Source organism: Coregonus clupeaformis, chromosome 36, assembly GCF_020615455.1.
Source record: "Coregonus clupeaformis isolate EN_2021a chromosome 36, ASM2061545v1, whole genome shotgun sequence".
Classification (NCBI taxonomy): Eukaryota; Metazoa; Chordata; class Actinopteri; order Salmoniformes; family Salmonidae; genus Coregonus; species Coregonus clupeaformis.
The window spans coordinates 24,105,058-24,240,181 of record NC_059227.1 but is presented as its reverse complement, the minus strand read 5'-3'; the positions used below and the strand labels follow the sequence as shown (position 1 = coordinate 24,240,181).

The 135,124-nt window shown below is 44.5% G+C and overlaps 3 protein-coding genes and 1 long non-coding RNA gene across 12 annotated transcripts; 1 reads left to right on the top strand and 3 right to left on the bottom strand.

Annotated features, from left to right (window-relative positions):
• Positions 1-32,199: 32,199 nt before the first annotated feature.
• LOC121552204 (transcriptional repressor protein YY1) lies at positions 32,200-36,770 on the bottom strand. Of its 3 annotated transcripts, none has more exons than XM_041864939.2 (6): positions 36,046-36,770; positions 34,756-34,918; positions 34,369-34,413; positions 34,025-34,085; positions 33,721-33,879; positions 32,200-33,326 (listed from the first exon to the last, which is right to left on the bottom strand). In XM_041864939.2, exons 1-6 carry the CDS (start codon positions 36,575-36,577, stop codon positions 33,144-33,146), a joined length of 1,143 nt encoding a protein of 380 aa, XP_041720873.1. In that variant the 5' UTR covers positions 36,578-36,770; the 3' UTR covers positions 32,200-33,143. The 3 variants fall into 3 exon arrangements, with proteins under 3 accessions (XP_041720873.1, XP_041720874.1, XP_041720875.1); XM_041864940.2 differs by having other exon boundaries at positions 34,756-34,906; positions 36,046-36,753; XM_041864941.2 differs by lacking the exon at positions 34,369-34,413 and having other exon boundaries at positions 36,046-36,749.
• A 1,045-nt stretch (positions 36,771-37,815) lies between these two features.
• LOC121552426 (ena/VASP-like protein) lies at positions 37,816-114,267 on the bottom strand. 7 transcript variants are annotated; one of them, XM_045211333.1, is made up of 13 exons: positions 113,849-114,267; positions 56,699-56,873; positions 56,242-56,419; positions 44,323-44,389; positions 41,303-41,367; positions 40,798-41,078; positions 40,309-40,415; positions 40,080-40,119; positions 39,913-39,967; positions 39,673-39,733; positions 39,369-39,429; positions 39,217-39,274; positions 37,816-38,938 (listed from the first exon to the last, which is right to left on the bottom strand). In XM_045211333.1, the coding sequence occupies exons 1-13, from the start codon at positions 113,851-113,853 to the stop codon at positions 38,901-38,903; spliced, it is 1,191 nt and encodes a 396-aa protein (XP_045067268.1). In that variant the 5' UTR covers positions 113,854-114,267; the 3' UTR covers positions 37,816-38,900. The 7 variants fall into 7 exon arrangements, with proteins under 7 accessions (XP_045067268.1, XP_045067266.1, XP_045067262.1 ...); XM_045211331.1 differs by lacking the exon at positions 113,849-114,267 and adding an exon at positions 97,522-97,667; XM_045211327.1 differs by lacking the exon at positions 113,849-114,267 and adding an exon at positions 92,490-93,143.
• LOC121552427 lies at positions 58,403-79,117 on the top strand. Its single transcript, XR_005997193.2, has 3 exons — positions 58,403-58,555; positions 58,653-58,796; positions 79,036-79,117. It is a non-coding gene; the product is annotated as an uncharacterized LOC121552427 (long non-coding RNA).
• A 1,420-nt stretch (positions 114,268-115,687) lies between the features above and the next one.
• LOC121552617 (echinoderm microtubule-associated protein-like 1) lies at positions 115,688-126,296 on the bottom strand. The gene is made up of 7 exons (XM_045211326.1): positions 126,035-126,296; positions 119,797-119,982; positions 117,992-118,136; positions 117,688-117,807; positions 117,311-117,339; positions 117,040-117,066; positions 115,688-116,613 (listed from the first exon to the last, which is right to left on the bottom strand). Exons 1-7 carry the CDS (start codon positions 126,183-126,185, stop codon positions 116,321-116,323), a joined length of 951 nt encoding a protein of 316 aa, XP_045067261.1. The 5' UTR covers positions 126,186-126,296; the 3' UTR covers positions 115,688-116,320.
• Between the last annotated feature and the right edge of the window lie 8,828 nt (positions 126,297-135,124).

Here is a 135,124-nt window from a genome sequence, read left to right as displayed (position 1 = left end):
AGCTGCATGTGGTTTAAGAGAGAGAACCCTCTGCAGAGGTGAAAGACTCCAGCCTCGGTCGGTCGGTAGGCATCATGGCACCATGGGCCTCGCAGTCACAGAAATGAATCTGCAATCACAATAATGTTTCAGATCATGGAGAGTGGGGTCCATTTCACTTCAATCGTCTGATCAGTATTTGTATTTGCTGTTAGACAGCATGTGCTCTGAATCCGCAGTTTTGATGTCGGATTGATTTTTTCATGTGGTCTGACTGACTACATCACCAAATTAAAGCTGCACCTTGAGAAAAAGATACACCCCATTACCTTCGCTCTGAAACTCTCTGGTAAAATATAGTAGAGTATTAAACAGTAGGCTTGTTAAGATGTGCTGCACATATGTCAGACATGAATTAATTAATGTCATCCAAACAGCCCGGGCTGGAGCGACCTGGCCTTCTATTTATTATTTCTCTCTCATTATGCATGATTAAAATGTGTAGTGGAGGAGCCGGGCCCGGACATAATAGCTGTGTTTCTGGGGAGAGAGAGAATGAGAGAGAGAGAGAAGGAGAAGAGGGAAAAGAGAAAGAGAGAGGAGGAAAGGGAAAGAGAAACGGGTGAAGAGAGAGGAAGAGGTGAAGAAGAGGGATGGTTTGAGAAAGAGAGAGAAAGAGGGAGAGGGGGAGGTAAAGAAAGAGAGGGAGAGGCCAGAAAGAGAAAAACAGAGAAAGTGAGAAGGAGAGAAAAGAGCATCTGTGTATGTCAGCCATGCAGCCTACAGCTTCTCAGCATTCACCACACCTCTGCAGGAGTGAGGTGGGGGGTGAGAAGGGGTGAGGAGGGGGGTGGAAATCACAGGAGGCTACTGAGGGGAACGGCTCATAATAATGGAAGAAACGGAGCAAATGGAATGGCATCAAACACCTGGAAACCTTGTGTTTAATGTATTTGATACCATTCCACCAATTCCAATCCAGTCATTACCACAAGCCTGTTCTCCCCAATTAAGTTCCCATCAACGTCCTGTGGTGGAAATGGACCAATGCCGAGCGAAGTGTGCCCCGCGGCCAAATACAGTACCACACATTTCCCATCACACGCTGCGGGGTTCTGCCCGAATTCTAACCCCCCTTCTGCCCTGCTGCTTCCCCCTCCAACTCCTGCCATCCTTCCACCTCCTCCCTCCGGTCCTCCTCCCTTGTTAACCTCCACCTGCCCCTGCTCCCTCCTCCTGCCCCCTCTCCTCCCCTCCATCCTGCCCTGCTCCACTACAGGGCTCTTCTTCCTCACTGAACACCGCCCTGCCATCAAATCCTGACCTGCAATGGCCCTTAGACCCAACCGCTGTCCCGTTGAAAGATTCACCTGCCAATCATGTCACTGGGCCTGCCAGTCTGTCAGAGTCTGTCAAACAGCCAATCACCTCTCAGTAGGGGTCTGAACAGCCAATCATAGATCACTGGGCTTTAGAAAACTGTCAGAGCCAGAGGCAGGCTGGCCAATTACTTCTCAGTGGGGGAACTGATCCGCCAATCATTTCTCACACGTTCATCATACCTGTTACATTAACTACCTGCTGTTACAGGTGATGGCATTGGCGTGCTCTTTATCCCCGCTGTATATGCGTTTCTCAGAATTGGTTCACAACCGTTAATGTTCAGAAATAAATCTACCGGAACAATTATCTTTTGCTAATTGTAATTGGGGACAGGGAGAGTGGCTATCACACCAGGCCACTAATGGCACCAATATGTGTCCAATTGCATCGTTTAAAGCGATCTTTGAGTCTGTTTCAGTGTTAAGGGGCTTTTACAATTACAGTGAGAGAGAAGCTGATAGAGATGTCCAACTGTTGATGACAGTGGTGCTAAAACAGTTGGTAACATCGTCATTACATTGATGGGTAAACACTTGGCACCCCTTCATAGAGTAGGTTAAATCACCATTATCTCAGTGCAACAGGCACTAAAGCCTGCCAGACATATGTGAAACATTGAAGAAGAGGAAGAGTGGTTTATTGTAGAGATTGTCTTTTAGCTTCTTAAAGCTGGAATCCTTAATGGTGAAACAGCACGTCCGTTTGAGAAATTACAACAACAACGAAGTTACTACAAACGAGGAACACAGTTTTTCCATTGCACGTGCGATAAAAGAGCACAATATGCAGGCTACTTTTTATACGTAAAAAATTCAATTGTTTATTTTTTCAGGGGAACACATTGAGACCAGGGTCTCAATTACAATGGTGCCCTGAGGACAACAATACAACAAATTCAAAATCATCAATAAAAATAAAATCAACTACAAATTACAGAATCAACACTACAGCTTCAACCACCACAAATTCAATCCAAACAGTTGCAATTCTCATTAAATTCATTTAACATTAAAGTCCTAAACTGCCCTAGAGGCACCAGCGAGTCAAGATGTAGGGAGTTTTATAGTTTTTACATTTACATTGACATAATTTAGCAGACGCTCTTATCCAGAGCGACTTACAAATTGGTGCATTCAACTTATGATAGCAAGTGGGACAACCACTTTTCTCTTCTTTTTTGATGGGGGGTGGGGAAGGGGGGGGTAGAAGGATTACTTTATACTATTCCAGGTATTCCTTAAAGAGGTAGGGTTTCAAGTGTCTCCGGAAGGTGGTCAGTGACTCCGCTGTCCTGGCGTCGTGGGGGAGCTTGTTCCACCATTGGGGTGCCAGAGCAGCAAATAGCTTTGACTGGGCTGAGCGGGAACTGTGCTTCTGTAGAGGTAGGGGACCCAGCAGGCCAGAGGTGGAAGAATGTAGTGCCCTCGTTTGGGTGTAGCGTCTGATCAGAGCCTGAAGGTAAGGAGGTGCCGTTCCCCTCACAGCTCCGTAGGCAAGCACCATGGTCTTGTAGTAGATGCGAGCCTTAAATGGAAGCCAGTGGAGTGTGCGGAGGAGCGGGGTGACGTGAGAGAACTTGGGAAGGTCGAACACCAGACGGGCTGCGGCATTCTGGATAAGTTGTAGGGGTTTAATGGCACAGGCAGGGAGCCCAGCCAACAGCGAGTTGCAGTAATCCAGACGGGAGATGACAAGTGCCTGGATTAGGACCTGTGCCGCTTTCTGAGTAAGGTAGGGTCGTACTCTACGAATGTTGTAGAGCATGAACCTGCAGGATCGGGTCACCGCTTTGATGTTAGCAGAGAACGACAGGGTGTTGTCCAGGGTCACGCCAAGGCTCTTTGCATTCTGGGAGGAGGACACAATGGAGTTGTCAACCGTGATGGCGAGATCATGGAGTGGGCAGTCCTTCCCGAGGTTCAGCTTGAGGTGGTGATCCGACATCCACACTGATATGTCTGCCAGACATGCAGAGATGCGATTCGCCACCTGGTTATCAGAAGGGGGAAAGGAGAAAATGAATTGTGTGTCGTCTGCGTAGCAATGATAGGAGAGACCATGTGAGGATATGACAGAGCCAAGTGACTTGGTGTATAGAGAGAATAGGAGAGGCCTAGCACTGAGCCCTGGGGGACACCAGTGGTGAGAGCACGTGGTGCGGAGACAGATTATCGCCACGCCACCTGGTAGGAGCGACCTGTCAGGTAGGACGCAATCCAAGAGTGAGCAGCGCCGGAGATGCCCAACTCGGAGAGGGTGGAGAGGAGGACCTGATGGTTCACAGTATCAAAGGCAGCGAATAGGTCTGAAGGATAAGAGCAGAGGAGAGATAGTTAGCTTTAGCAGTGCGGAGAGCCTCCGTTACACAGAGAAGAGCAGTCTCAGTTGAATGATCAGTCTTGAAACCTGACTGGTTTGGATCAAGAAGGACATTCTGAGAGAAATAGCAGGAGAGTTGGCTAGAGACGGCACACTCAAGAGTTTTGGAGAGAAAAGAAAGAAGGGATACTGGTCTGTCGGAGGGATCGAGTGTAGATTTTTGAGGAGGGGTGCAACTCTCGCTCTCTTGAAGACAGAAGGGACATGGCCAGCGGTCAAGGATGAGTTGATGTCCGAGGTGAGGTAAGGGAGAAGATCTCCGGAAATGGTCTGGAGAAGAGAGGAGGGGATAGGCTCAAGCGGGCAGGTTGTTGGGCGGCCGGCCGTCACAAGTCGCAAGATTTCATCTGGAGAGAGAGGGGAGAAAGAAGTCAAAGCATAGGGTAGGGCAGTGTGAGCAGGACCAGTGGTGTCATTTGACTTAATAAATGAGGATCGGATGTCGTCAACCTTCTTTTCAAAATGGTTGACGAAGTCATCCACAGAGAGGGAGGGGGGAGGGGGAGGAGGAGGAGGATTCAGCAGGGAGGAGAAGGTGGCAAATAGCTTCCTAGGGTTAGAGGCAGAGGCTTGAAATGTAGAGTGGTAGAAAGTGGCTTTAGCAGCGGAAACAGAGGAAGAGAATGTAGAGAGGAGGGAGTGAAAAGATGACAGGTCCGCAGGGAGTCTAGTTTTCCTCAATTTCCGCTCGGCTGTCCGGAGCCCTCTTCTGTGAGCTCGCAATGAGTCGTCAAGCCACGGAGCAGGAGGGGAGGACCGAGCCGGCCGGGAGGATAGGGGACATAGAGAGTCAAAAGATGCAGAAAGGGAGGAGAGGAGGGTTGAGGAGGCAGAATCAGGAAATCGGAGGGAGAAGGATTTAGCAGAGGGAAGAGATGATAGGATGGAAGAGGAGAGAGTAGCGGGAGAGAGAGAGCGAAGGTTGAGACGGCACATTACCATCTGAGTAGGGGCATAGTGAGTAGTGTTGGAGGAGAGCGAGAGAGAAAAGGATACAAAGTAGTGGTCGGAGACTTGGAGGGGAGTTGCAGTGAGATTAGTAGAAAAACAGCATCTAGTAAAGATGAGGTCAAGCGTATTGCCTGCCTTGTGAGTAGGGGGGGACGGTGAGAGGGTGAGGTCAAAAGAGGAAATGAGTGGAAAGAAGGAGGCAGAGAGAAATGAGTCAAAGGCAGACGTAGGGAGGTTAAAGTCACCTAGAACTGTGAGGGGTGAGCCATCCTCAGGAAAGGAACTTATCAAGGCGTCAAGCTCATTGATGAACTCTCCAAAGGAACCTGGAGGGCGATAAATGACAAGGATGTTAAGCTTGAATGGGCTAGTGACTGTGACAGCATGGAATTCAAATGAGGAGATAGACAGATGGGTCAGGGGAAAAAGAGAGAATGTACACTTTGGAGAGATGAGGATTCCTGTGCCTCCGCCGCGCCGACCAGATGCTCTCGGGGTATGCGAGAACACATGGTTAGACGAGGAAAGAGCAGTAGGAGTAGCAGTGTTTTCTGTGGTAATCCATGTTTCCGTCAGCGCTAAGAAGTCGAGAGACTGGAGGGTAGCATAGGCTGAGATGAACTCTACCTTGTTGGCCACAGAACGGCAGTTCCAGAGGCTGCCAGAGACCTGGAACTCCACGTGGGTCGTGCGCGCAGGGACCACCAGATTAGAGTGGCAACAGCCACGCGGTGTGAAGCGTTAGTATGGCCTGTGCAGAGAGGAGAGAACAGGGATAGACAGACACATAGTTGACAGGCTACAGAGAAAGGCTACAATAATGCAAAGGAGATCGGAATGAAATGAACTAAACATCTGGGAAAGCGAGAGAGCGGGGTTCTCCCTCACTTACGTTTCACTGAAACACTCAAATATACAGTGAGGGAAAAAAGTATTTGATCCCCTGCTGATTTTGTACGTTGGCCCACTGACAAAGAAATGATCAGTCTATAATTTTAATGGTAGGTTTATTTGAACAGTGAGAGACAGAATAACAACAAAAAAATCCAGAAAAACGCATGTCAAAAATGTTATAAATTGATTTGCATTTTAATGAGGGAAATAAGTATTTGACCCCCTCTCAATCAGAAAGATTTCTGGCGCCCAGGTGTCTTTTATACAGGTAACGAGCTGAGATTAGGAGCACACTCTTAAAGGGAGTGCTCCTAATCTCAGCTTGTTACCTGTATAAAAGACACCTGTCCAGAGAAGCAATCAATCAATCAGATTCCAAAATCCACCATGGCCAAGACCAAAGAGCTCTCCAAGGATGTCAGGGACAATATTGTAGACCTACACAAGGCTGGAATGGGCTATAAGACCATCACCAAGCAGCTTGGTGAGAAGGTGACAACAGTTGGTGCGATTATTCACAAATGGAAGAAACACAAAATAACTGTCAATCTCCCTCGGCCTGGGGCTCCATGCAAGATCTCACCTCGTGGAGTTGCAATGATCATGAGAACGGTGAGGAATCAGCCCAGAACTACACGGGGAGGATCTTGACAATGATCTCAAGGCAGCTGGGACCATAGTCACCAAGAAAACAATTGGTAACACACTACGCCGTGAAGTACTGAAATCCTGCAGCACCCGCAAGGTCCCCCTGCTCAAGAAAGCACATATACATGCCCGTCTGAAGTTTGCCAATGAACATCTGAATGATTCAGAGGAGAACTGGATGAAAGTGTTGTGGTCAGATGAGACCAAAATCGAGCTCTTTGGCATCAACTCAACTTGCTGTGTTTGGAGTAGGAGGAATGCTGCCTATGACCCCAAGAATACCATCCCCACCGTCAAACATGGAGGTGGAAACATTATGCTTTGGGGGTGTTTTTCTGCTAAGGGGACAGGACAACTTCACCGCATCAAAGGGATGATGGACGGGGCCATGTACCGTCAAATCTTGGGTGAGAACCTCCTTCCCTCAGCCAGGGCATTGAAAATGGGTTGTGGATGGGTATTCCAGCATGACAATGACCCAAAACAGACAGCCAAGGCAACAAAGGAGTGGCTTAAGAAGAAGCACATTAAAGTCCTGGAGTGGCCCAGCCAGTCTCCAGACCTTAATCCCATAGAAAATCTGTGGAGGGAGCTGAAGGTTCGAGTTGCCAAATGTCAGCCTCGAAACCTTAATGACTTGGAGAAGATCTGCAAAGAGGAGTGGGACAAAATCCCTCTTGAGATGTGTGCAAACCTGGTGGCCAACTACAAGAAACGTCTGACCTCTGTGATTGCCAACAAGGGTTTTGCCACCAAGTACTAAGTCATGTTTTGCAGAGGGGTCAAGTACTTATTTCCCTCATTAAAATGCAAATCAATTTATAACATTTTTGACATGCGTTTTTCTGGATTTTGTTGTTGTTATTCTGTCTCTCACTGTTCAAATAAACCTACCATTAAAATTATAGACTGATCATTTATTTGTCAGTGGGCAAACGTACAAAATCAGCAGGGGATCAAATACTTTTTTCCCTCACTGTAACTCTCCCAACTTCCACTTTAGAAATTATAATTGTTGTAAACTACAGCGGTTCAATGTTTCTAGGAATAGACTCTAACTTAGTTTATTCAGCTAGCTAAATTGGTACATCGAATTATATGACGCCAAAGCCAACTAGCATGCCAGCCTCCAATAACACGGTTTAGCACCAATACTCAGTTACAACAAACCACCAGTGTGTTAACACGCCAAGCAGATCATTTGTGTCTGTGTCTAACATTGTGTAAAGTTTTGGGGTAGTTTTGACAGTTTGAGTGAGTACGTCGTCAACTTATTCAGCCAGTTAGTTAGCTAGAATAGTTAGCATACTAGCTAGCCATTGCTCTCTGCCAACAAACTAACCCCTCCCCCCAAGGCACGAACACACAAAGAGCCAAGCTAACGTTAGCTAGTCACCCATGTCCCGAATTCCCTTGAACGACTCTGGTTACCAGTATGTAAAAACAAAACAAAAATAAATGTAGGTTATAGCTTACAGTAGCTACTGTTAGCCAGTTAAGTGCAAAGCTAGCCACTGAATCGATTCAGCCAGTTCGTGTCTCCCGCCAGAGAGAGACACAACCTCACCCGTCGCTGTCCCGTGTTAGTCTATTCTAAAAATGGGGGTCACTAAAACTGAAGGCGGATTTACCTAGATCGGTACATATTAGTGGAACTTTGAGAGTTAACCATCCCTGTGAATGGGTTTGGTGTCTCATATTTTTACATTTTAACAGTGAAGTTAGGTAGCTCAGATGAGGTTGACAGGGCTTTCAGTAACCTGAGGGCTCTGTTCACCTAAGCCCCAGTACTGGCCCATCCCGATCCATCATTACCGTTCGTAGTGGAGGTGGATGCGTCCGAGGTAGGGATAGGCGCTGTCCTATCTCAATGCTCGGGCACGCCACCCAAGCTCTACGACATTGGTGATCGGGAGCTGTTGGCTGTTGTCAGAGCCCTGACCGTGTGGAGGCACTGGCTCAAGGGGGCAAAACACCCTTTCCTCATCTGGACTGTAACCTGGAGTACATCCGGGCAGCGAGGAGGCTGAACCATCGCCAGGCCAGGTGGGCCCTGTCCTTCACCCGGTTTTATTTTACACTGTCCTACATACCAGGTACAAAGCACGTGAAGGCAGCCGCACTGTCACGGCTGTACGACACAGAGGAGAGGCCCATAGACAACACCTCCATACTCCCGGCCTCCTGCATTGTGGCGCCGGTAGTGTGGGTGGTGGACGCGGACATAGAGCGGGCGTTACGCACAGAGCCATCGTCACCTCAGTGTCCAGCTAGGCTGCGGTACGTTCCGTCTCTTGTAAGAGACCGTCTGATCTATTGGGCACACACGTCCCCCTCCTCTGGTCACCCAGGTATCGGCCATAAAGTGCGCTGCCTGACTGGGAAGTACTGGTGGCCTACCTTGGCTAAGGATGTGAGGGTGTATGTCTCCTCCTGCTCGGTGTGCGCCCAGAGTAAGGCACCTAGGCACCTACAAGCGGGTAAGTTACATCCCTTACCAGTTCCACAACAGCCATGGTCCCACTTGTGTATTGACTTCCTCACTGATCTTCCCCTTTCTCAGGGTAACACCACCATCCTGGTCGTTGTGGACCGCTTTTCTAAAGCCTGCCGCCTCCTTCCTCTGCCCGGTCTCCCCACGGCCCGGCAGACTGCGGAGGCCCTGTTTACTCATGTCTTCTGTCACTACGGGGTACCAGAGTACATAGTGTCTGAACGGAGTCCCCAGTTTACATCCAGGGTCTGGAAGGTGTTCATGGAACGTCTGGGGGTCTCGGTCAGCCTGACCTCTGGATTTCACCCCGAGTCTAATGGGCAGGTGGAACGGGTGGAACGGGTGAATCAGGATGTGGGTAGGTTCCTGCGGTCCTACTACCAGGACCGGCCGGGGGAGTGGTGTTCTTGCCATGGAACGAATATGCCCAGAACTCTCTCCGCCACTCTTCCACTAACCTATCGCCATTTCAATGTGTTTTAGGTTATCAGCCGGTTCTGGCACCATGGCATCAGTGCCAGACCGAAGCTCCTGCTGTGGATGACTGGTTTCAACGCGCGGAGGAGACATGGAACGCTGCTCACGTCCACCTCCAGCGCGCCGTGCGTCACCAGAAGGCCAATGCTGACCGCCACCGCAGTGAGGCCCTGGTCTTTGTACTGGGTGATCGGGTCTGGCTCTCGACCCGGAATCTGCGACTCCGCCTGCCCTGCCGGAAGCTGAGCCCACGGTTTGTGGGGCTGTTCAAAGTCCTGAGGAGAATAAACGAGGTTACCTACAGGTTACTACTCCCTTCAGATTACCGTATTAAGCCATCGTTCCATGTGTCTCTCCTCAGGTCGGTGGTGGCTGGTCCGCTCCAGGAGTCTGAAGTGCGGGAGGTCCTTCCGGGAAGTCGCTCAAGGGGGCCCCGGCGTACTCCGTCCGTTCCACCTGGATTTGAGGCGTCGGGTGGGGGGCCTTCAGTACCTCGTGGAGTGGGAGGGGTACGGTCCGGAGGAGCGGTGCTGGGTCCCGGTGAGGGATATCCTCGATCCCTCCCTGTTGTGGGATTTCCACCGTCGCCATCCGGCTCGCCCTGCTCCGCGTCCTCCTGGCCATCCCCGAGGCCGGTGTCGGCGCGCTGCTGGAGCTGCGCGTCAATGTACTGCCTCTCCTTGTTCGGGCAGGCTTCAGCGTTCGTCGTCACCGGCCTTCTAGCCACTGCCGCTCCTCATCTCATCATTCCATTTGTTTTGTCTTGTTTATTACACACACCTGGTTCATATCCCCTCATCAGTACCTGTATAAGTGTTCCCTCTGCCCCCTTGTCTTTGTGTGTGATTGTTTATTGTGGAGGTTAGATTAGCTCGGTGGAGCTCTTTGTATTTTGTATCTCCGGGATATTTCACCCGTATGCCTTGTTGTTTTCCAGTTGCGCCGTAATTCCACACTAGAGTGTTTGACGCATTGCTGCGTACCGCTGTGTTACGGAATAAACCATTTATTCTGTGATTTACCCTCCTGCGCCTGACTCTTTCAAAATTGCGCACCACATCAGAAGCTTGTGTAGTAAAGCTTTGTAAACAAAAAAGGAGTAACGAAGTGATCTACAGGACTTTAATGAGGACCAGCCAATCTTTTGATACAGGATGCAGTGATGCATATTAAAACTGTCACCTGTGATAAAGCGAACGAAGGGTGCTATGGTGTCACCATAGTCAAGAACTGGCAGGAAAGTTGACTGTACAATCTGCTTCCTGCTGTTTAGGGAGAGGCATGATCTATTTATATAAAAAAAGGCTAGCCTACTTTAAATCTCAGCTTCTTAAGCTCATCCATATGTTTTTTAAACGTAAAATGATTGTCAATCCAAAAACCCAGATATTTATTGACAGGAACCTGCTCGATGAAAGAATCATCCAATGCATAAATGTGTAAGCCATCTGAAGTATTTCTATGATAATTAGAAAACAGCATTCATTCAGTTTTTCCTGCATTAAGTACCAATTCTAAATCAACAAGGACTTTCTGCAAGACCACAAAATCAGATTGCAGCTACAACATAGCCTGGTCAACATAGCCTACTGCAATTTTACCATGCTGCGCACCGCTCCTCCGCTTGATAACAAAAACAATAACAACAGTGGTGGAGCGCTGTTTCCGCCTACTGCGGATTCCATCTTTAAACAACCCATGAGATACAAACATACACATGCCCGCATGATACATTCTCATATTTTCCTTGAAAGTATTAAGCCTGAGGCCAGACAGACAACATGATCGAACCACCGGAGATCTATCTGACAGAAGGACATGGAGTGTGTGTGTGTGATATGCACACAGTGCAATCCTGTATATGCACAAACAATTCCAGAAAGTATGCATTATTAAGCACAGTAAATGGGTCCAGAATGAACGTTTCTCATTAAAAGTCAATGTGATAACTGTTTCTGGGAAGCTCCAGTAGTCTGCCTGCACTGGGAGGGGGAGGGAGGGAGAGATGGATAATTGAAATGGTCAAATCAAAACTAAAGACTTTCTCCCAGTGGGCATACGACGTGATAAAGACGTCTTTTACTGGTTGAAATCTGGTCGGGACATCTTATAACCAGATCACAACCAGATGAAGACGTCTTTTTCATGACATCATGAAAAATATGTCTTATTTTGGTTGATATTTGGGTTTTGGTTGAAATCTGATTGAACTACAGACCAGTTATCTAAATACTACTCAATTAATAGACACCAATCTATACTGAACAAAAACATAAACTCAACATGCAACAATTTCAAAGATTCTACTGAGTTACTGTTCATATAAGGAACTCAGTCCATTGAAATAAATTCATTAGGCCCTAATCTATGGATTTCACATGACTGGGCATACAGATATGCATCTGTAGGTCACAGATAAAAAATTTAGGGGCGTGGATCAGAAAACCAGTCAGTATCTGGTGACCACCATTTGCCTCATGCAGCGCGACACATCTCTTTCGCATAGAGTTGATCCGGCTGTTGATTGTGACCTGTGGAATGTTGTCCCATTCCTCATCAATAGCTGTGCGAAGTTGCTGGATATTGGCATGTCTGGTGAGTATGCAGGCCATGGAAGAACTGGGACATTTTCCAGGAATTGTGTACAGATCCTTGCGACATGGGGCTAGCCATTATCATGCTGAAACATGAGGGGATGGCGGCGGATGAATGGTACGACAATGGGCCTCTCGATCTAGTCACAGTATCTCTGCGCAAGACAATTGCCATCAATAAAATGCAGTTGTGTTCGTTGTCCGTAGCTGATGCCTGCCAATACCATAACCCCACCGCCACCACGGGGCACTTTGTTCGCAATGTTGACATCAGCAAACCTCTCGCTCACACTACACCATACACATGGTCTGCGATTGTGAGGCTGGTTGGACTGCCAAATTCTCTAAAACGACATTGGAGGCAGCTTATGGTAGAGAAATGAACATTAAATTATCTGGCAACAGCTCTGGTGGACATTCTTGCAGTCAGCATGCCAATTGCACGCTCCCTTAAAACTTGAGACATTGTGGCATTGTGTTGTGTGACAAAACTGCACATTTTAGAGTGGCCTTTTATTGTGCCCAGCATGAGGCGAACCTGTGTAATGATCATGCTGTTTAATCAGCTTCTTGATATGCCACACCTGGCAGGTGGATGGATTATCTTGGCAAAGAAGAAATGCTCACTAACAGGGATGTAAACATATTTGTGCACAACATTTGAGAGAAATAAGCTTTTTTTGTGCTTATGGAACATTTCTGGGATCTTTTATTCCAGCTCATGAAACATTTTACATTTTAGTCATTTAGCAGACGCTCTTATCCAGAGCGACTTACAGGAGCAATTAGGGTTAAGTGCCTTGCTCAAGGGCACATCGACAGATTTTTCACTTAGTCGGCTCGGGGATTAGAACCAGCAACCTTTCGGTTACTGGCACAACGCTCTTAACCACTAAGCTACCTGCCGCCCTACATGGGACCAACACTTCACATTGTGTTTATATTTTTGTTCAGTGTATATAAACACGTGCATAGTGTTTGTGGGCCACGCACCCATTGCATATAAGACACTAGAACCATTACAATTATTAACATTTGACTAATGTTCTTTTTCAGCAGGGTTTGCATGATTCAGCTTAGCACACTTGGCAAACAACAGCTGGCAGAGCGCACCAAAGCGGGTTAGGGTCTCGTGGCATACTGTACCCAGTCAACATGCTGGGCTCGGGCCTATTCCGTTTGAGACTTGGGGGACTCTGAGCTCCGGCTAATGGTACTCGGGCCGAGCCCACTTAACTTTTTTTCAGGAGTAGGGCATTACACATCTGGCTAAAAGAATACTGGAGCTCTGCTGGAGTCACTTTTAGAGATAACTTTGACACCTTCTGTAAACAGAAGATACTCAGCAGGAATGACGGAGTCCATCCAAATCATCTTGGCTCCTGGACTCTGTCCACGCATTTCAAGGCTGCTTTGAAACAATGACTTATCAATGACCCAAGACCAGCTCAGTTAATCCCTACCATTGTGACAATGAGTCGTCATAATGCTGCATCAAATGTACATTATCCAAGGGGTGTTGGCAGACACAATGTAAGTAACTTAATTTATGTCCCCCTAATTGCCCTGAATACCTCTGTTGATCCTACAGCTATTGTATGCAGTAATCATGAGCCTATGAACTAGAGTTACACTATTTGCACTGAGGTGGTGTGCCCTGTTAGGAAGACCACTGTGTGCAGCTCACCCTGCACTATCAGCTCCAATATAAATAACATGAGCAAGTCTACTTCTGATAAGCTTCCCAGTAGGGGCTCCCGAATGGTGCTGCGGTCTAAGGCACTGCATCTCAGTGCTAGAGGCGTCACTACAGACCCTGGTTCAATTCCAGGCTGTATCACAATCCGGCCGTGATTGGGAGTCCCATAGGGCGGCGCATAATTAGCCCAGTGTTGTCCCGGGTTTGGCCAGGGTAGGCCATCATTGTAAATAAGAATTTGTTCTTAACTGACTTGCCTAGTTAAATAAAGGGTCAAAATAAAAATTAAACCTTAAAAACAATCAAGCAACCCAGAAAAGTGCTAAAAATAGCCCATATTAACATATGCAGCCTGAGAAACAAGGTCCACAAAGTCAATAACTTGCTTGTAACAGATTACATTCATATTCTGACTATCTCTGAAACTCACCTAGATAACACCTTTGATGATACAGTGGTAGCAATACATGGTTATAACATCTACCGAAAAGACAGAAATGCCAACGGGGGCGGTGTTGCGGTCTATATTCGGAACCACATTTCTGTAAAGCTTAGAGACGATCTCATGTTAAATACTGTTGAAATAATATGGCTACAGGTTCATCTGCCTCACCTAAAGCCCATTCTTGTGGGAAGCTGCTATAGACCACCAAGTGCTAACAGTCAGTATCTGGATAATATGTATGTGATATCAACAGAGAAGTATATTTTCTGGGTGATTTGAATATTGACTGGCTCTCATCAAGCTGCCCACTCAAAAAAACTGTAACCAGTGCCTGCAACCTGGTTCAGGATGTCAGTCAACCTACGAGGGTATTTACAAACAGCACAGGAATTAAATCATCAACATCTATTGATCACATCTTTACTAATGCTGCAGAAATTTGCTTTAAACAGTATCCAAATCCATAAGATGTAGTGATCACAATATAGTAGCCATATCTAGGAAAACCAAAGTTCCAAAGGCTGGGCCTAATATAATGTATAAGAGGTCATATAATATGTTTTGTAGTGATTCATATGTTGATGATGTAAAGAATATTTGCTGGTCTGTGGTGTGTAATGAGGAGCAACCAGACGCCGCACTTGAAACATTTATGAAATTGCTTATTCCAGTTACTAATAAGCATGCATCCATTAAGAAAATGACTGTAAAAACTGTTAAATCACCTTGGGGTGATTGAGGGATGAGGCAAAAGGTATGGCAAATAAGTCTGGCAGACCAACTGATTGGCAAATGTACTGCAAATTAAGAAATCATGTGACTAAACTAAATACAAATCAAAATAAAATATACTATGAAACAAAAATGAATGATATAAAGAATGATAGTAAAAAGCTTTGGAGCACCTTAAATGAACTTTTGGGAAAAAAGGCAAACTCGGCTCCATCATTCATTGAATCAGATGGCTCATTCATCACAAAACCCACTGATATTGCCAATTACTTTAATGACTTTTTCATTGGCAATATAAGCAAACTTATGTATGACATGCCAGCAACAAACGCTGACACTACACATCCAATTATATCTGACCAAATTATGAAGACAAGAATTGTACTTTTTTAATTCCGTAAAGTCAGTGTGGAAGAGGTGAAAAAATTATTGTTGTCTATCAACAATGACAAGCCACCGGGGTCTGACAATCCGGAAGAAAAATTACTGAGGATAATAGAGGACGATATTGCCACTCCTATTTACCATATCTTCAATTTCAGCCTACTAGAAAGTGTGTGTCCTCAGGCCTGGAAGGAAGCTAAAGTCATTCCGCTACCCAAGAATAGTAAAGCTCCCTTTACTGGCTCAAATAGGTCGACCAATCAGCCTGTTACCAACCCTTAGTAAACTTCTGGAAAAAATTGTGTTTGACCAGATACAATGCTATTTCACAGTAAACAAATTGACAACAGACTTTCAGCACGCGTATAGTGAAGGATACTCAACAAGCACAGCACTTACACAAATGACTGATGATTGGCTGAGAGAAATTGATGATAAAATGATTGTGGGGGCTGTCTTGTTAGACTTCTGTGCAGCTTTTGACATTATCAATCATAGTCTCCTGCTGGAAAAACGTATGTGTTATGGCTTTACACCCCCTGCTATAATGTGGATAAAGAGTTACTTGTACGTATTGGATCAATAAAAAATACAATTTTTACATTGCCATGTAGTTTACCAATAAAATGGTCTGATGGTGATGTGGATATCTCACTTCAATAAATTATAATAGAAAGTTAGCAAAAATAGATAAGATCTTGCTACCATGGAAAGGTGGGTGCCTGTCAATTTGTGGAAAAATCACCCTGATTAACTCTTTAGTATTATCCCAGTTTACCTATTTGCTTATGGTCTTGCCTACGCCTAGCGAACAGTTTTTTAAATTATATGAGAAAAAAATATTCAATTTTATTTGGAACGGCAAGCCAGACAAAATTAAACGGGCCTATTTATATAATGAATATGAATTCGGAGGACAGAAATTATTAAATATTAAGAGTTACTTGTCTAACATAACACAGAGGGTGTTCTTTAATGGAGTTAAGCCAGTGTGTCTATGTATGCAGATGACTCAACACTATACATGTCAGCTACTACAGCAACTGAAATGACTGCAACACTTAATAAAGAGCTGCAGTTAGTTTCGGAATGGGTAGCAAGGAATAATAACCCTGGATTGTAAACTGTCAGGGTCAAAACATATTAATACAACAGTAGCTAAGATGGGGAGAAGTCTGTCCATAATAAAGCACTGCTCTGCCTTCTTAACAACACTATCAACAAGGCAGGTCCTACAGGCCCTAGTTTTGTCGCACCTAGACTACTGTTCAGTAGTGTGGTCAGGTGGAAGAGAAATTGACTTCATCACTATTTGTTTGTGTAAGAGGTGTTGACAAGCTGAATGTACCGAGCTGTCTGTTTAAAAAACTAGCACACAGAACAGACTATGGGAGGCGCACCGTACTACATAGAGCCATGACTACATGGAACTCTATTCCACATCAGGTAACTGATGCAAGCACATTTTGGAACAACGGGGACTGTGAAGAGACACACACAAAGGTACAGACATATGCATACACACACATTGTGATATTGTTGTATGGTGGTATTAAACATTTAGTATTGTGGATATGTAGTGGTGTAATAATGTTATATGATGTACTGTTTTATCTTTTGTTTTATATGTAATGTAAGTGCTTTAATATGTTTGGACCCCAGGAAGAGTAGCTGCTACCTCCGCAGCAGTTAAAAAATACAAATACAAATACAAATAATGACAATATTTTGTTGATGATTGTGTTGCACATTTTCTTCTGTTCCACTGAATGCAATTTTTAAGTTCTATTATGACTAACTACATTTGTTTTCCGAATTTAACAAATAAAACATAGGCCTATGTCTTTTATTCCAATTTCAGTAGCAAATAAGGAGGTAGGCATATCAGTTCCAACAGCAATAGATCTCTGCACGCAGGCAGCCTGCTTGCTCGAGCATGAACATGCCATTCGGCCCATTGGGACAGAGCGACCAGTAGGCTACACAACAATGCCACTGGGAAACAACGACAGTTTCTCGAAATGCACACAAAAAAAAATAGAAAAGGTTTGACTGCTATGTGGTAGTCCCTGTTCTCCTGCATTCTTGTTGTATTTTTGTAAGTAAAGTGGGCTTGTTTACTGTCTGTTTGTCTGTCTGTCCTGGGGAAGGCTCACTTTAATGTTATTTAGTTGTAACTGTAATGACATTGATTTAATGAGGTGAAGGCATGACTTCATTCAAGGCATGACTTCAAGTGACTTTGTTCACCGGTGTAAGGTAGAGAACGACTGTATTTAAACAGATATGCACTATAAAGTTTGGTCAATGATACCTCAATGTGACTAGAACATTGATGGAATTGATGGAATGTGATGAGATTAATGGAATTATCATGGAAGTAATGCATCACACATGAATGTGTATATTATATACCCGAACTCCCATTCCAAATGTAAAGAAGTGTGGGAGAAGATAAGACACCTGTGGTGGAGAGAAAGTGACTGGGTCAAACACAGTCTTTTTACACCAGAGACACCAGATGATACTGACATGATCCCTCAACATCTCTCCTCCCCTTAGGCTTCCCACTCTGGAAGAACAGATGCTCCTCTCTTCTCTTTCCCTGTCTGTGTCTCCTCTCCATGTCTGTCTCAAACACTTTCTCCCACACTCTGTCTCTCCTCTCTCTCTCTCTCTCACTCTCTTCTTCTCTTTCTCACTTTCTCTCATTATGCTCTCTCCCCTTCACTATTTCTGTCTCTCTATCATTCTACTTCCCCCACTCTGTGTTCATTATGCTCTCTTCTTCCATCAATCTGTATCTATCACTCTTATCCTGTCTATGCCTCTCTCTCCCTCTCTCCCAGTTCCTCATCTGCTCTGGGGGGATGGGTAGAGAGGCTGGCTGCAGTTTACACCAGACAAGCCAGGCACCATTAGGAACCATTTTCTGCCCATTTGCCTGATAGCTGGTATCGCTTATGGAGGTTATTTTCTCTCTGTCTCCCTCCTAAGCGCCCCTAGTGATGGATTCCTCATTGATTAGCCAGTGATAGAGAGGTATAGAGATGTGAATAGGAGCTACCTAACGGGCTAGCAGACTGCCGGTCAGTCAGAGTCAGCTGTATAACTATCAGCTCCTGACGAAGGGAGAGGGGAGACTAATCCCCTCATTCATTCTCAGTGACTTGCTAAGACAAAGCTTATGCTAATCTTGTTATCACTGCAGATTTCCGGTAATGAAGGATATTAGAGGATAGAGACTGCTGGGGGAGTCAGGGACCACTTCTCTTTGTTCAAACACAACTCAATCAGAAAGGCACCTGCAGTCAGCGATGCAGAGTAAGATGAAGTTGATCCTAAATGCTGATCTGAGGCCAGTGTTGCATTTTTGCTTCACTAATGGTTAAGGTTTGAGGGAAGGTAAGCTGATCCTAGTTCTGTGCCTATGGGCAATGTCGAAATAGGTCTATCCTCTGCAAACTGCTGATCATATGTAGTATATGAAGACGGGTCATTTAACAACAAATCTCTACATGGATGTCATCCAACTCTTGGTTTATCCCGCGATTACAAATACAGTAAAACAATTTATTTCCCCTATAGCTCCACGATGCTCAATTAGGGGGTTCTTATATTTGTCTTGTTTCACTGTGAGATGGAAATGGGTTTCTTGCATATCTCAACTCCCCCTGAGACACATCAGCCATTATTGACAGCAACCCTGGAGCATTTAGGGTTAAGTGCCTTGCTCATTTCGACTGATGTTTTCACCTTGTCGGCTCAGGGATTCGAACTAGCAACCTTTGATACCTGATGCTTCCTCTACAACCGTGGTTAGTAAATTGAGATATCAAACCATTCTCAAACAATGTCACATTGGGCAGAATGTCACACTAACTAGTCTAAATAAACAGAAATTGGGAGACAAATGAACTGATCAGTCGAATAGTAATACAATAATTTGTTTGATCAGTTGTCACTGGTTTAGGTTGATGGCACAATGCCCCAGGTGGGAATTCATGTGTTTAGGGAGAAAATGTCAGCTAGCTCATCAGAAACAAGGCTTTTAGGGTATTTTGATCTAAAGGTGACGATGTTTGCTGTGTAAAACCATTCCTATTGCTATTCAGTGCTTTTGAGACTGCTGATTTGAAATGTAGATGCAATAGCTATGCTCTTTTGACGAGGAGCGCACGTGGCACGTTTGGTGACTGGGTGGAATGAGGACGAGACTTGATAAGGATTATAAAATAGAAGTAATCAAATAAAAGGTTGACACGTTTGTGATGTGCATTGCATTTACATAAAAAGACATAGAGGGAGGAGATGAGAAAAACATTTAGATCCTTATGAAGAACATTTTGGCTAAATTGTCACAGACACCTAGGCCAAAATATGACATTTCAATGTTTTAAAGCTACACAATGGTAGGCTTAATCGTATTTTTGGTCAGCGAACCTATCTGCCCTGTTCCTGATGCAAAATAGCGTATTCTGGGGCTCTGCTTGCCCCACAACTACTGCTACAGTCCTGGAATTCAGAGAGGATTTTTCAGTGCTCACTCAGCCTCTCACGTCTCTGTTACCTTGGCAACATATTTCTGCATGAAAATAGCATCTGAGAGAAGCGAGCTGTGCCCACCGCAAAGAACCACAACCACAACATTTATATGTGTCAGTGTCAAGAGTAGCAATGATCCTCACAGAAAGACACCTCAACCGCTGTTATCACTGCAGCAATTGGACAGGCACAAGTGAACCACTTCATGCATGTCATTTGTGATAGGCTATTTAGATGGCCCCTGGTGAAAGGACGGGTAAGTGACATGTGCAAATGTCAAAGAAACAACAATCTAGAAGAGTTGTCTGAAGCAGAGACCGACAGAATGTTATCCAGGCTAACCTTCCCCCAATACATAAAAACAAGAAGGCTCTTCGACATGTGAGCGAAGAGCCTAATGAAATAAGCATCTGAGAGAGCAGGTGTTGGAGGCTTGACAGACTTTAGCTGCATAACAAGTAGCACTCTTTACCATCCCCTGCCTTTGTCAATCAAACAGCCAATCGTCTGAATAAATGCTCCATAAATAAGCAAAAAGCTTGGGCACCCCCATGTCGTCATGCCTGAGCAAGATCTACAATTATAGGACTACTAGAACAAACAAACAAAACCACACGCACACACAGGTAGGAGTAACACAGTTGCTTTAAACACCAATCAGAAAGTCGCATCCCACGCACCATCTTCAGATTCAATGGATAGACAGGTTGTGAATATCAACTAGGTGTCAGAGGCGCGCCTGTGAGTCATCTGCGGTGTTTAAGAAGCTGACAACGCATCAAGAATGCACTTGAGTTGAAATGATGGATTTGTGTTTGATAAGTAGCCTACTTTCCCTTTTATATGTCAGGGATCATTCAAATCATTTTATTCTCGCTTCAGTTCAGTTAAATAATCCACTGGAGACACAAGGTGAATTTGGGAGAGAGATGGGGAGAGAGATACAAGAAAAGAAACCAATAGACTTTCTGTTGTTGTTGAATGCAAATGCTGTTCTGACTGTAAGCCATGATCCATATTTATTAAAATACGGTATTTTCTTTTTTAAGCATTGACCAGATGCCAGCCTTTGTAGAGCAGACAGAGCTTATAGACTTGTGCTGCACAGAGATAGCCCAGCCAGGCACCCGTTTCTCAAATCCGGACCTCTAGATCAGAACAGAAGAAGGCCTACTGCCCCCACCTCTAAATACACCTCCGCTGTCTTCAACCAGGATCTCAGCGATCACTGCCTTATTGCCTGCGTCCGTAACGGGTCCTCCCGAGGCCACCCCTCATCACTGTCAAACGCTCCCAAAAACACTTCAGCGAGCAGGCCTTCCTAATTGACCTGGCCCAGGTATCCTGGATGGATATAGATCTCATTCCGTCAGTAGAGGATGCCTGGTTGTTCTTTAAAAGTAATTTCCTCTCAATCTTAAATAAACATGCCCCATTCAAAAAATACAGAACTAAGAACAGATATAGCCCCTGGTTCTCCTCAGACTTGACTGCCCTTGACCAGCACAAAAACATCCTGTGGCGTACTGCATTAGCATCAAATAGCCCCCGCGATATGCAACTTTTCAGGGAAGTTAGGAACCAATATACACAAGCAGTTAGGAAAGCAAAGGCTAACTTTTTCAAACAGAAATTTGCATCCTGTAGCACTAACTCCAAAAAGTTTTGGGACACTGTAAAGTCCATGGAAAATAAGAGCACTTCCTCCCAGCTGCCCACTGCACTGAGGCTAGGAAACACTATCACCACCGATAAATCTACAATAATCGAGAATTTCAACAAGCATTTTGCTACGGCTGGCCATGCTTTCCACCTGGCTACCACTACCCCGGCCACCAGCTCTGCACCCTCCGCTGCAACTTGCCCATGCCCCCCCGCTTCTCCTTCACACAAATCCAGACAGCTGATGTTCTGAAAGAGCTGCAAAATCTGGACCCCTACAAATCATCTGGGCTAGACAATCTGGACCCTTTCTTTCTAAAACTAGCCGCCGAAATTGTCGCAACCCCTATTACTAGCCTGTTCAACCTCTCTTTCGTAACGTCTGAGATCCCCAGAGATTGAAAGCTGCCGCGGTCATCCCCCCTCTTCAAAGGGGGTGACACTCTAGATCCAAACTGTTACAGACCCATATCCATCCTACCCTGCCTTTCAAAAGTTTTTGAAAGCCAAGTCAACAAACAGATCACCGACCATTTCGAATCCCACCGTACCTTCTCCGCTATGCAATCTGGTTTCCGAGCTGGTCATGGGTGCACTTCAGCCACGCTCAAGGTCCTAAACGATATTATAACCGCGATCGATAATAGACAGTACTGTGCAGCCGTTTTCATTGACCTGGCCAAGGCTTTCGACTCTGTCAACCACCGCATTCTTATTGGCAGACTAAATAGCCTTGGTTTCTCAAATGACTGCCTCGCCTGGTTCAGCAACTACTTCTCAGATAGAGTTCAATGTGTCAAATCGGAGGGCCTGTTGTCTGGACCTATGGCAGTCTCTATGGGGGTGCCACAGGGTTCAATTCTTGGGCCGACTCTTTTCTCTGTGTATATCAATGACGTCGCTCTTGCTGCTGGTGACTCTCAGATCCACCTCTACGCAGACGACACCATTTTGTATACATCTGGCCCTTCATTGGACACTGTGTTAACAAACCTCCAAACGAGCTTCAATGCCATACAACACTCCTTCAGTAGCCTCCAACTGCTCTTAAACACTAGTAAAACTAAATGCATGCTCTTCAACCGAACGCTGCTTGCACCCGCCCACCCGACTAGAATCACTACTCTCGACGGGTCTGACCTAGAGTATGTGGACAACTACAAATATCTAGGTGTCTGTTTAGACTGTAAACTCTCTTTCCAGACTCACATTAAGAATCTCCAATCCAAAGTTAAATCTAGAATCGGTTTCCTATTTCGCAACAAAGCCTCCTTCACTCATGCTGCCAAACATGCCCTCGTAAAACTGACTATCCTACCGATCCTTGACTTTGGCGATGTCATTTACAAAATAGCCTCCAACACTCTACTCAGCAAATTGGATGTAGTCTATCACAGTGCCATCCGTTTAGTCTCCAAAGCCCCATATAATACCCACCACTGTGACCTGTACACTCTTGTTGGCTGGTCCTCACTACATATTCGTCGCCAAACCCACTGGCTCCAGGCCATCTATAAATCACTGCTAGGCAAATCCCCGCCTTATCTTAGCTCATTGGTCACCATAGCAACACCCACCCGTAGTCTGCGCTCCAGCAGGTATATCTCACTGGTCATCCCCAAAGCCAACACCTCATTTGGCCGCAATTCCTTCCAGTTCTCTGCTGCCAATGACTGGAACGAAATGCAAAAATCTCTGAAGCTGGAGACACTTATCTCCCTCACTAACTTTAAGCATCAGTTGTCAGAGCACCTTACCGATCACTGCACCTGTACACAGCCCATCTGAAATTAGCCCGCCCAACTACCTCATCCCTATATTGTTATTTATTTTGCTCATTTGTACCCCAGTATCTCTATTTGCACATAATCTCTTGCACATCTATCATTCCAGTGTTAATACTAATTGTAATTATTTTGCACTATAGCCTATTTATTGCCTTACCTTCATAACTTGCTACATTTGCACACACTGTATATATATGTATTTCTGTTGTATTTTTGACTTTGTTTTGTTTTACCCCATATGTAACTCTGTGTTGTTGTTTTTATCGCACTGCTTTGCTTTATCTTGGCCAGGTCGCAGTTGTAAATGAGAACTTGTTCTCAACTGGTTTACCTGGTTAAATAAAGGTGAAATAAAATAAAAATAAAAATTCTTCCCCTCTTATCACATACTGATTTAGTGCTAGGACACCAGGTGAATAAATTATATTGGGTTTCACGCCTTAAGTATTGAATTCAAAATCAAATGTACCATAAACATGAAAAATATAGTCGAAAATCTACAAATAATATTTTTGAGGAAAGGTTAAATAATGGATGTTGAGATCAAAAATAAATCGAGAGCAAAATTAGTAGAATTGTAAACTAAAATAATGATATCAAAAGCACAAAAAAATAAATAGCAAGCAAATTATTTTAAAGCTAGAGCAAATTTTTGGAAAACTAATGCAGAAATTGTTTTCAGTTAAACTTTTCCAACAACCCTATTGAATCTATTTCACCTATGCTCTTGCCTACCAGCTGCTTGCAGTTACATGTACCTTTAGTTGGGTTACTCAGATATTTTCCTTCACCGTCTCTTTCTTAGCTTTCACCGCCATTTCTTTCGATTGCGAGTTTTGGCACAGTTTTTCCATGAATGTGGGATTTAAAGGGAGGCGTAGATGATGCGTCTCTATTGGTCCACTAGGGAGTAAAGAAAATCAGCAGCAAAGCCTACACTGGCTCCGATTTGGCGATTACTGTCGCGCAGGTTTGCCAGGACTAGCAAAAGATTTCTAGCCCAATGACCTCTGAAAACCTGCCCACAAGGCCTGAAAACTAGGCCAAAAATATTTTTCGCAGCAAGAGAGGGGTTGTCACATTTATCCAATAAATAATAATAATATGCCATTTAGCAGACGCTTTTATCCAAAGCGACTTACAGTCATGCGTGCATACATTTTTTTTTTTGTGTATGGGTGGTCCCGGGGATCGAACCAACTACCTTGGCGTTACAAGCGCCGTGCTCTACCAGCTGAGCTACAGAGGACCACAATAAACCCTTGTTCCATAACGTTATTGAGCAAATTAAGAAGGAATATCGATGTCATTTGTAATGATATAGGCTAAGAAGCAAAATGTGTTTTTCCATCAAAATAATAATTATTGGGAGTTTAACAATATGTCGCAAGAGAAAAGATAAATCGCCCATATTAAACTCTCCAGATCATTTTCCAACAATGGATGTCGATTTAACTTGCTTTGACTGCTATGATTAAGCAATAAGGCCCGGGGAGGTGTGGTAAATCGCCAATATACCACGGCTAAGGGCTGTTCTTAGGACATGGCTAAGGGCTGTTCTTAAGACATAGCCCTTAGCCGTGGTATATTGGCCATATATCACAAAGAACAGCCAATTAGAAGAGTAAAAAGTATGTTTTTTTCATTCCTGTGGTACACATCTGATATACCATGGCTTTCAACCAATCAGCATTCAGGGCTCAATTGTAATTATAAACTGGGTGGTTCGAGCCCTGAATGCTGATTGGCTGAAAGCCATGGTATATCAGACCATATACCAGGGGTAAGACAAAACATTTATTTTTACTGCTCTAATTACTTTGGTAACCAGTTTATAATAGCAGTAAAGCACCTCGGGGGTTTGTGGTATATTGCCAATATACCACGGCTAAGGGCTGTGTCCAGGCACTCCATATACCACACCCCCTCTGGCCTTATTACTGAAATAAATCCTGTTTGCGCTTGTGCATAACTATAGATAAATCCGACAGGTGAGTTTGAGTGATGAAAGTTGGACAGAGGATCTCGAAATCTCTGTGCAAGAAACACTTGGACAAACTTTAAAAAATGAATGTTAGGTAATTGTCTGGCAATTGTGCCATTATTATTTGTCAGATGTTAAGACTACAAACCGTTATAAATGGCCTATTTGCGAGATTGACTTGTTATTTCAATAGGCATAGGCTACTAACTAAAATGTGGGTTTATAATTGCAATTCAACTTTGCCATGGTTTGCTGAGCTAGATGCAGTTAGCCTATAGCCCCTGATAGACCCACATGCCAACATCTCATTTCAGGGAAAAGTCCACAATGAAACTGAAATTAAATGTGGAGAATGATACATTTGCGATAGAACTCTGACCATTATCACAATTGATATCATTCTAATTTAATTAACTAAACATGGCCATTAATAATTGCATAATAACACAAGGCTAAAACAACAAACTGAGTTATAGGCTATTTATTAAATCAGTTTGCCAGCTCCAGGTCAGATACACAAGTGGCACAAATTGATTTGCAATGACTCCAGTGATTTCATTTCAATATATTTATTGTATCAAATGGTAGGCTACAGCACCCTGCAATGGCATAGAAATTAATAGCCTACTTGATGGCCAACAGATGCAAATGTAGCCTATCATTCTCCACACGTAACGTCATTTTCATTGTGGACCTTTTCCCATAACACAAGCACGCAATGGAGTTTCATAACTTCCATAACTTCCATTTCAAATGTCCACTCGCGCAGCGCTCCAGACCCTATAACTGAGCATGAGTAAAATCCTTTCCCTTTCTAGTTTATTCGCCTAAGCATGACCTTCATCCTCCTTTTTTCCAAACATTGCTTTTTTGTGTCAGCAATTAGACATTGTACCCTATGCTTCAAACTGTATGTGTAGAAGGCTGTGCAGAAATGGTAGCAGAAGGGGAATGTTGAACTTTTGTTGCATACATATCCAGATAATGCTGTTTACCATTTTGTGCCACAACACTATCGGTGTGATCGAGGCATATATAGCCTACCTACAACGCATGCTGCTCTGTCTCCGTGACTCAGCAGACTCTGCTGCAGCACTCTCTCACGCCTTAATCACACTGACAGTGTTTTTGCGCAAAATGGTACGCAGCATCATCTGGATATGAATGCAACAGAAGTTAAACATTCACCTTCTGCTACCATTTCTGTCAAGCCGTCTGCACATACAGTTTGACGCATACGTTCGATAAATCCAAGGTATGCACCACACAGAACGCACTGCCTCTGCAACGCAATGCTGTAAGGCAAACGCAGCGTTCCATTGGAAATTAATGTACTTCTGCTGTACCAAAATGCAATGACCCTGTCGATGTGATCAAGGCGTCAACCAGTGCTCTCAATGCATACACACCCCTCCGACCCTCCCCCTCCCCACCATACATTCACTCACTCATCACTCACTCACTCACTCACTCAGTAACAGCCTGCTGATTGCCTGATAGTAAGCAGCAGCAGGTCACAGTGAAATATACACCATCAGTCAAAAGTTTGAACACACCTACTCATTCCAGGGTTGTTCTTTATTTTTACCATTTTCTACATTGTAGAATAATAGTGAAGAAATCAAAACTATGAAATAACACATATGGAATCATGTAGTAACCAGAAAAGTGTTAAAAAAATCAAAACATATTTTATATTTGAGATTCTTCAGATAGCCACCCTTTGCCTTGATGACAGCTTTGCACACTCTTGGCATTCTCTCAACCAGCTTCATGAGGTAGTCACCTGGAATGCATTTAAATTAACAGGTGTGCCTTCTTAAAAGTTAATTTGTGGAATTTCTTTCTTTCTTAATGCGTTTGAGCCAATCAGTTGTGTTGTGACAAGGTAGGGGTGGTATACAGAAGATAGCCCTATTTGGTAAAAGACCAAGTCCATATTATGGCAAGAACAATTTAAATAAGCAAAGATAAATGACAGTCCATCATGACTTTAAGACATGAAGGTCAGTCAATACGGAAAATGTCAAGAACTTTGAACGTTTCTTCTAGTGCGGTCGCAAAAACCATCAAGCGCTATGATGAAACTGGCTCTCATGAGGACCGCCACGTGAATGGAAGACCAGAGTTACCTCTGCTGCAGAGGATAAGTTCATTTGAGTCACCAGCCTCAGAAATTGCAGCCCAAATAAATGCTTCACAAAGTTCAAGTCACAGACACATCTCAACATCAACTGTTCAGAGGAGACTGTGTGAATTAGGCCTTCATGGTTGAATTGCTGCAAAGAAACCACTACTAAAGGACACCAGTAAGAAGAAGAGACTTGCTTGGACCAAGAAACACGAGCAATGGACATTAGACCGGTGGAAATGTGTCCTTTGGTCTGGAGTCCAAATTGGAGATTTTTGGTTCCAACGGCCGTGGCTTTGTGAGACGCAGTGTGGGTGAACGGATGATCTCTGCATGTGTATTTCCCACCATAAAGCATGGATGAGGAGGTGTTATGGTGTTGGGGTGCTTTGCTGGTGACACTGTCAGTGATTTATTTAGAATTCAAGGCACACTTAACCAGCATGGCTACCACAGCATTCTGCAGTGATATACCATCCCATCTGGTTTGGGCTTAGTGGGACTATCATTTGTTTTTCAACAGGACAATGACCCAACACACCTCCAGGCTGTGTAAGGGCTATTTTACCAAGAAGGAGAGTGATGGGGTGCGGCATCAGATGACCTGGCCTCCACAATCCCCCGACCTCAACCCAATTGAGATGGTTTTGGATGAGTCGGACCGCAGAGTGAAGCAAAAGCAGCCAACAAGTGCTCAGCATACATGGGAACTCCTTCAAGACCGTTGGAAAAGCATTCCAGGTGAAGCCAGTTGAGAGAATGCCAAGAGTGTGCAAAGCTGTCATCAAGGCTAAGGGTGGCTATTTGAAGAATCTCAAATATAACATATATTTTGATTTGTTTAACACTTTTTTGGTTACTACATGATTCCATGTGTTATTTCATAGTTTTGATGTCTTCACTATTATTCTACAATGTAGAAAATAGTAAAAATAAAGAAAACCCCTTGAATGAGTAGGTGTTCTAAAACTTTTGACTGGTACTGTATATATATATATTTTTTAAAGAGAATTGCCATGGCGGCCGCGGTGCAATTTAGAAATAGCCCAAAAACCCGACACCCACGACCAATACATTTTCACCAGCGACATCTGGGAAATCTGCGAACATACAGTAGCAACACTGCTGTCGCAGCAGGGGTTTCAGCACCACTGATGTAATCCTTTAAGATATATACGGGACTGCAGCTGAGACGCTTACCTGGTGGAAATGTAATCTTCGTGTCCCAAAAACAGATCTCGCTCCCAACATGTTTTCTCCAGAGGCACAGAGTAGGCTAGATAATTTGGCCATTTAGTATTCAACCAAAAAACATTATGATGCTCTCTTAGATTCATTATGGGTTAGTTTGTAAATTCACTCGGGCTATCTACTCCGATTTCAGAGCACTCTCGTCTGTGTGCCAGAGCGCAGAATAACTGATGAATTAAAGAACGCTCAACACCCGTTGAATATGGCCAGTGTCAGTAAACGTTGGCAAAAAAGCATAATTCAATTGTTGCAATTGTTGGATCAACCCTACTCCTCAGCCAGAGCGCACTCTGAACGCACATTTATGAATGCCCATAGCGCACTCTGGCACTCCAGAGTGAATTTACCAATGTACACTTAATTCTATTTCCCCCTACTGTACCATATTAATCGATTATGCAAACTAGCTAGAGTTTCCGCTAGATAGCTTCTTGACTTCATTACATCTTAGTACAATAACCAGTGGTGTATAATCGAGGCCATATGCAACCAAAATCAACTTTATCTCTCATTATTTCAATCGCACAAGATAGAATGAATGAACCTCTGCGATTCTTGAGCTTGGACGCTGCCATAGGACGTGATGCAACACGAGCGCAACACAGTCAGTATAGCAGCTTTCATTGATTTCAAAGGAAGAATTTACTCTGGCAATGCCAGACGCCCGATGGTTATAGTGTAGCAGGGCCGTAAAACTGCTAGACTGCACCCTGCAGAGAAGAGTAAAAACGTTCTCTAAACGTGTCAATGATCTCTTTTGATGCATTTTCTGGACTTCGCCACGGGGTATCAGTAAAACTGTTTACGGTCAGACTTGGTGCAGCATGTAGACGGTGATCATTGATGAGTAACTGGCCAAGAGTTCCTGGAAGCAGGATCAGCAGGATGCTGAGGTATGTGGAAAAATCTGCAGCTCATGCAGAACAGCACAGAACTCCTGCCTTTGTATTAACCACCATGGCTCAGTTCTAAATCGGCCCCTAGCGCCTTCCTACCCAGCTCACCCTTTCCCTGGGCACTTCATGTATACTGAACAAAAATATAAACGCAACATTATTTTTTTTTAAAGATTTTACTGAGTTACAGTTCATATAAGGAAATCAGTCAATTGAAATACATTTACTAGGCCCTAATTAATGGATTTCTCATGACTGGGAATACAGATACCGTATGCATCTGTTGGTCACAGATACCTATGGGCGTGGATCAGTCAGTATCTGGTGTGGCCACCATTTGCCTCATGCAACGCGACACATCTTCTTTGCATAGAGTTGATCAGGCTGTTAATTGTGGCCTGTGGAATGTTGTCCCACTCCTCTTCAATGGCTGTGTGAAGTTGGTGGATATTGGCGGAAACTGGAACACGCTGTTGTACACGTCGATCCAGAACATCCCAAAAATGATCAATGGGTGACATGTCTGGTGAGTATGCAGGCCATGGAAGAACTGGGACATTTTCAGCTTCCAGGAATTGTGTACAGATCCTTGGGAAATGGGGCCGTGGATCATCATGAGGTGGTGGCGGCGGATGAATGACACGACAATGGGCCTCAGGATCTCATCCCGGTATCTCTGTGCATTCAAATTGCCATCGATAAAATGCAGTTGTGTTCATTGTCCGTAGCTTATGCTTGCCCATACCATAACCCCACCACCACGGGGCACTGTGTTCACAACTTGGCATCAGCAAACCGCTTGCCCACACAACACTATACATGTGGTCTGCGGTTGTGAGGCTGGTTGGACCTACTGCCAAATTCTCTAAAACAACGTTGGAGGCAGCTTATGGTAGAAAAATGAACATTCAATTCTCTGGCAACAGCTCTGGTGGACATTCCTTCAGTCAGCATGCAAATTGTACGCTCCCTCAAAACTTGAGACATCTGTGGCATTATATTGTATGACAAAACTGCACATTTTAGTGGCCTTTTATTGTCCCCAGCACAAGGTGCGCCTGTGTAGTGATCATGCTGTATAATCAGCTTCTTGATATGCCACACCTGTCAGGTGGATGGATTATCTTGGCAAAGGAGAAATGCTCACTAACAGGGATAAAATACAAATTGGTGCACAACATTTGAGAGAAATAAGCTTTTTGTGCTTATGGAACATTTCTGGGATCTTTTATTTCAGCTCATGAAACATGGGACCAACACTTTACATGTTGCTTTTATATTTTTGTTCAGTGTCTGAAAGAATTGCTCAGATAGCTTATAGGAGAGTAATCTTTCTTCCCAGTATAAACAAGCAATAAATTATTGCCTAATCCCAAATTGAACCTTAAAGGAATAATCCATTCAAAAACTATCTTTTGGTATTTTTTTGTTATTAGTCCACTGTTCATACAGTCCCAAAATGTTTTAAATGTCAGCAATCGAGTTTTCAAGATATAGGACTTTCAAAAAGCAAATTGTAACTTGCCACATCATATTGATGATACGTTTTGCATAATATATAATTTAATTTATATAGCGCTTGTCATTAGAAGAATCTCAAAGACACTTGAAAACAAAAACAATAATTAAATAATTGATAGTTTATGGGCGGCATGGTGAGATTTTTCACACCGACTCGGACTGACTGTCTCAACTCCACTATCTGAGCACAGTCCTCCGCCTCAAAGTCCACGGCTCGTCAGCAGGCCCAGATGAAGCAGGCTTGAACAGGGGGGTTGGTGGTCACCTCCAGCATGTGGGAAAGGCCGGAGGACAGATCCGAAGCTATTGATCAAGGCACCCCATCCTCAGCCGCTCTCTGTAGTCTGTGGTAAACCACTCCCTAAAATGTTGTGTAGCACAAAATATCCAGTTTTCTACTTTGATTCAATGGCTTCACATAGATTTGGGGGGGTTGAAATGACATGGAAACAGTGTTGATCCCACCAGTTTTTGCCCAGTGGGTAGTAACTAGCCTTTCAGTTGTTTTACATTTACATTTTACATTTTAGTCATTTAGCAGACGCTCTTATCCAGAGCGACTTACAGTTAGTGAATACATTTATTTTTATACTGGCCCCCCGTGGGAATCGAACCCACAACCCTGGCGTTGCAAACGCCATGCTCTATCAACTGAGCTACATCCCTGCCGGCCATTCCCTCCCCTACCCTGGACGACGCTGGGCCAATTGTGCGCCGCCCATGAGTCTCCCGGTCGCGGCCGGCTGCGACAGAGCCTGTTTTAGCAAACCAACTGGCTTGCAGGTCTTGTAACTCCATGGATCGATATAACCAACACTTAATTAGATTATCTACTTTTTATTTTGTACAAAAATAATCAATAAAAAAAAGAACCCATCACTGACTCACAATTTGCTTTTTGAAAACTTGATTGCTGACATGCAAAACATTTTGGGCCTATATCAGCAGTGGACTAATGAAAAAATACCTAAAGATAGTTGGAAGTGGAATGGGATTATTCCTTCAAGTCCTATGCACTTGTGGAGATCTGAGAGGATTTTACAGGTGTTAGTAATATGGCAATAGCTCCACCTTGCCTTTTGATAGGCTAGGTGGAAGTTTCACCATATTGCTTATACCAATCAAATCAGATCTCCAAAAGTGCATAGGGGTCGATTTAGGATTGGGCCTATGTCTCCAGTATTAGGAAAGCAATAGGTTTTTCACCACACTTATGAGAAACACTCCGGGCTCACATCAGGGGGTGTATTCACTAGGAACCAAACAGGGTGGGACCTACCCAAATGTGTTTTCATTGCAAAACGCAACATTTTGGACTAATGAGTACACCCCAGGCCTAGAAAATGAATGAGAAAAGTAAAAAGGATTTGGGATGACCTTTTTATTGTGGGCCATTGAAATACATGGGTGTGAATATCAACAAAGAAAGTTCATGGTTGACGGACGCCTGTACATTACATTCTAACAAAGAAACTGATGGTCACGCTGGCGATTTAATTTTATGTGTTTCAGTATTCCAACAGCGACAGGCTCGCAGTGAATCAACAGTAGGGACAAGTTTCTCCGCAAGGGGACAATCCATAAAAAAGATAAAGCAACTCATGACTAAAAGTTAAATTGTTTAACACTTTAAATCACACCTCTATCAAGGTCTACATCATTTCAATACAGCCATACAATTACAAGTATACAAGATTATTTAATGGTTTGAAGGAATACAACCAAAAGTAGGGATGAATATTCAAACCAACAAAACTTTTTACAGAAAATACTATTTGAAGCGATGTGATGGTACAGTATTGTCTGAGGGACTATCATACGGTAAGCGGATCTCAATACTCAGAAAAAAATCATAATAATCACAAATAGTCTTTTCTGAACATATCCCAAAATAAGTGTACAATATGCACACTTGGAGAAATAGAAAATTAAAAGCTATGCAGAAGACATGAAGACCAGTCAGCGGAAATTCATTTAAGTGGAAAAACAGACAGATTGCTCCCTCTCTCTCTTGCAGCTCCATGGTAGAAAGAATAGTCTCTGATGTTTGTCCATGAGTTCCATATTTCTAGCAACAACCTGATGCCACTATGAAGGGAGGAATGGGAGGGGGGTTTATTTTTCAAGAGTTCCACTGTTCTTTAGCCAGCCAATCCAATAGGAGAAGAAGAGGGGGGAGAATTTCAGTACCTTTATTCTTCTCAAATTTTTTTCTCTCCAATCGTTTCTTTCCTCAAAGGAGGGTTGACGTGTGGTGTCATTAAGATACTGCTGTGGGGGTGGGACTTGGGGCAGGTCGGAGGGCTCTCATTGGTTGTTTTTGGCTTTGGCGTGTGTGAGGATGTGAGACTTGAGGTTGGTTGACTGGGCGAACTTCTTATTGCAGCCGTCAAAGGGGCATACGTAGGGCCGGTCTCCGGTGTGGATACGAACGTGTGTGCGCAGGTTAAAGTCCAGCGAAAACCTCTTTCCACAGCCCTCAAAGGTACACTGCACACAGAAAGGAGACCATGGATATACTTTATTAGGATATACTAATTAATAGTGAAAGTGTGTGCAGTTAAATTCAGTGCTCAACATGCATTAGTCTTTTTGGGTCAATGTCCAAGCAAAATTTATGCATACCCTCAATGCAAGTTAAGGGACTTATTTTCATACTTTTGTGTGGTAAATTTGTGAATAAACCTTGTGGTGGTTTATATGCATAGTGGTTTACCTGTTGTAAACATTCAGGAAAAACGGCACACTAGACTACTGGAGAACCCAGTTTTAATACACCCTGGTGTACAGTGTACACTACAACACTTGTACACTACAGTGTCAAATACAGTGTACTTGGCAGGGTTTCTCCTTTATGTGAGTGTGTGTGTGTCTAGGTACGTACCTGGAAGGGTTTCTCCCCTGTGTGAACGAGTTGGTGGCGTTTGAGTTTAGAGCTCTCTACGAAGGCCTTGCCACACTCAGCACAGACGTGCACGCGAGGCCCGTGGGTGTGGAGATGCTTCCTCATCGCCGAGTTGTCCCTGAACATTTTAGTGCAGCCCTGGGCGAGAGAGAAAGTTCCGTTATTGAGCCATGTAGGACAACTTATGGTTCCATGGGGGCCAAGACGACTGTCAAGTCAGGCATAGATAGACTGAGAAAGAGAGACTGGGTAGGAAAGATACTGTTGGAAACAGACTACTTACTTTATGAGGGCAGGCTATCGTCCTGGGGGCGTCATCTTCTTTTATCTTCCTCGGCTTCATCCTGAGAAAACATCAGATAAGGAGGTAACTTTCATCCGATTGCATTCACAGGAAACAGAACTCAAATAATATGTTGTCCATATACAAAATCCAATTAACCATGTTCAATTGCTAACCAAATAATATAAACCAGCACCCATGGAAGAGTTCCAGTATAGCTGAAACAGCCAGTTCCCTCCTTTCACTGTGTCCAGGTGCTCTATGTCAGTGTGTGTTGACAGTGTGTGTTGACAGTGTTCATGTGCGGTATAAAGGCTCTCGTAGAAGTGGACTCTAGAACTTACCGCACTGGGCTCTGACCATAGGGACCCGCAGAGTTACTGAAGGGGCTAAGAACACAACATCCAAACGGGAGTCAGAAAGAGCCGGGCCAGCTCATCACTCCCTTTAGGAAGGAGATTAGGCTATATACCTCCGATATCTACTACAGGAAAGCAACCACATCAAGTGCTACCTTCAAGACTTGAGTAGCCAGGCAACATGAAGAGAATCACAAATCCTAGCATCTTGCTAAACACCACTTTACAAGGTGTGCCACAAGAGCACATAGGTGGCAATTATTTGTGTGTCAGAGCTTAGGCTATGCAATAGTTTTGTGTGTGTTCATTGTACATATCCTTGAAGGACAGGTGAGTTTAGGCAGGCAGACAGGCAGACCGACAGTCACTGACCTGGCGAACTCTGCCAGCTGTTTGGGGTCTGACAGGTCGATGCCAGGTATCCCTCCAGGGGGCAGCTTCTTCCCCGTCATGTATTCAGAGTAGTCCGGAGGGGAATTTTCCCCAATGATCTGTTCTTCAACAACCGACTCATGGTCGATGTCTTTTTTGCCATCTAGGATACAATGCAGGGACTTAACCGAAAATAGCCATACAAGACCGGGGTACACCATTGCAATTTGAAAACAGTTATGTAAACAACAATACAGCAGCAATATTTCTACAATGTACATAGTATGACTGTGTTTTACCAACAGTAAATACAATGTATACAATCATTGGTGGTGATTGACATAACGATGAGCATGCATCAATTTGATCCCCCTGCACCGTTTACCAGCTCTGCTAGTAGTCAAATATTGTTCATGGTAGCCACATGAAGATGGCTTTACTAACACGCGAACGGAAGACTATAATTCCAATTTAACAATCATGTTGAATCCAAATGCGAATAAACGTTGTTCATGCAATACTGGACAAGGCAAACTGTGTAGGGTCTTCGTTTTTAGGAACGTTATACTTGTGTTGCAAACTCAACCTGATTGAGAACTCGCTAGCTGTAACTTGTAGATCATTTGTTAGCAGAGAAAAACAAAAATCAATTTTAAGCTAGCTAACGTTAGCTGGCTATGCAGAAGAAAAGTGCATGCATCAATGGGCGTAGATTATAAATATAACTTTTTTTGGACAACAAATAAATATATTTGGCCAGCCTTTTAAAATCTAACATCAAACTCAACTGGTGCTAAATTACAGTGTTACTGACTTAGATAATCACGGCTGCAGCTAGCTAGCTGTCCGCATAGCTAACGTTAGCCACCTAGTTAACTAGTTACCCTAGTAGAAAATAGCTAGCTAGCTACGCCATCGCGGCCTACTCTCTGGAGCCAACAGCGCGCTCGCTCCCCCAACCGCCGCCATCTTCGCCCCGCCGCTCTATCGCCATTTTTTAGGGCCGCCATACTGGTTCTCGGGGAACATGGCGGCGCCCAGCAACATCTAAAAACATGGCCTCCCTTCAAAACAAAAACATTTCAATCTAACTGACAGGCAATTCTGCACCGAAAACATCTAAAAGTGATCCCGAAGGTGGCCTGGTGAACTAGCCGAGTAAATAGACTGGTGCAGAAGGACAACGCCCTGCAACAAGGCCCCTTGCACAGGCTAACGACCAAACACGAACAATGCGGGGAGCGAGATACACTTTTCGAATTGACAGATTAGATAGAACCGACCACTTACCCGAAGCCCACATTGTAACAGAGAATTCCCCCTCCAGAGTCTTTATTTGCACCTGCTTCTGTTCCCATTTTCTACCGCTTGCTTCTGCAGCACCCAAATAGCTTTTTTTGCCCGCTTTCTTGCCACTGCCGCCTCCCCCTCTCTTCATCCGACCCACCGAGCTTTTCCCTGCCACAGTCACCAAAGTCTGTTCGATGTACTCGTCTTCCACGCCGGGTGCTGGTACTGGGATGAGGATTTGATCCTCGTAACTCCCGTCCGCATGCATATCCGAATCATCCCCGCCAACAACCTCCTCTCTTGTCTGCACTAGGATCACTTCTTGATGGTGGTGGTGGATCGAATTCGGGTCGTCTGATCCCAGCGGCTGAAGTGCTATCATCGGCTGGTCATCATCGTCGTCTTCCCCGACCACCGTAGTCTCTATAGTCTCCACTGGTATCGTTTCCACCTCTATCTCGTGCAGCTCCACTATTTCGGCCGGCATCTCCGAGCCGTCCGCCTCAATATACAGCGTATCGCCGGATGCCATGTTGAATTCCGCCAGCTTGCTTCTCACGCACCCTGTGCTGTGTTCGTTTGCCCCACAAACACACCCCCCTGTTCCCGTTCTCTCTCTCTCTCCCTCTACGATAACACAAATAGCTAGCTAACTCAATTCCGTCCCACACCACCAATTCCCGTCGCCACTATGCTCTAAAAAAATCATGAACATCGCGAGACTTCTGGAACAGGGTGTGGGGGTGTCTGGTGAGGGAGATGTTTAGAGCAAAAATAAGTCACATATGAATGAATGCCTTGGTGAATCTTTTTTAGCTTGCTAAAACATTGATACGGGCCACAAGGACGTTGACCAACTCACTGTTATGCAGAATGCACCATAAGACTTCAATAGTTTTCTGAATGCAGAAAATGACTATTGCATAGGGAGGGGTTTCCGAACTCAGTCCTGGGGCACCCTCTAGGTGCACGTTTTGGTTTTTGCCCTAGCACTACACAGCTGATTCAAATAATCAAAGCTTGATGATAAATTGGTTATTTGAATCAGCTGTGTTATGCTAGGGCAAAAAAACTAAATATTCACCCGGGGGGGGGGGGCAGGACCGAGTTTGGAAAACCCTGGTAGAGGAGCAGCCTCCTCAAATACCTACTGGCATTTGGCCCATCTAATCCTATGGATGTATTTCATACAGTTTCATATACTTCTTGAATGTTCAATTTTACCCTACACATCTAAAGGGAAATATTACACTTGACTTGCGTTTGTTGGGGTTTCTATAAATACACGTTTTCTGTAAAGTAGGCTACTTTATATACAGTAGATGGTCTTTTACCTCTTTCCTTATTTGACCTCCAGATGGCGCTATATACATGGGGACAAAATCCCTCATAATCCACATTCCAGACAGTATATTGTATTGCCTCTTGTTATGCAGTCATGTATCTGCATGACCTTTCCTGCCTACTGACTGCAATAGTCTATTCATATCAGGATCTCCTTTATGTAGGGGATCATTCAACCCTATACATTACACTGCTCTAAATTGATCCCCAATGAATGTGCACCAGGATAGTATTATGTGTTGTTACAAAGTACAACTAAAAGGAACCGAAAGACCAAATTATGTACATAGTGGCCCATAGTATATGAATACACAGTCTGGCTAGGTGAATACTTGAGAATAAACACTGAATCAAAGCAGTTAAACAAGTACAACTAAAAAAACTGACAAAACTCTCACAATCAGAGACCACTTCATTTATCCAAGACATTGTTCACAGTTTTATTTGAATTTTTAATTTAGTGTGTGTCTTTTTTTAAAATTTTAAACCAGGAAGCACTTGGTCATGAAAGTAAATAATAAAATGAACAATACTTCACCATATTCCTGCAGCCAATAAACATTTTTAACAACATCATCACAAATACTCTGGTGTATTGATGTTTTTTTGTTCATAAGATTGCAATATCCAAAGAGCAATAGTTCATATACCACCCTCCCTTTCAGGTTAAAGACCTGTTTTTAAAAATCTTTCAGTCAGTGATTCCACACACACACACACACACAACTGTGTTGGCGAAAAGGATACAAAACTCTTCAAAAAATCTTGAGGTCAGGTCATGAGAAAGAAATCCGTATGTGCTTATTATTGTATTTTAAAACAAAACCAAAAGGAAAAAAAATTACAATATAAAATATAAAAGGCTGACATAAAATGATGTGCAATTATTATTATCATCATCATTATCATTATCATCTATATCATTATCATTATCATTATCATCTATATCATTATCATTATCATTATCATCTATATCATTATCATTATTATTTTGTCATTTTTACTATTGTTGTCACTAAAACTACTACTATTTATATTCACACCATTACATCTACAATAATAAGAATAATAGTCATAATAATGACAATGGTAGTAATAATAACCCCAAACCAAAAATAAAAACCAAAACAATAAACTCCTAAAAAAAAACAAGAGGTTACTTCATTGAATTTAATAAATGTTGCCTTTAAGACTGGAAAAATAACAGCAAACATGGGTTACCGATGGACAGAAAGAAGGACAGAAAGAAAGAAAGAAAGAAAGCGAGAGAAAACCTAAACCAAAGAAACAGAGAAAATCAGTGCTAGTGTCCTCCATCCATCCTATTCTTCCAAACCAAACGTAACATTCCTGTAGTGTTACAGCAACATTGTCACGTTGCGACAACATCACAGCAACGTAAAATCAATAAAAGGTCGTAGTTCGGGCCTTGATCCTCTCCTTTCATTCTTCAGACGCGACAGTAGTTGCCGTGGGGATGATGGTTCCAAAATCTGGGGTCACATGAAAGATTATGTCGTGCTGATTCTGCTCAGTTCTTGTCTAATGGCTGGAAGAGAGAAGTGACACACAATAGGAGAGTTACAGGTCATGTCATAGGCATAAAAGGAGCTGTCCTGTCAAAGCCCAACAATAGTATATTAGCATTATTAGTTTCAGTTGATCTGTTTCTGATGCCATCTGGTGGATAATATGTCTCACTTCTCCCTCTCTAACAATAACAAGCACATTTGATCAGTTACAAACATATGTGTAGTAAACTACAGTCAATTTCCCATCCAGACATTCTCTGATGAGGTGAGTGAGGCACTCAGAGAGATAACGTACCATCAATGATCTCATCCTTCACCTTGTGCAATTCACGAACAACTTCCTCCAAGATTTCCTGTTTCAAGTACAAAAAGTTAATCAGAACAGGTATGATACGTTTTCAGATTTACAAAGCGTATGTGCCACTGCCTGACTATAGGGCACCTTACCTGCTTCATTCTGTCAAAGTCTAAGGCGTCTGTGTCGCTGCTACTCCCCACAGGTCGTACCCTACAGAAAAGTAAAACACTCACACTTATACATTTCATAACATCTCTGGTATTTCAATATATTTATTTGACAAATGCACAGAGAGCGAACATGCAAGAGAAAAATAGGTGCACATATAAGGCATTAAGTGTACAGAGGGAAACGTGTACAGTCCTTTAAACAGTTAACCAGCCAATCCCTTGATTACATAACCTAATTATGAGACTTATGTTGGAAGACTGACTGAGCCCCTCAGCTTCTCACCTTGATACTAGTGATGACCTCTCGGCAGAGTTGGCTCTGTCCCATGGCTTCTTCACTCCATCTGAGAGGGAAGGAGAAGAGAAGACAGGGGTCAGGGGTCAGGTGAGGAAAAACATTACCTCAACATGTCAATTGTATTGTATCTATATAGTTTATATTGTGTTGTTCTTGTGTAGTACAGTATATATTGTGTTGTTTTTGTACTGTATATATTGTATATAGTGTGTATGACTGTAGTACCTGTGGCGTTCTGTCCACCCCTGGTGCTGGGTGAAGGGGATCCGTTGGGGTCATCCTGAAAAACAACAGGAGGAAGATGTTGAGGTCAACTAAGGAGAAGTGAGCCATTCATTTAATGATGAAAAGAGTCATAAGTCACTGTTGTATCATCAGTTAGCATCACTCACGTTTTGGCTGTCTTCAGGCTTCTCTGACGCTGCTTTCCTTCTGGGGGCAAGAAGAAGCCTCAAATCAGGCCCTCATTCAGTTTGATATCAAAGTAGTGCATTCAATATGGCTGCCGGCCCACTCCACACATGACAGGACATGATGTTGAATAGAAAAGTCTGTTGTGGTGGTTTTACAATGCTCTGAATAGGAATGTCTGTTCAAGTGTTCCTAACTCTATGCTCTGACCTCCGCGCCAGCAGAGCATTCATCTCCTCCATCAGTCCTCCGCTGCCGCCACTCGTCCTGTTGGCATCGTTTTTGGCCCCCGATCCTGAAGAGTTAGAATCCTCAGGCTCGAGAGAGAAGGAAGACACACACGGTATGTTAGGTGAGGATAGGACGGAGTGTGCATTACGTCACCTAGTTGTAAGAGGTGGAGCACAAGATAGCGGTCTAAAGTGGCTTCCTTTCCTAGTTCAGCTCCACTGATATGAAAGAGCTGGGCTTGGTGAACAGTGTGGAGGAGGTCACTTTAGACTTTTGAGATACACACGCAGTATGTTTGCCTGTGCGTTACTACTATAAAGCTCATTACATCTTTATAAACCCTCATAGGATGCTCTTACATCCCCATGTCTATGAAGGTATTGATAGATTGTCTGTCTATAGATCATAGAGGGTAAGTCCATGTATTATTTTATGTCATGTAACATAGGTGATTAGTGTGATTCTTACTCTATTGACGCGGCGCAGTTTGGCTCCAGCGATCATGGCGGCGAGTCCCGTCGGGGCGGGAGCCTCCTCACCCTGTCCACCTCCACCCATGGGCAGCGGAGGAGGCAGGGGGGGTGGGGGAGCCCCTGCCGAGGGGGGAGGGGGGCCGGGAGGGGGAGGAGGCATAGGGGCACCAAGGGAGGGGGGGCCTCCACCTAAAGAGGAGCCCATGGACATGGGGGGCGGCATGGGGGCTGGGGGGGCTACCGAAAGCACACCGGGATGGCCTGGGAAAGGAGAGCCTGGTGAAATTGAGAGAGGGAGAGAGAAAGAGGGAGAGAGAAAGAAAAGAGAGAGAAAATAAGACATTCTTTATAGTGTCACATAGTGCCTGAATTTGAAAGTGAATATGCATTCTCATCAGGCACTTGAGACACTTGATAATGCCAAACTGTAAAGGCGACTTAAAAAAAAAATTAACATTTTAATTTGACTGTTCAGTAGGTTGAGTTCAGCGTTTCCTCACCTGGGTTCGAGGATCGTCGTTCCCTCTCCATGTGGGCCTGCATCTGCTGTTGCTCCATCATCTGCCTGAGGAGACAGCAGACACACCGTCAGTCAGTCAGTCCACCTCCATTTTATGCCTGTCATAGCACAGTCAGTGAGATAGACAGACAGGCAGAAAGCCTTAGAGCCCTATTGCCCCATAGAGCAGGGACATTTGACACACAGTCAGTGAGTCATACAGCCAACAGTCCTTCAATTGTATTTATAAACTGGGTGGTTCGAGCCTTGAATGCTGATTGGCTGAAAGCCATGGTATATCAGACCGTATACCAGGGGTATGACAAACATTTATTTTTACTGTTCTAATTACGTTGGTAACCAGTTTATAATAGCAATAAGGCACCTTGGGGGTTTGTGATATATGGCCAATATACCACGGCTAAGGGCTGTATCCAGGCACTCCACGTTGCGTCGTGCTTAAGAACAGCCCTTAGCCGTGGTATACTGGCCATATACCAAACCTCCTCGGGCCTTATTGCTTAAATATACCACAGTCAGTTAGCCTACAGTCCTACAGCTCTACAGTTCTCCAGCTGTCCAAGGTCTGGTAAAATGATGGCATGTGGTATACACTGAGTGTACAAAACATTAGGAATACCTTCCTAATATTGAGTTGCACACCCTTTTGCCTTCAGAACAGCCTCAATTCATCGGGGCATGGACTACAAGGTGTCGAAAGCGTTCCACAGGTACGCTGGCCCATGTTGACTCCAAAACTTCCCACAGTTGTGTCAAGTTGGCTGGATGTCCTTTGGGTGGTGGACCATTCTTGATACATGCGTGAAAAACCCAGCAGCGTTGCAGTTCTTGACACACTCTAACTGCTGCGCCTGGCACCTACTACCACACCACGTTCAAAGGCACTTAAATATTTTGTCTTGCCCATTCACCCTCTGAATGGCACACATACACAATCCATGTCTCAATTGTCTCAAGGCTTAAAAATCCTTCTTTAACCTGTCTCCTCCCCTTCATCTACACTGATTGAAGTGGATTTAACAAGTGACATTAATAGGGGATCATAGCTTTCACCTGAATTCACCTGGTCAGTCTATGTCATGGAAAGAGCAGGTGTTCCTAATGTTTTGTACACACAGTGTAAGTAGCCTGTATGTCTGCTTATGTGCAGTACATGGACAAGTAGTGCTATTAACTTCCATGACAAGAGAGATACTCTCCCTGCTGTTCACTATGCTGCAGGCTTTATGAGCTTCTCCCCCCTTTCTCCTTCTCACCCCCACCTCTCTCTTCCCCCTCTCTCTCCTTTACCCCCTCTCTTCCTCTTCCTCTTTCTCTATCTCCCCCTCCCTCTCTTCCCCTCTCCCCTCTCCCCCTCTGATGTGAGAAGCATATGTTAGAGCTCTGGGCAGAGAGAAACAGAAATACATATTAGAGACACATATTTCCCTCTAATTACACAGACCCACAAAGAATACAAAATAAAATAACATTTGGAATAACTCCCATATCTATTAGGTGAAATACCACAGTGTGCCATCACAGCAGCATGATTTGTGACCTGTTGCCACAAGAAAAGGGCAACCAGTGAAGAAAAAACACCATTGTAAATACAACCCATATTTATGTTCCCTTTTGTACTTCAACTACTTGCACATTGTTACAACACTGTATATACCCATAATATAACATTTGAAATGTCTGTATTCTTTTGAAACTTTTGTGAGTGTAATGTTGGCTGTTCATTTCTGATTCTTTATTTCACTTGCTTTGGCAATGTAAACATATGTTTCCCATGCCAATAAAGCCCTCTGAACTGAATTGAGATTGAATTGACAATAGAGAGAGAAAAAGAGATAGTGAGAGAGAGAGCACACAGAGAGGAAGTGGAATTTTCCAGCTGTGTGTAGTGTTGGAGAGGAGATGTGCTGACCCAGCAGCCACAGGACTGGGAGATACATACTGTTACACTGACTGTTACCACTGGAGGGGGCTCCACACACACGAACACCCTTGCACACACACACACAAACACACAAGCACCTGATATTTTGATTTCCACACGGCACAGTGCTGCAATCCTGCCTTTTACCACTAGTGAGCGCCTCAGAGTTGTCCTCTCCACTGAGAGGTGATCAGATATCCATAATACAATCATATTTGTTCTGTTTCTGCTTTGGCATTTGGAATTGAGATGAAACGATAAGCAGAGCAGAAATAGCTCAGGCAACAAAGGCTCGTGTAATTCCCTGGGGGCGTAGAGATAAAGATAGATAGCAGAAACAGCTTGTGTTACTGTACCTCTCTGAATAGGTGCTATTGTGCAATCTAAAAGTCCTGGAGCATAATCTCAAGCACAAATCTGCTATTAACATCTATTCTCCACAATCTGCCTACCATGATTTAGCAGAAATAAGTACTTCCTGTGTTTAGCTGTCATTACAACTCTATCATTCTCTTTCCCTCTTTTACTCGCGCTCTCTCTGTCAGACTCTCTCTGAAACTCTCTCGCTCTCTCCCTCCTGTCTGTTAATCCTGTGAGGAGACAGAGGGAGAGCGAGAACAGAGGGAGGAGAGGAATAAAAGGTTGATGAGGACAGATGTCTGGCTGGGGGTCATGTGGGCAGGGCTGCTGCCTGGCACTGCTGCCTGGCACTGCTGCCTGTTAGCAGACTGAGTCCTGCGTGACAGACCGTTCTATATTGTACAGTCTTTGCTGACAGACTCACAGACAACACAGTGTGAATACTGATCTAATCCTCTCGTTGGGAAATATTTCAGGGAAGTTCAGTGAATGTTGTGTCTGATGTATTTCCTGTCTTAGCCATGCTGACATCCAATAATAAACTATACAACCTCATTACTGGAACTGCAGTGATCCTCTCTGTGGAAAACATTGTGTCAATGTTGCGTGGATGTTGTGTGAATGTTGTGTCAATGTGGATGTCGTGTGGGTGCTTTGTGAATGTTGTGTCTCGTGTGCTTGTTGTGTGGTTGTTGCGGGGTACCTCGATGCCTTACCTTGCTCTCTGCACCTCCATCTCGTCTGTAGTGGGTCCATTCTGGACTTGGCGCTGGACCGATGGGCCTGGGAGGAGTGGAGGGAAGGAAGGGAGAGAACGGGAGAAAAGACAGAGATATTTGTTACCAATTGTTAGTGCTTTATTGTTTATCTTGGTGCTAGACAAGACAGAGAGAGAGAGGGAAAGAGAGAGGGAAAGAGAAAGAAAGAAAGACAGAGAAAGAGAGGGAGAGTTGGGTGGAAGAGAGAGAGAGGGGGGAAGAGGGCCCCAGACCCCATGTGTGTGTCTCTTATCCACCTGAAAGGTGAGAGGCGTAGACCACTCCCACCTGCATCACAGCTGTCACTCACGCTCTCTTACATCACACACACATACTCCTGTTACATAGTAGTCTCGTAAACCTGACCCTAGGCAACAGAAGGGACTAGGGTCTGGTAGATATGATAGACTTTCTTCTTAACTTTGATAATAAAAAAAGAATAATGTTCAGACAGACAATGCTCTCAACAAATCACAAGTCAGACATGCAAGAACGTCGCGTTTCGAAACCAGTTTGGTAGTTGTGAAGGTAGTTGATGCAAACTACCCAGCAGACTTGGAACATTCCCAGAACATTAGCTAAGATTCCCATGAAGTTCTAGTTAGGGTTTTATAATAAAAAATAAAAAAATATCCTTGGAATGTTCTCCTAACATTCACAAAAATGTGGTGCACAACATCTGTAACAACCACCACAGAACATTCCCCAAAAGTTCTCATTAGGTTTCCGGGTAATGTAATAGCACAATATACCAGCAATGTTTTCCCAGCAAACCAAAATTGGTTCTGTGAAAGTTCCCAGAACATTCCTTAGGTTGTGGCAAATGTTCTCATAACACAAAAACTATCCAGTCGTGCTAATGATTATACTGTTACCACAACCAAATGAAACATTCTGGGAACCTTTAAAGAACAGACAACATGTGTTCTGGGAACGCTCTTGTAACATCTGGTGAATGTTTTTGGCACCCTAAAAGAAACATTGTAGAAACATCTGCACAACTGGACAGTTTTTGTGTTTTGGAAAAAATATTTTGTGATGTCCCCACAATGTTCCCACCAGACTGTTTCCATAACCTAATTAAACATTCTGGGGAACCTTTACAGAACAAATTAAATGTGTTCTAGGAACATTCTTGCAACATCAGGCAAATGTTTTATACAAACGTTCTATAATCATCAGCACGATTGGACAGTCTTATGAGAAAATTTGCCACGACCTAACGAATGTTCTGGGAACTTTCACAGAACCACTTTTGGTTTGCTGGGTAGCCATTTGCTAAATGCACTCGTTAGAAATAACCTTGGTGATCTCCATCCTGCTAGCTACTATTTTGTATTTTATTAAAACGGATACGGTAGTGACGTAGTTCCTCTATGCCAAACTGACGTTTTATTACATACAGACATGTTAAGCCAGAACATTGAAACATTGTGGGAGGCAGCCTGGATGTCTAGAGAGACTAGTTACATAGCCCAAGCTTTGCCTGTGTGACTTTACAAAAAGAGAGAGGGTCTCACAGTGTTACCAGTTTGACTGGGAATGTGGGGGCCCTGAACCAAAGGTACAGACAGGACCTTCACACCGACTCTATAGCCCTGAAGGCTTGGAATTTGACACATTACTTATGACCTACGATCTCCTATGTTGTTCACTACTGTCGGAAGTGTCTCCATAACAACCAGTGATTGGTTAGAGAGGATGTTGATGGCTGTGGTTGGTCGAGTTACAGCCAGTGTCCCAAAATAACACACAACAACAAAGCAACCTGACTCATGGTCTCTCACAATCTCTCACAATCTCTGGCCGGACACTCTCCATACTGCTCCATACTGCTACCTCATCTGTTATTAATTAGTTATTAATTAGTTATCACACACGCCGCGCACACACACACACACACACACACACACACACACACACACACACACACACACACACACACACACACACCACACACACACACACACACAACAGTGTACATCCTAACACAACCATCCACATACTGAAAATCCAATCAACTACAGGGAACACACCATAACATACCAACAATATTCACAACAGCCAAACACAACACAACACACATCATTTACATTTTACATTTTACATTTTAGTCATTTAGCAGACGCTCTTATCCAGAGCGACTTACAGTTAATGAGTGCATACATTTTCATAACCCAGTATCCACAACAACCCAACATGATAACAGCTATCTGATATCCTTCAGCACTCACATAACAACACACACACACACACACATTACTAGTACTCACAGCACCAAACAGATCTTGCCCAACAAACGCACAACCTCAAACCCAATCAAAATGAAATGAATGTCCACAAACTACTAATATCCACAACACTCAGTCACCTGAAAACACCTCTCTCCCTCTTTTTCTCTCACACACAGACCATGCCACAATTTTAACACATATACACACACATCCTATGTCACGATTATAACACAGACATACATACACACAATCCAGTGAGAGTGTGAGAGACAGCCAACAGTAGTACCTACAGGACATATTGAAGAGGACGAATCGGCTGTGGCAAACACAGAAGCACTGACAGACCCACGCTCTGCTCACCATAGCTCGCTCTGAGCCCTCCTCTTCCTCCATCTCTCTCCTCCTCCACCTCCTCTGTCTCTCTCACCTGTCCAGGTCCCTCCCTCCTGCCTCACCCATACCATCCCCCTCCTCCCCCACTCGTCTCCAGTGTCATTTCTAGTAACTTACACCTCTATGCAGCAGCAGGAGAGCGTGTGCATGGTAGTTCATCTTTAACGAGGCCCTCCATCTTCCAGAAGCCTGGAGACTGAGAGACTGGCTGGGTGGCTCCATAGACGCACATACAGTAGATACACAGGTTATTGAGATCAGTGAGGCTGTCTGCACCAGGCCTCCAGAACACCAGGGGGCAGACCTGAGGAATAGTGAGGAGTGGTAAGGAGCCTGAGGTGCTGTGAGGCTCAGGCCCAATCCCAAATCAACCCCTACACCATAAACACTACACTGACGCCTAATCCGTACACCATGGCCTACTCCATAGACAGGATTGAATAGGTGTATCCAATATGGCTACTACCATATTACTTAACAGCATACCTATCTAATCCACTTAGAGCTCAACATGGGGGGTAGGGGTGAATTTGGGATTGATTGTAGGACCTGCTGTTTGGCAGTTCAGTCAGTGGTGTATTGCCACGTCCTACAGGCTGAAATGAACATGATATCAGCATCTTTCGCTTCCATCATAGTGTGAATGTGTGTGAGAGAGGTAATGAGTGTGTGTTTGTTTCAATAAGCCTCTTTCTGAGGAGTAGGCCTAACCCTGTTTGTTGTGCATGAGTGTCAATATGTGTGTGTGTGTGTGTGTGTGTGTGTGTGTGTGTGTGTGTGTCTGTGTGTGTCTGTGTGCGTCTGTGTCAGTGTGTGTGTGTGTTTGTATAAGTCTCTCCAAGAACTGCAGAAGAGAGGGTGTCTAACCCTTGACATTACGGCATCTGCTGAGCACACACACACACACACACACACACACACACACACACACACACACACACACACACACACACACACACACACACACACACACACACAGGCTTACAGAGACACAGACAGAGGTTGCTGTTCATTTGATCTCTGACACGGTCACCGCAGGCATTGTGTGTGTGTGTGTGTGTGTGTGCGTGCATGCGGTCTGTGACACTCGGAAACAGCGCAGAGAGCAGGGGGGGGGGTGGTGTATCTTCTGTCAATGGACCCCGTTTGTTCCCAGTCTGTGTGCGTTTGTGTGTGTGTGTGTCTGTGTGTGTGTGTGTGTGTGTGTGTGTGTCTGTGTGTGTGTGTGTGTGTGTGTGTGTGTGTGTGTGTGTGTGTGTGTGTGTGTGTGTGTGTGTGTGTGTGTGTGTGTGTGTGTGTGTGTGTGTGTGTGTGTGCGAGCGTGCGTGCGTGCGTGTGTATTCAGCAAAAGAAAACCGGAGCACTTGAAGACTCCTCAATGACTCATTTTAATTAACAGAGATGAGAAGAACAGAGTGAGGATGGGGAAAACACACTGAACACACAGTTCCTGAGGACTGGGGAAGAGAGGACTCCACTACCTCATTCTCTCTGTATCCTTCTCTCTATAGCTCTCTCTCTCACTCTCACTGTATAGCTCTGTCTCTGTAACGATCCCGGCAGTCTGAGTCGGGTCCTGTCTGGTGACTAGTGTTTCTGTTCGTGATCTCCAGTTTCCCGAGGGTTCGGGAACGCTCCGGGGAGCGCTCTTGATTTCCGCACCTGCATCCCATCAGCAATCTGCACACCTGGTCCTGATCATCACCCTTCTTAGGCTCTGGCCTAACATCCAGTTCCTGCCGGATCGTTAGCCATGAACAGTATGTTTGTCAGCGTATCAGCCTCTGAGCTACTAGTGTTAGTTTTGTTGTTTTGCACCTTGTTGGCTTGCCGTGTACTTACCTCCGTTTGTTTCTATCTGCAGTCTCTCACCCGGAACCTTCTCCCAACCTCTGCCTGATGGTCGGCGGCTGCCGAGCCATTACCGGACCAACCACTGCACCCTCAACAACCCATCCACGCCACCCGCTCTGTTCCCTGGATTATTCAGCCTCACTCGGGAATCTATTAAATAAACACTCACCTTTGTCTCAACGTACCTTGTCCTGGTCTGCTTCTGGGTTCTGGCTTAGTAAACCGTGACAGAACGATCCGGCCAGTATGAACCCAGCGGACCTGGACTCTGTTCGCCATGCCATTACCCAGCAGGAGAAGATGTTGGGCCATCATAGCACGGTACTACAGGAGATCGCGTTGTCAGTTCGAACCTTTCTACCGGTCTGACGGAGGTCCAGAACCAACGCAAGTGTCCGGTGGAGGATCCACTACCGGTTTCACCCATCTCGCCTGCCGCTTCTGAAGTTGTGTCCCTCCGTGAGCCCAAGGTTCCGACGCCGGATAAATATGAGGGGGAGCTGGGAAGATGCCGTTCCTTCCTTATGCAGTGTGGATTAGTGTTCGATCTACAGCCCTACTCTTATGCCACAGACAAGGCTAGGATAGCCTTTGTGATTGAGTTGCTGCGTGGTCGAGCGCTGGAGTGGGCTTCAGCCGTTTGGGAACGACAGGATCCCTGCATGGCTTCATACCAGGGGTTCACGGCCGAGATGAGGAAGCTCTTCGACCATTCCGTCCGAGGGAGGGACGCAGCTAGGCGCCTGTTTTCTCTTCACCAAGGAACTCGCAGCGTGGCCGACTTCGTGATCGAGTTCAAGACGTTGGCTGTGGAGAGTGGGTGGAACGAGGAGTCTCTGCAAGCGGCCTTTTACCAGGGTCTGTCGGAGCAGCTCAAGGATGAGTTGATCTCCCTATCCGGAGCCTAGTGACCTGGACAGCTTGGTAGCCTTGTCTATTCGGGTGGATAATCGAGTCCGAGAGCGAAGGAGGGAGAAGCAATGGGGTCCGTCCAATCGATCAGCTTCTCAGTTCCCAGTCGGGTCGGGTGGTGGACCAGAACACGTCGATCATTCTCCACCACAAAGGATTAGTGGAGAGGACCTCTCTCCCGATTCTGAACCCATGCAAGTGGGGCGGCACGGGTTAACCAAGGAGGAGCGTCAACATAGACGTAAGACCAACTGCTGCCTCTACTGTGGTCGCTCGGGACATTACATCTCCACTTGTTCCCGGCGGTCGTCAAACTGCCCGGCTCGCTAAAGTTGGGAGGACTTTTAGCGAGCCAGTTTCAACCTCTCAGTACCTCTGTCAGACCCCGTTTCCCGGCTACCCTTGTGAACAGGAATCAAAGCTTAGCGATTAACGCTTTTATCGATTCAGGTGCCGATGGAAGCTTTCTTGATGCCGAGTTGGTGGAACAGCTGGGGCTTTCCAAGGAGCAATTGCCGGAAGCCATTGAAGCGACCACTCTGAACGGCAGTAGTCTGGCACGTATCACGATGAGGACTGAACCGGTTAAGATGCGGTTGTCGGGGAATCATTCGAGATGATTTCATTCTTCATTCTGCCGTCTTCCCATGTTCCTCTGGTCCTTGGATACCCCTGGCTGAAGGAACACAATCCCACGTTCGATTGGGTGACGGGCAAGGTAACGAGTTGGAGCCTTGATTGTCATGCTAACTGTCTCAAGACTGCCTGCCCCCATTCGGTTCCCAGTCAGGTGATTGAGGCTAAACCCCCCAGATTTGTCCCTGGTTCCCGAGACATATCACGATTTGGGGGAAGTTTTCAGTAAGCAGAAGGCTCTGTCACTTCCTCCCCACCGACCATATGATTGTGCCATCAACCTGTTCCCGGGAGCTGTCTACCCCAAGGGAAGGTTATACAGTATCTCCCGACCTGAACGTGAGGCGTTGGAGACCTACATCAAGGAGTCCCTAGCGGCTGGTCTCGTTCGTCCTCGTCATCACCCCTGGGGGCAGGATTCTTCTTTGTGGGTAAGAAGGATGGCTCTCTTCGACCGTGTATTGATTATCGGGGGTTGAATGCCATCACGGTCAAGAACAAGTATCCCCTGCCCTTGATGAGTTCTGCCTTCGACTCCTTACAGGGTGCTACGGTATTCACCAAGCTAGACCTACGCAATGCGTATCACATGGTCCGGATCAGAGAGGGGGACGAGTGGTTGACGGGTTTCAATACACCGATGGGTCACTTCGAGTATCAGGTGATGCCGTTTGGACTGACCAATGCTCCAGCGGTATTCCAGAGTATGGTGAACGACGTCCTGAGAGATATGATCGGTCTCTTTGTGTTTGTTTACCTGGATGACATTCTGATCTTCTCGAAGGAACCTTCCGACCACGTCCAGCATGTCCGGCAGGTTCTGCAGCGATTGTTGGAGAATCGTCTGTTCGTGAAGGCCGAGAAGTGCGAGTTTCACGCCCACACGACATCCTTTCTCGGGTACATCATCTCCAGGGGAGAGATTAGGATGGACCAGGAGAAGGTTAGAGCGGTTCTGGAATGGGCCCAGCCCGGTACGAGATTGCAGCTCCAGAGATTTTTGGGGTTTGCGAATTTCTACCGCAGATTCATCCGGGATTACAGCCGTGTGGCCGCTCCGTTAACTGCCTTGACTTCCAGTATCAGGACCTTCAAGTGGAATCCGGAGGCGGATCGAGCGTTTCTGGATTTGAAGAGGCGATTCACCAACGCACCGATTCTCTCTCAACCGGACACGGCCCGTCAGTTCGTCGTTGAAGTGGACGCGTCTGATGTGGGAGTTGGCGCCATCCTGTCGCAGCGATGCTCCACGGACAGTAAACTCCATCCCTGCGCCTACTACTCTCGTCGCCTTTCGCCTGCGGAGAGGAATTACGATGTGGGTAACCGGGAGCTTCTCGCGGTGAAACTTGCCTTGGAGGAGTGGCGCCACTGGTTGGAGGGGGCGGAGCAACCGTTTATTGTCTGGACTGACCACAAGAATCTTGCTTACGTGCAATCGGCTAAACGTCTCAACTCCCGTCAGGCCAGGTGGGCGTTGTTTTTCGGACGATTCAAGTTTTCCCTGACGTTCCGACCTGGATCTAAGAACGGCAAGGCGGACGCCTTGTCCCGGATGTTCTCCAAGACGGAGGAGAGTGGGTCCAAGACCGAGACAATTCTCCCCCGGAACTGCGTCGTGGGAGCAGTTATGTGGAAGATTGAGGAGGAGGTGCTGGCGGCCCTTCGGACTCAGCCCGGTCCCGGTAACGGTCCACCCGGTCGGTTGTTTGTGCCTGAGTCGGTTCGTCCTGCTGTCCTCAAATGGTCCCACGCCAGCAAGATGGCTTGTCACCCTGGCGTGGCTCGGACAATGGCGTTTCTTCGCAGACGTTTTTGGTGGCCTGCCATGGCCGAGGATACTCGGGGTTTTGTTGCTGCCTGTCCAGTGTGTGCGCAGAATAAGAGTACCAATCGGCCCAGCTCTGGACTACTTCACCCCCTTCCTATTCCCCGGCGTCCATGGTCGCATCTGGCCCTGGACTTCGTCACTGGGTTGCCCGCTTCTGAGGGGAACACGGTCGTTCTGACTATCGTGGACAGATTCAGCAAGTTCGCCCACTTTGTGCCAATTGCCAAGCTTCCCTCTGCCTCGGAGACGTCCGAGATCCTGGTTAGGGAGGTTTTCAGGGTCCACGGGTTGCCCAGTGATATCGTTTCCGACCGTGGCCCTCAGTTTACCTCTGCTGTCTGGAAGTCCTTCTGTTTGGCCATTGGAGCTACAGTCAGTCTCACATCTGGTTTTCACCCCCAATCCAATGGTCAGGCGGAGAGAGCCAACCAGAAGATGGAATCCACGCTACGCTGTCTGGTCTCTTCCAACCCCACCTCCTGGGTCTCTCAGTTGCCTTGGGTTGAGTATGCCCACAACACTCTCCCTACATCTGCCACTGGGATGTCTCCCTTCCAGTGCCTGTATGGCTACCAACCTCCCCTGTTCCCTTCTCAGGAGAAGGAGCTCTCAGTGCCTTCTGTTCAGGCCCATATTCGTCGTTGCCACCGGACCTGGCATCGGGCCAGAAAGGCACTCCTTAGAGGTTCGGACCGGTATCAGCTCCAGGCGAATCGTCGCCGGATCCCCGCTCCCACCTATACCATCGGAGATAGGGTTTGGATGGCCACACGGGATCTTCCGTTACGGACTGAGTCTAGGAAGTTGTTACCGAAGTTCATTGGTCCGTTTGTGGTGGAGAAGGTGATCAATCCAGTGGCAGTTCGACTCAAACTACCGAGGACGCTCAGAGTCCATCCCACCTTTCATGTCTCCTGCCTCAAGCCTGTCTTCCTCAGTCCTCTGTTGCCTCCTCCGCCTCCTCCTCCTCCTCCTCGGATGATCGGAGGTGGTCCTGCCTACACGGTGCGTCGCATCATGGATTCCAGACGGCGGGGCCGGGGTTTCCAGTATCTCGTGGACTGGGAGGGGTATGGCCCTGAAGAGAGGAGTTGGATTCCGCGGCGACAGGTCCTAGATGCTGACCTCATCAGTGACTTCTACCGCCTCCATCCTGGCGCTCCGGGAGTCCGCCCGGTGGCGTTCGTCGGAGGGGGGTACTGTAACGATCCCGGCAGTCTGAGTCGGGTCCTGTCTGGTGACTAGTGTTTCTGTTCGTGATCTCCAGTTTCCCGAGGGTTCGGGAACGCTCCGGGGAGCGCTCTTGATTTCCGCACCTGCATCCCATCAGCAATCTGCACACCTGGTCCTGATCATCACCCTTCTTAGGCTCTGGCCTAACATCCAGTTCCTGCCGGATCGTTAGCCATGAACAGTATGTTTGTCAGCGTATCAGCCTCTGAGCTACTAGTGTTAGTTTTGTTGTTTTGCACCTTGTTGGCTTGCCGTGTACTTACCTCCGTTTGTTTCTATCTGCAGTCTCTCACCCGGAACCTTCTCCCAACCTCTGCCTGATGGTCGGCGGCTGCCGAGCCATTACCGGACCAACCACTGCACCCTCAACAACCCATCCACGCCACCCGCTCTGTTCCCTGGATTATTCAGCCTCACTCGGGAATCTATTAAATAAACACTCACCTTTGTCTCAACGTACCTTGTCCTGGTCTGCTTCTGGGTTCTGGCTTAGTAAACCGTGACAGTCTCTCCATCTCTCTCTCTTTCTTTCTCTAGCTCTGTCTCTCCATATACTGTAGCTCTCTCTATCGCTCTCTCTCCCCCTCTCTCTGTCCCAGGAGATTATGACACTGCGGTGTATATGACTGTGCCAAAGTGTGTGTGTGTGTGTGTTTGTTTGTTCATGTATACAGTATACTGTATGTGTGTGTGTGTTTATGAGGGTGTGCGTAAATGGGTTAATCTGAGTCCAAAGGGAAAATTAAGGTAATCATCTTTAAAGCAAATGAACTATTTCACCGCCAGCGTGGGTTTTGGGGTTCAGTGTGAGGTGATAATCTTAGCCTGACACCTCTTGATAAATGACAACTGGAGCAAAGCATGTGGATATAAAATACGTTCGATTGGCTATGTTGTCATGTTATATATCCTGTACTGGTTCCAGTTGCACATAGCTTCTTGACGGCTTTGCACTGTCAATGGCTCTGTCTATCTATTGTACTGTCTGTGCTCATATGGCTCTATGCCATGGTTTCAACATCCACAATCTGTGATGTGAAGTTGTGGAGTGCAAGAAATGCAAAGCCAATTCCTGTAAAAAGCCAATAAAATGAATGTTAAGCTGAACTTGATATTACCATAAAGAGAGTGAACTGAGTGACCCTGCTGTGGGTGACCATAGAGAGAACCAGGGGCGCAACTTTGGTTTTAGAAGTGTGGGGGACATAATATTTTTCGGATAAACACTCCAAACAGCCTACCCGACATCTCGGAGGTGTCTGCATGGTCCTAATGCACACTGATGCCTGATTTTGTATCGCATTCCAATGATAAAACTTTCACCGTCCCCAGTGAAAGTTGCGCCCCAGGAGAGAACTATGAGGTTGATTTTGAGGAGGCACTCTAACAGAATGACAGGACAGTAAATATGGACTGACAGACAGACAGCCCCAGCACTGACTCAGCTGCATTATTTAGAAAAACTAACCTGTCTAGGTATTTTTTCTCCCTGTCAGCCCCTTCACCATTTTAGGGTCAAGTCCGTTTTCAAATCAGTCCATTCAGTCCAAGTGAATTGAAATACCAATCGGAAAATGGGGTCATTGAAAGTAAGTGCCACCCGTTCAAACCTCAGATTGACTGAATTGAAATGGAATTGACCTCATCTCGCATGACAGACCTTTCCCTTCTTGCCATAATTAATTAGATTGACAGAATATAGGGTACAGATGTAGAATCTTAAATTGAGCCAGTTTGCTACAGCAGGAAAATAATCCTGCAGCAAGAGGAAATGTGAATTATTATGTGGATTATAATTAATGGAAATATTTTGTAGGGGTTGATACCTTTTTCATTAGGGCAAATCAAGCCTGACATTTTAAAGCGGAGATTAGAAACTTTAGAAGCCTTTTTAAACCTTGAATACACTACAAGTTTGCATTTCCAGCTGTGCAGGAAAATTCTCAGCAACAAAAGAGTGATCAAATGAAGATCCTACATCTGTAGGGCTTTCCCAATTCATGTTCTCTATGTTTGGTCACGCCACCGTAACCTGCCTGTTGTTGCCCCCCTGTCGCCCCTATTGGGGTTAAAGACCTATTAACACCCTGGGCCTCACATACAGACACACACTGGGCTTGACTCACAGTGGCTACACACACACGCAAGTATGCATGTGCACACACACACACACACACACACACACACACACACACAGCCAAGCAAACAAAGAGCCTGCCTGACTGACTGTCATGTTGTGAGACCCATAAGGTTTAACCTGTGTGTGTGTGTCTGTGTGCATGTATGTGTGTGTGTTTGCATGTCGGTGTGTGTGTGTTTGCGTGTGTGTGTGCATGTTTGTGTGTGTCTGTGTGCATCATGGGTGCGTGCATGTCTGTGTGTGTGTGTGCGTGCGTGCATGTCTGTATGTGCGTGTGTGTTTGGGTGTGTGTGTGTCTGTGAGCCAAACTGCTTCATTAGTATTGTTAATCCGGTCTCTGGTGACCTTAGATACCCTGGTCCGTCTGTCAGTGTCAAACTGCATATACTTCATCTCGTTAGCACATTACAGTTTAAAAACAGAACACATCTGATCAGCCAACTGCAAGCTGGCAAATGTTCTATTAGTCTATTTCAAACCTAATTCTCCACAAACATCCTTCACTAGGTACAAGTTAGTAGAGAAGTAGGTCAGTGACAATCGTGTTGTAATCAAGCCATTCAAAACAGTAAACGCAAGCACATACGCATGCATGCACGCACGCACACACACCCCATCTCCCTTACACACACTCTCTCTCTCACCTCCGTCCTGAGTGCTGAGGACATTGAGAGCGAACAGCATGGCATTGGAGAAGGTGGTAGCTTCCTCCTTGCTGGCGAAGTTGAGTCCGTAGACCTGTCGGGCATCACGCCACTGGTGGAAGGTGGGCGTGGCCTGGTTATACTTCAGACCCTTCACTATGGAGTAGTTGATTACCACCTGGAGAGGAGAGATGGAGATATGGATAGATGGAGAGATGGAGAGGTGGTGAGATGGAGAGGTGGTGAGATGGAGAGATGGTGAGGCGGTGAGATGGAGAGGTGGTGAGATGGAGAGATGGTGAGATGTAGAGATGGTGAGATGGAGAGGTGGTGAGATGGAGAGGTGGTGAGGCGGTGAGATGGAGAGGTGGTGAGATGGAGAGAGTCGATGGTTACATTCAAGGCCATTTCAGATCAATGTGTGTGTGTGTGTGTGTGTGTGTGTGTGTGTGTGTACCTCTACCTGCTGGTCCTGTAGTTTGACTCCCACCACGCGAAAGGTGTTGTTTGCAGTGTTGTGGTAGATGTTGATGCGGCTGAAACCCTGCTGGCCTGGCTTGATGGGAACCCACTTCTTACTGCCGTCATCATATACCATGACGGAGGCTCGCGCCTGGCAGATACTCTGCTCACTAAGGGGAAGAGAGAAACAATCAGTCAATTCGTTTATCATTCAATCAACTGATCAATTTGAACCATCATACACCACCACAGAGGCTCTCGCATGGCAGATACTCAAGAGTCAATCTTGAGACAATCAATCAACCAATTCATTATCAGTTTATCAACCAATGAGCGCAGAGCATCTTTGAGATAGTATAGTCATTATTCACTCAAGGCATCAATAAATAAAACCACAATTCTGTTTGATTTACATAGCTCACGACAAAGAACACTGGAGCAGGATAAACCACTGCAGGCCAATCCAGCTGTAGATCATGTGATTGATTGAAAAACCCTCTATCCTAGAATGTAAAGGAGTTAAATATACTAAAGGAGACGAAACCCCAACCTTCTCATCTAGAGTAGCATTAATAGCATAAACCAAACCTAATGAGACATGTATACATATACACAGCTAGACCAGAGTCTGCTGCTACTGTTATAAAAATGTGTGTATGTGTGTGTTTGTCTGTGTGTGTGTGTGTGTGTGTGTGTGCCTACAGCGTTGGGTCTGCCTACTCCCCATCTTACTGCATTTATCACAGCCCACTGAGGCTCTCTCTCTCCACTGACCTTCACCGTGCCGCGCCGGCACACACACACACACACACACACACACACACACACACACACACACACACACACACACACACAAACACAAACACACACGCACGCACAGCTCAACTCACTCCAGCCTTGACTATTGTAGCCAGTAAATGCCAACAAAGGAGAACACTCTCGCCGTTCTTTTCTTAAGTCATACGTTTACTATGGCTGTAAGTCTGGGATAAGGAGAGAGATGTGAAATGTCACACAAAAGGCAAGGGAGGGAAGCAAGGAGGAAAGCAAAGGAGAGACGAAGAGGAGAGACAGAGGAAAGGAGTGAGTAGGGAAAGGAGGAAAGGAGAGGAGAGATCTAGGAAAGGAGGGAAGGAGAGGAGAGAGAAAAAGTGTTGGAAGGAGCGGTAAGATGGAGAAAAGGATGGAATGAGGATGGATACAAGGAGAGACAGAGAGAACAAGAGGGAAAGGGAAGGGGACTAGGGGAGGAAGGGGAAGGGGGGAGGAGAGAGGGGGAACGGGGGGAGGAGGAAGGTGAAAATGGGAAAGGGGGGAGGAGAGAGGGAGCATTTTGGCATAAAAATGAGAATAACAAGAAAGAGACCCATCTGTGCCTCTGCTTCAGTGCCAGGCTAAAATGAGTGGAACAGCCCCTGGGGCAGACAGACAGAGCTGCGTCAGAGGAGAGAGAGAGAGAGGTAGGATAGGAGGAGAAGGGTGGGGGTTGAGAACCTAAGAGAAATGCTAGGGGAGTGTTTGAAAGTGAGAGAGAGGTGGAGAGAGAGAGGTAGGATAGGATAGGAGGAGAAGGGTGGGGGTTGAGAACCTAAGAGAAATGCTAGGGGAGTGTTGAAAGTGAGAGAGAGGTGGAGAGAGAGAGAGACAACGAGAGGAGAGGGAGGGAGTGGGGCTGGGATCCTAGGAGAGTTGCTAGGTGAGTGTCTGAGATTACGTGAGAGTGAGAGAGAGAGATAGAGAGATAGCGAGCGAGCAAGCGAGAGATAAGGATTGTTGTAGAGAAAGTGAGGGGGTCCTGAGCTGCATGATTCAAGTGTCTTTCCTGAGCAGCAAGGAGAGATGTCAGGTTATGGTGAGTGACAACCTTAGAGACTGAGAGAGAGAGTATACTACTGTAATGGATAAACATGCTGACTGAGCCTTCCTGTCTCTCAAACTCATCCCAATAGTCCAGTTCACTAACTCCAGCCAGGATAGTGGATGTGAATACAGCAGGCCAGGAGTCAGGGCTATTCAATTACTGTCCTGGAGGACCAAAACAGTTCTGGTTCTCACCACCTGATCAAGGATTGATTTAGACCTGGGACACTAAGGTTAGTGAACTATTTGGCCAATCAATGTTATTCATTGATCAATCAACAGCCAGGAGTAACCCTTGCGACTAGTGATTTGAGGTCTAGTGATAACAAAGTAGATGCTGCTGGGTTGAGTCGACAACCATGCCTCCAAACAAAACACAACACAAACACACCATAACTTTGCATGAAAACACTGCACATTTTTAAGTGAGAAAGCCTTGGTTATAAAATACCACATATCTTAGTGTGAAGGTACACACACATTGCATTAGGGTGGTGGGAGTGACGCTACACACATTTCACATACAGTGGGGGAAAAAATATTTAGTCAGCCACCAATTGTGCAAGTTCTCCCACTTAAAAAGCTGAGAGAGGCCTGTAATTTTCATCATAGGTACACGTCAACTATGACAGACAAAATGTGGGAAAAAAATCCAGAAAATCACATTGTAGGATTTTTTATGAATTTATTTGCAAATTATGGTGGAAAATAAGTATTTGGTCAATAACAAAAGTTTCTCAATACTTTGTTATATACCCTTTGTTGGCAATGACACAGGTCAAATGTTTTCTGTAAGTCTTCACAAGGTTTTCACACACTGTTGCTGATATTTTGGCCCATTCCTCCATGCAGATCTCCTCTAGAGCAGTGATGCTTTGAGGCTGTCGCTGGGCAACACAGACTTTCAACTCCCTCCAAAGATTTTCTATGGTGTTGAGATCTGGAGACTGGCTAGGCCACTCCAGGACCTTGCAATGCTTCTTACAAAGCCACTCCTTCGTTGCCCGGGCGGTGTGTTTGGGATCATTGTCATGCTGAAAGACCCAGCCACGTTTCATCTTCAATGCCCTTGCTGATGGAAGGAGGTTTTCACTCAAAATCTCACGATACCATTCATTCTTTCCTTTACACGGATCAGTCGTCCTGGTCCCTTTGCAGAAAAACAGCCCCAAAGCATGATGTTTCCACCCCCATGCTTCACAGTAGGTATGGTGTTTTTTGGATGCAACTCAGCATTCTTTGTCCTCCAAACACGACGAGTTGAGTTTTTACCAAAAAGTTCTATTTTGGTTTCATCTGACCATATGACATTCTCCCAATCCTCTTCTGGATCATCCAAATGCACTCTAGCAAACTTCAGACGGGCCTGGACATGTACTGGCTTAAGCAGGGGGACACGTCTGGCACTGCAGGATTTGAGTCCCTGGCGGCGTAGTGTGTTACTGATGGTAGGCTTTGTTACTTTGGTCCCAGCTCTCTGCAGGTCATTCACTAGGTCCCCCCGTGTGGTTCTGGGATTTTTTGCCCACCGTTCTTGTGATCATTTTGACCCCACGGGGTGAGATCATGCGTGGAGCCCCAGATCGAGGGAGATTATCAGTGGTCTTGTATGTCTTCCATTTCCTAATAATTGCTCCCACAGTTGATTTCTTCAAACCAAGCTGCTTACCTATTGCAGATTCAGTCTTCCCAGCCTGGTGCAGGTCTACAATTTTGTTTCTGGTGTCCTTTGACAGCTCTTTGGTCTTGGCCATAGTGGAGTTTGGAGTGTGACTGTTTGAGGTTGTGGACAGGTGTACTTTTACTTATTTTCCACCATAATTTGCAAATAAATTCATTAAAAATCCTACAATGTGATTTTCTGGATTTCTTTTCCTCAATTTGTCTGTCATAGTTGACATGTACCTATGATGAAAATTACAGGCCTCTCTCATCTTTTTAAGTGGGAGAACTTGCACAATTGGTGGCTGACTAAATACTTTCCCCCCACTGTAAGTGGTTCCCATCTTAACAGGCTTTAAATCAGCCAGTGTAGCAGCAAGGCAGTGAGCTGTTTCATTTATTTTCTTTAACTAGGCGGCTGAGTTACTTTTTCATTTTTAAGGAGTTCTTGGCAGTCGACGGAAAATGGCGCCTCCCCCCACCAGCATGAATAAATGAGACTCTCATAGAGAAGAGAACGAGAGAGAGAGAGAGACAGAGAGAGAGAGAGACAGAGAGAGAGAGAGAGAGAGAGACAGACAGACAGAGAGAGAGAGAGAGAGAGAGAGAGAGAGAGAGAGAGAGAGAGAGAGAGAGAGAGAGAGACAGACAGAGAGAGAGAGACAGAGAGAGAGAGACAGAGAGAGACAGAGAGAGAGAGAGAGAGAAGAGACAAACAGAGAGAGAGAGAGACAGAGAGAGAGAGAGAGAGAGAGAGAGAGAGGAGAGAGAGAGAGAGAGAGAGAGAGAGAGAGAGAGAGAGAGAGAGAGAGAGAGAGAGAGAGAGAGAGAGAGAGAGAGAGAGAGAGAGAGAGAGAGAGAGAGAGAGAGAGAGAGAGAGAGAGAGAGAGAGAGAGAGAGAGAGAGAGAGAGAGAGATGAGTTGAGGCATTGAAATAACCGATCTGACAGTTCAGGGGCACACACACACTGCAGTTTCCCTGCGCACCATATGTCACACCTGTTGGAAAATGTACAATAGCGATTGAGACAAGTCAGATTTTTCTGTATGCACTAACTATTTTGACTCATCACATACACTGCTGCTACTGTTTAATATTTGTCCTGTTGACTGGTCACTTCATTCGTAGTTATATGTACAATTATGTTAATATCCTCATACCCCTACACATCGACTTCGTACTGGTACCCCTTGTTTATAGCCAAGTTATCGTTACTCATTGTGTATTTATTATTAATTTTATTATTACGTGTTTTACTTTTCTATTATTTCTCTATTTTCTTTCTTTCTGCATTGTTGGGAAGGGCCCGTAAGTAAGCATTCACTGTTAGTCTACACCTTGTTGTTTACGAAGCTTGTGACTAATAAAATGTGATATGATTTGAAGCTATACCTGAGGGGAGCGTTTGCTTTGACAGACACACACACACACACACACACACACACACACACCTCGCACACACACTTTAAATACCATGTTGTACTCTGGAGAAAACATAGGGACAGATTGACACAGTTACTGGAGATTGAGACAGACAGACAGTGAAATTCCACAAGTGTTCCGATTGTGAATTTGTCCTGAAAATGTAGCTCTGGAGCCCAGCTCACCAAATCCCCTCTACTATACTGGCATTGTTTTGTTTTAGCCTGGGATACTGTATCTGGTTGCGCTTTTCTGACCCAGATGTTTTCAGCTGCAGCAGCAGTTCTGGCTCGTCTGGCCTGTCACCTCCTTTGAGCATCACACACATACACGCACACACACAATGACATTAATTCTCCTCAGGGACTCAGGTCACTGAACGGTTAATGGTCAATAGCTCACACTCTATACTGAACCTCTCTCTTTCACCCTCTCTCTCTCCTTCCCTAAACCTCCCTACCTCTATTTCTCTCTCCATCCTTTACGTTTGTGTCCCGCTCCCTCCCTTCCTCTCTCTCTCGAACCCTCTGTTTGTCTCTCCATATGTTTCCCGCCCTCCCCCATCCCTCTCTCCCTGTGGTTCATTAGTGTGAGTGTTTTAGCGTGGTGACCGTTTGCGATCTGGAGCACCGTGCTTGACCTTTCCCTGGATAAAGACCACACTGGCCATACTGTTCATATTGTAATCTGGGCTGAATGGCCACGCTGTGTCATCCTGTATTGTAGACTGGCTATTCATCTCTACACAGTCATGGCTCTCTGTGGTAGAAGGTGCAGGAAGCATTTATTTTCTCTCTGTTTACAGCCTGCTGAATGAGATATGGAGGGATAGACAGAGAGAGGGAGAGAGAGAGAGAGAGGGTGATGCGTATATCTTTGTTTATAGCCAGCTGAATGAAAGATGAGAGCAGGAGGGAAAGAGAGAAATAGAGGGATAGATGGAGAGGGAGAGGGAGAGGGAGAGGGAGAGGGCGCTGCATCTCTCTGTTTACAGCTAGCTGAAGGACAGAGGCATGACGTTTTCTCATCACTATAATCACCAGCTTCACAGCTTCTGTTCTATTTCTGACACAAAACTGGAGCTCTGCGCTAAATTGACTCCGTTATCGTCAGTTCCCTGATCAGATGTGAGCAGCGATGCAAGGTTCTGTCAGCAGACACGCTACGTATTCAAAGCACGCACTCGCACACACTGCCAATTCAAAGCGCACAGACACACATTCTCTCTCACTCTCTACCACACACATACACACACACACACACACATACACATACACACATCTGATGCACACCTGAAACAGACACGCCACCCACTCAAAGCCTGTTTGTGCGTGCGTGTGTGTGGTGTGTGTGTGAGAGAGTACTGAGTCTATGCTGTCAGTGTAAACCTTGGGGCCACATATCTTCCTCTTCAGTCTGTCTCCAGACAGCTAGGTGTTGTGTGTCTCTGGAAACCTCAAGGCTACACTTGCTGTTCATACGTCAAACAGCTTGGCATTACTGTCCTGTCCAAGGAAATCTCCAGCAGAATCAGGTCACACACACGCAAACACACAATCATACGCACACACACACACACGCACACACGGGTCAAGGGGAGCTTCAGTCTCACATTTATGATGATAACAATGATCATGTTTAATGCATGAATCCTGATCCTGAACTTTAGTCACTCTCAAAAACTCTAGCATGTCAGTCATTTTTCCCAGACTATAGTGTTGCTGTAGTGAATGAATCCTCTACTATCAGTGGCACTCTGTGTGTCTGGTTGAAATTGCCCTACTCAACTACTCAACTCTCTCCATTCTGTAACAGGCTATTAGAGTGGAGTGGTTGAGCTGAAAATCTCTCTCTCTCTCTCTCTCTCTCTCTCTCTCTCTCTCTCTCTCTCTCTCTCTCTCTCTCTCTCTCTCTCTCTCTCTCTCTCTCTCTCTCTCTCTCTCTCTCTCTCTCTCTCTCTCTCTCTCTCTCTCTCTCTCTCTCTCTCTCTCTCTCTCTCTCTCTCTCTCTCTCTCTCTCTCTCTCTCTCTCTCTCTCTCTCTCTCTCTCTCTCTCTCTCCCTAGTAATGCACTCAGCAGTGGAAGGTCCAGATACAGTATACTAATCATTAACCCTGACACAGAGACAGACAGCGAGCACAGGAGGTTGGTGGCATCTTAATAGGGGAGGACGGGCTCATGGTAACGGCTGGCACAGGAGGTTGGTGGCATCTTAATTGGGGAGGACGGGCTCATGGTAACGGCTGGAGCGGAACAAGTGGAATTGTATCAAATACATCAAACACATAGTCACCATTTGTTTGATGCCATTCCATTCGCTCCATTCCAGACATTATTATGAGCCATCCTCCCCTCGGCAGCCTCCACTGAGAGAGAAGCAGAAAGAAAGAGAGAAAGAGCGAGTGACAGAGAGAGAGGGGGGGACAGAAAGAGAGAACATTAAACCCATGGAGCTTTTTGGCACAGGGGGTAGCGCTCTTGCACCGTAACACAGCTGCTGCTTCAAGTGCCACTACGATCTAGACTTTGTCATGAGGACTTTGATGTCCAGCAAGGTCACACAAATAACTCTTTAGTGATGAAATTAGAGGAGAGCAGTAGACAGGATCAGTCTTTGTGTTGCAGAGCCAGCTGCAGATGACAACATCCAACTAACCAGCGAGCTAGCTGGCAGGACAAATATTGTTTAGCACAAGTCGTTATCTAGTTCTTTTAAACAAAACAAGGATTCATGTTGGAGAAGTTAAGTTACAAAAATGAGCCAAGGAACTGCAAAATGAAACAGAGCGGTGTGTGTGTGTGTGTTTACTATCCTCAAAAGGATAGTAGAACGAGGAAAACACATTTTGACTGTCCCCACAAGGAAAAAGCTTATTTTAGGCTTAGAGGTTAGGTTTGGGGTTACAATTAGGGTTAGAATCAGGGTTAGGGGTAAAGAGTTAGGGTTAGGTTTAGGCGTTTGGGGTTAAGGTTAGCGTTAAGGTTAGGGTTAGGTTTAGGGGTTAGGGACATTTATTATTTTGAATGGGAATCAAATGTTTGGTCCCCATAAGGATAGTAAAACAAACATGTGTGTGTGTCTGTGTGTGTGTGCTTGGGCTGGGTGATACAGTGCCTTGCAAAAGTATTCATCCCCCTTGGCGTTTTTCCTATTTTGTTGCATTACAACCTGTAATTTAAATGGATTTTAATTTGGATTTCATGTAATGGACATACACAAAATAGTCAAAATTGGTGGTGAAATGAAAAAAATACCTTGTTGAAAATTCAAAATAATAAATAATGGAAAAGTGGTGCGTGCATATGTATTCACCCCCTTTGCTATGAAGCCCCTAAATAAGATCTGGTGCAACCAATTACCTTCAGAAGTCACATAATTAGTTAAATAAAGTCCACCTGTGTGCAATCTAAGTGTCACATGATCTGTCACACGATCTCAGTATACAGTTGAAGTCAGAAGTTTACATACACTTAGGTTGGAGTCATTAAAACTTGTTTTTCAACCACTCCACAAATTTCTTGTTAACAAACTATAGTTTTGGCAAGTCGGTTAGGACATCTACTTTGTGCATGACACAAGTAATTTTTCCAACAATTGTTTAAAGACAGATTATTTCACTTATAATTCACTGTATCACAATTCCAGTGGGTCAGAAGTTTACATCCACTAAGTTGACAGTGCCTTTAAACAGCTTGGAAAATTGCAGAAAATGATGTCATGGCTTTAGAAGCTTCTGATAGGCTAATTGACATCATTTGAGTCAATTGGAGGTGTACCTGTGGATATATTTCAAGGCCTACCTTCAAGACTTCAGGGGGAAAAAAATGGTAGACCCCCACAAGTCTGGTTCATCCTTGGGAACAATTTACAAACGCCTGAAGGTACGTTTTAGTCATTTAGCAGACGCTTTTATCCAGAGCGACTTACAGTTAGTGAGTGCATACATTTTAATCTGTACAAACAATAGTACGCAAGTATAAACACCATGGGACCACGCAGCCGTCATACTGCTCAGGAAGGAGACGCATTCTGTCTCCTAGAGATGAACGTACTTTGGTGTGAAAAGTGCAAATCAATCCTAGAACAACAGCAAAGGACCTTGTGAAGATGCAGGAGGAAACAGGTACAAAAGTATCTATATCCACAGTAAAACGAGTCCTATATCGACATAACCTGAAAGGCCGCTCAGCAAGGAAGAAGCCACTGCTCCAAAACCGCCATAAAAAAGCCAGACTACAGTTTGCAACTGCACATGGGGACAAAGATCATACTTTTTGGAGAAATGTCCTCTGGTCTGATGAAACAAAAATAGAACTGTTTGGCCATAATGAGCATCGCTATGTTTGGAGGAAAAAGGGGGGTCTTGCAAGCCGAAGAACACCATCCCAACCGTGAAGCACGAGGGTGGCAGCATCATGCTGTGGGGGTGCTTTGCTGCAGGAGGGACTGGTGCACTTCACAAAATAGATGGCATCATGAGGAAGGAAAATTATGTGGATATATTGAAGCAACATGTCAAGACATCAGTCAGGAAGTTAAAGCTTGGTCGCAAATGGGTCTTCCAAATGGACAATGACCCCAAGCATACTTCCAAGGTTGTAGCAAAATGGCTTAAGGACAACAAAGTCAAGATATTGGAGTGGCCATCACAAAGCCCTGACCTCAATCCTATAGACAATGTGTGGGCAGAACTGAAAAAGCATGTGCGAGCAAGGAGGCCTTCAAACCTGACTCAGTTACACCAGCTCTGTCATGAGGAATGGTCCAAAATTCACCCAATTTATTGTGGGAAGCTTGTGGAAGGCTACCCGCAACGTTTGACCCAAGTTAAACAATTTAAAGGCAATGCTACCAAATACTAATTGAGTGTATGTAAACCTCTGACCCACTGGGAATGTGATGAAAGAAATAAAAGCTGAAATAAATCATTCTCTCTACTATTATTCTGACATTTCACATTCTTAAAATAAAGTGGTGATCCTAACTGACCTAAGACAGGGAATTTTTACTAGGATTAAATGTCAGTAATTGTGAAAAACTGAGTTTAAATGTATTTGGCTAAGATGTATGTAAACTTCGGACTTCAACTGTATATACACCTGTTATGAAAGGCCCCAGAGTCTGCAACACCACTAAGCAAGGGGCACCACCAAGCAAGCGGCACCATGAAGACCAAGGAGCTCTCGAAACAGGTCAGGGACAAAGTTGTGGAGAAGTACAGATCAGGGTGGGTTTATTAAAAAATATCTGAAACTTTGAACATCCCACAGAGTGCCATTAAATCCATTATAAAAAAATTGAAAGAATATGGCACCACAACAAACTCGCCAAGAGAGGGCCGCCCGCCAAAACTCACGGACCAGGCAAGGAGGGCATTAATCAGAGAGGCAACAAAGAGACCAAAGATAACCCTGAAGGAGCTGCAAAGCGGAGATTGGAGTATCTGTCCATAGGACCACTTTAAGCTGTACACTCCACTGAGCTGGGCTTTACAGAAGAGTGGCCAGAAAAAAGCCATTGCTTAAAGGAAACAATAAGCAAACATGGTTGGTGTTCGCCAAAAGGCATGTGGGAGACTCCCCAAACATATGGAAGAAGGTACTCTGGTCAGATGAAACTAAAATTGAGCTTTTTGGCCATCAAGGAAAAAGCTATGTCTGGCGCCAACCCAACACCTCTCATCACCCCGAGAACACCATCCCCACAGTGAAGCATGGTGGTGGCAGCATCATGCTGTGGGGATGTTTTTCATCGGCAGGGACTGGGAAACTGGTCGGAATTGAAGGAATGATGGATGGCGCTAAATACAGGGAAATTCTTGAAGGAAACCTGTTTCAGTCTTCCAGAGATTTGAGACTGGTACGGAGGTTCACCTTCCAGCAGGACAATGACCCTAAGCATACTGCTAAAGCAACACTCAAGTGGTTTAAGGGGAAACATTTAAATGTCTTGAAATGGCCTAGTCAAAGCCCAGACCTTAATCCAATTGAGAATCTGTGGTATGACATAAAGATTGCTGTACACCAGCGGAACCCATCCAACTTGAAGGAGCTGGAGCAGTTTTGCCTTGAAGAATGGGCAAAAATCCCAGTGGCTGGATGTGACAAGCTTATAGAGACATACCCCAAGAGACCTGCAGCTGTAATTGCTGCATAAGGTGGCTCTACAAAGTTTTGACTTTGGGGGGGTGAATAGTTATGCACGCTCAAGTTTTCTGTTTTTTTGTCTTATTTCTTGTTTGTTTCACCCAAAAATATATTTTGCATCTTCAAAATGGTAGGCATGTTGTCTAAATCAAATGATACAAACCCCAAAAAAATCAATTTTAATTCCAGGATGTAAGGCAACAAAATAGGAAAAATGCCAAGGGGGGTGAATACTTTCGCAAGCCACTGTATTTGGGGAGTTTCTCCCATTCTTCTCTGTAGATCCTATCAAGCTCTGTCAGGTTGGATGGGGAGCGTCGCTACACAGCTATTTTCATGTCTCTCCAGAGATGTTCAATCGGGTTTAAGTCCGGACTCTGGCAGGGCCACTTAAGGACATTCAGAGACTTGTCCTGAAGCCACTCCTGCGGTGTCTTGGCTGTGTGCTTAGGGTCGTTGTCCTGTTGGAAGGTGAACCTTCACCCCAGTCTGAGATCCTGAGTGCTCTGGAGCAGGTTTTCATCAAGGATCTCTCTGTACTTTGCTCTGTTCATCTTTGCCTCGATTCTGACTATTCTCCCAGTACCTGCCGCTGAAAAACATCCCCACAGCATGATGCTGCCACGACCATGCTTCACCGTAGGGATGGTGCCAGGTTTCCTCCAGATGTGACGCTTGGCATTCAGGCCAAAGAGTTCAATCTTGGTTTCCAGAGAATCTTGTTTCTCATGTTCTGAGAGTCCTTTAGGTGCAATTTTGGCAAACTCCAAGCGGGCTGTGATGTACCTTTTACTGAGGAGTGACTTCCGTCTGGCCACTCTACCATAAAGGCCTGATTGGTGGAGTACTGTAGAGATGGTTGTCCTTCTGGAAGGTTCTCCCATCTCCACAGAGGATCTCTGGAGCTCTGTCAGAGTGACCATCGGGTTCTTGGTCACCTCCCTAACCAAGGCCCTTCTCCCCCGATTGCTCAGTTTGGCCGGGCAGCCAGCTCTGGTTCCAAACTTCTTCCATTTAAGAATGATGGAGGCCACTGTGTTCTTGGGGACATTCAATGCTGCAGACATTTTTTGGTACCCTTCCCCAGATCTGTGCCTCGACACAATCCTGTCTCGGAGTTCCTTCGACCTCATTGCTTGGTTTATGCTCTGATATGCACTGTCAACTGTGGGACCTTATATAGACAGGTGTGTGCCTGTCCAATCAATTGAATTTACCACAGGTGGACTCCAATCAAGTTGTAGAAACAACATCTCAAGGATGATCAATGGAGACAGGATGCACCTGAGCTCAATTTTGAGTCTCATGGCAAAGGGTCTGAATACTTATGTAAATAAGTGTAATATTCATGTGTCAGCATACTGAATTGTAATTGGATGTATTCTACCGTCATATCATACTATGCTATGATTGGTTAAGACCACCCAGGTGGTGAGGTCATCTTAAAGATGATCATGGCCGGAGACACATGAACATGCCAGTTATAGCTAGTTAATAAAGAGCTACGTTTATAAAGATCCTGTCGTCCTGCATTTTATTATTTTGTACAAAGCATACAAAACAAGACAATAAGCTGTTTCTGTTTTTGCTTTGTCATTATGGGGTATTGTGTGTTTCCGAATTGATGAGATTTTTTTATTTTTAAAATACATTTTAGAATAAGGCTGTAACGTAACGAAATGTGGAAAAAGTGAAGTGGTCTGAATACTTTCCGAATGCACTGTACATCTCAATGTATTTATTTATTTTCTCTCTATAAGCTTTGTTGCACAATTAAAGGTCAATACACTACATTTCAAATAGTCAGCAATAATCTAATGAATTCAGGGCTTGTAAAATTATACCTAAGCTAAATATAAGCCTTCCACAATCATAATCACTACTAATGTATTAATGTATTATCTTATAAAAATGGTTTAACCTGCTTTTTTGCAATAATCACTTATCTGGCTTTCAAGTCTGTCTATGAACATGCCCTTTTTGTTACAAATTTGACCATAACAATGCACATCCACTAATAATGACCAACTTCTTTTAGCAGGCATTATAGAAAATTAACACGTCCCATAAACAATCTCTCAAGCACAATCCCACATGCTAGTGAGTAGCCAGCTAATCTTTATATTTCCAGTCTAGCCAACATCTAGCTAACAAGGTAGAACAGTTGAACTGTTATGAACACACCCTCCTCCTGTTTGAACAGCATGCTAGCCTGTCCACTTTGTTTAGATGTTGAAATCAAGTGGCATACCTGGATAAGAATATGCTTATCTCTCAGAATGAGGATTTGCCAATTCCTTATATAAATGTGTCTTTTTATGTTAATTGCTCATTTATAAAACACAGACTAGAGAGCTAGCACATTACACTCTGTGGCTAAAATGCTGCTAGCGGTATGCTACATGGTACCGCAACGCCAAAAGATACTGTTAAGTAACCAGTTTCCCCCTTTGTCTGTGTCAATGCCATGCACAACAGAAACTGAGCATACATTTTACAGAATCAATGTTCATTGATAATCCCATTTTAGTAGGGTCTGCTGTGCGTCCATTTTGGAAGTTGAGACATAAACAGGATATCGTTAGAGAGGTTAAGTTCTCCTTTATTCTAGTAAAATAATGGCTCAATTTGTTTCGGTGTTCATATGATCGATTCTGTTGGACCAAACCTCAAATGCAATAGCGAGTTGAAATTGCTTGTTGTCAGAGAGGAAGACGTGACCTTTCATCTTTGTTGTTGTAAGTGGCAGGGGGAGGGGCTTGGTGTCTGTGTGTGTGAGTGGGAAAGTGCTCACAGCACAGAAGGAGTGAAGGAGATGAGACCAAAATGACAACATGAAAACAAGCGGACATAAACGCTCATAAAAATGGAAATAAAATACAGGCATTTGGAATTTTGCGCTAAAACATACATTTCAATTAATCGAATTAACTCGATATATCGCCCAGCCCTAGTGTGTGCACTGCTTCAAACATCAAAGCACCAGCAGCAGCAGAATTAACATTTATAACTACGGCACACATTTGAGATGCGAGGCTAACCCTAGCCCCTGCTAAACCAGCTTTCATAGACAATGCGCTAAAGACAGCTAAACCGCTTTGATCCCATTCCAACCACTGGGGTCAATGATGATAATGATGTGGTACTTTAGCCCCCCTTGCTGCAAGTATTAGTTGTTCCTAACCACAGATCTGGGATCTGATTACCCTATGTCCAGTTGTTACTTTATCCACTGTAGAGGTAAAACATGCCTAACCCTGAAATAGAGGTTAGGAGCAACTTCATCCTACTCCCTCTGGGTGTGTGTGTGCCTTTGAAATCCATTTATTGACCCTTTTCTGTGGGTTATGATAGCGGATGTGGTGTGGTGTGCGTGTGTGTGTGTGTGTGTGTGTGTGTGTGTGTGTGTGTGTCTGCCAGTGAAAATAGCTCTGTGAAAGCCTTCTGCAACATGGCAGTACACAGACAAAGTTATGAGTCAGGCTGTTTTTGGATGTCTGTTATATAAACTGCTTGCTTGCGTATTTGAGGTTTGGTGGTGAAGCGAGGGAGTGAGAGAGAGCGAGCGAGAGAGGGATGGAGGGAGGGAGAGAGGAAGGGAGAGAGAGGAAGAATGAGAGAGAGAGAGATGGGTTTTTTTTCTTCCAAACATGCTCTTCCATCTACACATCTAGACAGCTTTAAGACATCCAGCAGATTCCATTGTGAGATATTGTGAAATGTATCAGGGATTATTATTTTGCTTACCCACTCTGTCCATTTATTTGGGTTAGCCCTAGGATTGAATAGCCTATTTGGGTTAGCCCTGGGATTGAATAGTCTATTTGGGTTAGCCCTAGGATTGAATAGTCTATTTGGGTTAGCCCTATAGAATAGTCTATTTGGGTTAGCCCTAGGATTGAAAAGTCTATTTGGGTTAGCCCTGGGATTGAATAGTCTATTTGGGTTAGGTTTAGGGTTCATGGGCTATGCCAAGAGAGACAACTCTGTTATGTTGTGCTCTTTCAGATGGGCAAAGAGCTTGATAGCTTGATAATCCAGCACGGAAGACAGGAGAGGGAAATCCCTATGGTCCAGTACTGATGCAGCAGAGACATGCAATATCTTGACCCAGAATGCAGGATGTGTTGTGACCTGTGTATTAGAGGGGTGTTCTGTTTGTTTGTGTGTGTTGTCGTTGGAGTGTGTTTATGTCTAAGAGTGGGTATTTGTGTCTACCATAGTGTCCGACTGTGTGTTAGAGCCTTGAGAGCTTGATGTGTGTTTTGGAGTGTGGGTGTGTTTTCTGAGGAGTGTTTTAGAGCCTGGAGACCGGGATGCAGACTGCACAGACCATGCACAAGCACACACACACCCGCACGCACACCCGCACGCACACACACACACACACACACACACACACACACACACACACCCGCACACACACACACACACACACACACACACACACACACACACACACACACACACACACACACACTCTCAGTTCCTGCTGCAGACTCCCTCACTTGGCTGCAGAGAGTCCACGCAAGAGCATGCTAATCTGTTGGCATGACAACTGGAGTGGAATATTTGTCTGAGGAAGAAAATATGAATGAGCTACAGTGGCTGTGATGTGGCTGTGATGTGCTATAAATAAAAATGTATTCAGAAAGCCAGGGGGCTTCAGAAGACAGACAGACAGACAGACAGTCTGTGTTGCTTTAATTACAGACAGAGCGGAACGATGCTAGATACACACGAGTAGAGAGGGTTGCCCCATCCTCTAGTCATCAAACAGCTTTTAAAGCACAAAGTGTGTGATAAAGTTATTCTCAAAGAGTGATCATTTGAAACAGGGCTTAATTTGGCGAGGTGAAAGACAATTTCTTCAGGGGTACAAACCAAAATCTATTTTCTGTTCGATATACAGATGTTTGATTTATTCTGCATGTTCTTTGGACTTTTCACAATGAATTAACAATTTCACATTGAAGACTGAATGGTGAACAATTAAGGCCACGACATCTGTTTGGTGAGTAGGCCTAGGCTTAATGATTCTGATCAAAATACGCTCTTTGTCTTTATCAAACTAATGTTTTTACATATTTTCAGTGTGGAACCTGTCTATGTTTAGGGGGTTGTAGCCTAGGCCAACCAATTCTAAATGGCACTCGCAGTTCGCAAAGTAGCTTAGACGGAAAATAGACGGGACGCAGTTATTTCAAAACTGCAGCTCGTTGTTGGAACACATATTTCCCTACTTCAATCAACCAGTCCATTTTGAATTTGTGATAAAACTGTGATCATTTGGCAAGGAATGTAGCTTGTGTATCACAACAGTTATCTACGTTTTTTATAGCCATTTATTTCTGTAAGCCTATGGGAGCTTGTGTGCGCACTCGGCAGCAAGCGTGTGTAGTGGGAGCGATTGGAACGCAATTGAGTGTGTGAGACATGGAGGGGAAACTGAATTTAGGGAGAAGAACGGTGTGATGCTTGGCTTCGTTTCTTTTTTTTTGTGCCCTTCAAATGCACACGTACAAATGGAACACTAGATTCAAAGCAAATTAACGTTGTCTTAAAAAATTCTAAATAGTTTTACACTATTTAAACAAAATGTGATCTCTGGTTAAAGATCGAGTTTTGACGTTCGTTCGAGGCCCTAATCCTTGACACTCGAAGGAGGTGAAGACGGCGCTATAGATGCCAGCACGTGGACACCCTGGTGAGACTACCAGCACGTGGACACCCTGGTGAGACTACGGTGGCAAATAAATAAATCGCCTCTCCCCTCTAATAGTGAATGTGCTGGAGAATAAACTGGACGAGCTCCGTTCGAGACTATCCTGTCAACGGGACATTAAGAACTGTAATATACTATGCTTCTCTGAGTCATGGCTGAACAAGGACATTGATATATACATCTAGCTGGTTTTTCTATGCATCGGCAAGACAGAATGGCAGAGTCCGGTAAGATCGGGGGGGTGTCTCTTCATTAACAACAGCTGGTGGGCAATCTCTAATATTAAGGAAGCCTTCAGGTTCGGCTCGCCTGAGTTAGAATCCCTCATGATAAGCTGTAGATCATAATATTTACCAAGTGAGTTTTCATCTGTATTTTTCGCAGCTGTCTCTTTACCACCACAAACCGATGCTGGCACTAAGACCGCACTCAACGAGCTGTATAGGGCCATAAGAAAACAAGAAAATGCTCCTCCAGAGGCGGCGCTAGTGGCCAGTGATTTTAATGCAGGAAAACTGAAATCCGTTTTACCTCATTTCTACCAGAATGTCATCTGTGCAACTAGAGGGATAGATCACCTTTACTCCACACACAGAGATGCATACAAAGCTCTCCTCCACCCGTCATTTGGCAAATCGGACCATAACTCTATCCTACTGATTCCTGCATACAAGCAAAAACACAAACAGGAAGGAAGTTCAATATCCAGTTGCATAGGGCGGGGTTCAGACCCAGGGCCCCGAGCTTAATGATGAGCTGGGAGTTGTTGAAGGCTGAGCTGTAGTCAATAAACAGCATTCTTTTTTCTTTTTTGGGGGTGGGGTTGATCAGCTTTAATATTGCAGATAGATTGTGGCTTCCATCAATGTAATTGTCCGCATCATTTCCAATCCCCCATATATATTTGTTGTAAATATAAGAAATCCCGCTACCCCCTCCGACGAACCATCAAACAGGCAAAGTGTCAATACAGAACTAAGATCAAATCCTACTGCACCGTCTCTGACGATCGTCGGATGTGTCAGGGCTGGCAAACTATCACAGATTACAAAGGGAAAGACACCGAGAGCTGCCCAGTGACGCGAGCCAACCAGAGGAGCTAAATTCCTTCAATGTCCGCTTCGAGGCAAGCAACACTTAACCATGCATGAGAGCACCAGCTGTTCTGGACGACTGTATGATCACGCTCTCTGTAGCCGATGTGAGTAAGACCTTTAAACAGGTTAACATTCACAAGGCAGCGGGGCCAGACAGACTACCAGGACACATACTCAGAGCATGAGCTGACCAGCTGGCAAGTGTCTTCACTGACATTTTCAACCTCTCTCTGACCTAGTCTGTAATACCTACATGTTTCAAGCAAACCACCATAGTCCCTGTGCCTAACATGCTGACTAGACCGGGCACGCGCGTGCGTCCGTGTGCGCCATCGCGTGCATGTTGATTTTGTCCATCCACACCAGACGTGATCAGGACACGCAGGTTGAAATATCAAAACGAACTCTGAACCAACTATATTAATTTGGGGACAGGTCGAAAAGCATTAAACATTCATGGCAATTTAGCTAGCTAGCTAGCTTGCTGTTGTTAGCTAATTTGTCCTGGGATATAAACATTGGGTTGTTATTTTACCTGAAATCCACAAGGTCCTCTACTCCGACAATTAATCCACAGATAAAAGGGTAAACCGAGTTAGTTTCTAGTAATCTCTCCTCCTTCAGTCTTCTTCTTCTTTGGACTTTATATAGCGGTTGGCAACCAACTTTAAGGTGCATTACCACCACCAACTGGACTGGAGTGTGGACCTCAGTTCATCTTTCAATCACCCACGTGGGTATATGCTCCTAAAAACCAATGAGGAGATGGGATAGGCGGGACTTGCAGCACGTCAAGCGTCACAAATAGAACCAAGTTCTATTTTAGCACCTGGCTACGCAGACGCTCGTTGACGCACACAAGCAGTTTGGATGCAATGATTGAATAACATGTATGTGTTATTTATTTTGCAACGCTCTTGCACGTAATGCGAGCGGTGTGGTCAGCATGTAAGAACGCCAAGGTAACCTGTCTAAATGACTATTGCCCCGTAGCACTCACATCTGTAGCCATGAAATGCTTTGAAAGGCTGGTCATGGTTCACATCAACCCCATCATCCCAGAAACCCTGGACCAACTCCAATTCGCATACCGCCCCAACAGTACCACAGATGATGCAATCTCTATTGCACGCCACACTGCCCTTTTCCATCTGGACAAAAGGAACACCTACGTGAGAATGCTGTTCATTGACTACAGCTCAGCGTTCAACACCATAGTGCCCTCCAAGCCCATCACTAAGCTAAGGACCCTGGGACTGGACCTCCCTCTGCAACTGGATCCTGGACTTCCTGACGGGCTGACCCAGGTGGTGAGGGTAGGCAACAACAGATCCGCCACACTGACCCTCAACACAGGGGGCCCCTCAGGGGTGTGTGCTCAGTACCTTCCTGCACTCTCTGTTCACCCATGACTGCGTGGCCGCACACGACTCCAACACCATCATTAAGTTTGCCGACGACACGACAGTGGTAGGCCTGATCACCGACGTCGATGAGACAGCCTATAGGGAGGAGGTCGGAGACCTGTCAGTGTGGTGCCAGGACAACAACCTCTCCCTTAACATGGGCAAGCCAAAGGAGCTTATCATGGACTACAGGAAAAGGAGGGCCGAACACGCCCCCATTCACATCGACAGGGCTGTAGTGGAGCGGGTCGAGAGTTTCAAGTTCCTCGGTGTCCACATCACTAATGACCTATCATGGTCCAAACACACCAACAAACACACCTCAGGAGGCTGAAAAGATTTGGCATGGGCCCTCGGATCCTCAAAAAGTTATACAGCTGCACAATTGAGAGCATCTTGACTGGCTGCATCACCACTTGGTATGGCCACTGCTCGGCATCTGACCGCAAGGCGCCTATATATTGTTGTGCGTACGGCCCAGTACATCACTGGGGCCGAACTCCCTGCCATCCAGGACCTCTATACCAGGCAGTGTCAGGGGAAGGCCCTAAAAATGGTCAAAGACTCTAGCACCCAAGTCATAGACTGTTCTCTCTGCTACCGCACGGCAAGCGGTACCCACGCGCCAAGTCTGGGACCAAAAGGCACCTGAACAGCTTCTACCCCGAAGCCGTAAGACTGCTGAACAGTTAATCAAATGGCTTCCCGGACAATTTACATTGACCCCCTTTATTATATATTTCTTTATCTTAATTGTTTTGCTCACTAGACTCTACCCACACACTCACACAGACTACACTGACACTCCATCACACACACACGCTCACACACACAAAACACACATGCATATTAATGCCAGACACGCACACACATGGACACATACACACTTCACATATGCTGCTGCTACTCTGTTTATTATATATTCTGATTGCCTAGTCACTTTTACCCCTACCCACCATTACATACTGTATTACCTCAATTACCTCAGCTACCTCGTACCCCGGCACATTGACTCTGTACTGGTACTCCTTATATAGCCTCGTTATTGTTTTTATTGTGTTACTATTTCCTTTTTTATTTAGCAAATATTTGTCCTACTTTTTAACTCTGGTTTGTTGGGAATGGGCTCGTAAGTAAGCATTTCACTGTAAAGTCTACACCTGTTGTGTTCGGTGCATGTGACCAATAAGACGTGATTTGATTTGGGTTGTTGAGAACCTATGGAGGTAAATTGGGACAGAAGAACGGTATAAAACCAAGGCTTGGAACCATAAATCTGGTCTGAATTTATAGTTTAATTCCTGCTGAAAGCCTGTGAGCAGTGCGGAGAGATGAGAGCTCCTTTTACTGCTTGCCACAGATGATCATATAAAGCATTTATGAGTTTCCTAAGCAAAGTGTCACACTGAGAGTTTGAAAAGAGAGTGAGAGAGAGAGGGAAAGGAGTAATGGGTTTCCAGAGAAACCATGTTGGCGGATGAGCGAGTGTCTAACGTGAGGCCTAAAAGTAGCTGTCACCTTAGATTGCCAGACAATCTTCTACGTCTGATACACTTTGGCCAATAACCATTGATCAGGTATGGCCAACCCTCCTCCTGGATAACTACTGGCTGTGTAGACTGGCAGGTGTGTTACAGCAGGGCTGGAGCAAAAGCCTGAATGAGAGGAGGGTTGGCCATCCCTGCCATACTGAGTGCGTCAAACTCTGTTCAAGATTTAGAAATTGAAAGGGTGCCATTTTCAAACCAAGGGCTGGTTTCCGAAACCTAGAATGTTCAATGGAGTCTCCAACAGAATCGCCATTTAAAGTGTATTTTTTTTGGGCCAGGAAAAAGCTGCTTAATCTGGGTCTGGGAACCCACCACCCCCAATTGTTCCCAAAGAAAATGATTAAAAGTCAGAATACAATTTAGAATGCTATTGTGAAGGCAAATTATTTAGTGAAGGGGTCATTTGGTGCAAACAATAAACGTCTGTAGACATTTTGGCCAAAGTCTGGGTGGATGGCTCATCAGATCTAGAGGCTTTAAGTCGACACACAAACAAACAGGCCGTTGATCCGTCATACCTTAGATTACTCTTAGTCTACTCATCTACGGAAGAAAAGCACAACGATCAAATGAAACATTAGATCTTGGCCAACATCTTGGTTAAGATTGCCTCCACTAGTAATCCCTAAGGTTTATGTCAGGATAAGAGAGAGGAGAGTGGAAAATAACTGGGAACTCTCTAAGCAAAACAATAAGTATTCTGCGGCTGCCACTCCAGTCCAATTAAGGAGCCTGAAATGAATGAGGAAGAGTGACAAACTACATCTACACCAGATATTCATTCTCTCTTGGAGGAAATTGCAAGTTACTTTTTTAAATAAAAAAAGCACACTTTGTCATAAAGTCTTGATCAGATTCTTAGTGCAGGGTCGGAGAGAGACACATTCCTGTCTGTCTAGTTAGTTTTCATGGGAAGCTGATCTCTTCCTAATGAGTATTCACTGGAATGTGTAATACTGAGTCTACTGCTACCGCCTCAGGCTATGTCTACCTCAACCTGAAATAACAGTTTCGCTTTACACACATTAGGAGACCTAAATAAGGTGGTCGGGGAATGTGTGTGTGTGCGTGTGTGTCTATCATTCGTCCAGGGCTCCCTTGGAAAAGAGACCTTGGTCTCAATGGGACTCCCCTGCCTAAATAAAGGTTAAATGAAAAACCCAGCACGACTCGACAAATCAAACGCTTGAGCAGAAGCACTCAGGCACTGTGCTGAGAGCGAGAGAGAGAGAGAGAGGTAGAGTGAGAGATGTCGACCAAGGCAGAATTCTGTATGTGGGGGGGTTGCTTTAAAAAAGGCATGGGTCTCCATTTGGTGGAGGTGAAGTGTGCAGCAGGCAGAGAGAGAGAGAGAGAGAGAGAGAGAGAGAGAGAGAGAGAGTGACTGGGGGTGGGAGTGGTGTCAGAGTCATACCATGAACACTCTTATCAGATACTCACAAACCTTCTTCCCCTCTGCCAGGGATGGAGTGAGTGACAGTAAGAGCGAGGGATGAGAGAAAGGATGAGAAGGAGATCTGAAGAATGAGGCGACCTGCCCTGGGGCTGCTTCTCCACCATGATGTAATTTAACTGATGGCCTGTAACCATGGTGATGGACACACACACAAGACAGACAGCTAATAAAACTTGAAACTGTTTACATGTGATCTTTTATGATGGCTGTGCGTTTGACCAAGGCCATTTAGGCTAAGTGCTCACTCTACTTGCACAATGAAACTGGCAACACAGTCAGTCTGCTTCCCTTTACTGACAGTATGACAGACAGCCATCCCTCATCTCTACTCACACATTGGTTGGATCTGCAACCTGCAACCCAATCAGCCTGATATCACTGCAACTTCTCTGTTTTACATCTATTGCATCATTTTACAGTGTATTTCTTGCATGCCAACCACCTTTTTTGGGACATTTTCCATTATTTGACAGAGTCTAAGGCAGACAGATGGACACATCCTATTCCCAGGGGAATCATACAACAGGAAACCTTACTATCATCCTAAGACCTAATCATACAAGCAATAATGTCCAGTCCAGTAGCCTGAGGGTTTAAACATGATCTTTAGAATGGGGTTAATTAAAACAATGAATTACAGTTTTTCTCAATTGCTAAAACACTAAAAACCCATTGGCTGAACAAAGTTCTCAGTTGCCTGGACTCATTTAGCTAATTATGCAGTCTGTTGTCAATACCTTAAACCATTAAAACACAATTTGCAGATCTCACTTAGACTTTTCAGCAAAACTCTAAACACATTCTCATTCTCTAAACACATTCTGCACTCTAATGCACATGTCATCCATTCTGGTAAACACAAGTGGCAACAATCAAATACAAATAGAGAACATATGTCATTGATTGAACACAACCACTCAAAATTGATTTAACCTGTTTCAAATGATGCGACACAACCAATATAAGCCAGTTCAGAGAGCAAACAGGTTGTTGATGGTGGGAAGGAGAAAGTCTGAGAATGGATAGAAGAAACAATGTGAGAGGACAAGGACGAGTGCGTATGCGAGGTGGGAGACGAGGAGGAAGAGGAGGAGGAGGGCAAGAAAGAGGAAGAGGAGGACGAAGAGGAAGAGGAAGACAAAGAGTGGAAATATCTGATGAAATTCTAGCAACAGTCATAGACCATGTTCTTGTCCATGGACTGACAATGAGGGAAGCAGGACTTAGAGTGCAACCCAATTTGAGCCGATTTTCTGTGTCCACCATAGTAAGGACATTCAGAGAAGAGAACAGGTACAGTATACTACTGTATTTTTGTAATTGCAAATTTACTGTACTACACTATATGCAGCTGTTTCAATAGACATTTGTAAAGTTAATCACTGTATGTATTGTACTGCATGAATATGTTTTGTAACTGCACAACTACTTTTTGTAGAATTGCAAGGCTGCCACATGCAGGTGGAAGGACAGCTATATTCACTCGGGAGCAAGGGGCCGTTATAGCTGGCATGGTCCTTCAAGATAATGCAATATTAATCAGAAAAATCCAGGAACGAGTGATACAAGACAACACACACTTCCAGGGAATCGACAGTGTGAGCATTTCCACAATTGACCGTGTCCTCCATCGTAACAGGATGCGAATGAAACAAGTATACAGAGTACCTTTTGAGCGCAACTCACCAAGGGTGAAAGAACTGCGAGCTCAGTATGTGCAAGTAAGTGTACATTCAGAAACATTTACTGTAATCCAGATTGTCTACAGTACTAACACATACTATGTGAATGACATTACTCTTCAGTACATACAATATATGTGAATCAGAAGTGCATACAGTAGGCCTAATTGTACTCTGCAGTATAGCACTGTCTCTGTACGACTTACAAAATCCTACATACAGTATATTGTATTTCTACACAGACAATATTTGACTTGGAATCCTTGGACAGACCCCATGAGTTCATCTTTGTCGATGAAGCAGGCTTCAATCTAACAAAGAGGAGAAGGAGAGGCCGAAACATGATTGGACAGCGGGCCATTGGTGAAGTCCCTGGTCAACGAGGTGGCAATGTCACAATCTGTGCTGCTATCAGCAACCATGGTGTTCTACATCACCATGTTACACTCGGGCCATATAACACCCAGCACCTTCTAAGATCTATTGCCAATCTAAGATATCTTTTATTTGAGCAGCAGGTTCAAGAGCAGCAGGGTCAAGAGCTAAATGAGAATCCCATTCCCACCTATGTGATAGTGTGGGACAATGTCAGTTTCCACCGAGCTGCTCAAGTAAGGGAATGGTTTAACATCAATGGGCAGTTTATGAACTTGTACCTCCCTCCATACTCGCCTTTCCTGAATCCGAGCCATGGATTTAGCCTGTGGTGATATAGGTGAGGAATCATGTCAGGGACAATATTGCTTGTGATGTCGACGAAGTGCTCTGGCCTGACCCAGCCCAAAGACAAGAAGAAGCACATTGATCACATGTTTACTCCTTTGATTTTTGTCCCTTTTAATATTGTATACTGTAGTACAGTGCATTGTAGGCTGTATACTGTACAATGGACAAATTGTATGGCCCTGAACATTGTGCTTTCCATTTGTTAACAGTACTGACTGCTCAATAGATTTTGACTGGTTGCAGGTTCATATCAACAAAGAACTACAATTACAGTATCACAGAGACAAAGGACAAGTTTGTGAGATGCAGGGTACAGTACTGTAAAAATAGGGGTACAAGGAGGAGGAAGAACAAAAAACAAAATTGCAAAGAGCAAAGTAGAGTAGTAATTTCTGATCAATTTTGAGCTACTATGATAGAACATGTTTTTGTTCATCAAAAGACAATGACGGAAAAATATGAAATTTGTTTTGAGATTAAAAATGTACTTCTCCCTGAGAACTGTATGTTTTGAACAATGTGTTTTCTATTTTTCGGTGTATTGTTTACTGACTGCTTGAGAATGTATATCATTTTGGTCACTTTGTTTATGATTTGAGAGCAGTGTTTGATTTTGCGAGAGGAGTCAGAGGTTTTGTAAATAGTGCTTGAAGATGAGGTTTTGTGTTGAATGTTTTCAGGAAATGGAGCAAGGTTTCAGAAATTGTGTTTTAGCAATTGAGAAAAACTGTAATTAAAAGAGGTTTGGGTCACTGTTCATTTTGAGGGATAGTAAATCCCTTATAGAGATAGAGAGGGACAGAGAGAGAGAGAGAGAGAGAGAGGGACAGAGAGAGAGAGAGAGAGAGAGAGAGAGAGAGAGAGAGAGAGAGAGAGAGAGAGAGAGAGAGAGAGAGAGAGAGAGAGAGAGAGAGAGAGAGAGAGAGAGAGAGAGAGAGACAGAAGAAAGAAAGAAGCCAGTCCAGAAGAAACACTGGCTGAGATTGTCCTGTTGATGGACTCAAATGGGAAGTTTGTTCAGGAGAATAAACTTTTCCCTAGACACAAAACGAGAAAGGTGTGGTGCCCAACAACGCAGAGTGCCATGGCGCTGCTTGATAAGGCCCAGCTCGGGTCGCCAAGCCACATAATCATACACACCGGAAGCAACGACCTGCGTGCTCAACAGGAGAGGGTGGCGACTTTACTAAGGGGAGTGATTGAGAAGGCCTCCGCAATCTTCCCCAACTCAAGGATCATGGTGTCAACTCTGCTACAGAGGAAGGACCTCCACCCTGCCACAATCCAAAGAATAAACGCCAGCCTCTCCCGGGACTGTGCCCTGCGACCCAATGTACACCTGGCCCACCATCCCACCCTCGATCTGGACTGTCTCTATGACCATGTTCACCTGTACAGGGAGACAGTCCCCATCCTTGCTAAGACTCTCAAGGACGTCGCTTTAAACCGCATCCCGACCTCTCCACCCAGGAACAGCGGAGCAATCTCCACCCCCCCGAGATCACAGAGACAACACCCCGGACCTGCACCCTGGACCCCCCAGCCACGGCCACAGCACCACCAACCTCAATGCCCACCACATCCAGCGCAGCACAGACCACCCCAGCCCAGCTTCAGACCCACCCAGACGAGGCCTAACACCCCCTCCCCCCCACCATAGACCCACACCTGGAGGAGCCACAGCCCGGCAGACAGAGCTATGCACAAGCTGTGAGAGGAGCAACTGGCCCAGCTCCCACCAACGAAATGAGAGACATCAAACAAATGCTGAATCTACTATGCTCACATGTGATAGGCCGAGGGTCATGGTAAGATGAGCACAAGAACTCCACCATCCTCACACTACATCCACCCAAGTGGCATGACACAAATACTATCTTAAATGATAAACAAATCACATTTGCATAATAAGAGTTTACCTTAATTGAAAAATCATATTTTAATAGTTATTGTTGGATTGTGAGTGTTTACCTCATTTTGAAGGTAAAGAAAAAACAGTTATGAAGTATTTTTACATTGCATGTTGGAATTTACAAGGCTTGAAGTCCTCTGCTTTTGGGCTAAAGAGCAGAAACCCAGACTTCCTTAAAGAAATTGATGATGTTGATATTTACATTTTACATTTACGTCATTTAGCAGACGCTCTTATCCAGAGCGACTTACAAATTGGTGCATTCACCTTATAGCCAGTGGGATAACCACTTTACAAAATTTTTTTGTGGGGGGTTGGGGTAAGGGAGGGGTAGAAGGATTACTTTATCCTATCCCAGGTATTCCTTAAAGAGGTGGGGTTTCAAATGTCTCCGGAAGGTGGTGAGTGACTCCGCTGTCCTGGCGTCGTGAGGGAGCTTGTTCCACCATTGGGGTGCCAGAGCAGCGAACAGTTTTGACTGGGCTGAGCGGGAACTGTGCTTCCGCAGAGGAAGGGGAGCCAGCAGGCCAGAGGTGGATGAACGCAATGCCCTCGTTTGGGTGTAGGGACTGATCAGAGCCTGAAGGTACGGAGGTGCCGTTCCCCTCACAGCTCCATAGGCAAGCACCATTGTAGTACTACAGGAAACATGGTGCAGAGGTGATGTTTCCACTGGCTGTCCACTAGGTTATAGGGAGATAATCGTACCATCCACCAAATTAAAAGGAATCACACAGGGCAGAGACTCAGGGGGAATGCTAATATGGTATAAATCTGAACTAACTAATTCAATCGAATTGATCAAAACAGGAGAATTCTTTATCTGGCTAAAAATCAACAAGGAGGCTATCTTAACAGATAACAACGTCTTCCTCTGTGCCACATACATTCCCCCTCAGAGTCACCCTACTTCAATGAAGAGAGTTTCTCCATTCTAGAGGGGGAGATTAGTCACTTTCAGGCCCAAGGCAATGTGCTGGTCTGTGGAGACCTGAATGCTAGAACAGCAGAAGAACTTGACACTATTAACAGTCATGGGGACAAACACCTACCGGAAGCAACAACCTTTCCCCTCCCCACATACCCCCCAGAAACAACTATGACAAAGTGAAAAACAAAAATGGAGTACAGCTCCTGAAGCTCTGTCGAACACTGGGTCTGTACATAGTCAATGGTAGGCTAAGAGGGGACTCTTTTGGTAGGTACACCTACAGCTCATCCCTTGGCAGCAGTACTGTAGACTACTTCATCACAGACCTCAACCCAGAGTCTCTCAGAGCCTTCACAGTCAGCCCACTAACACTTCTCTCTGACCACAGTAAAATCACAGTGTATCTGAGAAGAGCAGAACCCAACCATGAAAAATCACAGCCCAATAAATTACATGGTACTAAACAGACCTATAGATGGAGTGCAAACAGTACAGAAATCTACCAAAAAGCAATTAGTAGCCAAAAAATACAATCATTCAACATAATCTTGGTTAAGAGAATGATGGTGGTGTGCGTCGTCAGTCCGGCACAGCCCGTGCCTGTTCCACCGGTGCCTGGTTCGGCACCGGTCAGCTGCTCCACGCCGGAGCTAGAGCAATCCGCTCCACCAGTGTTCAGTCCAGCTCTGGCCAGCAGGGCGAGACCGGACCAGGGGTACTTTGGGGGGTTAGAGAGGGAGTGGGGATCATGCCCGGAGCCGGATCCGCCGCCAAGGCGGAGTGTTATTTGCAAACATACTTCTTTTTATTTGAATGAACACACGAACAAAAACAACAAACGATAACGTGACGTCCTCGGTTCTAACACAAACCTATACTGGAACAAGATCCCACATAAAACAATGCCAAACGGCTACCTAAGTATGGCTCCCAATCAGAGACAACGAGCTACAGCCGTCTCCGATTGGGAGCCACCCTGGCCAACATAGAAATACAAAACTAGAACAAACAAAGAAAACTCACACCCTGGCTCAACATACAAGCGTCCCCAGAGCCAGGGTGTGACATTCACTAACCAAAACCAACCTTATAGAGCCTCAGGACAGCACTCAGAAAATCTGGCCCAACCAAATCATCACAAAGCAAAAAGAAAAATATATCACCTATTGGAAAGACACCACAAAAAATCAACGTAAACTTCAATGCTATTTGGCTCTAAACAGACAGTCCATGGTGGCAGACTATCTGACCACTGTGACTGATAGAAAACTGAGGAAAACAATGACTAGGTACAGACTCAGTGAGCACAGTCTGGCTATAGAGACCGGTCGTCACAAGCAAACCTGGCTGCCCAGAGAGGACAGGCTGTGCTCACTCTGCCTCCGGGGAGAGGTAGAGACAGAGCTGCATTTCCTACTACACTGGAAAATACTCAGACCTAAGAGAATCTTTCTTTCCCAAAATTATCATTCAGTACAAAGAATTTTAAACTATAAAAGAGGAAGAAAAATTCCAATATTTATTGGGTGAAAAGCCAAAATGTGCAATTTTGGCAGCCAAATATGTGTCCTCCTGCCACAACCTGAGGGACAGCCAGTGAAAAGTGTAATGTAATGTCAATAATATTTCCTGTTTTGTTTTGGCTTCATAGCATGTAATGTGTCTTCTACTATTGCTTTAATGTATTGTTATTCTCATTAATATTGTTGTAGTTGCTGTTAATGGTAATCCCATTTCCACTACTTCTATTATTATTGCTGTTGGTCCCACCATTTTTGTTATATCTATACTTTGACAATGTAAGTAATTTTACTTGCCATGTCAATAAAGTCTATTGAATTGAATTGAAAGGGAGAGAGAGAGAGAGAGAGAGAGAGAGAGAGATATTCAAAAAACAAATAGGGAGATGGAAAGAGGCCCCAACCCTCAGGTTTTAGCAGAAGGATGAATGGGTCTGATGAGAAAAAGAGCATCCTCCTCACTTCTCTCTCCTGGTCTGTGGAGCGCCTGTGGAGCAGACACACACGCACACACACGGAGGCACACACACATCGGAAAAGGTTAGATTTGCTCTCTCAGCTGTGTGTGTGTGTGTGCTCCTGTGGTGTTGGCCGAGGCTGGTTGTCATGGTTACCTGGCATTATTCTGGGATGCACAGCCTCTGTCACCATGGAAGCCAGGCAGGCGCAAAACCCTCAGAATCCTTCACAAAGGCTTTTCTAAGGCGTGTTCTACTCTACTCCTTGACCATCTTTTAAACCATCATTCTCTATTACACCATCTATCTGTCTCTCTCTCGCTCTCTCTCTCTCTCTCTCTCTCTCTCTCTCTCTCTCTCTCTCTCTCTCTCTCTCTCTCTCTCTCTCCAACCATCACTCCCGTTCACTTTGTATTTATGTTTCTCCTCCCTTCCTCCATCCTCTCTTTTGCTTACCCCTGCTTTTCTCACCATCCCCCACTCTCCTCTGGCTTCTTATTTTGCCTCCATCCCACTCTCATCTCCCCCCTTCCCCCCTCTCTCTCTCCCTCTCTCTCTCTCTCCCATTCCCTCTCTCACCCCCTCTGATTTCCCTGCAGTTTGTCCAGCATCCATATCCCTATTTTAATTCCTCTCAGATTTCCTCTTTCCTATTTGCTATCTGTCCCTTTGCCTCTATCTCTAATTCTCTCTCATTCCATCTCTCTCTCTCTCTCGCTGTGCTAATAACCTGGGTATTGATCCAGCTGTATAAAGCTGTGTCCATTTCCTGCTTAGTGGGAGTCAGCTGATACCCTGATCTACTCTAACACACACACACACACACACACAGAATCCCAGAGAGAAGAGGAGGGATACACACCATGCACACACACACACACACACAAAGTGCAAGGGAAATCACAATGAGCCTACAGTATGCATCAGTAAATAATGAATGAAAATACAACAGACTGGTTCATTTCCATTCATTTACCTCCAGCCTCATACATGAACAGTAGTGGTTCAGTTAGTGACGGTCTTGCATAAGACCAGATTTATGAAACATGAATATTGCTAAAGGGGCTGAAATGATTTTGTGACAATAAAGCAGACTTTAAAGCCTCTTTAATCTTTTCACAGCGTGATGGTGATTTCGGCGTGTTTTTCCAATGTGTTAAGAGATGAGAGGATATGCTAGCCAGCAAGCTGCAAACACCACACAGACAATTGGGAATGTGTGAGACGGACTCGCTTTCTCTCTTCCTTCTCTCCTTATCCCTCTGTCTCTGAAAAGTTTCTCTCTGTTTGCTCTCTAGCCTTCTCCGCTTCTCTCCTATTTGTCTCTCTCTTTCTCTCTCCCTCATTCTTCCTCTCACTGTGGTAACAGTATCCTGACTGAAGCAGTGATTGACTGCCAGGGCTTCGTCCAAATCAAACAGGAGTGAAACTATTCTCCCTCTGAACACAGAGACCCATGTTGGACAGCAGTCAGAGGAAAACCACATCGTATGCTGGCTTTTCCTTCGTGCATTTTACTGTAATAAGAGACTGTACTGTGTCTGGATTACCTGTAGATGTACTAAAATCCCTCTAGCCTTCTAGCCAAGTGCTTAAAGGTGCTGGTTCTCACAATTGTACCGCACCAGGGTTTATGTATTAGAGGTGGCATTGTAAGGAATGCTAGTACTTAAGCAGTGGGAAATTAGTGGTGGTGGTTCTCTGTAATTCTACTGCAACCATTGCTCTAATCCCTGTATCTGTAACCTACTGTAGCCCTCACTGTAATTTACCATAGCTACATAGACCTCCTGCCTTGGCTGTAACTTACTATAGCTACATAGCCCTCCTGCCTTGGCTGTAACTTAGTATAGCTACATAGCCCTCCTGTCTTGGCTGTAACTTACTATAGCTACATAGCCCTCGTGCCTTGGCTGTAACTTACCCTAGCTACATAGCCCTCCTGTATTGGCTGTAACTTACCATAGCTACATAGCACTCATGCCTTGGCTGTAACTTACCATAGCTACATAGCCCTCCTGTCTTGACTGTAACTTACCATAGCTACATAGCCCTCCTGCCTTGACTATAACTTACTATAGCTACATAGCCCTCCTGTCTTGGCTGTAACTTACCATAGCTACATAGCCCTCATGCCTTGACTGTAACTTACTATAGCTACATAGACCTCCTGCCTTGGCTGTAACTTACTATAGCTACATAGCCCTCATGCCTTGACTGTAACTTACCATAGCTACATAGCCCTCATGCCTTGACTGTAACTTACCATAGCTACATAGCCCTCCTGCCTTGACTGTAACTTACCATAGCTACATAGCCCTCCTGCCTTGACTATAACTTACTATAGCTACATAGCCCTCCTGCCTTGACTGTAACTTACTATAGCTACATAGCCCTCCTGCCTTGCTGTAACTTACTATAGCTACATAGCCCTCCTGCCTTGGCTGTAACTTACTATAGCTACATAGCCCTCCTGCCTTGACTGTAACTTACTATAGCTACATAGCCCTCCTGCCTTGACTATAACTTACTATAGCTACATAGCCCTCCTGTCTTGGCTGTAACTTACCATAGCTACATAGCCCTCATGCCTTGACTGTAACTTACCATAGCTACATAGCCCTCCTGCCTTGGCTGTAACTTACTATAGCTACATAGCCCTCCTGCCTTGACTATAACTTACTATAGCTACATAGCCCTCCTGCCTTGACTGTAACTTACTATAGCTACATAGCCCTCCTGTCTTGGCTGTAACTTACCATAGCTACATAGCCCTCCTGTCTTGGCTGTAACTTACTATAGCTACATAGCCCTCCTGTCTTGGCTGTAACTTACCATAGCTACATAGCCCTCCTGTCTTGGCTGTAACTTACCATAGCTACATAGCCCTCCTGCCTTGGCTGTAACTTACCATAGCTACATAGCCCACCTGTCTTGGCTGTAACTTACCCTAGCTACATAGCCCTCCTGTCTTGGCTGTAACTTACCATAGCTACATAGCACTCATGCCTTGGCTGTAACTTACCATAGCTACATAGCCCTCGTGCCTTGGCTGTAACTTACCATAGCTACATAGCCCTCCTGTATTGGCTGTAACTTACCATAGCTACATAGCACTCCTGCCTTGACTGTAACTTACTATAGCTACATAGCCCTCCTGCCTTGGCTGTAACTTAGTATAACTACATAGCCCTCCTGTCTTGGCTGTAACTTACTATAGCTACATAGCCCTCCTGCCTTGGCTGTAACTTACTATAGCTACATAGCCCTCCTGCCTTGGCTGTAACTTACTATAGCTACATAGCCCTCCTGTCTTGGCTGTAACTTACCCTAGCTACATAGCCCTCCTGTCTTGGCTGTAACTTACCATAGCTACATAGCCCTCCTGCCTTGGCTGTAACTTACTATAGCTACATAGCCCTCCTGCCTTGGCTGTAACTTAGTATAACTACATAGCCCTCCTGTCTTGGCTGTAACTTACCAAAGCTACATAGCCCTCCTGCCTTGACTGTAACTTACTATAGCTACATAGCCCTCCTGCCTTGGCTGTAACTTACTATAGCTACATAGCCCTCCTGCCTTGGCTGTAACTTACTATAGCTACATAGCCCTCCTGCCTTGGCTGTAACTTACAATAGCTACATAGCCCTCCTGCCTTGGCTGTAATTTACTGTAGCTACTAGGGGTGTGAATGTTTAAACGAACTTGGGATCCTTAGCATTAAGAAAAACCCCTAACTGAAAAACTATGTTTTTTCCCCCACATAATTAACATCACAGTGCAGTTATCATAAAACATTATTTTCCATGTTATAGCCTAACTAGACTATATGGGGAAAGTTTAAATAAAACCAGCGAGGAAGAGGCTAACTTTAGGCTACTTTGGTGAATTTGCAAGACAATTACGACATTGCAAGATGCAGATTACCAAGACATATGGCCTGCTCGCACTGGCCCGCCTGCTCTTTCTCTTTGCTAATGACACAAGTGTGTGTTCAGTCTTCAGTCTGTTGTGTGTAGAATATCCTAGATTGGCTATTCATGGGACCTGTCTTGCGAGCACGGGGTAGGCTACTCTTCGTTACTGAGAGGGTGGGGGTGTTTTTGTCTCATAATATGACATTACAGTAGGCTACCGGTTTCGCCTGAATCGATTACCCTTTTCAGATATAATGGTATGTGGCCCCTTGAAAGCGACTCGGCTGTAGCATGTTTGTTTGTCTGTTAGGGTAGACTACACTACGACTTTTTAAACGCCGACAAGAAACGTTCTCTGGAGACATGAATGGCATTTTACTTGTCTGTTGTCACACCCTGGCTCGGGGGACTCTCGTATGTTGAGCCAGGGTGTTAGTTTCTATGTTTTGCATTTCTATGTTGGCCAGGGTGGCTCCCAATCAGAGACGGCTGTAGCTCGTTGTCTCTGATTGGGAGTCATACTTAGGTAGCCGTTAGGCATTCATTCTTTGTGGTTTCTTGTTCCGTGTTGGTTTGTTTATTTAACCAGGGACGTCACGTTTTCGTTTTGTTGTTTTGATCGTGTGATTCATTCTAATAATAAAAATGTTCGCATTCAACGCTGCGCATTGGTCCTCCCTCCTTAGACGATCGTGACATCTGTAAAGTAATGTATTTTCCTGAAGCGGGACTAACTTCCATCACTAGGAGACCAGAACTGTCCATCCTAGACTGCCAGCTGCCTGCGCGCAGACCACTCTTTCCAAAAAAAAAAGTATGTTTAATATCGCGACTTACCTAGACATTTAGTAGAAAGAAAGCGCATCTAGTTACCCTACCATAAAAAAAACTGCATAAACAACACAGCAGCACATCAATCAGCAACGTTTATTATTGTCAGGGAAACAATACAACATTCTATACCGGAGCAGAATTCTACTGTCTGAAAGGGTACAGAGGCTTCTGACGCTGCACTTTCTTTTATTGTCTACTGTAGTTGCGTTCTATGTCTGTAAAGAGTTGCGGTAGATATAAATTAATTGCCTGGCCCTAGCGGTCATACATACGTAATAGGAGCATTGTTCTGCATTGTGAATTGACGTGGAATGTTATATATTTTTCCTTATAATTTTAATGGAAAACCGATCAAATAAAATGTCCGTTTAAACATTAAGAAAAATTGTCCATTTGTCACATCCCTAGTAGCTACATACCCTCCTGGCCTGGCTGTGTTAAAAGCTGCTTACCAGAGGAAAACTCAGTGAGTCTGTTAAAGCTGATCTAATCATCAGTTAGAGAGGAGAAATCTGACCAGTGATCACACACCAGATTACTACTGGGTGAAATCTGAAACCATGGATGGATGACACAATGATAAATGACTGATTACATTGATAAAGAGGAGGAACGTTTGGGTAGATGCAACAGCCAGACATAAACATGATAAAGATAGTGCCGAAGACAAAAGACACTGCACAAAATATTGAGCGTGTGTCTCAGAGCATTCTGCAACCACAACGACAATGTCAGGGAAGGATGCTCCAAGCGTTTACGAGGAGAGGAGGAGAGAAGGAAGATAGAAAGAGAAAGGAGAGGGCAGGCGGAAAGAACAAAGAGCCCTGGTCTCTGCAACAAACAAGCTAAAGCCACAACACACACACACACACACACACATGGCTGTGGCTCTCAGAGACAAACACAACACAACAGCACCACTGTCATCACCCCAGCAGTCTTGGCAAGCTTCTTCACAAGCCATCAATGCCTCCTCCTCTCTTCTCTCCTCTCTTCTCTCCTCCTTCCTCATCCCCCTATCAGGACCTAGACATTGACTGCACAGCTAACACATTAACATTCTACGCCAGCCACTCTGCAAAGACAACCATTCACAGCTGGCACATAGAAACACAATGTATGGAACATGAATTCTGTACATTGCATTTCTATTTATACATCTGTACATCTATTTGCAATCCCATCAAGGACCCTGCTCTCTAATAGACACAGGGCTTGACTATTGGTAGCTGGGAATAAAACGCAGCAAATCTCTACTTCACAGGGAATATGATTATGAATGATGTCATTTGAGATGCAGCCAATAGTCAAGTAGATACCGGCTTGACTGTGCTACGCTGTTCTGTCACTATTGCACATTAGCTGTGCTTCTCACTACTGCACATTGCATTACAGTATAAGAGTCTCCCCAGTGGTAACCTATCCAGCCCAGTGTAGCGCAGTGTCACAGTAACCTACCCAGTGGTACCCAGTAGCCTACCTGACTTTAAACTCCTGCGCAGTGACCTGGACCTGGGCTCCAGCAGACACAGCCTCAGTACAGTAGATCTGAGGGAAGTAGAACCGGTGGGACTGCAGGTTTATATCCATGGTGCTAGCTACCGCACATCAGGCGCACAGCACAACCCCGCTACAGGAAAGATGAAAGGATTTCTCTTGTTTCTCTTTTTCTTTCCTTTCCCCTGGTCTGTCCGTCCTGGCTGTGGCGTGAGTTAACGATAGAGGTCAAAGGTTAGCGATGGCATCCCAGTAATTCCCTCTCTCCGTCTCCGTACCCAATGGGGTTGCCGTGGATTCACAGTCACAGCAATAGAGAGATACAGCCGGGCATCCCCCTCTCCTCCTCTCTGCAAAATACACAATCCCTCCTTTCCTCTAATCTCTTCGCTTGATCACCTCTGCTGGCTCCTCACAGACACACTAACCTATTTCCCCAGTAGCAACACAGCAATTTACAGTCACGATATATGGAACAGGAAAATAAATAAATAAATATACAAATAAAAGAACAAAGACGCTTCCAATGTCAACGCCTTGAGGAAAGAAAAGGACGCAAATAAAACAACTAATTTGGGTCCTTTTTCACCAATGCATCGTTTGCCGCAGCAGGGATATTTTAGATGAGGTGGGTGAGAAAAAAGGAGAGAAAATGAAAAGAGAAAGAGAGAAAAAAAGGGAATAAATGAAAAATGCTAGAGCAGCCCTCAGAGTCTGAGAGCACTGAATGAGAGATGAGGTGAGAGCCCTTTGGGTTTTTTGCCGGTCGATTGAGTGAGCGAGAGAGCGAGAGAAGGAGAGAGAGAAAGAGAGCAGTAGAGCAAGAAAGGGAGGGGTAGAGTGAAAGAGAGCGATAAGAGTGGTAGAGCGATAGAGAGAGATAGAGAGAGAGAGAGAGAGAGAGAGAGAGAGAGAGAGAGAGAGAGAGAGAGAGATTCACGGTGCTGTGAGGCGTTGCCTTCACACTGCCTCTCCTCTGTGTGTCTCACTGGATTACAGCCTCCACTTCCATCCCTCCATCCCTCTCTCCCCCCCTCCCAGCTGTGATATGAGCGGTGGGCCGCCAGCACCCGAGGCTGCTGGTCCTCTCCTCCCCCTCCTCACATCCCGCTCTCCTCTCCTCTTTCAGCGCTCTGATTGGATGGAGCCAGGGATGCGTAAGCCCGCACCGAGCGAGGGATGAGGAGAGAGCAGAGTAGAGGAGGAGCGATGGTTGTTAATTCATCCGATGGCTCCCGTCTTTCTCGCGTCTAATTCGAGGTGGCATGCCAGGGTGGGGTGGAGCTACAATACGGCTGTCTCTCTCACACACACACACACACACACACACACACACATGCGCGCACAACACACACACACACACACAGTGCATACATAGAGAAGCACACACCGGTGGGTAAATGGAGATACCAACGCATCTCTCGTTCAAATAAATAGATATGAAAGTACTTAGAGTACTGTATGGAACCTCCCATTGCCACATTGCCACCACAAATGCTCAACAAATTAAGCATAGCCAGTTCAGAAGGGAAACCCGAATGTGGCTGATTGCATCAGCTGACATTGCACTAATTAGATTCACCCTATAATTACATGCTGTCTATTTAGTCAACCAGTTCTACACATGCTTCCTCAATGCCGGATGTCACGTGCTCGCATGCGCTGGTGTCTCTTGCTGCCGTGTTGCTATAACTAGCTGTTACACTCTGTGCTAGCTGTTTCTGATATCCCACCACCACCCCAGCCTCCACCTGTCTGGGTTCTGTGTTTCTTCCTTCAGGGGATTTGGTATAGCATATCGCGCTCACTGACTGTAGTTATATTATCATCTTCATATGACGCTTGGCTCTGGCAGTGAGCTACCCTGACGGAGCAGAACCCTAATGCCAAACCATGGTTAGACATGCACGTGGTGTTTTCTTTCTGAACTGAACATACTGCATTTTTCTAAGACACACCCATTTTATCATGTCCACTGCATAAGTGCACATGTCCATTTTGTCAACGTCACTCACTCTGGTTGGAAGAAGAATCTATGTTAAAGCCTGCGGTAAAACCACTGATCAGTTTTATAAATAAATATACATTAGATTATATATCTGATATTACTGGAGAGCTCTATAATCTCATCTGCTGCTCTAATACCAAACCACCACACTACAATCCTAGGATGGGTGGCTGCATCTCTACATTCACCACTGGACTCTTTAAAAACAGAGAAAAACAGAGAATGAATGAATGATATTCCTATGGAGACAGATTCCTTTTTACAGTATTAGTAGCAGAGTAGCACTCGTCTAATTATAATCACATCTGTCATGGACCATTTGATTATTATTGGTGGTTGATGTGATTGAGGCTTTAAAGCGGAGTACAATACAGTACAGTATAGTATGTGAACAGTAGGAAGGTTTCTTATCACAAGAAGCAGTTGATTCTTATCAGTATCCTGTGATACAGTATATTTAACTCAGATAGTGACTATTGGAATGGAATCATTGGCTACCAGTCGTTATGTGCCTGTAGAGGGACCGTGACTGAGTCTGTCATTGTGTCTGTGCTCTGAAGAGAAGCTCAGGTCAATAAAACAGAGAGGCTGCCCCCTCACCAAACTGCCCCCCCTTGACAATAAAAGGATCCTGTAATAAATGTGTTTGTCTCAATTCACACACACATTCCGACACAGTACAGAAGAAATACAGGATTTAAACCACATTGGTCAAAGATGAGCCAATCCAATCCCTCTGTCAGTCTGCCATCTGTTCTCTATCTTTATTGAGCTAGTAGCAGTAAAACTTTTCAACTAGGGCTTAGCGATAAACAGTATCATGAATATCGGTATACTGGTATGGAACCACATACTGGTACGGATTTTTACAATATCTTCTATAATGATATGTTGTTACAGTGCTAAATTAAATGAAAAGTTCTGTAAATTGGACTATTTCACTAGAACTTTCATTATTCAGAAACATAAAATACCTCAAATACCGCCATACCGTCAAAAATGAGAAAAATATTGTGATATGATATCACCCAGCCCTAATTTTAACCATACTGGTCTTTGTCAGGTAGAGTCTTCATCAAAGCTGAGCAGACAACGTCTCTGTCCAGTCTCTGCCATCTCTGTCTTTATTGAGCTAGTAGTAATGCAACAACATTTCAACCAAGCTGAGCGCTGAGCAGACAGTGTGCCATCCTAACCTTTTATCAGCGGGGAGTCTGTGCCCAATCAGAACCTAGTGATCTGTGACTGCTGACACAATGAACTCTACGTGAGGGCATTATCTAGTCTTTATTGACCATGGTGTGTGTGTGTGTGTGTGTCTGTCTCACAGACACCCATAGGGCAGCAAGTGTCTCTGTGAGTAATGAGAGAAATAGAGAAAAAAACAGGTTGGCCTAAAGGGACACAGATGGAGAAGGGGGGAGGATTTGAGAGAGAAAAAAAGGCATGTAGACAAATACTGAGAAAAAGAAAAAGAAACAGGGACAGAGATATATATATATATTTATAGAGAGAGAGAGGGAGGGAGATATATATATATAGATAGAGAGAGAGTGAGATAGAGAGAGAGAGAAAGAGAGAGAGAGATAGAGAAGGAACAAATAAACTACCATACTTGCATACTGGGCCCCTCCCCCCACCTCTCTCTCTCTCTCTCTCTCTCTCTGTCAGGTTAGTGGTTGACTGCAGATTGCATTCTAATCCTTAAAAAGACACACCTCCATTTGTGTGTGTGTGTGTGTGTGTGTGTGTGTGTGTGTGTGTGTGTGTGTGTGTGTGTGTGTGTGTGTGTGTGTGTGTGTGTGTGTGTCTGTGCACGCTAGAGTGCTACTGTAACAGCCAGACAATTCACATACTGCAGGGGAGATGGCGTTCTTTTTTTTATATATATATATTTTTTCATTTTTTTTTATTGTTTTCTTTTGTTCCCCACTCTATAGTCAACCAATTCAACAAATTCATAAATATGACACTTTACAAAACAAAAGCAGTTCATACATACTTATAGATCATCATATAATGTCATTTTAGCAGACGCTCTTATCCAGAGCGACTTACAAGAGCAATTAGGGTTAAGTGCCTTGCTCAAGGGCACATTGACAGATTTTTCACCTAGTCGGCTCGGGGATTAGAACCAGCGACCTTTCGGTTACTGGCACAACGCTCTTAACCACTAAGCTACCTGCCCCCGTGTTATGATGGGGGAGATGGCCTTCTGTCCGACACAGGGAGGGAAGTGCACACGCGTGTGTGTATGTGTGTACTGGCAGCTGTCCCTAAGCTGATCCTTGATCAGGTTTAACAGCGCTCTCCAAGGTCAGAGACCCGGCGAGCCGTGGGATTGGGCAGGAGTGACAGCTGCAGCAGCCAATCAGATCCATCGCCTCTGCTGCCAATCAACACCCTGCCACAGCTGATTTGTCAAGAGCTCTCACAGGGGGGAGGGGCAACGTCAGGTTTAGAGTAGAATCCCCTGCACTGACAGAAACCTCCTATCTGCTTCATTCATCACTCCTGTATTAATGGCCTTGTTCAACACTCGCAAGGCTAGCTACGCTTTATTAGTGTCACGCACACAGTGCTATGTAACGCCCCACATGTAGAAGTATGTAGCGAGTCACACTCCCTGTCATACAAACAAGCATACACGTGCATGCAAACACACATACACACACACACACACACACACACAGAGACTGTCACTGCTGTGAATGACTCACACACACTCATTCAATCCTGTCACTGTCAGTCGTAATCAAGACAGTCATCACAGGCGCAGGTTTACGAACACACATATACTGTAGGCTACACAGCTTAAGAAATTCAACAACAGTTTTCATCATTGACTAAAGCCTCACTTCACAACAGACAAAACACCAACTGTACAACGTCTACAAAGTGTTTGTTATCAAGGCTGTTCAATTAGAGCTACTACCGTCTCTCAATGCAGTACACAACGACACTGAACGGACAGAGGGTGGAAATGAAGGAGGAATGTCAGCCTTACCCGTAATCATCCAACGAGTACATGGCCTCGGAGAGAAGGAGAGGAGAGGCGATTCTTAATGAGATGCAAGGAGGGAGGAGAGGAAGGAGGAGAGGAAGAGGGGATACAAATCTGACAACGGTCAAGGAGGAGGCACATGCCGCTCCTCTCACCCCTGATTCCTGACATATACACAGAGAGAGAGACAGAGAGACAGAGAAAGAGAGAGAGAGAGAGAGAGAGAGAGAGAGAGAGAGAGAGAGAGAGAGAGAGAGAGAGAGAGAGAGAGAGAGAGAGAGAGACAGAGAAAGAGAGGAAGTGCAGATCTAAAGATCTGTGACGTCCTGTCTTCTTGGGTAACTCACACAAGCTCATCCTCTCAGGGGATTGAACGGCCATGGTACGTACACACACACACAAACTGACACACTCTCTCCCTTTGACACAAATGCACACATAGGCCTACAGTAGAGGATGAATCACACAAGCTGATCATTTTAATTACCACACACACTGCAGGGAGCTGGCAGATGGGATATAGGGAAAGTGTGTGTGTGTGAGAGAGAGAAGAGAGAGAGAGAGAGAGAGAGAGAGAGAGAGAGAGAGAGAGAGAGAGAGAGAGAGAAATTACAAAATATACAGACCACAAATTCCAATTGGCTATACTTAAACTCTTTAACATCATCCTTAGCTCTGGCATCTTCCCCAATATTTGGAACCAAGGACTGATCACCCCAATCAACAAAAGTGGAGAGAAAAAATTTGACCCCAACAACTACCGTGGGATATGCGTCAACAGCAACCTTGGGAAAATCCTCTGCATTATCATTAACAGCAGACCCATACATTTCCTCAGTGAAAACAATATACTGAGCAAATGTCAAATTGGCTTTTTACCAAATGACCGTACGACAGACCACAGATTCACCTGCACACCCTAACAGACAAAGAAACAAAACAAAACAAAGGCAGTCTTCTCATGCTTTGTTGATTTCAAAAAAGCTTTTAACTCAATTTGGCATGAGGGTCTGCTATACAAATTGATGTAAAGTGGTGTAGGCGGAAAAACATACGATATTCTAAAATCCATGTACACAAACAAGTGTGCGATTAAAATTGGCAAAAAACAGACACATTTCTTTCCACATGGCCGTGGGGTGAGACAGAGATGCAGCTTAAGCCCCACCCTCTTCAACATATATATCAACAAATTGGCGAGGACACTAGAACAGTCTGCAGCACCCAGCCTCACCCTACTAGAATCTGAAGTAAAATGTATACTGTTTGCTGATGATCTGGTGCTTCTGTCCCCAACCAAGAAGGGCCTACAGCAGCACCTAGATCTTCTGCACAGATTCTGTCAGACCTGGGCCCTGACATTAAATCTCCGTAAGACAAAAATAATGGTGTTCCAAAAAAGGTCCAGTTGCCAGGACTACAAATACAAATTCCATCTAGACACCGTTGCCCTAGAGCACACAAAAAACTATACATTTAAATTTTTTGTCATTTAGCAGACGCTCCAGACCGACTTACTATACCTACCTCGGCCTAAGCTTCAGCGCCACAGGTAACTTCCACAAAGCTATGAACGATCTGAGAGACAAGGCAAGAAGGGCCTTCTATGCCATCAAAAGGAACATAATATTAGACATACCAATTAGGATCTGGCTAAAAATACTCGAATCAGTTATAGAACCCATTGCCCTTTATGGTTGTGAGGTCTGGGGTCGCTCAACAACCAAGAATTCACAAAATGGGACAAACACCAAATTGAGACTCTGCATACAGAATTCTGCAAAAATATCCTCTGTGTGCGATGTAAAAACACCAAATAATGAATGCAGAGCAGAATTAGGCCGCGATACCCACTAATGATCAAAATCCATAAAAGAGCCGTTAAATTCTACAATCACCTAAAAGGAAGCGATTCCCAAACCTTCCATAACAAAGCCATCACCTACAGAGAGAGCCTGGAGAAGAGTCCCCTAAGCAAGCTGGTCCTGGGGCTCTGATCACAAACACAAACAGACCCCACATAGCCACAGGACAGCAACACAATTAGACCCAACCAAATCATGAGAAAACAAAAAGATAATTACTTGACATATTGGAAAGAATCAACAAAAAAACAGAGCAAACTAGAATGCTATTTGGCCCTAAACAGAGAGCACACAATGGCAGAATACCTGACTACTGTGACTGACCCAAACTTAACTCCCATACAGTGAGGGAAAAAAGTATTTGATCCCCTGCTGATTTTGTACGTTTGCCCACTGACAAAGAAATGATCAGTCTATAATTTTAATGGTAGGTTTATTTGAACAGTGAGAGACAGAATAACAACAAACAAATCCAGAAAAACGCATGTCAAAAATGTTATAAATTGATTTGCATTTTAATGAGGGAAATAAGTATTTGACCCCCTCTCAATCAGAAAGATTTCTGGCTCCCAGGTGTGTTTTATACAGGTACTTGAGCTGAGATTAGGAGCACACTCTTAAAGGAGTGCTCCTAATCTCAGCTTGTTACCTGTATAAAAGACACCTGTCCACAGAAGCAATCAATCAATCAGATTCCAAACTCTCCACCATGGCCAAGACCAAAGAGCTCTCCAAGGATGTCAGGGACAAGATTGTGGACCTACACAAGGCTGGAATGGGCTACAAGACCATCGCCAAGCAGCTTGGTGAGAAGGTGACAACAGTTGGTGCGATTATTCGCAAATGGAAGAAACACAAAACTAACTGTCAATCTCCCTCGGCCTGGGGCTCCATGCAAGATCTCACCTCGTGGAGTTGCAATGATCATGAGAATGGTGAGGAATCAGCCCAGAACTACACGGGAGGATCTTGTCAATGATCTCAAGGCAGCTGGGAGCATAGTCACCAAGAAAACAATTGGTAACACACTACGCCGTGAAGGACTGAAATCCTGCAGCGCCCGCAAGGTCCCCCTGCTCAAGAAAGCACATACATGCCCGTCTGAAGTTTGCCAATGAACATCTGAATGATTCAGAGGAGAACTGGGTGAAAGTGTTGTGGTCAGATGAGACCAAAAATTGAGCTCTTTGGCATCAACTCAACTTCGCCGTGGTTTGGAGGAGGAGGAATGCTGCCTATGACCCCAAGAACACCATCCCCACCGTCAAACATGGAGGTGGAAACATTATGCTTTGGGGCTGTTTTCTGCTAAGGGGACAGGACAACTTCACCGCATCAAAGGGATGATGGACGGGCCATGTACCGTCAAATCTTGGGTGAGAACCTCCTTCCCCCTCAGCCAGGGCATTGAAAATGGGTCGTGGATGGGTATTCCAGCATGACAATGACCCAAAACACACGGCCAAGGCAACAAAGGAGTGGCTCAAGAAGAGGCACATTAAGGTCCTGGAGTGGCCTAGTCAGTCTCCAGACCTTAATCCCATAGAAAATCTGTGGAGGAGCTGAAGGTTCGAGTTGCCAAACGTCAGCCTCGAAACCTTAATGACTTGGAGAAGATCTGCAAAGAGGAGTGGAACAAAATCCCTCCTGAGATGTGTGCAAACCTGGTGGCCAACTGCAAGAAACGTCTGACCTCTGTGATTGCCAACAAGGGTTTTGCCACCAAGTACTAAGTCATGTTTTGCAGAGGGGGTCAAATACTTATTTCCCTCATTAAAAATGCAAATCAATTTATAACATTTTTGACATGCGTTTTCTAGATTTTGTTGTTGTTATTCTGTCTCTCACTGTTCAAATAAACCTACCATTAAAATTATAGACTGATCATGTCTTTGTCAGTGGGCAAACATACAAAATCAGCAGGGGATCAAATACTTTTTTCCCTCACTGTATCTATTGGGTGAAATACCACAGTGTGCCATCACAGCAGCAAGATTTGTGACCTGTTGCCACAAGAAAAGGGCAACCAGTGAAGAACAAACACCATTGTAAATACAACCCATATTTATGTTTATTTATTTTCCCTTTTTGCACATACAATAAGACATTTTAAATGTCTTTATTATTTGGAACTTTTGTTTATTATCTATTTCACTTGCTTTGGCAATGTAAACATATGTTTCCCATGCCAATAAGGCACCTTAAATTGAATTGAAATGGAATTGAGAGAGAGAGAGAGGTGGGGGGGATAAAGAGAGAGAGAGAGAGAGAGAGAGAGAGGGAGGGGGATAAAGAGAGAGAGAGAGAGAACGAAAGAGAGAGAGAGAGAGAGAGAGAGAGAGAGAGAACGAACGAACGAGAGAGAGAGAGAGGGCGCCGTCCCACTGCTAAATCGTTGCTGCCACTCCCCAAAACATTATGGAAAAAATTTACAATGCCCTTTTAAGATCAGAGTGACAAGTTACAATGTATATTTGTAGCAAACAGAGAGAGCAGTGGAGAGATAAAAATGGCTAACGCCAAACTCTTAATTGGAGACTATGCTGAAACATCGATCCATGGGCAAGTCAGTGCCACATTTTCATTTGTGACAAAATCAAAATGAAAGAAAAGTTATCTTGCAAATTCAGCAGGCTATCATCTTTATTTTATTATTTTGGTGTGCTTGTATTAAATCGTACAAAAGTTTTACTGTGCGTGAAGTTTCAAATGCATTTGTTATTACAAAATGTGTAATGTGATAGGGATTTTAACGTTACATTTTTGTACACACAAAAAACTTTTGATTAATAAAATATTTTATCAGTCGTCTTCCTGGAAATGAAGGGGATAATGACGCAATCTTAGCGAGAGGAGGGTATCTGATTTCATTGGTCATCAACTCGTGGCACAGACACTTCATACAGGATAAATGGAGTTAACCCATTGGGTTAGCCCTGAGTTAGCCTGCCCCGGAGCAGGTTAGTTCTGAAGGATTCGTTGACAGTGACCCACTTTCATTGTACAGGTTATTCCTAGTTGAACTCAGAGTTGACCAAAGTTAGCTCGCTAACTCCTCAAACCTGATTCGTAGTATAGTGCTCAGCGGTCTCGGTTGTTGTCACCTCGAATGTTGTCATTAAAACATTGATTGATTGGTTTAAAGATTAACTCTGCTCATTGATCAACCATGCGCTGCGGCCACTCAAGACTTCAGCTAATTTCATCTGCTTGCGTTTTGCCGCCCGCCACCCTACTCCCATTGAGTCTATGAGACCTTCGTCGCTTACCGTGGACCTTCTATAAACGCCTTTAATCCTGCTGTAGGACTCATTGCGGCCAGCACTAGCAGGTCAAACGAATGACTAAAATGAAAAATACAACTAATCATGGCTCTCGAGTCAGTAAAAAGACTTGTTCAAAAAGAACAAACCGTTCACGAACTGCACATTACTAAGCCTGGCCTACCCTGTCCTAATATTCGTAGGCTATATCTGCTTGGCACCTTCAGCATTCAGATGTTTGTAAAATGACTTTCGCAATATTAAATCATAGGCTTTATTAATTGAGGGACAACCAATGTAATTTGCTGGGTCATTGTTACCAAATGCGTTGTAGAAAATAATGTTTACTGGCGGAGCTGTGTGGGCTACCGGAGTGAACACAACTCACATCTTGTTGATTGCACATCCAACTGCTGATTGGGGCTTTTCGATTGCCAGGTTCAACGTAAGAAATATTTTTGGTAGTTCTGCTTTAAACAGTCAGTGCATATGGTCATTTTTACAAGAACTGGGTAAAGTTGTAATTTCATAACAAGGACAGCAATCATTTTTGCGAGCCGTACTGGCCGGAATGGGAGAAGAGCAGCTCTCCTCTGTAAAGTTCCAAACAGTCAAAACCATTCGCTTTTGTGACGGTGGTGAAATCCAAAGCGGTATTATAGTAATTGGCTATGTACTGTATGTCATAGCTAATTTCTAAAGATAAATATATACTTTTTACTTGCTCAAAACATTTGAATCTGCTATATGTCAAGTTAATCAGTGGGTGACGAGGATTTCAGATAAAAAGTGGGGGGACAAAAACATAAATTGCCCCCCACTAATCTGATAGTAGTAGATTTTCAGTCTGCCCTATGGCTCAGCTCACACACTACATCATTCACACACATATACACACACACACATAACCACACACACACACACACACACACACACACACACAGAGCCACACAGCTCAGAGAAGTCAGCTCATACAGATCCAGCTCAGCTCGTGAGCGAGCTCCATCAGTATCAGATAGTAATTTAGAATGGAACATGAATGTGTTCATGCAACAATTGCTAGTGCATCGAATCGCATCGATTCGTTTCAATAATCTAATATAATCGCACCGAATCATTTTAAACTGTTCCTGTATCATATCGGAGCCCATGTATCTAGATGCGTATCGAATCGTGCTTGTAAAGACAGATGCACATCCCTATTTATTAAGGATATAACGATTCACCGATACGCATCGGTCCCCGATTCAAATGTTTAAGATATGACTGCATCGGTCCGTGGACCCCCAAACGATCCAAATGTAGCATGCATCAGTCAGAAAATCGATTCAAACATTACGAATCGCCGATTTACAAAAATGTTTTGCTTATACAGTGCATTCGGAAAGTATTCAGACCCCTTGACTTTTTCCACATTTTGTTACGTTACAACCTTATTCTAAAATGGATTAAATTGTTTTTCCCTCAGCAATATACACACAATACCCCATAATGACAAAGCAAAAACAGGTTTTTAAACATTTTTGCAAATATATTACAAATAAATAACTGAAATATCACATTAACATAAGTATTCAGACCCTTTACTCAGTACTTTGTTCAAGCACCTTTGGCAGCGATTACAGCCTCGAGTCTTCCTGGGTATGACGCTACAAGCTTGGCACACCTGTATTTGGGGAGTTTCTCCCATTGTTCTCTGCAGATCCTCTCAAGCTCTGTCAGGTTGGATGGGGAACGTCACTGCACAGCTATTTTCAGGTCTCTCCAGAGATGTTAAATCGGGTTCAAGTCCGGGCTCTGGCTGGGCCACTTAAGGACATTCAGAGACTTGTCCCGAAGCCACTCCTGCGTTGTCTTGGCTGTGTGCTTAGGGTCGTTGGCTTGTTGGAAGGTGAACCTTCGCCCCAGTCTGAGGTTCTGAGCACTCTGGAGCAGGTGTTCATCAAGGATCTCTGTACTTTGCTCTGTTCATCTTTCACTCGATCCTGACTAGTCTCCCTGCCGCTGAAAAACATCCCCACTTGATGCTGCCACCACCATACTTCACCGTAGGGATGGTGCCAGGTTTCCTCCGATTTCTCAGTATTGCCGGGTGGCCAGCTCTAGGAAGAGTATTGGTGATTTCAAAACTTCTTCCACTTCAGAATGATGGAGCCAATGTGTTCTTGGGGACATTCAATGCTGCAGACAATTTTTGGTACCCTTCCCCAGATCTGTGCCTCGACACAATCCTGTCTTGGAGCTCTACGGACAATTCCTTCTACCTCATGGCTTGGGTTTTGCTCTGACATGCACTGTCAACTGTGGGACCTTATTTAGACAGGTGTGTGCCTTTCCAAATCATGTCCCATCAATTGAATTTACCACAGGTGGACTCCAATCAAGTTGTAGAAACATCTCAAGAATGATCAATGGAAACAGGATGCACCTAAACTCAATTTCGAGTCTCATAGCAAAGGGCCTGAATACTTATGTATTTCTAAAATTTCTTATAAGCTGTTTTCGCTTTGTCATTATGGGGTATTGTGTGTAGATTGATGAGGGGAAAAAAACTATTGAATCCATTTTAGAATAAGGCTGTAATGTAACAAAATGTGGAAAAAGCCAAGGGATCTGAATACTTTCCGAATGCACTGCATATGCGTTCTACTGTTCTATTGGTTTTCTTTCAACTTTCTTTCATTGTCTAGCAGCCAAAGTCATATTAGCAACCCATGATAGTTGTTGCATCTTTAGATCTCCCCTCTTTCTGAATTTCTAACAGATAATTCCATCTCTGTCCATGAAACCGCTCGCATTTTAGAACTGTGTTTTACCACAAATTGCATTTTGGAACATTCGCATGTAGGCCTTCCGCCGGGTGCGCATTGCGGTACCTAAAATGTGAAGAATTAATAGTTTATCAACATTTTAAGCTAAATAATAATAATAATAATATGCCATTTAGCAGACGCTTTTATCCAAAGCGACTTACAGTCATGCGTGCATACATTTTTTTGTGTGTATGGGTGGTCCCGGGGATCGAACCCACTACCTTGGCGTTACAAGCGCCGTGCTCTACCAGCTGAGCTACAGAGGACCACATTCTGATATAACATTCTGATATATTCCATCAGCCGTATTAATTGATACGCCGTATACCTCCACTACACTACTTTGATATGCATTGTGGGTATTAAAGAGCCACTGAACACGCCGATTGCCATGTGTGTTTTTCTGTTGCTCATTAGAAAAACGAGATTTCAGTCTTGGAGATGTGTTTCCTGACCGATTCCGCATTTGGTTAATGATGTTTGTCCGCCATGAGATACCGTAGCCTATTTCATTTCCTCTAAATCCCCAGAATGAATATAAGATAATTCAAGAAATCTGTAATACATTTTGACGTTTTTGCCAAGGATGTTTTAGTTGCGCAATTTTACATCTAACTAAGGTGTTTGGTGCAGTATTTCTCAAGTAACAAAATGTGCGACGTGTTGTCTTATGGTTCCAAACTTCTTCCATTTAAGAATGATGGAGGCCACTGTGTTCTTGGGGACCTTCAATGCTGCAGAATGTTTTTGGTACCCTTCCCCAGATCTGTGCCTTCGACACAATCCTGTCTCGGAGCTCTACGGACTGTCCTCATGGCTTTTGCTCTGACATCCACTGTTAACTGTGGGACCTTATTTAGACAGGTGTTTGCCTTTCCAAATCATGTCCAATCAATTGCATTTACCACAGGTGGACAATCTAATTGTAGAAAAAAACTTTTTTTGCTTTTTCATTATGGGGTATTGTGTGTAGATTGATGAGGGAAAAAATTTATTCAATCAATTTTAGAATAAGGCTGTAACGTAACAAAATGTGGAAAAAGGGAAGAATACTTACCAAACCCACTGTCCAGGACACTAGTTCAACTAGCTCTCTCAGTCTCACTCAATTAGACATCCATGTTTCATCCATGCATTATTTCAGGAATCTTAAGATTAGGTATTAACTCTAAATGGTTAAGGTAAGGGTTAAAGTTTGTGATATGCTTAAAACAAAAATCGCTAAAAATACTTTATATCGCTGGATTCGAACATGCAACCTTTGGCACCAGAAGCAGGCCAGTCAAGTTCGAACATGCAACCTTTGGCACCAGAAGCAGGCCAGTCAAGTTCGAACATGCAACATTTGGCACCAGAAGCAGATGCTTACAACCATCCGCCATCCCCGTCCACAACACCCTAGCAAAACCGAAACCTACTTGAAGGCAACAGTGCTCACTGTTGCACCTAGTGGCCGGTTTCCACATCGTCTCCAGACGTCCTCTGACATTGATGGATGTCGAATACTGACTTGTATCAAGGGTGACCTGGCTGAGTTTCAAGGTATTGTCAAGGGGTGCTGAAGGTGGGTGTGGTGCATGAATCAAGCGCAGGACGCAGAAGCTCAGTCCAAAAGACTTTAGTGCAATATTCACGTAGAAAATAAGCACAATAAGCCCGAAGGCGAAATAACGGCGCACACAGGCGTCAATCAAACGGCGCACTAACATGTGCGAAAAACCTCTCCAAAACACTGGAGGGAAGTACGTAGCTCCAACACGAAACAGAAGAGCAATCACACACAAAGACAAACACACACAACGAGAACTAAATAGGACACTAACGAGGACTAACAAGACACAGGTGTACAACATCAAGACAAAACCAAACGAACATGAAACATAGATCGGTGGCAGCTAGTACTCCGGGGACGACGACCGCCGAAGCCTGCCCGAACCAGGAGGAGGAGCAGCCTCGGCCGAAACCGTGACAGGTATCCTTAACCTCAATGTATGATTCAAACCTAGATTGGCAAACAACTATTTTTGTACTTATTCCCATCTCTCTCTCTCCTCTCTCTAGTAGCCTACTCTCCCTCTGGTGCACAGAGTAGTAGGGGGTAGTTACCATGGAACTAGAATGACAGTAAATTGAATGATATCGGGTGGTCACCCCTAGCCCAGCAGAAACCAGCACACACATATCGCCCATACGGCCAGCACACATATGGGTCACACACCACCAACGCACATGCCACCAACCACACACGCCAATACACATCAACCCAAATCAATACGCATCGAGCTGGATCGATGGCCCACATGCTTTCAGTACTTAATGAAATGTCATAATTCACTCACTAGGAGATTTAAGTGCATCCGTTATATACACTACATGACCAAAAGTATATGGACACCTGCTCATCGAACATCTCATTCCAAAATCATGGGCATTAATATGGAGTTGGTCCCCCCTTTGCTGATATAAACAGCCTCCACTCTTCTGGAAAGGCTCTTCCACTAGATGTTGGAACATTGCTGCGGAGACTTGCTTCCATTCAGCCACAAGAGCATTAGTGAGGTCGGGCACTGATGTTCGGTGATTAGGCCTGGCTCGCAGTCTGCGTTCCAATTCATCCCAAAGGTGTTCGATGGGGTTGAGGTCAGGGTTCTGTGCAGGCCAGTCAAGTTCTTCCACACCGATCTCGACAAACCATTTCTGTATGGACCTCGCTTTGTGTCATGCTGAAACAGGAAAGGGCCTTCCCCAAACTGTTGCCACAAAGTTGGAAGGACAGAATCATCTAGAATGTCATTGTATGCTGTAGCGTTAAGATTTCCTTTCACTGGAACTAAGGGGCCTAGCCCGAACCATGAAAAACAGCCACAGACCATTATTCTCCTCCACCAAACGTAACAGTTGGCACTATGCATTCAGGCAGGTAGCGTTCTCCTGGCATCCGCCAAACTCAGATTCGTCCATCGGACTGCCAGATGGTGAAGCGTGATTCATCACTCCACAGAACGCATTTCCAGGATAAAAAACAGCACTTGAATCAGACTATTCTTTCAGGGATACTATGGTTGGTGCATGTGCGTTTGTGTTTTAATGTTTTTTTATATTTTTTTTATCATGTGTTGGTCATTGTAAGTCATTGATGATGCATGTTGTGATAAAACAATTTCCCAAGTTGGGATTAATAAAGTAATATTCTACTCTACTCTCACTGTTCCAGAGTCCAATGGCGGCGAGCTTTACACCACGCTTGGCATTGCGCATGGTAATCGTAGACTTGTGTGTGGCTGCTTGTCCATGGAAACCCATTTCATGAAGCTCCCGACGAACAGTTATTGTGCTGACGTTGCTTCCAGAGGCAGTTTGGAACTCGGTAGTGAGTGTTGCAACCGAGGACAGACCATTTTTACACGCTACGTGCTTCAGCACTCGGCGGTCCCGTTCTGTGAGCTTGAGTGGCCTACCACTTCGCGGCTGAGCTGTTGTTGCTCCTAGACGTTTCCACTTCACAATAACAGCACTTACAGTTGACCGGGGCAGCTCTAGAAGGGCAGAAATTTGACAAACTGACTTGTTGGAAAGGTGGCATCATATGACGGTGCAACGTTGAAAGTCACTGAGCTCTTCAGTAAGGCCATTCTACTGCCAATGTTTGTCTATGGAGATTGAATGGCTGTGTGCTCGATTTTATACACCTGTCATCAACTGTTGTGGCTGAAATAGCAGAATCCACTAATTTGAAGGGGTGTCCACATACTTTTGTGTATAAATAAACTACAGCTAGCCCGAAGCATTACGCTATGAATGGGACCTGCTGGAGAAAAAGAAATGACCTAAACTTGTCTTTTTCATAGGATGTACAGTATACTGACACCAGCTCCACTCCTTCTAATCTGGTTCTTCTAAACTCCTTCAGTGTTAACTGCAGAAGTGACGAACGAGTCTCTCCTCTCGTTAGTTTCTTGTTAGTGGTTGGTTTACTGTCTCCTCATTAAAGGTTTTAACTGATCAGTGTCACAACAGCAGATTAACACGAGACCACACTGCTGCTGGCCTGATCACAGTTACAGTACAGACAATCAATCAGCAATTAACAGGAGACAGTAATACCATCACACAGCGAGAGAGAGGGGGGGGGCTCTATATTCATAGCAATGAGAGAGTACTTGCTGGTGCATTGTCTCTATCGGTGTGACATTGTGGAGCTCACGAAATGCTAAGAAAAGAGAGACAAATCAAGTTCACTTCAAACATGAATTTGAACACACAGGAAACTTGAAACAGAATGAGACACACACGTACACACACACAAACACATCATGCCACGCTAACAGGCTGAAACCATGCTTACTGTCAACATACAAACATATGTCCCCCAAATACCCACTCACACACATCCTGAAAGACCCCACAATGTGGGAATCGTTTGGGGATTTAAAAGACACTCCTAATCTAATCCAGATTACAGCAGTAGTAGAAGAATGCAGGACAACTAGCAGCCCCACGATTTTCCCCTGGAGTTACACTAACCCACCTGCTACTGACTGACAGACCGCTAGAAACTCTCACTGTTCACCTGCTAATACACTTAACTACCCTAAATGGCAAATAGATTGAGTGATTTCATTCATTTAATCCAGACCCATTGATACCCCTGGAAATGAAAGACCCACTCCATCTTCTACTGTCAGACAGCCAGATACCTCTACTACACTCTCACAGTTAATCTGCTAATACACCCATGAATCACTATTAAATACACTACCGCTTCCCAGATTTAGCTAATATAGGTGATTTCATATATTTGAACAAAACCCAATTTCCAAATCCCCAAAGGCCTTTCCCTTGCATTCTCCAACATGTTCACAGCCGATATACACTTAATTCTACTTTAACTGATCCCCTGCTAATAGGCTTAACATGTAATAAGATGATTGGGGCACACACTGTCAATGGGTTACTGTGAAATTGACAGTAGCTTACAGGCATCTCGTGGCAAGTAAGTTACTGTATTTCATATTACAGTACATCTACTGTAATATAAATACGGTATCAAAACAAGTACTGTGTAATGACACAATACCGTCAATTGACTTTCCACAAACACTTTTCATTCCAATTGACAAATTGACTTTCCATTCTCACGAACACGATGGTCTTCTCCGTTTTGCTCTACAACCCCCACAAGTGTCACGGGACATGTCTGAAGGTAACCGGTACCGGTTGAAAAAAATTAATGGAAGTATGAAGGTCATTTCGTGCCTACACAGCAAACAAAAATATATATTTCCTGAGCTTACTTATATGTCCTAGATATAGGACTTGCACTTCAAAACCTTGTTTCTTATGATTTATTTTTTGCCATTTATGAATGTGTTATTCAATGCATTTCTCTGGGCTAAAGGCCAAATTCAACGACTTAGACTTAGACTTACAAGGCAGTAGGCACACCTCAAAATATTATAATGAGCCAGAAACAACAATATTTGTTAAATTAAGCAAAACCCCATTCACTTGGGGTTAGTCTGATCAAATACAAAACTATATTAGCGATGTGAAATTCATCATTAACGTGACTAAACACGGGTTACTGTGTGTGAACCAACAGTGAAAACAGCTTTTAGTCCAGTATAGGTTGACTCTGAATGGAAACAGTGTCTGCATTCCAAATGGCACCCTATTCCCTATACTGTATATAGGGAATGGGGTGCCATTTGGGATGATATGGGCACTAGACAAAAGTTGTACACTAGGTTATATAGGGAATAGGGTGGTATTGGGACGCAACCAGTGAAGTTCTGAGTCTGTAACCTTGACTAATGTATGCTTGACCTTTAGAGCTGACTTCATCTGGTTAGAATCAATGGTCACTAGGTCACTGTTAGAGAGACCAACAATCACTTACTGGCCTACACACATAACATGGAGGCCCACATGTGTTGAAAGTTGGTCACAGTACACAAACACAGGCACAATCAATCAAGAGCATACATGAAAGTGCATACATACACACGCAAACACACAAACAAACACATACACACACACACACTACTAAACCAGTACAGGTGAATGGTTGAACCACAGTCAACGATGCCACCTACAGTACAGCTCTATAACAGTATACATGAACATGTTTTAATCCCCAGACAGAACTGGGTGACAGTCACAGACATCATAGAACCGTTGTAGTCAGTCAGTTAGGGTTAGCTTGGGTTAGCTTAGGGCACAGTAAGCCTACAGGTTAAGGGCATACAAAACAGTTGATGAAAAGTGTCTTAGGTAGGGTACAGTATATGCCTGTGTTTCCCAACCCTGGACCTTGAGCACCCCCAACAGTACACAGTTTCTGTGTAGCCCTTGACAAACACACCTCATTCAACTCATTGAGGGCTTGATGATTAGTTGACAAGTTGAATCAGGTGTGCTTGTCCAGGGTTACAATAAATATGTGTACTGTTGGGGGTACTGAAGGACCAGGGTTGGGAAACATTGGTATATGCCATGCTCTCTAGGCCAGGGTGGCAGGGAAGGGGATAGGGTAAAGGAGAGACAGGATATGGCAGGGAGAATCAGAGAGGAGGGATGGGAGAAATAGGAGGAGATGGGGATGAGGGAGTATGGACTGTATAGACAATGGAGGAGGGGGAAGAGTAAGCTGGAGGCTTGGGTGAAAAAAGGGGAGACAGCAGGAGAGGTGGGGAGGGGGCAGGGAATACTGCCCTGTGGGTATAAAGGGTACTGACTGACCGTAGGCAGAGAGAGAGAGAGAGAGAGAGAAGAGAGAGAGAGAGAGAGAGAGAGAGAGAGAGAGAGAGAGAGAGAGAGAGAGAGAGAGAGAGAGAGAGAGAGAGAGAGAGAGGGAAGAGAGAGAGAGAGAGAGAGAGAGAGAGAGAGAGAGAGAGAGAGAGAGAGAGAGAGAGGGAGACTGGTCACACAAACACTGCCAATGACAATTAGCCTCAACCTGGGGTTTCTCTGCCTGCAGCAGACCTGTGCCAAAGGCTGGCAGTCACCACAGAGCGACAGTAAAGCCTCTGTGGATTGGTCACGGTTCAGTGTAGCACTATAGTAAGGCAGTTCTGATTGGGTGGATGATCTGATCGGCCCAACCACCACCAGATTGTCCAGGAAGAACTGTCCCTATTGGTTAGGGTTGCTGTGCTCGCCCATGAAGTGTGAGGTGTGAAATTCAATAGAACAGATGGGTTCTGGGTATGGCTCAGTGAGATTGAAGGGGGAATACTGTAAATGCTTTTGAAACAGTGGGAGGTGCTGGTCACAAAACAGAGACGACAATCAATACTCAATACAAGACACAAAGAGGGGAAAGAATTCCCAGTGTTGGAAGTAACCACAGTCGACCTGGTCTCTGTGTGTTTATTTATTTTATTTAACCCTTATTAAACCAGGAGAGGCTTCTAACCCTTGAGCCTCGTGTGTGTGTGTGTGTGTGTGTGTGTGTGTGTGTGTGTGTGTGTGTGTGTGTGTGTGTGTGTCGCGGTCGCCTGGGCATGTTGCTGGACCTCTAGGCCTGATGTCTCAATTGTACCTGGTTTAGATATGGATATGGACAGGCTCTGATGGATGGCCTGATGAAATTACATTTGTAAGTTGTGTTTGGTCATGTGAAATCCTTTGAGTTTATGTTGTGATCAGAATACTGTGCCCTACAAGCCAAAAAGGCCCATAGAATCAGAATCATAGAATGGAAATTCCAATTCCATGCCATTCTAATTCTGGAACCACTTATAACCCAGAATAGAATTAGAATGGAATGAATTATATGTCTATGTTATGACCACAGCTTATAACCATTTTACACATGACACACGTGTAGTCTGGTTTCTATGACAACAGATCCTTTCCCTCTGCAGACCACACCCTCAGTGACACATCACAGAGATGGGATGGGATGGGAGCAAGAGCAGGGGACTGGAGACGTTTGCTTGCGTGTTTTATTAATGCTTTCTCCCATGTCCATGAAATGAGAGAAACCATATATGCCCTTGCTCGTTGCTTTTCGACACTGATCAGATTCATTCACCACTGTTCACAGGGAGAATTCACAGCAACACTGCACAGTGCTGCCCCACCTCACAGGCCCAAATAGGCCTACATTACAGGTAGCCTAATCGCCAGTCATCCTAAAACTCATATTTTATAATAAAAGCGTGGCTTTAATAGCGGCATACATGTTGCCTCGACAGCACGAATAAAACGGTATACTATTAATTTGGTATTTTCGTTTTATCCGACTATAGGCTTTCCCTTGAAATCCAACAAAATGCGTCCTCGAATTTCATCCAGCCTTGCAGCGGCATCCTGTGTGTCGTTCATTGTGCATTAATAACGCGGACGGTCTATATCAAAAAGCAAAGCGCATGTTTTTGCTTACCTCATCTTCCTCTCCTCTCCACCGTAGTGATAAATGAAGAACGACCTGTAGCCTATTGTCTTTTTCCCTTTCTGGGCGATTCTCTCAGTCCAGAATATAGACGATGCGAATGTTCTAATATTGATTATCTAGCTATTAATAATAGCCTAGGCACGCCGATGGTACGAAGCCTGCCGGGGATGTGCAGGGCAAGGCAGATGCTGGAAAGGCGATAGGGTGGGGAAAATGCTACAAACGGATGCCACAGTTTTTAGTCTCTTTTATTTAAAGCGAATCTCTCTCCAGTCCCTCTCGAGGTGGTGCTGGTGTTTTCGGTGCCATATTTCAGAGCGCTACGGAGAGCTGTCCTGACGAGAGACTGGTCGGTCTGGCTGACAGCGGCTTCTGAGGTGCCATCTTCCCTTCCTCCAGCACTGGGAGCGTGGACGCGCGGGAGGGAGGGAGGGATAGGGGTAGAGAGAGAGAGAGAGAGAGAGAGAGAGAGAGAGAGAGAGAGAGAGAGAGAGAGAGAGAGAGAGCGCGAAAGAGAAGAGAGAGAGAGAGAGAGAGAGAGAGAGAGAGAGAGAGAGAGAGAGAGAGAGAGAGAGAGAGAGAGAGAGAGAGAGACGAGAGAGAGAGAGAACAAACCCAATTTTGATAAACTCCCTTATCTACTTGGTGAAAAACAACAGTGTGCCATCACAGCAGCAAGATTTGTATTTGTATATTTATTGTTTATTTCACTTTTGTTCACTATCTACTTCACTTGCTTTGGCAATGTTAACATATGTTTCCCATGCCAATAAAGCCCTTAAATTGAATTGAATTGAGAGAGAGACAGTAAACTAGCCTACCTATATATATATATATATATATATATATATATATATATATATATAATAGTTCCTGGCCGTTAGCACCATTGGCTGTGTACATAGGCCTACAGCTGTTTCAGCTACTGTAAGTTTTAAAAAACAATGATATTCAATGGTCGGGTCCAAAATATGCTACAACTCAACTCAGGGTTTCTATTTTGAAGTGTGGCCACCATGCCTGTGACCCTGTCAACACCACCAGGTGATAATGCAACATGTCTAGCACTTAATGAAATAGTAGGCCTACTTAAATCCATGATGATAGGAATTGGATTTCCCTGTCATATCCATCCTTTTGAACCCGTCTCAGTTGTCTACACTACAGGTGTGATGGCCAGCTGTTTGCCTGTTTCTCTCTGACAGGTAAGCCTAAACAGATGGGTTTATAAGGTCAAAGTCGAGGCCTTTAGGTGCCCAATAATGGTTGTACTATGTTTTGTGCTGCTACCATGTTGTGCTGCTGCCATGTTGTGTTGCTACCATGTTGTTGTCATGTGGTGTTGCTACCATGCTGTGTTGTCATGTGTTGCTGCCATGCTATGTTGTTGTCTTAGGTCTCTCTTTATGTAGTGTTGTGGTGTCTCTCTTGTCGTGATGTGTGTTTTGTCCTATATTTTTATTTTTAATCCCAGCACCCGTCCCCGCAGGAGGCCTTTTGCCTTTTGGTAGGCTGTAATTGTAAATAAGAATTTGTTCTTAGCTGACTTGCCTAGTTAAATAAAGGTAAAATAAATAAAATAAAATAAAAGGTTTTGTAGGCGATGCGGTTTTGGGGCTAGGATACCTGACACCTGTAAAGTGCAGGCAAGTGCAAGATACTGTGTGCAACACACACACACACACACACACACACACACACACACACACACACACACACACACACAGTAGAAGTAGAACTCAAAACATCATAGACATATCTTGTAATAATACTGTACATTGTTATTACATTATTACATTGATATTATTACATAGACAGTAGTCGAAGCAGGTGATGACTGAAATGTTTAATGGCTGTCAACAGAGACAGACAGATACACACATAAACCAAATAAGAGAATTCACTCATTCATCTCCCAAAGTCAAGGAGATATTCATATTTTACTGAAGTAAAACTACAAAGCACACAAACAAAATTGAGACATTAAAACAGAAAGAAACAGGAGAAAAAAACACAGGCTTTCAGTTGACAGAGACAGAAATATGTAAGAAATTAAACAGAGGAAAAAGTGAAGAGGACTATGGTCACTGATGGTGCTAGGAAATACAACAAAACAAACAAACTCACTATTCCCTTTACTGCTGGTGAAAAAACCCCACCTCAAAACCAAAACTTTGTAACTATCAGTCAATCTCAAACATTACTGAAGACAACCTCTACTTCTAATTCCCTCACATTGCTATAAACGCAAACATCTTTCAAACATTGTGAAAACTGAGTTTGCTTACAGGCCTACTACACTTGTAAGAGCTTGACATAGAAGTTGCCCTTAACCACATATCTAGAATCAGATTACCCTCCCCTCAATCCTAACCTTAACCTTTAGGAGGATGAAACAATATCTGACCCTGGACCAATGGTTAGGAGCAACCTCTACCTCCTCCTAGCCTACCCTATTGCCTAGTAACAGATCTGGAAGTACTGGCTTGGTGATTTGAGGGGGCTTTTGTAATTGGACATGTCCATAGAAGAATATGTATTCTGATTGGTGCTTTTCTGCAGGGGGAGGGTGAAGGCGGGGGGTGTTTTGCATGTCTCAGGCTTAGTCCGGTCTGAGGTGGGGGGGCCTCCTTTGGTCTGAGGAGGGGTGGGGGTTCTGGTTGGTCTGGAGTTGGGGACCGTGGGGGCTGATTTGGCCACTTCAGAAGACCCAGTCCTTCTTGTTAGGGGGATCAGATAGATCTGCATAGTCACTAAGTGAAGAGGTGAAATTAGGGGTAAGGGTGAAGGTTGAGGGTTGAGAGTATGGGACGAAATGAGGTTTGTAGGTGTGAGCAGGAGAAGGGAGGATGTGTGTGGTGGAGAGGGAATGGGAGGGGAAGAGAAGTCATGATGAGACATGGTGAGAAAATGAGAGACAAGGGTAAACAGGTGTTCAAATACAGTGCTTACTTGTACTTTAGAAACCAGAAGATGTATTTGTCACAGATAAGATTTTAGCTTTCAGTAGATATTATTCCATAAACTTGACAAACTTGACAGACGTTGTCTTTTCTGAGATAGATAATGCATGGGATCAGTAACAGGCGGTGGAGAATACAGTCATAGTATATAAAGCTAGACTAACATATCCAGTTGAGGTTAAGAATGTTATTCCAGGAGGTTGGACAGAGGCCTACCTTTACAGTGTGTCACATGTCTCGACCCTATAGAAGAAACACAGGAACAGAGAGAGCAGGTCAGTCTATGTGGGAGGTATAGTATCCACTCTAACATGTCACTCATACCATTTATCAATGGCATGTTACAGTAGGATCAATCTAACCAACATCTGTTTTCCATTTCATTAATCTGGCCATTCCTCTCCCCAAGGCCCTGTTGTACAGTTCAGTGCTGCTCTCTGCCTGTGGGAAGAGCACACTACAGTAGAAATTAAAATAATTGTCTTACCTACACTGGCTGCAGGCTCCTTGGTTTTGCTGCAAGGAGAGAATGAGAAAGGAGAAGTTAGGTCCCATCACACAAGCAGGGAGAGTGTTGTCAATCTCACGCCCTAGTCTAGAACAAGGATGGACAACTCCTGTCCACGAAGGTCACAGTACTGCTGCTTTTTGTTTTTATACCAGGTTACCCAGACACAGATATACGCCAGTGTCGGATTGAAAAACAAGCATGGAAACCAGTAGACCTTCAAGGACCAGAGTTGTAACTCCTGTTCTAGAGATCTATTTGAGAAAACGTAGGAGACGTATAGAGTCAGAACAGTACATTCAGAACACATTTAAACACTTCTTCCCTGTTAGGCCTACAGCCACAGACGTACCTACCTTTCAGCTTTCTTACTGCCGGAGGCTGTGGATCCTGAGGGGCCAGGTCGGGGGCCGGGCCGAGCTGTCTTAGAGGTACATGGACTCTCCTTCACACTGCCTACTGGACTCTTCACACCACTGAGGGAGACAGGGTGAGGGGGAGAAAAGAGAGAGGGGGGGGGGGACGTTAGAAAGTGAGAGAACAGCAAGTGTATGATCAATTTGTTGAAATGTATCTAGCGCTAGAGTTAGAGTCGAGGGATAGTAATCATACTGTACCTCTCTGTGTTCGCAGGTGATGGTTAGTGATTGTGTACTGTACCTCTTGGCTGATGCTGGTGGTAAGGGGTTGTAGTTCCGTGCGGTGAATGTAGAGGGCAGTGTGGAGGTTGTGTAACTCTTCTTCAGAGAGGCAGGGCTGTTCATTGATGGTCTGGACGGCAGGGCCAGAGACACAGGCCTAGCTGCTGTTGCATAGGGGAAATATGGGTGAAGAGGGTGTATGTGTATGTTTCTATGTGTGTGTGTGTGTGTCTGTGTGTGTGTGTGTGTGTGTGTCCCCTCTGACTTCAAAATGGCTCGAGTTGCTCCCCTCCTCAAGAAACCAACACTTGACTCATCTGACGTCAAAAACTATAGACCCTTCTTTCTTTTTTTTCCAAAACACTTGAGCGTTCTGTCTCTGATCAACTTTCTCGTTATTTATCTCAGAATGATCTTCTTGACCCTAACCAGTCAGGCTTCAAGATGGGTCACTCAACCGAGACTGCTCTTCTTTGTGTCACGGAGGCTCGCCGCACTGTCAAAGCTGACTCTCTCTCCTCTGTTCTCATCCTCCTAGATCTATCCGCTGCCTTCGACACCATGAACCATCAGATCCTCCTCTCCACCCTTTCAGGGCTAGGCTTCTCAGGCTATGCACACTCTTTTACTGCATCCTACCTGGCAGGCCGTTCCTACCAGGTGACGTGGAGAGGATCTGTGTCTGCACCACATACTCTCACTACTGGTGTCCCCCAGGGCTCGGTTCTAGGCCCTCTCCCCTTCTCTCTATATACCAAGTCACTCGGCTCCGTCATATCCTCACATGGTCTCTCCTATCATTGCTATGCGGATGACACTCAACTACTTTTCTCCTTCCCCCTTCTGACACCCAGGTGGCGACACGCATCTCTGCGTGCCTGGCAGATATCTCAACTTGGATGTCGGCCCACCACCTCAAATTCAACCTCGACAAGACGGAACTGCTCTTCCTCCCAGGGAAGGCATGCCCGCTCAAAGACCTCTCCAACACAGTTAACAACTCCACAGTGTCACCCTCCCAGAGCGCAAATAACCTTGGCGTGACCCTGGACAACACCCTGTCGTTCTCTTAAAACATCAAAGCAGTGATCAGCTCCTGCAGGTTCATGCTCTACATCCTCCCTAGAGTACGACCCTACCTCACACAGGAAGCAGCACATGTCCTAATCCAGGCACTCGTCCTCTCCAGTCTGGACTACTGCAACTCGCTGTTGGCTGGGCTCCCTGCTTGTGCCATCAAACCTCTGCAACTTATCCAGAACGCTGCAGCCCGCCTGGTTTTCGACCTTCCCAAGTTCTCTCATGTCACCCCACTCCTCCGCACACTCCACTGGCTTCCAGTCGAAGCTTGCATCCACTACATGCCTACAGAACAGCAAGAGGAACTGCCCCTCCTTACCTTCAGGCTATGCTCAAACCCTACACCCGAACCCGAGCACTCCGTTCTGGCACCTCAGGTCTCTTGGCCTTCCCACCCCTATGGGAGGGCAGCTCCCGCTCAGCCCAGTCCAAGCTCTTCTTTGTCCTGGCACCCCAATGGTGGAACCAGCTTCCCCCTGAAGCAGACAGCAGAGTCCCTGCCCATCTTCCAAAAACATCTGACCCCCCTTCTAGCTCTGACTCTACTGATAGCTACGTTATTGAGGAAAAATGTACTTTCTATGCCTGTGATATGTGGTTGTCCCACCTAGCTATCTTACGATGAATGCACTAACTGTAAGTCGCTCTGGATAAGAGCGTCTGCTTAGTGACTAAAATGTAAATGTAAATGTGTGTGTGTGTGTATGTGTGTAAACATGTGTGTATGTGCTTGTGTTTGTGTACCTTTCCCAGCAGGTCCTTTCTTGGTGTTGGCGGCCTGGTGTTCCTCTGAGATGTTGAGTCTCTTGAGGACATCAGCCAGGGCCATCTTCAGCAGCTGAATCTCATCCTCCTGCATCTGCATCCTCTGCTCCAGGTACGTCAGGCGATCCGCCACGTCTATGCCACTCGCCGCAGAGCTACGGTCATCTGGAGAGCAAAACCATAGATTGAGTTAGCCCACTGAGCTAAAGCCACACAAAACTGTGTTAGCCCACTGAGCTAAAGCCACTTCTCCAGGTACGTCAGGCAGTCCGCCACATCTATGCCGCTCGCCGCAGAGCTACGATCATCTGGGGAGCACAACCATAGATTGAGTTAGCAGGTCCTTTCTTGGTGTTGGCGGCCCAGCAGGTCCTTTCTTGGTGTTGGCGGCCTGGTGTTCCTCTGAGATGTTGAGTCTCTTGAGGACATCAGCCAGGGCCATCTTCAGCAGCTGAATCTCATCCTCCTGCATCTGCATCCTCTGCTCCAGGTACGTCAGGCGATCCGCCACGTCTATGCCACTCGCCGCAGAGCTACGGTCATCTGGAGATGATTGTGGACTAAAGGAAAAAAAAGAGGACTGAACACGCCCCCATTCTCATCGACGGGGCTGTAGTGGAACAGGTTGAGAGCTTCAAGTTCCTTGGTGTCCACATCGCCAACAAACTATCATGGTCCAAACACACCAAGACAGTTGTGAAGAGGGCACGACAAAGCCTATTCCCCCTCAGGAGACTGAAAAGATTTGGCATGGGTCCTCAGATCCTCAAAAAGTTATACAGCTGCACCATCGAGAGCATCCTGACTGGTTGCATCACCGCCTGGTATGGCAACTGCTCGGCCTCCGACCGCAAGGCATTACAGAGGGTAGTGTGTATGGCCCAGTACATCACTGGGGCCAAGCTTCCTGCCATCCAGGACCTCTATACCAGGCGGTGTCAGAGGAAGGCCCTCAAAATTGTCAAAGACTCCAGCCACCCTAGTCATAGGCTGTTCTCTCTGCTACCGCAAGACAAGCGGTACCGGAGCGCCAAGTACAGGTCCAAAAGGCTTCTCAACAGCTTCTACCCCTAAGCCATAAGCCTCCTGAACAGATAATCATTGCTACCCGGACTATTTGCACTGCCCCCCTCTTTTACGCTGCTGCTACTCTGTCTATTATTTATGCATAGTCACTTTAACTCTACCCACATGTACATATTACCTCAATTACCTCGACTAGCCGGTGCCCCCGCACATTGACTCTGCACCGGTACCCCCCTGTATATAGCCTCCCTACTGTTATTTTATTTTACTGCTGCTCTTTAGTTATTTGCTTTTATTTTTTTTACTTAACACTTTTTTTTTATCTTTTAAAAATGCATTGTTGGTTAAGGGCTTGTAAGTAAGCATTTCACTGTAATGTCTACACCTGTTGTATTCGGCGCATGTGGCAAATTAAATTTGATTTGATTTGAGTTAGCCCACTGAGCTAAAGACACACAAGACTGTGTTAGCCCACTGAGCTAAAGCCACTGCTCCAGGTACGTCTGAGGGTCCAGTATATCCATCCCGCCTGCTACCAAGCTAAGGTAACAACATAGGTAATGTTAATCCACTGAGCTAAAGCCTTCTGTACCTAACCAGCGCCACCAAGACTGTTAGCCCAATGAGCTAAAGCCACTGGCCATTGGGTAATTCAAGACCATGTTAGCAGCCACCCAAGAGTTACTGATGGTTCCAGGTGAGTGATACAGACTCATCAAACTGAAGTCTTCACACTTCACACATATCTCTCACACAATAACAGAAATGCTGTAGACATACAGTGAGGGAAAAAAGTATTTGATCCCCTGCTGATTTTGTACGTTTCCCCACTGACAAAGACATGATCAATCTATAATTGTAATGGTAGGTTTATTTGAACAGTGAGAGACAGAATAACAACAAACAAATCCAGAAAAACGCATGTCAAAAATGTTATAAATTGATTTGCATTTTAATGAGGGAAATAAGTATTTGACCCCTCTGCAAAACATGACTTAGTACTTGGTCAGACGTTTCTTGTAGTTGGCCACCAGGTTTGCACACATCTCAGGAGGGATTTTGTCCCACTCCTCTTTGCAGATCTTCTCCAAGTCATTAAGGTTTCGAGGCTGACGTTTGGCAACTCAAACCTTCAGCTCCCTCCACAGATTTTCTATGGGATTAAGGTCTGGAGACTGGATAGGCCACTCCAGGACCTTAATGTGCTTATTCTTGAGCCACTCCTTTGTTGCCTTGGCCGTGTGTTTTGGGTCATTGTCATGCTGGAATACCCATCCACGACCCATTTTCAATGCCCTGGCTGAGGGAAGGAGGTTCTCACCCAAGATTTGACGGTACATGGCCCCGTCCATCGTTCCTTTGATGCGGTGAAGTTGTCCTGTCCCCTTAGCAGAAACCCCCCCCCCAAAGCATAAAGTTTCCACCTCCATGTTTGACGGTGGGATGGTGTTCTTGGGGTCATAGGCAGCATTCCTTCTCCTCCAAACACGACGAGTTGAGTTGATGCCAAAGCTCGATTTTGGTCTCATCTGACCACAACACTTTCACCCAGTTCTCTTCTGAATCATTCAGATGTTCATTGGCAAACTTCAGATGGGCCTGTATATGTGCTTTCTTGAGCAGGGGGACCTTGCGGGCGCTGCAGGATTTCAGTCCTTCATGGCGTAGTGTGTTACCAATTGTTTTCTTGGTGACTATGGTCCCAGCTGCCTTGAGATCATTGACAAGATCCTCCCGTGTAGTTCTGGGCTGATTCCTCACCGTTCTCATGATCATTGCAACTCCATGAGGTGAGATTGACAGGTCTTTTGTTTTTCTTCCATTTGCGAATAATCGCACCAACTGTTGTCACCTTCTCACCAAGCTGCTTGGCGATGGTCTTGTAGCCCATTCCAGCCTTGTGTAGGTCTACAATCTTGTCCCTGACATCCTTGGAGAGCTCTTTGGTCTTGGCCATGGTGGAGAGTTTGGAATCTGATTGATGGATTGCTTCTGTGGACAGGTGTCTTTTATACAGGTAACAAACTGAGATTAGGAGCACTCCCTTTAAGAGTGTGCTCTTAATCTCAGCTCGTTACCTGTATAAAAGACACATGGGAGCCAGAAATCTTTCTGATTGAGAGGGGGTCAAATACTTATTTCCCTCATTAAAATGCAAATCAATTTATAACATTTTTGACATGCGTTTTTCTGGACTTTTTTGTTGTTATTCTGTCTCTCACTGTTCAAATAAACCTACCATTAAAATTATAGACGGATTATTTCTTTTTCAGTGGGCAAACGTACAAAATCAGCAGGGGATCAAATACTTTTTTCCCTCACTGTAGAAGCTGAAACAAACAACACACATGCCACAGACAACAGACAGACATCTGCATCCCTCTGACAGACACACTTCACTCGCATGAAAACCAACAGACCATTTTCTATAAATTACATCAATAGGAAGTACAATCCTAACAAACGGCACCATTTTGTAAATAGATTTTTTTAGAATAAGAGAAGAAAACTTGAAATTAACCATATGAGAGTAAGACTACAGAGATTCAATTAAATACATCTGCTACTACAAAGACCAAGACAATAGACACCATTTGTCTGGTTTTAGTGGACATAATCCCAGTGAGAGAGATGGTAACAAATGACTGGTGGAACAGCAAACAAACAAACAGAACAGAAGCTGTCGTGTACCATTGGAAACTCTGTGCGGTGAGGAGTTGTCATAAAGATTCTTCATACTGGGTGACCCTTCCGCCGCTCCAGACCGTCTCCTCCTCCTTCTCCTCTCTTTCACTGTCTGACAGACAATATCTTCTTCCTCCATCAGAGTGACCGTCGGCTCTCTCTCTCTCTCTCTCTCTCTTTCTTTATCTGTGTGTTCCACTGGGTAGTGTCTGCTTGGATCTCATCTCCACTGCTCCATCCACTGTTCCAGTTTCGTCACACACACAGTAGAACACACACTGATCTCTCCTCTTTCCTCTCTTCCTCTCCTCTTCTGTCCTCTCCCGACAGCCTTGCACCAAGATGATAAAAAGTACAGCAGAGCTCTCTTCTCTTGCCCTCCTCTTTACCTCTCTTAACAGCATCAAATCTGGATCCCAGTCCAGATGGAGTCCATGGTGAGGTTATGAAATGTTGATATTATCTATGTCTCCTTTATCACTCTTCCTCTCTCTCTCTCTCTCTCTCTCTCTCTGGGTGGTGTCTGCCAATGTAGGGCATGCTGATGTTTACAACATTGCTTAAAGCCTTTATCTGAGATTGTGTGTGTGTGTGCGTGCATGTGTGCGTGTGTGTGTGTAGGAGGTGGGGTTGGGGTTAATGTTTGATCATGTTTATACACTCTTGCTATCCTCTCCAATTCAGCCTAAAATGTAGGGTTTGGAGTGTGTTCATGTACGGTGTGTGTATATGTATGTGTGTATATGTGTGTGTTATACAGTAGCACAATGATAATCCCTCAGACTGAGCCTCTTTGGCATGAGTGACCCCACCCCCTCCCTGATAAACCTTCTGTCAGTGACAGAGAGATAGATAGAAAGAAAGATGGAGCGAGAGATAGAGGGAGCGATAGATGGAGAGTTAGACAGAAAGAGAGAGAGAGAAGAGAAAGAGAGAGAGAGAAAGGGAGCAAGAGAGCAATGTAAAGCAAGGAGCAAGAGAGAATAATCTATAATGCTCCCCTCCTCTCATCTCACCCTAGTACAGGTTGCATGTCCTTGTATTGTTCTCCTGTAAGCAGCTTGTTTAGTTCATTGATCATCCGATTTCCAGGTCTTCTATTTACAGTAGTACATGCCACTCTGACTGATGGAGGGTAAAGGTAAAACCCAACCCGCGCTGACACACCGTGCCAGTACACAGGAGATCTCACAGGTGGCACCAGATGCATCTAAAGCAGTCTTCCCTAAAGTGGGTCAAGAAGACCACAGATTGTAGCAGCTATTATAATGATTTATCTACAGTAGCTATTATATGTCTATAGTACCCTCAGCTTGTGCAATCTATCTGACAGACGTACTAAACTGTGCCTCGATTTTGCCAGAAAACTGGTGAAGATCCATTTCAGAGGCTGGTTACGCCCCTTCGGGGGGAAGCCACAGGTCATCATAATAGGAACAAACAAACTGGCCATCCCAGAAGTCTAACGGAGAGATACAAAAGATCACCAATACCTTATTTGAGCAGGCTCCTAAATGAAAACGGATGTTAGATGTGTATTTTAGCACTTTAAATTTGTTGTATTTATTTAACATTTATATTTTTTTATTTTAACAGCAAATGAATTCAGTGTTTTTAATGAGAACTGTGAAGCGACCGGAAATGATGCTGAAAGACCAATAAACTAAACTAATGGTTAGAAGGTAAACCTTTCTATGTAGCCATACTGTAGATGTGTCCAGGAAGAGGCTACTATATTTGGTGTTGTGACCCAGGGTGTGTCTCTGTGACTTAGTATTTTACTTCCTGTTTTTGGCTGTGACATCAGGCCTGTGCCACCTCCAGAGACCCCATATGGGTCTGGGATTAGAACAGCCCATAATCCCAGACCTGGAAAAGGGAATTAGCAGAACACAGCTCAATCTCTGCTGCTGCTGCACTAACTCAACTATACAAAACCCAAACCCTGTGCTTCTTGGCCAGCCTTCACACATATGCATAGCCTACCCACACATACACACATGCACACACACACACACACACATGTAGGTTATACACACACATACTCATGCTAATGGTATTATGTAGACTCACGCTACACAACATAGCAACAACCCTAAAACAAACATTTAGAAAACATAACTAAACTCTAGGTCTATAGCAGTGATGGTAATGGAGAGGGAAGTAATCTGGGATTCTCCTCTCCCAGATGGTGTGGTTTGTGAATGGCAGAATGATCAGATGTCTATTCACATCACAAGTTCACAACCCTGCTGCATACCCACACAAACCCCTCCTGTTATTAGTCCACTGACATCAATACCCCCAAGGGTGCAAAGCTTTGCCGAAATGTAATTCTAAAATGTGAACTTTTAAAATTCAAAAGGACCAAGAACTTTACGTTGAATGTTTACAGCACACAATACCCCCCCACCCCCAATAACCTGTCCTTCTGTTACTTTACCTATGCAAATTCTACCCCACCTCTCCATCCCCCACACCCTTAGCCCTCCCACACATACAGTACCTATCATGAAGTCTGTGTCTGGAGCCAGCAGGGAGTCGTGGTGGTAGGTCTCCCTGAAAGAGGGCCTCCTCAGTCCCGTCTCCTCCATCCCCAACCCCTGGTCCACCAACTCCTCCATGGGACTGTCTTCCATCGACATCCCAGACGCCATGCCTACCTGCCTCTGTGTGTGTGTGTGTGTGTGTGAGGTGCTCCTATGAAAGGCTGAAGGTTACTCACATTCCTCCTCCTCCACTGAGCTCAGTCAGTGACCTTTCCTAAACCGCTAACCCTCCCTCCCCTCCTTTCCTCCCTCCCTCTCTCCGTAGAGGAGTGTAGATGGGGCGTAGAGGGAGATGGGAGGGATGATGATGTCATTAAGGAGAGATTAAAGGCCCTGGTAATCCATCTCAAGCCCTCAGCCACGGACGACAGGCCAGGGGAGGGAGGGAAGGAGGGAGGAAGAAGAGTGGGAGGAAGGTACAGGAGTGGATGGCAGGAAGGTAGAGAGGGAGAGAGGTGAGAGGCCACCTGGTCTCAGACAGGTTAACTGCAGCTTCCACCTAAGATGTGGGCGGGGGCTGTATTTGTGTCTCTATCTGGGTGTAAACAACACATTCTTAGAGCTACAGTGAGAATGGCTCACAAACACACACTCTTCATACTCCTCACCAAAGATGCATGGGATTTGTATTGGTACTAAACTGCCTAAACCAGAGCGCTTGCATCAGATTGCCAGCTGGTCTGGCTGCTGCAGCAAAGGCCTAGTAGGGCTGATGAGCAACAGAAGATTAGGAAGGAAAACTTGATTAATTAAAAGCATCACAGGGACAATAAACTGGCCATGGCAATTATAATTATGGGGATGGCAGCTCCGGATTAAGGTTGCCCACTGATCTAGGATTGGCTCTAACTAGGGTTGCAAAAATCCAGTAACTTTCAAAAGATTCCCAGGTTTTCCAGAAATCCTGGTTGGAGGATTCCAGATTCCTGCTTATTCTTAATCTTCCAACCGGGATTTCTGGAAAACTGGGGAATTTTGGGAAAGTTACCGGATTTTTACAACATCAGCTAAAACCCTCTCCAATCCTACCCTTAATTATTAGGGGGGAAACACTCAAACGGACTTTAGATGAGAGTTTAGGGGTAACTCTATCCTACTACTCCAATTATGCAGGAGTGGAAGAGCTTGCAATGCTCACTGCTGATGTAGCGTAGCTAAGCAGTTTGTTCACTGCCTGTGGTTAGTTTGAGCTAGCATTGCCTTATGTACCGGCATCAGCTTCTTAAGACCTGAAGTGCCGCTGGTAACTGTCCCTTTCACCCATAGAAGCCACCTAGCTTTTCCCGGTTTAACACCTACAGAACTGATGGGAGTGTGTATTGCTGGTGCTCAAGGCGGCCTATAGTACTGATCGGCATGAGGATTGCCAGGGCCAGAATAACCTCTTAAGGACCGGACCCTTTTTTTCAATTTTCGCATAAAATGACATACCCAAATCTAACTGCCTGTAGCTCAGGACCTGAAGCAAGGATATGCATATTCTTGATCCCATTTGAAAGGAAACACTTTGAAGTTTGAGGAAATGTGAAATTAATGTATGAGAATATAACACATTAGATCTGGTAAAAGATACTACAAACCAAAAAAAACACGTTTTTGTTCTCGTTTTTTTCTCATCGTCTTTGAAATGCAAAAGAAAGGCCACAATATAATATTGCAGTTTAGGCGCAATTTAGATTTTGGCCACTAGATGGTAGCAGTGTGTGTGCAAAGTTTCAGATTGATCCAGTGAAGCGTTGCAATTCTGGACTATTTTGTATCAAGTCTACCCAAATGTGCCGAATTGGTCAATTGATACATTTTCAAGTACATACAGTTGAAGTCGGAAGTTTACATACACCTTAGCCACATGGGGACAAAGATCATACTTTTTGGAGAAATGTCCTCTGGTCTGATGAAACAAAAATATAACTGTTTGGCCACAGGCCTGGGCCCAGGGGCTTCAGCCCCGGTAAGCCCCTGCATTAACCTGGCCCTGAGGATTGCCGGTGCGCCACGCCTACAGTACTGATCATCAATTGGCTAATTGGCTGCTGTCCCATTTCACAGACACCGCCACAAAAATAATGGGCCAGTGTTTCAGAAATACCCGGAACGATTTCTGGTCCCTGTCCGTCCTCCCTGCTATTAAAGACATGCTCCGGAAAGTATTTTTTAAACCTCCGGCTTTAGGCTGTATGTGTCAATGGGTAGGCTATTCATGCATAATCAGCAGAATTACTGTCTTATCTCAATTATCCACAAAATCCCTAGTTTGAAAGCAAGTGTTTTACTGGAAGCTGTGACGTGCCATTTTCCCTCCATTTTCCCCCACGTAGGGCAGCCCCATAGCAATTTGAGTTCTAGCCAATGAGCTTTAGCCACTCGCCATTTGAGCGACAGCTAGCAAGATGCACACACAGCAAAGCGAGAGAGAGAACAATGACGTGGTGCACATATCTGCACCTATGTGACGTAGTACGCAATTTTCGGGGACCACTTTTGGCTCATGAGTGCTACTTTTAGAACTACTGACTAAAAAGTAAACAAAAGTACCAAAGAATCTCTTTAATGTTTGAAGTGTAAAAACAAATGTGAGAGCCTGCTGGAGTTGTTGAGTTGTCAGTGGTCCCTCTGGAAGTCTGTACTGTCAGTGAGTCTGTAATTCTGTCTGTGTAATAGACATCAGTAGGTGTGCTGTGCTAGCGTCTGGCCACTCAGAGCACTGGACATTCCTAATGCCATGAGCTGGGATAAGCAACGTACAAAGATGGGCCGAGGAAAGAGAGAAAGCCAAAGCCTGTAGTATAACTGACTCCTTGTGGTCGTTGGTTGCAACTAACATACCAGTATACCATGAGCCATGACGACACTCACACACCGACACTCACACACCCAAACATCAGATTGTTAGTTTTGCATTCACATTTCTAATGAACATACACCAGAATTGGATTAAAAGACAGACCAATTTTTTTTTTTTTCACAAAGGACTTAAACTTTATAAATAGTCTGTCAATGGAACATTAAATCGCAAGGATGCTAGAATTCTTCACAAGAATCCAAGAGATTTTCAGAGAGCATGACAAAGTGACACAATTATCTGATACACACATCCTTTCTCTACTCCAAAAATATCTAGACTTTTAGATCCTCCATTTTTAAATATATCAAAATATATGCCAACATTTAGCAGTAATACAGAAGAACACAAAAAGCCGAGTTTCAGGCATTTGTCAGGTGATTCGATTTGATTGGTGGCGAGATAAAAACACTTCCTGGGTCAGTGAGAAGTGGAATGGTGGATATCAGAGGTCAGGAACGTCTGACCCATGTCACCATGGCAACAATACGTACACTTGACATATCATGACTATGTCCCAATAGCCCAAACATAATATACCATCTCCTTTCCTCACTTCCCTTTACATTTTACATTTACATTTTCGTCATTTAGCAGACGCTCTTATACAGAGCGACTTACAATAGGCCTTTAAATGTTTGACAAATGAGAAACATATCCTATATAATTTCCCCCTCATCAGTGACCTAAACAAAAGGCCACGAGGAAAGGAAACGTTAAAGAGCTTTGGGACATAGTCAGGGTGTACTATTCTGAAGTTGTCAGTTGGACACCAGATCAGCCTATGTGGCGCCCTCTAGGGGCTCAGTACTGTAAATGCACATCTGGGAGTAAAGCCATGGTGGGTCAAGTCTGTACCTCAACCCTCTCATCTGAATCTCCCCATAAGAAAACAATGTGATTTCAATTTATGACGTAACAGAAAATATCAGCAGCAAAACCCCACAAGATGGAACACCTCCGCAGAAGGACAAGGATCACCTGCCTTAGAGCCAGGACGCCTGGTGTAGAGTGACTCTGTCCTCTAATTGGACAGATCAATGAGGGGAGGGTTACCTGTTAAAACGGCAACCTCCCAGACGTCAAACCCTAAGGTCAGCCAGGATGGCTACAGGTAGACGTTTCACTCCCTCAACCACAGATCTAGGATCAGCTTAGACTCACCCTACACTCCCAATCCTAACCTTAACCATAAAGGGGGATGAGGAAATAGAGTATCTGATCCTGGATCACTGTATAGAGTGTAACTTCTACCTAACCTAACTTTGTGTCAGGATGTGGTTTGGTCTTCTTCACCCGAGGCCAAGTTCCATCTCTAGATAGAAACTAGCTCTGGTGCCAGTCTGTTTCTGTGGTTGCCAACCTGGGCTTGCCACTAGCATTGTTACAGAAACAGCCATGTACACTGCTAGCTAGAAACAAAGTACTACAACCTCTGTGTATCTCCATCCAATAGTTTCATCTTGATAACTCTTAAGTTACTAATAAAAAGAAAATAAAAAATTCTCAAATTAATTAAACATATTTTCCAAATAAGTTAAATTTAAATCTTTATATATTGTATTGTTTACCCCATTTAAATATTGCTTTATTCTTTTTTAAATATTATAATCAGCTGGGTCGTTCCACGAATGGGTGCCTTTTGCGTCCCTTTGATATTTTAAGTTGATATTGTGCACGAATATTGCATTTAAAAAACCTGTTATATTAAATGAAGTGCCCTTTAATATAGACCACACGGAGAATTCAATAAATCAGATTTTTTTATATGAATAAAGACTTGCTAAAGTGCCAAAATTCAGCATTTTTGACATGTCCCTCCATCAACCCTGACACTTCTAGGAAGATTTCAACCCACTTAATCCAAACATTTCTCCAAGTTTCACCATCATTGTAAAGCCCTAGTTATTTTGTTGCTTTGACAAAGTCATTTCGGAAGATTATTTAATGTGATTAGATATTAATTTACATCTGTCCCTCATTTTAAGGTAAACCCTGTTAAGTGTATTGAACTCTTGTTGTTAATATGGTGAAACTATTCCTTTTTAAATATATATATAAAAAAAAGACACATTGAACATCTAATAGTGTAAAAGCAGGTGAGCTGGTTCTACTTTTTTTGGCCATTTTCTGAGCATAACACATCAACCCTGTTACCCATAGATAGACAGGCTAGAAATCTTTTAGCAATGTCATTTTTTTGTGAAGCTTGCATTGAATTGCCACTCCCCTTTTCACACAACAAGCTTCCATTCCCCCTGTCACGAGGGGATTGATGGCTGATTTAAGATGAAATCGTCAACCCTGTTACTTTATTTGGCACTTAATAGGCACTTTCTATAGTCATTTTTGTTATTTAACTTCTTGAGATGGGAAACATGTTTTTATTAATATGAACATGTGCTCTTTATGACATAATGTTAAAATTAGGCGAAACGTTTTGTTTTTACCAAGTTACACTTCTCAAAAGGCACCGAATTGTTGGAACGACCCAGCTACAGGTCTGACAAAAATACTACTACAGCACTGTGCAATGGCTGTCTGCTTGTGTACAGAGGGTCAGGGGCCACAAGGTCAGGATTCAGATATGTACACTTAATATTTCATAAAACTCTATTTAGCTGGTATTTATCTAGTTTTCATTTAGCTGGTATTTATCTAGTATTCGTAAGGAAATTAAGTGGTAACAAATGGAACCTATCTGGTACCAAATTATACTTTCCAATTAATCCTAAGAAACTAAAATGTAATTATTAGGTAACTAACGACTATTTTACCATGCAAATTCAAAGTAAATACCAGGTAAATACTGGACTGTAAATTAGGATGTAACCAAATTCTCTCAGGTAGGGACCTCAGATATCTTGTTCCAACCCTTATAGTCAGAAATGAACCAAAACGTAACCCTGCCCATTTTTGTTCTTATTTCTGTTCTTCCTGGTTTTTGGTCAAATTTAAACGTCTGACTTGTGATTCAAATCCAAAACTAATCTAAAATGAAATTAAAAAATGTTTTTCTTCCTCGATTTACACACGCATTTGTCAAAAATAGTCCCTCTGAAAAATATATTGCATATGCCATCTTAAGAAATTGACATAAAATATTTTCGATAAGGAGAAATTGTAAAGTAGGAGAATATATATAACTTTTTTATTTTTTATTTTATTTTTTACAATCCGAGCACCAATAGGAAGAAAATGCCTATTGATCATTTTTCAATTTAAACTTATATATGATTTTTCATATACAAGCTTTGTTTAGTCGCTATTTTGGGGTATGATTCAAACTGTTAGAATGGAGAAAGTTTAAGATGGCTTTTGGGTATTATTCAAAACTTTGCAGATTAGGCGCGAAGTCCAGCAATAGAACAGTAAGAAAGCAATCCAAGGTTCTCTTTCCTATTAAATAGTACCAACTCAGTCAGACACTTCTGCAGGAGGTTACAAGGCAATGTTGAATGATTGTGGTTAAAAAACCAACACATCTCAATAACGTGTATCAAAAAGACATTTTTCTGAGATTCCAACCCAATCCTCTGAAACATCACATTACATCATTCCGCACAGCGAGTTACACCAATATGCCAACTCATACCTGCACCACCTGGACAGTGTGGATAAATACCAATAATACCAGTGTGGATAAATACCAATAATACCAGTGTGGATAAATACCAATAATACCAGTGTGGATAAATACCAATAATAACAGTGTGGATCCACGATCTACAGGAATGATTTATCATCGTACATATTATTTCATTAGATGGATATGACAGGTTGGTTGGATATCAGATAACATATAGACCAGGGCCAACCGTGATCCTGGAGAGCTACTGGGGGTGCAGGCTTTTGCTCCAGCCCTCCTCCAACTAACACACCTGATTCTACTAATCAGTTGTTAGAGCAGAGCTGGAGTGAAAGCCTCCATACCCAGTAGCTCGCTAAGAGTAAGGTAGTCCACCCCTGAAGTAACACATAGATAGTATGCTGGCGGATGTTTCTAATAGTAAAACACATAAAGTAGTAATGCATTGATAAAGTTGCCATGACACAGCCTTAGTTTCAATTCTCTACTAAGCACACAGACAGTAATAATACACAGTATTGTCTCCCGTTATAATATAATATATTAGTAGCTGAACATAAATCAGAACACAATCATAGACTTTCTAATTAAGGAATGGATTAGTGCAATCTAACAAGGGAGGGGAAGAGGAGACGAGAGAAGAGGAGTGAGGAGAAGACTAGGAGGAGGAGGAGGAAAGGAGTGGTGGGTGGTGCTCTGCTTTCTGACATCCTTTGGTTTATCTTGGAGGGCGGAGCTTCAAAGGGTGGAAAGGGACGGGGAATAGAATTAGAATGAGTAGAATGGACAACGTTCCACTACATGTGGATCAGCGGCCATATTGGATGTCCCATGTTGGAATGTTGAATGAATTGATGCTTTTCCTTCGGAATCCATGAGCATTTTCAGTGTTCTACACAAACAACAATGGCAAATTGTGTTTTGTCTCACATATTGGGTGAACCGGATTAAATGGATGTGGATTTTGTCTGTGGATTTTGACTTTGTCCATTCTACTCATCCAATTTCTATGGGGTGAGACTAGCTGCCTTAAGCTCTACCTGCAAGTCATAAGGCAAGTTATGGGGAACAACAGGGTCACGTTCAGGAGGGTGCAATGTTACAGAAAGTTAAGCTAGACATGTATAATAAGCAATGGTGTCTTCAATACCTTACATTTCCATTTGAACATTCTGGAACATTTCACCCTTTTGAACACTCCAGAGAGGTGGGCACTGACATCATCAACAACCCTCCTTTTGATAGGCCAATGCAGAGCCGGAAAGGTGTTAGTCTCTCCAGTAAGGGGGCTCTCAATTGGACCGTTCGACAAAAGCACAGCGACAGTCCTCATTTAGGAACAGAAAAAAGGGGGTAGGCGGGATCTCAAATTACCCTATTCTCCATATAGTGCCCTGTCTATGACCAAAGCCCTATACAATTCTCTATTATGTAGTGCACTATATGGGAAATAGGGTATGATTTGAGACTTTGCTAGAGCTGAAGGTTAGAGTGTTGTGTTCTGTTCTCACAAAGCAGGAGAGAGGAAGGCGAGTATTCCACTTCAGTGTTTCCCTTAGGCAACTAGATTTTGCCACGGGACGATTTTTGTCCAAGCGGATGGTCGGGGGCCGGAACATAATTATAATAATTTATAATAAGGATCACGTCTCTTTTTATTCGTGGGAATACTTCGGAAGATATTTCCGAAATTAAAATAATTTTTTTGCACTACCGGTCAAAAGTTTTAGGACACCTACTCATTCAAGGGTTTTTCTTTATTTTTACTGTTTTCTACATTGTAGAATAATAGTGAAGACATCAAAACTATGAAATAACACATGGAATCATGTAGTAACCAAAAAAGTGTTAAACAATCAAAATATATTTTATATTTGAGATTCTTCAAAGTAGCCACCCTTTGCCTTCATGACAGCTTTGCACACTCTTGGCATTCTCTCAACCAGCTTCATGAGGTAGTCACCTGGAATGCATTTCAATTAACAGGTGTACCTTGTTAAAAGTTAATTTGTGGAATTTCTTTCCTTCTTAATGCATTTGAGCCAATCAGTTGTGTTGTGACAAGGTAGGGTTGGTATACAGAAGATAGCCCTATTTGGTAAAAGACCAAGTCCAAATTATGTCAAGAACAGCTCAAATAAGCAAAGAGAAACAACAGTCCATCATTACTTTAAGACATGAAGGTCAGTCAATCTTCAGTGCAGTCATCAAAACCATCAAGCGCTATGATGAAACTGGCTCTCATGAAGACCGCCACAGGAAAGGAAGACCCAGAGTTACCTCTGCTGCAGAAGATAAGTTCATTAGAGTTACCAGCCTCAGAAATTGCAGCCCAAATAAAGGCCTCACGGAGTTCAAGTAACAGACACATCTCAAAATCAACTGTTCAGAGGAGACTGTGTGAATCAGGCCTTCATGGTCGAATTGCTGCAAAGAAACCACTACTAAAGGACACCAATAATAATAAGAGACTTGCTTGGGTCAAGAAACACAAGCAATGGACATTGGACCGGTGGAAATCTGTCCTTTGGTCTGATGAGTTCAAATGTGAGATTTTTGGTTCCAACCGTCGTGTTTTTATGAGACGCAGAGTAGATGAACGGATGATCTCCGCAT

Bases quoted from the DNA above. Each gene is read 5' to 3' on its own strand.
- LOC121552204 (XM_041864939.2), bottom strand. From the start codon at position 36,577: ATGGCATCCGGCGATACGCTGTATATTGAGGCGGACGGCTCGGAGATG. The intron at 34,919-36,045 runs GTAAGTGGTCGG...ATTGTATCCTAG, and splicing joins TGTTACAATGTGGGCTTCGG to ATGGCAAAAAAGACATCGAC. The intron at 33,880-34,024 runs GTAAGTAGTCTG...TCTCTCGCCCAG, and splicing joins CGATAGCCTGCCCTCATAAA to GGCTGCACTAAAATGTTCAG.
- LOC121552426 (XM_045211327.1), bottom strand. From the start codon at position 92,599: ATGGATATAAACCTGCAGTCCCACCGGTTCTACTTCCCTCAGATCTAC. The intron at 40,120-40,308 runs GTCAGAGCATAG...TCTTGCCCCCAG, and splicing joins AATGCTCTGCTGGCGCGGAG to AAGGAAAGCAGCGTCAGAGA. The intron at 39,968-40,079 runs GTGAGTGATGCT...GTTGTTTTTCAG, and splicing joins AGCCTGAAGACAGCCAAAAC to GATGACCCCAACGGATCCCC.
- LOC121552617 (XM_045211326.1), bottom strand. From the start codon at position 126,185: ATGGCGTCTGGGATGTCGATGGAAGACAGTCCCATGGAGGAGTTGGTG. The intron at 118,137-119,796 runs GTACACAAACAC...CCTATGCAACAG, and splicing joins GAAAGGACCTGCTGGGAAAG to CAGCTAGGCCTGTGTCTCTG. The intron at 117,067-117,310 runs GTAAGACAATTA...TTTCTTCTATAG, and splicing joins GGAGCCTGCAGCCAGTGTAG to GGTCGAGACATGTGACACAC.